The sequence below is a fragment of the Mirounga angustirostris genome, unplaced genomic scaffold (genome assembly GCF_029215605.1).
Source record: "Mirounga angustirostris isolate CCGP_5_RB_7025 unplaced genomic scaffold, mMirAng1.0.hap1 SCAF_91, whole genome shotgun sequence".
Lineage (NCBI taxonomy): Eukaryota > Metazoa > Chordata > Mammalia > Carnivora > Phocidae > Mirounga > Mirounga angustirostris.
Window position 1 is genome coordinate 56,962 of NW_026991799.1, and position 134,674 is coordinate 191,635.

Sequence of the window (134,674 nt, forward strand, 5' to 3'; positions counted from 1 at the left end):
TGCTCATAGTAAATGCCAGAGGAGAGCTGTAAATTAAAGAAGGTAGCGTGAAATGAGAAGAGACTAGCACGTGATGATTCGCAACCTTCTCAGCCTAACCAGGTAGCCTGCTTTGGAAAAAGGGCCAAGGGTGTGCCTGGAAAACCATCAGCTGGGAGCTTAGGCATGTGACACGTGGGTCCAATCGGCCATCTCAGCAGAAGCCAGGAATGGAGATATAGTTATGCAAGAAAAATGTGTGGAGGACCCTACTGTGCCATAGCTTGAACCCTTTGGATTGCAGGGAAAGCCAACAGGCGTCTTATTCTGAGAATTTGATGCTGGCTGAAAGGTGGCCAGCTAGAACTAAAGGGAAAGAGATGGGACAACACGAAGGAAGACTGTTGGGACTGCTGGGATTCGGCAGGCGAGAAAAGGGCCCCCAGATATATCTCACCGGGAACATGTGCTATTCTTCAGGAAAGGGGGCAAAGGACCCCACAGAAGGTTCAGTGGCTGGCAGGGCTGCCACTGCCAGTACAGACCCAGACGTGCAATGCCAGGGTCTCGAGAGCCATCTTCTCCTTGATTCCTGAGACCGAGGCTACCTCCTGGGTTCCAAAGGATAGGAACACCCGGCCTTCAGAAGACGGTACTGCAGCAGCCCTGGACGGGTGGGAGGCCGCCACTTCCCGTGGCAGAGAGTGCGGGGCTGCCACCCCTTGTGGGAGCAGAGCTCAGAGCCCAGAGCCAGAGAGGATTCTCTTCCATCCTTACGTTCTAATGTAATGTTTCCTACTCGGACCCAAACTTGCTCTGGACCCACGAACCCTTGTTTCCCTTTCCAATACCTTGATTTTGGAATAGTAATGACTGTCCTGTGCCTGTCCGTCCACTGTATTTTGGGAGCAGATAACTTCTTGTCTTCTGTCACACATTCTCAGCTGGGCGGGAATTACGCCTCAGCATTAATCATAGCTGGAAAGGCACCCTTATCTGGTGTACAGGATATTTAGATGAAATTTTGCCTTTGCATTGATGCTGGAATGGGCGAAGACTTTTGGTGACATTCACATAGGATGAATGCATTGTGGACATAAAGACATGAATTTGGGGGGCGAGAGGGCTGGCTCTTATGGATTGAACTTTGTGCTCCCATAATTGATATGTTGTATTCCTGATCCCTCATTCTTCTAAATGTGACCTTATTTGATGGTAGACCACTACCCTGGCATTACCCTGGTGGTCGTGTTCAGGTGAAGTCATTAAGGTAGGCCTCACCCAATAGGACTGTTGTCCTTAGGAAAAGGAGAGATTTGGAGTCACAGACACTCACAGAGGGAAGACCATGTGAGTAGATATTGTGAGAACGTGGCTATTTTAGGACAAATAGAATGACTTATGAAAGATGCTTGCCTCATAGCCCAGAGACTCACCCACCCATCAGACAATGAGTTTGGACCTCTAGCATCCAGGACTGTGACGCAATAAATGGACATGTCCTTTAAGTTGACCAGTCCCTGGTATTTGATGTAGCAGCCCCACAAAGCTAATATAAACATCCTTAAATCACCACGATTAAAACACCTATGACTAAGCCAGCAAGCAAAGGAAAACTAGCCGGTAAAGACTGACACCTCTTTCCCCCATCCCCACCACCACCGATCTCCAAGGTGGCACAACCAAGGAGGTCTCCTGTGGCTCACCTTGGGACAGCTTCTCACACGTGGGGCCAATAACTGTGTCTCAGAGGATGTAGGTCCCCCCATTGGCTGACTCAGAAGAGTGTGGGGCTTGAGCTGCTCTGAACAGAGTCTCCCATCATCCCCATGATGAGGTGTTGCACGTCATGAAATTTGAAGTTTCTCAAAAACAAAAGTTGGCAGCCTGAAAGGAACAGAGTCAGATAAGTCTGGATGTGTCAGAATAGTAACTTCAGTTTCCAGGGAGCCGGAATAGGTTTTCTTTCTTGAACTTCTGGATTTAGGTATTTCTGTACTGGGTTTGGGTCCTTGCTTCTGTTTTCCAATGAACTGCAATGAATTCCAGTGAATCCCAATGAATTGAATTAATATGAGTAGTGCTTAGAAGAAATTGACTTGGGGGGCACCTGGGTGGCTCAGACGGTTGGGTGTCTGCCTTCAGCTCAGGTCATGATCCCAGGGTCCTGGGATTGAGCCCGGCATCGGGTTCCCTGCTCAGTAGGGAGCCTGCTTCTCCCTCACCCTCTGCTGCTCCTCCTGTTTGTGCGCTCCCTCTCTCTCTCTCTCTCTCTCTCAAATAAATAAATAAATCTTAAAAAAAAAGACGAGAGCTTGACTTGGGTATGCTTGTCCTATTAATACTATTTTCCCGTGTCGATGCTTATGATGTATTAGCGAAGCAGGAGCCCTTCCCTTATATCATCTTCTTAGTAACCACAGCATTAGACCACGATTGCTCCCCAGGGACATTTTTCCTGACTCACCCACTGAAGCGAATAGTCAGATGTATTCACTTTCCACTCTGGACTTCAACATCGAACCCCATTTTCTTCCTCTTTCCCAGATTTCGTGTGTGTCACTCACACTTGCATTCCCAGTCTTCCAACCACAGCCCAATTTAGGTGCATTTTAACCTTGTTTTCCTAGTGCTCCCATTGGATCGGAAATTACGGATGCAAAAGAGCCCACGTGTGCCCTCCCTCCCCGACACACATCACACATATCCTAATGGATTCCCATTCTTTTTTTTTTTTTTTTAAGTTTTTGTTTTAATTCCAGTTGGTTAACGTACAGTGTTATCTTAGTTTCAGGTGTACAATATAGTGATTCAACAATTGCGTATATGACCTGGTGTTCATCAGGACAAGGACCCTCCTTAAACCCCATCACCTGTTTATCCCATGCCCCCCAGCCCTCCTTCCCCCTGGAAACCATCAGTTTGATCTCTATAATTAAGAGTCTGTTTCATGAATCCTCTCCCCTATCCCTCTGTCTCTCCCCTCCCCTCACTTTGCTCATTTCTTTTGTTTCTTAAATTCCACATGTGAGTGAAATCCTAAGGGTGGTGATCCAGCTGTCACTTGCCCTCCTGGCTTGCCCAGCGCTGAGTCAGCTGACTTTCAAAGCTCCAGGCTCCAAGTCCCATCGGTCATAGAAACTCACGGTGTTCAGCCCTTCTGGTTTCCACAGCCAAACAGTATGGGTATTAGCGTCCCCCGTGTGAGCTCCCTGGTGCGAGGGCCCATTTCTCTGCCCTCTCCCCATGCACAGCTCCCTCTTTCCTGTGGGCAGCCTCCATCCACATTTCTGACCTTCCTAACCTTTCAGATGCAGCTTCCTCCCTATATTTAGTTGTGGGGTTTGTTCTTCCAGTCCTTGGGTTGCTCTCTGGTTTATTTAATTTTTGTGGATGATATCTAGTTTTAAATGTGGGATGCGGTTAGCTCAGCCTCCTCCTCCTCTGCTATCTTCCCAAGGTCCTCTGGATTCACGTTCTTAAAATGACTTTTTAAATAATATGGTATGTATGAGACCAATGTGCATGAATAACTTTGAAAAACCACTGTAAGTCATGTGAGCAAAAAGGGCATTTTGAACCAGCAGCAATCAGCGTGATAGAAATTAAGTAACTTAGTGAAACAGAGTTTTATTTTTCTAAATGGTCCACAGTCCTTTCTCTGAAAAGGCATATGGCTCTGAAAAGAATTTTTGGGTTCAAAAATTTAGTGCCCCATGTAAATGGCAATTTCTAACGACCACCCACGGGGATTAACTGGCCCTTCATTTTATGGTAGCTTTCCTTGGGTATTTATGCAGCAAACCCCCCATCCCATTTCATATCCCTTTGGCTTTATCTGTCGTCTAATGGGCTCAAGAAAAGGTTGGATTGCTCTAGTTTACCTATTTTTTGTCTCACTGTTTGGCTCAGAGTGACAGCTTTCACAGGTTTCTACATTCAAATCAAAGGTTATTTAGAATTTATTCTAAAAGTTCACATGGAACACACAGCACACATGAAGAAATAGTGGGTTTCCTGCAACTTGTAACACATTTCAAAGGACTGAAGGCCCCACCCCTACCCCCGCCAGTGTGTTCTTCCCTCACAGATATATAGGAAGCTAGAAGTCAATTAAATGGAAAGCACTTGGATAATCACCAACTACTTTGAAATTCAGCATGTACCTAAAGGAAAAGGAAACAAAGGAAGGAAAAAAACCCATGCACCAAGACGAAAAACACAATGAGCATTAAAGTGCATTACCATTACCCTAAGTCTTCCTATCCATCAAATCACTTGAGGCAGAAGAAGGATTCACCTTAGTTCTCTTAATTGCCAAAACAGCCTCCTCTTATTTTGATGCAAAACGATAGGGACAGGTCCCACTGTGACATCTGCATGTTTACACTTCAACCACCCTGGTTAAAAGGAAGAGCTTCAACAGAAACCCACAGGCACACGGACAATCACACCACTTTCCCGCTCAATCACCAGGCTGCATGACACAGGAAGGCTGTTATTGGTTCAGGCCTGGTCACCCCACCACCCTTTGGGCCAATGGCCGTGGATCCTGCGCTGCCGGTTTCTTATTGGCTGCTGCTAGCAGAGGCTGGGAGCACAGCTGCTCTCATTGGATGACCCCGTCATCCAGGCATAACTGCAGTGCAGGAAGCCTTTTGTGTCAAAACGAAAGATGGTAGGCTACCAAGGCACAAAATCAGATAAATTTGAATGAAGTAAAGTATGGCTTTCTTTTTTTAATTTAATTTTATTTATTTATTTGTTTGTTTATTTATTTATTTATTTATTTTTATTTTATTGTGTTTCGTTAGTCACCTAAAGTAGGCCTTTCACAAGGTCGGGAGCTTGAGTAGGGCATGATTCTGGATAGTTTGAGTTTTCTGCACGGTGTTTGGGTCTTCTTTCATGTATTTCACTGAATCAGGATGAGGGGATACGTTGAGGGATTGTGAATGGGGTAAGTGTGAGTTTTGTATCTGCTACAGCGCTTCACTTGTTGCTATATCAACACACTCGAAAATTCTCTAGACGATACTACTCTACACAAGTGGGAGAAGGAGAATACAAAAGGCAAGTAAAATTATTGTGGACTCAGCTGTGACGTAGAGTCCCAAAGACGCCGACCTGAAGGAATGGGCCACTTAGGAAAGTGATAAAATGCGACATGGTCAAGGAAAATCATAACAGACTGCAGCACACACATATTTTAAAGTGGACTTGCTCACGGTAAAGGTGTTTGAAGAACGGACAGAATGGCACAGGTCCAAACGCTAGAGTAGGTGGCACTCTGGAGAGTTACAGGTCTCTTTGTGCCAAGTGAGGTGGCTCTGAAAAGAGCCTTTGGTTTGCGAGGTGGTCAGGCGGTCCTGAGGCAGCTCATTGGCAGAGGGTGTACCTCATGATGGCCTTGCTGCCCTCGGACATGGCGAACTTGCCCATCTCCCCGGGCAGCAGCAGGCGCACGGCCGTCTGGATCTCCCTGGAGGTGATGGTGGAGCGCTTGGTGGTGCGGACCAGGTGAGAGGCCTCGCTGGTGATGCGCTCGAAGATGTCCTTGACGAACGAATCCATGACGCTCACGGCCTCCTGCGAGAGGCTCAGGCCGTCGTGAACATTCCTCAGAACCCTGGGGAAGTAGGCGGCGAAACTGTCGGGGCAGCGGCGGCGGCCGCGGCGGCCACGGCGGCGGCCTCCGCGCCTCGGCTCCTTCTGCTTCGGGCTCTTCGGGTCCGCTGCCGTGGGCTCCTCGGTGCCGAGGCTTTCCTCAGAAGAGGTCTCACAGCCAGGTTCAGCCATGTGGGGCTCGCCTTCCCGACAGCTCGGAAGGAAGGGCACTGGCGGCAGCTTGAGCAGCGCGGGCCCATTTATAGTCGCTTCATTTCCTGACGTCACCGGCAAGTCCTATCTGATTGGACAACATGCAAAACCAAGAAGCGGGTCACTGAGCCAGGTCCTGTCAGGTCTGACTGCTTGCCCTCGAGCTTGACGTCTCTTCAGTCAGAGTCGGAATCAGGCGTCCTCTAATTTTCTTGTGACGGCCTCCAGAAAAATGTTCAAACATTCCTTGTAAAGGTGACATTTCCTCCAGATTTCCAATACGAATTTTTTTTTTTTTTAAAGAGAATCAGAGAGAGAGGGAGGGGAGTACGGGGATGGGCAGGGGGAGAGGGAGAGATTCCCAAGCGGGGTCCAAGCTCAGCACAGAGCCTGAAGTTGCTCTGTATTTCACAACCCTGAGATCGTGACCCGACATCTGGAGGTAAACTACATCTTTACACGGAATGTTTGAACATTTTTCTGGAGGCCGTCACAAGAAAATTAGAGGACGCCTGATTCCGACTCTGACTGAAGAGACGTCAAGCTCGAGGGCAAGCAGTCAGACCTGACAGGACCTGGCTCAGTGACCCGCTTCTTGGTTTTGCATGTTGTCCAATCAGATAGGACTTGCCGGTGACGTCAGGAAATGAAGCGACTATAAATGGGCCCGCGCTGCTCAAGCTGCCGCCAGTGCCCTTCCTTCCGAGCTGTCGGGAAGGCGAGCCCCACATGGCTGAACCTGGCTGTGAGACCTCTTCTGAGGAAAGCCTCGGCACCGAGGAGCCCACGGCAGCGGACCCGAAGAGCCCGAAGCAGAAGGAGCCGAGGCGCGGAGGCCGCCGCCGTGGCCGCCGCGGCCGCCGCCGCTGCCCCGACAGTTTCGCCGCCTACTTCCCCAGGGTTCTGAGGAATGTTCACGACGGCCTGAGCCTCTCGCAGGAGGCCGTGAGCGTCATGGATTCGTTCGTCAAGGACATCTTCGAGCGCATCACCAGCGAGGCCTCTCACCTGGTCCGCACCACCAAGCGCTCCACCATCACCTCCAGGGAGATCCAGACGGCCGTGCGCCTGCTGCTGCCCGGGGAGATGGGCAAGCACGCCGTGTCTGAGGCCACCAAGGCCGTCATCAGGTTCAACGCAAGCAAATGAGCTGCCCCTGGACCACCTGACCACCTCGCAAACCAAAGGCTCTTTTCAGAGCCACCTCACTTGGCACAAAGAGACCTGTAACTCTCCAGAGTGCCACCTACTCTAGCGTTTGGACCTGTGCCATTCTGTCCGTTCTTCAAACTCCTTTACCTTGAGCAAGTCCACTTTAATATATGTGTGTGCTGCAGTCTGTTATGATTTTCCTTGACCATGTCGCATTTTATCACTTTCCTAAGTGGCCCATTCCTTCAGGTCGGCGTCTTTGGGACTCTACGTCACAGCTGAGTCCACAATAATTTTACTTGCCTTTTGTATTCTCCTTCTCCCACTTGTGTAGAGTAGTATCGTCTAGAGAATTTTCGAGTGTGTTGATATAGCAACAAGTGAAGCGCTGTAGCAGATACAAAACTCACACCCCATTCACAATCCCTCAACGTATCCCCTCATCCTAATTCAGTGAAATACATGAAAGAAGACCCAAACACCGTGCAGAAAACTCAAACTATCCAGAATCATGCCCTACTCAAGCTCCCGACCTTGTGAAAGGCCTACTTTAGGTGACTAACGAAACACAATAAAATAAAAATAAATAAATAAACAAACAAACAAATAAATAAATAAATAAAATTTAAAAAGGAAAGCCATACTTTACTTCATTCAAATTTATCTGATTTTGTGCCTTGGTAGCCTACCATCTTTCGTTTTGACACAAAAGGCTTCCTGCACTGCAGTTATGCCTGGATGACGGGGTCATCCAATGAGAGCAGCTGTGCTCCCAGCCTCTGCTAGCAGCAGCCAATAAGAAACCGGCAGCGCAGGATGCACGGCCATTGGCCCAAAGGGTGGTGGGGTGACCAGGCCTGAACCAATAACAGCCTTCCTGTGTCATGCAGCCTGGTGATTGAGGGGGAAAGCGGTGTGATTGTCCGTGTGCCTGTGGGTTTCTGTTGAAGCTCTTCCTTTTAACCGGGGTGGTTGAAGTGTAAACATGCAGATGTCACAGTGAGACCTGTCCCTATCGTTTTGCATCAAAATAAGAGGAGGCTGTTTGGCAATTAAGAGAACTAAGGTGAATCCTTCTACCTCAAGTGATTTGGTGGATAGGAAGACTTAGGGTAATGGTAATGTACTTTAATGCTCAGTGTGTTTTTCGTCTTGGTGCATGGGTTTTTTTTCCTTCCTTTGTTTCCTTTTCCTTTAGGTACATGCTGAATTTCAAAGTAGTTGGTGATTATCCAAGTGCTTTCCATTTAATTGACTTCTAGCTTCCTATATATCTGTGAAGGAAGAACACACTGGCGGGGGTAGGGGTGGGGCCTTCAATCCTTTGAAATGTGTTACAAGTTGCAGGAAACCCACTATTTCTTCATGTGTGCTGTGTGTTCCATGTGAACTTTTTTTTTTTTTAAAGATTTATTTATTTGAGAGAGCGAGAATGAGAGAGAGAGAGTACATGAGAGGGGGGAGGGTCAGAGGGAGAAGCAGGCTCCTCGCTGAGCAGGGAGCCTGATGTCGGACTCGATCCCAGGACTCCGGGATCATGACCTGAGCTGAAGGCAGTCGCTTAACCAACTGAGCCACCCAGGCGCCCTCCATGTGAACTTTTAAAATAAATTCTAAATAACCTTTGAGCTGAATGTAGAAACCTGTGAAAGGTGTCACTCTGAGCCAAACAGTGAGACAAAAGCTAGGTAAACTAGAGCAATCCAACCTTTTCTTGGGCCCATTAGACGACAGATAAAGCCAAAGGGATATGAAATGGAATGGGGGGTTTGCTGCATAAATACCCAAGGAAAGCTACCATAAAATGAAGTGCCAGTAAATCCCTGTAGGTGGTCCTTAGAAATTGACATTTACATGGGGAACTAAATTTTTGAACCCAAAAATTCTTTTCAGAGCCGTATGCCTTTTCAGAGAAAGGACTGTGGACCATTTAGAAAAATAAAATTCTGTTTCATAAGTCACTTAATTTCTATCATGCTGACTGCTGCTGGTTCAAAATGCCTTTTTGGACCACATGAATTACAGTGGTTTTTCAGTTATTCATGCACATTGGTCTCGTACATATATTATTTAAAAAGTCATTTTAAGAACGTGAATCCAGAGGACCTTGGGAAGATGGCAGAATAGGAGGAGCCTGAGCTCACCCTGTCCCACATTTTAAACTAGATATCCTCCTCAAATATTCAATAAACTAGAGAGCAACCCAAGGACTGGAAGAAAAAAACCCACAACTAAATATAGGGAGGAAGCTGCATCTGAAAGGTTAGGAAGGTCAGAAATGTGGATGGAGGCTGCCCACAGGAAAGAGGGAGCTGTGCATGGGGAGAGGGCAGAGAAATGGGCCCTCGCACCAGGGAGCTCACACGGGGGACGCTAATACCCATACTGTTTGGCTGTGGAAACCAGAAGGGCTGAATACCGGGAGTTTCTATAACCGATGGGACTTGGAGCCTGGAGCTTTGAAAGTCCGCTGACTCGGCGCTGGGCAAGCCAGGAGGGCGAGTGACAGCTGGATCACCACCTTTAGAGAGAGAGCAGCCTGTGTGGAGAAGCGACATAAAAACGGCAGTTTGCACCATGCCAGGGGCAAACGGGAGACAGAACCGTTCATACTGATTTTGGAGCGCGGTGGGGGACTTCTCTGAAGAGGAAGGAGCTGCAGGTGCCATTTTCCTCCCCTGCCCCCCAGCATAAACACGGGGCCATGTGAGCACTGCAGAGACACTTGCTACTTAACCTGCTAGCAGTGTGCCATGCCCACCAGTTCTCCTGAGGACTTGCCCAATGCAGGCCTGCTGGCCTCAGCCCTGGGTTCAGGGCAAATTTTGTTAAAGCAGTGCATACCACACCCAGCCACCGGGTGCACAGCTGCTTCCCCGCCCAGCTGCTGAACCACGCCCAGCTGTCATGCCTTGCCCGGCCGGGCACCTGCAGCCACCATTGTGGGCAGGGCCCAGCTACACCCAGCCATTGCCTCGAGCCACCCCCAGCCTCATGCCCCTGGCCAACCCCACGCACAGACCCAGCCACCACAGCGCTTGGGGGAATCCGGCATAGGACTGGTGGCCCAATGCAAATTTTGCTCCCAAGTTCCCTGGTGGGCACATCCCCCTGTCCCCAGAGCTGGCCTGCCTGGGTCCCAGTAACACCACAGAGAACAAGCACAGCCCACAACAGGCAGAGAGTCAGCGCAGATGACTGCACTGAAAGGAAAGTGACTCAGACACAACAGCAGGGCTTAAGCAACACACATAGGATATTCTCCTGAAGTGCCAGGTTCTGGTGAACAGGGGACACTGCACTGCAGGGCCCTCTGGGACTACTTCTTCATAAAGTCACTACTTTCAAGAGCAGAAGACGTAGCTGACTTTCATAACACGCAGGAACAGATACAGAGAGGCAGACAAAACGAGGAGACAGAGAACTTTATCCCCTATGAAAGAACGGGATGAAGCCACGGCCAGAGATCTAAGCAAAACAGATATAAGTATATGCCTGATAGAGAATTTAAAGCAACGATCAGTAAGGATACTCACTGAACTTAGGAAAAGAGTGGAAGACATGAGTGAGACCCTTAACACAGAGATAAAGAGTAACATAGCAGAGATAAAGGGCTCAGTAAACGAAATGAGAAACACGTTTGATGGAATGAACAGCAGGAGGAAGAAGCAGAGGAATGAATTGGTGACCTGGAAGACAGAGTAATGGAAAAGAATCAAGTGGAACAACAGAGATAAAAAAGACTTATGCAAAACGAGAATAGACTTAGGGACCTCAGGGACTCCATCAAAGGCAATGACACTCACATTATAGGAGTCCCAGAAGAAGAAGCGAGAGAAAAGGAGGCAGAACATTTATTTGAAGAAATAATAGCTGAAAACTTCCCTAACCTGGGGAAGGAAGCAGACATCCAGATCCAGGACGCACAGAGAACTCCCATCAAAATCAACAGAAACAGACCCACGCCAAGAAATATGTAATTAAATCGGCAAAATATAGTGATAAAGGAAAATTTGAAAAGCAGAAAGACAAAAGAAGACAGTATTTACAAGGGAAAACCAAAACCCGAAAGGCTAGCAGGAGACTTTTCTTTTCTTTTCTTTTTTTTTTTTTTTTAAGATTTTATTTATCTATTTGACAGAGAGATAGAGAGCACGAGTAGGCAGAGTGGCAGGCAGAGGGAGAGGGAGAAGCAGGCTCTCCACTGAGCAGGGAGCTGGACGTGGGGCTCGATCCCAGGACCCCAGGATCATGACCTGAGCCGAAGGCAGCCGCTTAACCGACTGAGCCACCCAGGCGCCCCATAGCAGGAGACTTTTCAAGAGAAAGTTTGCAAGCCGGAAGGGAGTGGCATGATAGATGCAGAGTGCTGAAAGGAAAGAATCTACAGCCAAGAAGACTCTATCCAGCAAGGCTACCATTCAGAATAGAAGGAGAAAGAGAGTTTCCCAGACAAACCAAAACTAAAGGAGTTCGTGACCACTAAACCAGCCCTGCGAGAAATATTAAAGGGGACTCTTTGAGTGGAAAGAAGAGACGAAAAGAGACAGTATAAAGGTAGAAAAACCACAAAAGCACTAGAATTTGAGTATTTCAGTAAAAAGTTAGTCAAGGAATTCACAAAATAAAAGGATTTAAAATGTAGCAACACAGGGGCGCCTGGGTGGCTCAGTCGGTTGAGCGTCTGACTCTCGATTTCGGCTCAGGTCTTGATCTTGGGGTTGTGGGATCGAGCCCCACGTTGGGCTCCATGGCCGGCGTGGAACCTGCTTACGATTCTCTCTCTCCTCCTTCTTCTTCCCCTCCCCACTCTCTCCCTCTCTAAGAAAAAGAAAAAGAAAAATAAATAAAAACTACAATGTAACAACATATACCTAAAACATGGGGAGCAGAGGAGTCAAGAATGGGTTTAAACTTAAGGGACCATCAACTTGATATAGATTGCTGCATATAGAAGAGGTAATATACAAACTTAATGGTAACCACAAATCAAAAACCACTAATAAATAGGCAAAGAATAGAGAAAGGAATCCAAATACATCATTAAAGAAAATCAGCAAAACACGAATGAGAGAAAGACAAGAAAAGATCAGAGAAAATCTTCAGAAACAACCACAAATCAGGTAATAAAATGGCAATAAATACATATCTATCAATAATTACTTTGAAAGAAATGGGATAAATGCTCCAATCAAAAGACAAAGGGTGACAGAATGGATTAAAAAAAACAAGACTCATCTATATGCTGCCTGTAAGAGACTCATTTTAGCTAAAGACACCTGCAGATGGAAAGTGAGGGGATGGAGAAACATCTGTCATGCACATGGATGTCAAAATAAAGCTGGAGTAGCAATACTTGTATCAGACAAACTAAACTTTACGGTTTCACTCATATGTGGAACATTAGGAATAGCATGGAGGACATTAGGGAAAGGAAAGGAAGACTGAACGGGGGGAATCAGAGGGGGAGATGAACCATGAGGGACTATGGACTCCGGGAAACAATCTGAGGGTTTCGGAGGGGAGGGGGTGGGGGATGGGGGAGCCGGGTGATGGGTAATAAGGAAGGCACGTGTTGTGATGAGCACTGGGTGTTATACGCAAATAATGAATCATGAACACTACATCAAAAACTAATGAGGTACTGTATGGTGACTAACATAGCACAATTAAAAAAAAAGAGCCTGCAACAAGAGACAAAGAAGGACCCTATATAATAATAAAGAGGACACTCCAATAAGAAGATATAACAATAGTAAATATTTATGCGCCCAACATGGGAGCACCCAAATGCATAAAACAGTGAATAACAAGCACAAAGGAACTAATCGATAATAATACAATACTAGTAGGGGACTTTAACGCCTGACTTATATCAATGGACAGATGATCTAAACAGAATATCAACAAGAAAAGAAGGGCTTTGAATGACACGCTGGACCAGATGGGTTTAACAGATATATTCAGAACATTCCATCCTAAAGCAGCAGAATACACATTCTTTTCAAGTAAACAGGGAACGTTTTCCAGAATAGATCACATCTTAGCCCACAAAGCAAGCCTCAACAAATTCAAGAAGATCAAAGTCATACCATGCATCTTTTCTGACCACAACTCTATGAAACTAGAAGTCAACCACAAGAAAATATCTGGAAAGACCACAGATACAGGGAGGTTAAATAACGTGCCACTAAACAATGAATGGTTCAACCAGGAAATAAAAGAGGAAATAAAAAAAGCACATGGAAACACATGAAAATGAAAATACAATGGTCCAATACCTCTGGGATGCCGCAAAAGCGGTTCAAAGAGGGAAGTGTATAGCAATTACAGGCCTACCTCAAGAAGCAAGAAAAATCTCAAATAAAACCTAAACGAGCTAGGAAAAGAACAACAAACAAAACCTAAAGTCAGCAGAAGGAAGGACATAATAAAGATTAGAGCAGAAATAAATAATATAGAAACTAAGAAAACAATAGAACGGATCAATGGAACCAGGAGCTGGTTCTTTGGGTTGGCAGGAAATCAGTAAAATTGCCAAACCTCTAGCCAGACTTATCAAGAGAAAAGGAGAAAGGACCCAAATAAATAAAATCACACATGAAAGAGGAGAAGTAACAACCAACACCACAGAAATACAAACAATTATAAGAGAATATTATGAAAAACTGTGCCAACAAATGGAATGACCTAGAAGAAATGGCTAAATTCCGAGAAACATGTAAACTACCAAAACCGAAACAGGAAGAAATGGAAAATTTGAACAGACCAATAACCAGCAAAGAAATTGGATCAGTAAACAAAAAAATCCTAACAAACACAAGTCCAGGACCAGAAGGCTTCACAGGTGAATTCTACCAAACATTTCAAGAAGAGTTAATACGTATTCTTCTCAAACTATTCCAAAAAATAGAAAAGGAAGGAAAACTTCCAAATTCATTCTATGAGGCCAACATTATCCTGATACCAAAACCAGATAAAGACACCACTAAAAAAAAGAGCACTCCAGGTCAATATCCCACATCCCTGCTGAGCATAGACACACAAATTCCTCCATAACATACCGGCAAACCGAATCCAACAACACATGCAAAAAATCATTCACCACGATCAAGTGGGATTTACTCTCGGGTTGCAAGGGTGGCTCGATATTTGCAAATCAATCAACATGGTACATCCCATCAATAAGACAAAGGATAGGAACCCTATGATCATTTCGATAGACGCAGAAGAAGCATTTGGCAAAGTACAACATCCATTCATGATAAAAACCCTCAACAAAAGTAGGTTTAGAGGGAACATACCTCAACATAAGAAAAGCCATAAAAACCCACAGCTAAGGGCGCCAGGGTGGCTCAGTCCGTTAAGCGTCTGCCTTCGGCTCAGGTCATGATCCCAGGCTCCTGGGATCAAGTCCCGCATTGGGCTCCCTGCTCTGCAGGGAGCCTGCTTCTCCCTCTGCCTCTGCCTTCTCTCTCTCTGTCTCTCATGAATAAATAAATAAAATCTTAAAAAAAACCAACCCACAGCTAACATGAAAAAACCCACAGCTATGAAAAACCCATGCTAACATCACCCTCAATGCAGAACAACTGAGAGCTTTCCCCCCAAGGTCAGGAACAAGACAAGGATGTCCACTCTCACCACTTTTACTCTACATAGTACTGGAAGTCCTAGCCACAGCAATCCGACCACAAAAAGAAATAAAGGGCATCCAGATTGGCAAGGAAGAAGTCAAACTTTCACTATTTGCACATGACATGATACTCTAGGTAGAAAACATGAAAGACTCCACCAAAAAACTGCTAGAACTGATAAACAAATTCAGTAAAGTTGCAGGATACAAAATCAATGTACAGAAATCTGTTGCATTTCTGTACACCAATCGGGAAGCAGCAGAAAGAGAAATTAAGAAAACAATCCCATTTACAGTTGCACCCAAAATAATAAGATACCTAGGAATAAATGTAACCAAAGAGGTGAAAGAACTATCCTCTGAAAACTATAAAACCCTGAGGAAAGAAATTGAAGATGACACAAAGAAATGGAAAGGCATGCCATGCTCACGGATTAGAAGAACAAATATTGTTAAAATGTCTATCCTACCCAAAGCAATCTACACATTTAATGCAATCCCTACCAAATTACCACCAGCATTTTCCACAGAACTACAACAAACAATCCTAAAATTTGTATGGAAACACAAAAGACCCTGAATAGCCAAAGCAATCTTGAGAAAGAAAAGCAAAGCTGGAGGCATCACAATTCCAGACTTCAAGTTATATCACAAAGCTGTAGTAATCAAAACAGTAGGGTACTGGCACAAAAATAGACCCATAGATCAACGGAACAGAATAGAAAACCCAGAAATGAACCACAACTACATGGTCCATGAATGTCCGACAAAGCAAGAAACAAACGGTGTTGGGAAAACTGCACAGCAACATGCAAAAGAAAGAAATTGGACCACTTTCTTACACCATACACAAATGTAAATTCAAAATGGATTGAAGGCCTAAGTGTGAGACCTGAAACCATAAAAATCTTAGACGAGAACACAGGCGGTAACCTCTTTGACATCAGCCATGGCAATGTTTCCTAAATGTGTCTCCCGAGGCAAGGGAAACAAAAGTAAAAATAAACAACTGGGACCACTTCCAAATAAAAAGCCTCTGCATAGCAAAGGAAACAACCAACAGAACTGAAAGACACCTACTGAATGGGATAAGATATTGGCAAATGACATATCTGATAAAGGGTTAGTATCCAAAATATAAAAAGAACTTACAAGACTCAACACCAAAAAAGCAAATAATCCAATTTAAAAAAAATTGGTCAGAACACATAACAGAGGTTTCTCCAAAGAAGACATCCAGATGGCCAAAGACACATAAAACGATGCTCAACCTCACTCATCAGGGAAATGCAAATCAAAGCTACAATGAGATGTCACCGCACACCTGCCGGAACGGCTAAAACCAACAACACAAGAAACAACAGGTACTGGCGAGGCTGTGGAGAAAATGGAACCCCCGAGCACTGTTGGTGGGAATGCAAACTGGAGCAGCCACTGTGGAACACAGTATGGAGGTTCCTCACAAAGTTAAAAAATAGAACTACCCTACATCCAGCAATCCCACTTCAGGGTATTTACCCAAAGAATACAAAAACACTAATTCAAAGGGATACGTGCACCCCTATGTTTACTGCAGCATTAATTACAATAACCAGGATATGGAAGCAGCCCAAGTGTCCATCGATTGATGAGTGGGTAAAGAAGGTGTGGCATAAGTATAAACAATAGAATATTATACAGTCATAAAAAAAATGAAATATTGCCATTTGCAGTGACATGGAAGGAGCTAAAGAGTATAATGCTAAGGATTATAGTCAGCCAGAGAAAGACAAATACCGTAGGATTTCACTCACATGTGGAATTTAAGAAACAAAAGAAATGAGCAAAGTGAGGGGAGGGGAGAGACAGAGGGATAGGGGAGAGGATTCATGAAACAGACTCTTAATTATAGAGATCAAACTGATGGTTTCCAGGGGGAAGGAGGGCTGGGGGGCATGGGATAAACAGGTGATGGGGTTTAAGGAGGGTCCTTGTCCTGATGAACACCAGGTCATATACGCAATTGTTGAATCACTATATTGTACACCTGAAACTAAGATAACACTGTACGTTAACCAACTGGAATTAAAACAAAAACTTAAAAAAAAAAAAAAAGAATGGGAATCCATTAGGATATGTGTGATGTGTGTCGGGGAGGGAGGGCACACGTGGGCTCTTTTGCATCCGTAATTTCCGATCCAATGGGAGCACTAGGAAAACAAGGTTAAAATGCACCTAAATTGGGCTGTGGTTGGAAGACTGGGAATGCAAGTGTGAGTGACACACACGAAATCTGGGAAAGAGGAAGAAAATGGGGTTCGATGTTGAAGTCCAGAGTGGAAAGTGAATACATCTGACTATTCGCTTCAGTGGGTGAGTCAGGAAAAATGTCCCTGGGGAGCAATCGTGGTCTAATGCTGTGGTTACTAAGAAGATGATATAAGGGAAGGGCTCCTGCTTCGCTAATACATCATAAGCATCGACACGGGAAAATAGTATTAATAGGACAAGCATACCCAAGTCAAGCTCTCGTCTTTTTTTTTAAGATTTATTTATTTATTTGAGAGAGAGAGAGAGAGAGAGAGGGAGCGCACAAACAGGAGGAGCAGCAGAGGGTGAGGGAGAAGCAGGCTCCCTACTGAGCAGGGAACCCGATGCCGGGCTCAATCCCAGGACCCTGGGATCATGACCTGAGCTGAAGGCAGACACCCAACCGTCTGAGCCACCCAGGTGCCCCCCAAGTCAATTTCTTCTAAGCACTACTCATATTAATTCAATTCATTGGGATTCACTGGAATTCATTGCAGTTCATTGGAAAACAGAAGCAAGGACCCAAACCCAGTACAGAAATACCTAAATCCAGAAGTTCAAGAAAGAAAACCTATTCCGGCTCCCTGGAAACTGAAGTTACTATTCTGACACATCCAGACTTATCTGACTCTGTTCCTTTCAGGCTGCCAACTTTTGTTTTTGAGAAACTTCAAATTTCATGACGTGCAACACCTCATCATGGGGATGATGGGAGACTCTGTTCAGAGCAGCTCAAGCCCCACACTCTTCTGAGTCAGCCAATGGGGGGACCTACATCCTCTGAGACACAGTTATTGGCCCCACGTGTGAGAAGCTGTCCCAAGGTGAGCCACAGGAGACCTCCTTGGTTGTGCCACCTTGGAGATCGGTGGTGGTGGGGATGGGGGAAAGAGGTGTCAGTCTTTACCGGCTAGTTTTCCTTTGCTTGCTGGCTTAGTCATAGGTGTTTTAATCGTGGTGATTTAAGGATGTTTATATTAGCTTTGTGGGGCTGCTACATCAAATACCAGGGACTGGTCAACTTAAAGGACATGTCCATTTATTGCGTCACAGTCCTGGATGCTAGAGGTCCAAACTCATTGTCTGATGGGTGGGTGAGTCTCTGGGCTATGAGGCAAGCATCTTTCATAAGTCATTCTATTTGTCCTAAAATAGCCACGTTCTCACAATATCTACTCACATGGTCTTCCCTCTGTGAGTGTCTGTGACTCCAAATCTCTCCTTTTCCTAAGGACAACAGTCCTATTGGGTGAGGCCTACCTTAATGACTTCACCTGAACACGACCACCAGGGTAATGCCAGGGTAGTGGTCTACCATCAAATAAGGTCACATTTAGAAGAATGAGGGATCAGGAATACAACATATCAATTATGGGAGCACAAAGTTCAATCCATAAGAGCCAGCCCTCTCGCCCCCCAAATTCATGTCTTTATGTCCACAATGCATTCATCCTATGTGAATGTCACCAAAAGTCTTCGCCCATTCCAGCATCAATGCAAAGGCAAAATTTCATCTAAATATCCTGTACACCAGATAAGGGTGCCTTTCCAGCTATGATTAATGCTGAGGCGTAATTCCCGCCCAGCTGAGAATGTGTGACAGAAGACAAGAAGTTATCTGCTCCCAAAATACAGTGGACGGACAGGCACAGGACAGTCATTACTATTCCAAAATCAAGGTATTGGAAAGGGAAACAAGGGTTCGTGGGTCCAGAGCAAGTTTGGGTCCGAGTAGGAAACATTACATTAGAACGTAAGGATGGAAGAGAATCCTCTCTGGCTCTGGGCTCTGAGCTCTGCTCCCACAAGGGGTGGCAGCCCCGCACTCTCTGCCACGGGAAGTGGCGGCCTCCCACCCGTCCAGGGCTGCTGCAGTACCGTCTTCTGAAGGCCGGGTGTTCCTATCCTTTGGAACCCAGGAGGTAGCCTCGGTCTCAGGAATCAAGGAGAAGATGGCTCTCGAGACCCTGGCATTGCACGTCTGGGTCTGTACTGGCAGTGGCAGCCCTGCCAGCCACTGAACCTTCTGTGGGGTCCTTTGCCCCCTTTCCTGAAGAATAGCACATGTTCCCGGTGAGATATATCTGGGGGCCCTTTTCTCGCCTGCCGAATCCCAGCAGTCCCAACAGTCTTCCTTCGTGTTGTCCCATCTCTTTCCCTTTAGTTCTAGCTGGCCACCTTTCAGCCAGCATCAAATTCTCAGAATAAGACGCCTGTTGGCTTTCCCTGCAATCCAAAGGGTTCAAGCTATGGCACAGTAGGGTCCTCCACACATTTTTCTTGCATAACTATATCTCCATTCCTGGCTTCTGCTGAGATGGCCGATTGGACCCACGTGTCACATGCCTAAGCTCCCAGCTGATGGTTTTCCAGGCACACCCTTGGCCCTTTTTCCAAAGCAGGCTACCTGGTTAGGCTGAGAAGGTTGCGAATCATCACGTGCTAGTCTCTTCTCATTTCACGCTACCTTCTTTAATTTACAGCTCTCCTCTGGCATTTACTATGAGCAGCAAGGGGAGACCAGGCCCTGCCTTCAACACTGTGCTTACAAATCTCCTCAGCTTATCTGTCCCAGCTTATCATGTGAGCGTTCTAGTCTTCACCAAACACAAAACACTGGAACATGGTGTGGGCAAATGCTCTGTCACCCGATAACAAGGATGGCCGTTTCTCAAGTTTCCAATAACATGCCTCTAATTTCCATCTGCTACCTCAGCAGCAGCACCCTCCTCACTCACATTTCTAGCAACATAATTTTCATGATGCTCTATGGATTCTCTAAGATGATAAAGTCTTTCCCTATAGCTCTCCTCTTTTCTGTATGAGCCCTCACCTGAAATACACTTAATGTCCATATTTCATCCAACAGTCCCTCAAAGCAATCTCAGCTTGTTCTATCATGTATCTCAAAACTCTACCATCCTTACCCATTACCCAGTTTCTTCCCCCCCCCCCCCCGCCCCATTACCCAGTCTCAGAGCCACTCCCAACTTACTAAGTCTTTGTTACAACTTCATCCCACTTCCGGAATCAAAATCTGCGTGAGTGTGCTAAGTCTATCATTACAAAGTACCACAGACTGGGGATCTTAACAGAAATGTATTGTCTCGCAGTTCTGGAGGTTAGAAGTCCAAATCATGGGTTGTGGGCCAGGTTGCTCCCTTCTGAGATGTGTGAGGGAAGAATCAGTTCCTGGTCTCTCTCTCTCGGGCTCTTACATTACCGACTTCTCCCATTGTTTTTTGTTTCGTTTTTTCCCCCCACATTTTCTTCTCTATGCGCATGTCTCTGTGTTGACATTCGCCCCTTTTATACAGGCAAAAGTCATTTTGGATTAGTATCCGTGCTAAAGAGGGTATTTTAACTTGATTGCCTCATTAATGATTCTATCTCCAAATATGATCCCATTTGAGGTCCTGGGGTTAAGAATGTCTTCATATGATTTGGGTGCGGGTGGGGGGGTGCGGCGGGGGGATAGAACAACCCATGTGAGATATGAAACCTGAGCTGTACACGGGCACATGCACTGCCTCTTCCATCATAGTGATTATTTGTTGTCCCGTTAGAGAAGTGAGGGGACCTCATTCACCACCCTTTTACTCAAGACGGTATTAGTGTTGCTTAATTTTATTGTATTTTTTATTTTTCCAGCTTCCTATCTCTGTAAAAGTGAATATACTCTGATTTCAATTTTTAGAAATTGATTACGGTATTTTTAGCAATCAATATTTGGTCAATATTTTAAGAATGGCATTTGTACTTTTGAAATACTTTGTAGATGCCCCTGGGAAAGATGACATTCCCTGCCAAACAAATGTGGATAATCTACAAAAATCAAAAAAAACTTTCCTTAGCCCATCAGAAGTGTCCCAGGAACCTCCTGGAGTGTCAAATCACAAAACTTATTTAGCTATGGCAGGACAATATGACTTCCAGGAAAATAGGGTGGGCAGTTCCAGAAAAACGAGGACACCAGAGAAGGCTTTTGCGTGTAGCAGAGACGTGAAGGCGTGCAATGCCTCTTCCATCACTAGGTGCAAAGTCTGGGTTTTTTGTTGTTGTTTTGTTGTTTGTTTGGTCCAATGTAGAAGAACTCGGATGAGCCATTATACCTCCGGAGTTCTCCTTAGGATCATTAGAGTAAGAATTTAGCATCAGTGGCCACCCTTGTAAGGTTTATCGCTTATTGTCATTCTGGAATTTTTGAAAAATCTAATGACAGGATTTGGAAAAATACGGAATTTATTCTGTAAGGCCAGTGGGAAAAATTATCAGGGAATCAACGACCAGGAAATTGTCCTTGGTAGTGCCTCAAGATGGGGAAAAATATTTGGGGAGCCAGAGGCTCTTCGCCACCATGCCCGTCTTCAGAGATACAACGGTGAGCCTCTTTGCATAAACAGCATTCCACTGAGGCACTTCCTTTCTATCATGCTCACTGCTGCTGTTTCAAAGTCCCCGTGTTTGTCCATATGGCACACAAAGGTTTTGCGTCTTGCTCTTACGTACTGGTCCCATATGTATCGTTTTATGTGAGAAGTCATACTAAGAAATGGAATCCGTTAGGTCATTTTTGCACTCCTTTGGGTGCTTTGCTCCGCAATTTCAGAAATCAAATAGCAGCATGAGTAAAACAACATTGAATGCACCATATAGACTGTGAAGACTGGGAGTGTGAAGGTGAGTGACAGATACAAACTCCAAGATGCAGTGAGGAAAAATGGATGTTGAGGCCTAGACAAAAGGGAAGTGAGTGCCTCTGATCACTTCTGAAGGCAACTGAGGACAAAGGGCATCTGCTGAGCATTCATTCTCTAATAGTGTGGTTAATGGTAAAGACTGATTGAGAGAAGTGGATTTGTTGCTTAAGTAACAAATTATAAGCCACAACCCTGGGAAAATAGTACTGATAAGTCGAACATCCCCTAATGAAACTTTTTTATTAAGGATTTTATTTATTTACTTGATGGAGAGCGAGGGTGCGAGAGCGAGGACAAGTAGGCAGAGCGGCAGGCAGAGGGAGAGGAGAAGCAGGCTCCCCAACTGAGCAGAGAGCCTGATGAGGGCCTCATCCCAGGACCCTGGGATCATGACCTGAGCCAAAGGCAGCCGCTTAAACAACGCAGCCCCCGCGTGCCCATCCCCAATCAAACTTATTCAACATTACTTTTGTTAATGGAATTCTTGGAAAAACAGAAGAGAAAACCCAAACTCAGTACAGAAATCGCTAAATCAAAAAGTTCAGGAAATAATTCCTATTTCAGGCTCCCTGGTAACTGTAGCTAACACTTCAAGTAGCCCAGATTTATCTGATTCTATACTTCCCAAGCCTGTAATCTTTTCTTGTGGAAATCACAAATCTTCAGGACTTGCAGATCGGCTTCTGCAATGGATGATGGAGGCTGCTAGTCAAGGCAACTCAAGCCTCAGTCAGCTGGGAGTTAGCCAATCAGCTATCAGGGATGTGGAGCCGCTGACTCACGGCATTGGGCCTAGTGTGCGGTCAGGTGTCTCAGGCTGAACCAGTAAGAGTCTTACTGGGTACTCAGCCTCTGCGGTTGAGGGGGAATCTGGTATGATACTTTACCTGCTGTTTGTTTCTTTGTTTGACTAGTTGTATGCTTTTAGCCATGAGGAGAAGGATATGAATCCAGGCCTGTGCGTGGACGTATCTCTCACCACTTCCATCAGGTCAGAGGAGAATTGTTCAAATTAATAGTAGTAAAAAGATTTCCCTTGATGTCGACCATGTATTTTAACTCAGGCTATTTGAATGTACAGTTTTTGTTGTGGTTGTTGTTGTTGTTGTTGTTTACCGCTTGCTACATGGGCCTGAGCAAGTAAGACCCATCGCATTACATACTCGGCTTTGCATGAAGTGGTGCTTGAATGACTACAAACTTTGAGAAAACTGGACTTTTCCCTACTGGGAAAAGGAGACGCCGAGGAAAATTCTATTCCCGGTCCTTAGTTCTGAGTGAGGGGGAAAAAAATTTTCCCTGAGGATGTGCATTCACACGAGTGTCCTGGCGTAGCTCTGGGGTTCGGGTTAGCACTACCAGCACGATGCCAACAGTTCCCATTCACAAACCCAGACACATGGCAAGTGCACTTCTAATCCTTCCCGGAGGAGTAACCTTAATTGAGGTTGTTACAGGATTCTTGCAGATAAAGTCCTCCTATACACGCACACAATCCCCAAACAAGCCACCCTTCTCAAAATCAAACAGGAAACCAAACTGGAAAGTTCCAAAGTAGTATTACCAAATGCCAACTTTAAAAAACGGTTAAAACGTTTATATAAATAATTACAAGAGGGACGCCTGGGTGGCCCCGTCGGTTAAGCATCTGCCTTCAGCTCCGGTCATGGTCCCAGGGTCCTGGGATCGAGTCCCACATCGGGCTCCCTGCTCAGCGGGGAGCCTGCTTCTCCCTCTGCCGGCCGCTCCCCCTGCTTGTGCGCTCTCTCTCTCTGACACATAAATAAGTAAAATCTTTAAAAAATAATTACAAGACATGTAAAATATGAGTAGGAAGCGACTAGTTATCAAAAATGTCTTAAATGGTTTTCTAGTGTTGAAAATAGGAACCGCTAGATTAAAAGATCCACAAAAGTTTACACAACAAAGGAGACATACCAGATAGAGAGAATGGGTGAACTAGAAGATAGGTGAAAGGAATAAGACAGAACGCCTCATAGAAGGATAAAGACAAAAATAGGATGAGAGTGAGGCAGAGAGACATAAGGAATGGGGTAAGTAGTTATTAAGTGCATCTCATAGGCATTCCAGAAGCAGAAACTTGGATGAATTTTGGAAGAATAATATTCAAAGACAAATGTCTGGTAATTTCCCCCAATTTAAGGAAGCCATGACATCCCGGATTCAGGAAGCACATGTGGATACATTGCAGTAAAGCTAGGATATAAGCATAGAGAGCAAGATAGCAGACAACAGGGCACGGTGCCTAAAAATGGAATACCAAATAATGTGATAACATACCTCTTTTCGCCAAGAAATGGAAGCCAAAAGCTAGTGCTGAGAGAAAACGACTGTCAAACTACGGTTGCCTGGGTAGCCAGAGTATCGTTTGATAATGAGGCGATGATAGACATGAGGATGTTCCAACCAGAACTCTCCTCAAAGACAGACTCTGCTTCAGCTGCTGAGAGTGCGGTCAGCTGGCAGTCCTCAGCCATTAGCCCTTTTAGGCACTGCCTCAGCTACAGAGAGCTGCCTTGTCCGAGCTCTGGGACTTCCCGTGATGGCCACATCCAACGTCTGATCAACAAGAGTTGATTAGTAGAGGTCCCTCTGGTGGTTTCTTAGACAATCTGGGTAAATTGGTGTGTGTGTGTGTGTGTGCGTGTGTGTGCGCGCGTGTGTGGTTTTTTTTGTTTTTTGTTTTTTTTTTTCAGCCAACAACACTTATATTTGGTCAGCAGTTCTAGTGTGCGGGTATTGTTTTTACAACCAAACTAGTGTTAAGAAAACAATTTTAAACTTGGCAAATGCTGCTAAAAGCATTAAAAACCTTTTTGGTGTTTTTATCTGTATGACTACTTCTTTGTGTGCTGTGTGTTTGGAGACTATGGTTTTTGCCATTTCTCCTGAGGGTCTTGGTCAGAACTCGGGGCAGGTGCTTGTCAATTATGTCTCTTGATTTGCACCAGCACTCTGCTGGCCATGCGAGAGTTCCTGCCCAAGCTATGGTGGCTTAGCCCAGGACAACAGTCCATTCTGAGTAGTAGGAGAAATGGCCCCCAATTGGCCAGTCATTCCTCTGGAACGAGGGGCCTGGGATATGGAGGTCAGACTCTCTCAGTAAGCCGAAGTTGAAAAGCCTACAATCTTTGGTGCTTCTGGTGAAGTCTTCCCGGAGCTCCCCTGCTGGGGCATCAGTGAACAAATGTTGTTGGTTGACCTTTCTTCTCACTGGCGTGTTTGTGTAGGACTTCTGAGAGAGGCGACAGGAAGCTTAATACCAACTCTGATTAGTTGATACGATGCCTGGAAAGCCAGAAGAGGGGAAAGGATCTTCAGAGGGGCCCATCTGCGGTAGCTGCAGGTTCCAGGCTGTCAGGAGGAAGAGGACTTTGGGGTACACCGGGAATGGGCCCTCTGGGACTGGTCCTTCTCCCTCTCCTCTCCTGTAGTGGCACCTGTTGGGTTAGGCTGAGCAGCTGACAATGATAGTAGTTGCTTGGAAAGGTAAGCAAACTGGTCCTGACAAACTGGCCTGTGTGTGCCCAGGCCTGTTCTGATTTATTTGTTAGTCGTGGTTTTGCCATCTGTGAAGATCAGCATCTGGTTGCTTGGCAAGAAAAAAGAAAAGGTATGCAAGTGACTGTGACAGAATGGAGGCTCGCTGGGGATTCCCGGCTGCTTGACTTTCTCTCCACTCTACTCTGGACACTACTGGGCACTGCTCTGGTCTTGCCCCACCAGGGCAGGCCAGGCATGCACATGAGAGCTCTGCTTGAGAATTTCTGGGATCTCCTGCTATCTCTTGTGGACATACCTGAAGATTCAGAGGGCACCAGGCATTTCAGCAGTTCCACAGACAACCACGCCAATCTCATATCCTCACCTCTTGCTTTGTGCAGAAAACATGGGGAAATAAGTTTCAGCTCTGGTTTATCCCATTCTGCTGGCCCTCCCTTACAGCGTTTACAAACTAGCACCACGAGGAGCTATTATGAGATGTGTAATTACTTATGACCAGTTGATATCCGACCCCCCCCCCCCCCCACACACACACCTCTTAATTGTAACTCCTTAATATACTGTCTTTGGGTAGATAAATGAAAAGGGACTGGTCCAATTTATGCCACCCTTTCTTGTGTGCTGCTCCCTACCTGCCAAAAAGGGGTCCCTCCCCCCGCCCCCCCACACAAAGTAATTGAATAGAAAGGGAAGGTGCTCCGATATGGCTACCTCCTGTTACACATTCATGAACTGTTTAAGCCCAGGCATCATTTTCCTCCTCTCTCCCAATGTACTCATGTGTTTCCATCACCACCACTTTACCTTTGCTGTCATTTTCAGAGATGGACACATTGACTCTGGGTCTCCAGAGCATCCTGGTTTCTAGCATGTCCTGATCCAATGGCACTTACTGCTTATCAGAAATAAGGTAATGATGTGCAATATAAAGTATTCCAATAAAAACAGGACTCTCCTCAGATCTGTTACTGTTTTGATGTTGAAAATCAGCAGACAAAATGCACAATGAAATGGAATGTTTGAAAGATTTTCTGACCGAGGTCCCAAGAAGTTTAGAGGGCACCGGATTTCCCTCTCTGATTGTCCGATGTGATGTGATGTGAAGCTCGAGGGTATGCAATCACAGGGGACACGGCCTGGCATAGAGCCCCACTTCCCTGCATTGCATTTTGTCCAATCAGATATGGAGGTTGCCCGTGACGTCAGGAAATGCAGCGACTATAAACGGGCCAGCGCCCCTCTGCAGCCGCCATTGTCCTTCCTTCCGAGCTGTCGGGAAGGCGAGCCCCACATGGCTGAGCCTGGCTGTGAGACCTCTTCTGGCGAATGCGTGGGCACGGAGGAGCCCACAGAAGTGGACCCGAAGAGCCCGAAGCACGAGCAGCCAAGGCGCCAATGCCGCCGCCGCCGCCGCCGCCGCCGCCGCCGCTGCCCCAACAGTTTCGCTATCTACTTCCCCAGGGTTCTGAAGCAGGTTCACGAGGGCCTGAGCCTCTCGCAGAAGACCGTGAGCATCTTGGATTCGTTCGTCAAGGACATCTTCGAGCGCATCGCCGACGAGGCCTCTCGCCTGGCCCGCTCCGCCAAGCGCTCCACCATCACCTTCAGGGAGATCCAGACAGCCGTGTGCCTGCTGCTGCCCGGGGAGATGGGCAAGCACGCCGTGTCCGAGGGCACCCAAGCCATCATCAGGTACACCCTCCGCCAATGAGCTGCCTCCGGACCGCCTGACCACCTCGCAAACCAAAGGCTCTTTTCAGAGCCACCTCACTTGGCGGGAAAAGACCTGTAGCTTTAAAAAGTGGGACAAACTCTGCCAAAGAGAGCATTGAGTTTTGTCCCTGTTGTGGCATTCTGCAGATATTTAAAGTAGTTTTACTTTGAGCCAAACAGGATCGGCACTGCTTTAATCTATATTTGAGTGCAGTTTATTCCTTGGACAACTGTGGACTCTCCTTAACCATGCCGCTTTTCTTGGCTTTCCCAAGCAGTCATCTCTGCTAGATATTTCTGTAGGTCAGCCTCAGTGGGGGTTATTTTTGTTATAATGATGTTTACCTTTTTCTCTCTCATTCTCTCATGAGCGTGTGGTGAATGTTTCAGAGGTTCGTTATGGGTGATATGGCAACAGATAACGTGCAGAAGCTGATATAAGAATCCATCTGACTTCTGTTAGGCGGGTTATTGAGGAGACTTTTAAGTATCTGAAGCAACGTCCATCTCCTTTACGCTTTTATAGAAAAAAATATTTTTCATATGCGTTTGAAATTTATGTTAACGTCATAGAATGGGTTCCTATTACAATTTTTAAATGGATTCTGGAATACATTTATGAAAATTTCTGTCGTGATACTGTGTACAGTAAATATTGGCAGATGTTACTGACCAAACAGCTTTGGTGGCTCCTCTTTATTTATTTACTTGTTTCTGTTTTGTTTGTTTCTCTAATCAGGTCTTTTATTTCAACAGCAGAGAAAGCAGTACTGTCACATTTGTGGTAATATCACCCTCGCACTGTACAATGTTTTTTAGTTTACGGCATACTTTTACAGGTACTATTTTACCTGGTGTTTACAACAATGCTATCATAACTAGTTTATTACAGAAGCAACTCAGATCCAGAGAGCACAGAGTCCCAAAACTCGTAAGTGCAAGATCAGTTCTTGAACGCAGGAGATCCACACGCTCCACCAAGGTCCATAAGAAAATGTGGAGAAAAGACATACAATTGAAATAATTTTCCTGGTGCTTAAGAAAACTGTATTCGGTTACTTCTTACCACCTCTCATTTAAGTTCGTCATCTTCTTTATCTTGTCCCCCCCCACCCCCCACCATTCTTACTACCTAAAGATTGAAAATATGGCTCATTCATTCACTCAACGGAATTCTTGGTATCTACTCTATCTGGAATAGACACTGCAAATATGTCTATGAGGTAAAAAAACAAAACAAAACAAAACAACAACAACACAAAACAAAAAAACAACCACCATGCCTGACTTCAGGTTGCATTTGCTTAGAGTCTGCTAAGGTTCCTGTTTATTTCTAAGAGTGTAAAGTTTCCCAAGATAAAGCTGTTCTACATATTTACTCATTTGCAGTGCAATCAGGTCAACTAAAACTACTTAGGTTCTCTTTTATTTTAGCGTTTAAATCTTTTTAAAATTTAATTTCCAAATATTCACAAATACTTTTGGACTGTAATGCTGATAAAAAGATTTCTTGTCACTTTCTGGCTCTAATAAGGATGGTAGTAGCATCTCATCAGCAAAGGTGGTATTAAGATTTTGTTTGAGACCTATGTGCGCAGAGTAACAATTCTGGTGTTCTGAGCCATTCCAGGTCACTTATTAGATCTCAAACGTGCCCTTTCAGTAGCTTTAGCAGCCATTGCAAACACTCTTTTCTCTTGGTTTATTTAAGTAAATTATCGCTGTTCCGATATTAAAATTTCCTTAAATTTGTGGAAGGGAACCCCTTCATTGGAGGCCCTTCGAAGGAGTATGTAGCCCGGAGATACGTATTGTGTGGTTTGTTTGCCGATGTCGTTTAGGCCTACCTTCCCCAATCAGAAGTGATCTGAAAGCTGTAAGTTCATCTGAGCTCTTTCTTTACTCCCAATTTTATCAGCGTTCACATCTATTTCTTAACCTCACTGAAATGCAAGCCCGACACTAATCGCCCTACTTCCTTCTCCAACTCATTGCTCTTTCTTCAAAAGGAGTTGTTGTCACAATCCCTGAGTGAGTGATTTTGCATTTTCTCACAAGAAGGGCTCCAAGATGCCCTAAGATTAAGAATGTCAATGTGCTGCCTGGAGCTTTCTGCTCTACCTACCTTTAGAAGGTGCTCAAACAGGTTCGCCCTGATAACAGTATCTATTCTGAGGGTATGACCATCATGTGCCCCGCTGTTAGTGATCGTCTCCATCATCCAGTGAACTGCTTTTGAGGGCACTCAGTCAGCAGATCCAATTTTTGCTTTGACCTGGAATGTGAACTTCCTGAGAAGAGAGACCTTGTCTCATTTGCTGTCACCTATCAGGAGTGAGTACCATGTATGGCGCTTGGTAGGGACTCAGTATTTGCTGAATAAATATGGGAAAACGGATGAGAGCAGATGGTCTAGAGTCCCAGAAGAGGCGGCGATGGGTTGGGAAAGAAAAGGCAAACCGCAGTAGGTTGAGGAGTGAGTGGTGGATGAGAAATGGAGATAGAAATAGGGTACTCTTTCAAAGAAAAGGGATACCGGTCAGTGGGTAGGAAGAGAGTGTTAATGGTATCACAGAAGAGGGTTTTGTTTTGTTTTGTTTTGTTTTGTTTTGTTTTGTTTTAGGATTGGGAGATAGGACAATGTCTAGAGGTAGTCAGCAACAGTGGCTGAATCTCAGTTAATGGTATTGCTGTTACATTACTATCATCATCACCATTCCTCTACCATAAGATTTTCCATAAAGTATCCCTTTCGCCAGAACGCCATTGGACCAGTTCTCTATTCCTCCCCTCGGGCTGTGAGTTCTCCATCAAGATAGCATTCTACCGAGCTCTGTCATATATAGGCCGTGCGGCATTAGGCTGCTTGCTTAATTTCCTTTTCTCTTAATTGGGATGACCCACACCTATTTTAACAGGATAAAGAAAGCTAGCTTGGGCCCTCTCTCCAACCCCACTCCTGGCAGTCCTTTAAGAAGGCCCAGCTTCCATGGGGCCCCGTGTTTTGATTTTTCCTGCAGAGAGGTGCTGGGCCCTGTCAATTCTCCATGAGTCCTGGGCAATTAAATGCTGCTTCTTAATCAAACTCTGACTGTAGATTGATTTGTTCCAGGCATTGGCAATACAAAGCACCACCAATGGGTAACATTTCACGAGGACTTACTAGGTGTCAGGTGTCAGGAGCTTTATATGCATGCATTTTTAATCTAAGAAACACATAATGCTTAATATATACTAGGAATACTTCTAAGCACTTCAAGTGTGGTAACTCATTTAACCCTCCTAAGAGTCCCATGTTCCAGACGGGGAGACCAAGGCACAGAAAGATGACGTAAGTTGCTCAATGTCCATGAGCTAGTAAGCAGAAGAGCTAGGACTGGAAACCAGACCACCTGGCGCTAGGTTTTGGGCCCTCACACCACTACAGTGTAAAGCTCCTGGCTTAAGCTGGACAACAGTCCAGTGAAGCTGGTACTATTATTCAACTCCATTTCCCCCTGAGGCTCAGAGAAATTAGGTTACTTTCCTAAAGTCACACAGCTGATAAGCGGTAGACCAGGTTTGAATGAGGTTTGTCTGACTCGGAAGCTTATAACCATTTGGATGGCATGGAAAGTCCTTCCTCTAACAATTTCGTCCTTTTGGCTATATGTGCATTTCACCAATACAATTGTTTATTGAATATAGCTATTTTAAGGAACGTATTTTCAAGATTTTTGAAAACATTTTCCTAAGCCATAATATCTGCAACGTCACAGGATAACATGGTGTTCGTATATTTTAAATTCACACTAACTAAACTGCTTAACTGGTAAGAAAAAAAAAATCTGTGTACCACTTAAAACCATCTCGTGTGCCTGTGGAGGCATGTATACCACACTTGGGGATGTATTACATTCTATAACACTTCTAACCCACGGCCCACCCTTCATCCCCAAAGTTCGGTTCAAACCACTTTTCCTAAAAACCACGGGGGATGTTGGTTTTTCCTTCCTGGACTCAGAGAGACGTACACTGAGTGGACTTCCTAGGCTGCTCACAACCCAGTGGTCAGAACATTACTTGCATTCCACTGATGTTTGGTGGTGGGCGTGGTGGACGGGTAGTTCCAGGGAATCATTCATCGTACACAGCAGAGCTAACGAAAACACTGATCAACACGTTTAGAACATTTTAGTTTTGTGGCAAAACACGGCTGTCTTAGGAAGGAGGAGAGTGGCAGCGTGGGCTCTCTATTAAACACGTGCTGAAGAACAGGAGGTGCCAACAGGTTAAGGGCCTACCGGAGTTGGCAGGATAGCCTTGGATGGTGCTCGAAAGACATGCCAGAGATCTCAACCCACCACAGTTGTCAGTAAAACTCGTGTGGCAAGGAGTGCAAAAGCAAGCCATGTCCACCTCCTCTGCCAAGGCTAAAACCTCAGAGGAGAAGGGAGTGTGGGAGGGTGCTTAGGGGCCAACAAAGCCCTCCTTATAACCACTTCACAGGCACCCGGTTGAAGGAAATTAACCAGACTGTGGAGACGAAGGCCATGGCTGGGTGAATGGGCTCACTTCCTGTGCCATGTGGGAGGAAATGATAGAGCCCAAATTTACTGAGTGCTCATTACATCTCTTGTGCTAAGCATTTTACTTCCATCATCTCATTTAATGCTCATAACCACCCTCGGAGGTGGCTACTACTTTCCTTCCCTTTTTTACAGATGAGACAACACAGGCTCAGGGCCTGTGCCTTCCCTAATGGCACACAACTGGTAAACAGTAAAGCTGGGATTTGTACCCAGGTCGGTCTCACTTCAAATCATATAAAACCAGGCCATATCCTGCGGACTGAAATGGATACTTGGGATGTTTCCATATCTTGGCTATCGTAAATAATGCTGCAGTGAACATGTTAGTGCCCATTCACTGTACCCGTTTTCTTCGGATAAATACCCCAAAGTGGAATGTTTGCATCATATGGTACTCTTAATTTCTTGAGGAACCTCCATGCTGTTTTCTACAGTGGTGCACCAATTTACATTCCATACATTACCAACAGGGCACGAGACTTCCTTTTTCTCTCCATCCTCACAAGCATTTGTTATCCCTAGTCTTTTTGGTTATAGCCATTCTAAGTGGTGGGAAGTTTTACCTTGTTGTGGTTTGGGTTTGTCTTTCCCTGATTAGTGATATAGAAGACCCTTTCATGTACCTGTTGGGCATCTGTAAGGCTCCTGTGGAAAAATGTCTATTCAGGTCTTTTGCCCCGTTTTTAATCAAGTTGTTTGATTTTTCTTTTTTCTGCTTTTGAGTTTTTGGGAGTCATTTTGTATTTTGGATATTAACCCTTTATCCGATACATGATTTGCAAGTATTTCCTCCCACTGGGGAGGTTGCCTTTTCATTTTGTTGACAATTTCCTTTGCTGTGCAGAAGCTTTTCAGTTTGACGTAGCCCCATTTGTTTATATTTGTTGTTGTTGTCCTTCCTCTAGGTGTCAGATCCAAAAATAAATAAATAAATAAATAGCCAAGACGGATGTCAAGAAGCTTACCACCTATGATGTCTCCCAGGCGCTTTGTGGTGTCGCGTCTTACATTTCATCTTTAGCCCGTGGTGTCAGACGGTGATCCCATTCCCTTCTTTTGCCTGCGGCTGTCCAGGTTTCCCAATACCACTGAAGAGACTGTTCTTTCCCCCGTTGTATATTCTTGGCTCTTTTTGTAAATTAACTGACCGTGTATGTCTGGGTTTCTTTCTGTGCTCTCTATAGTCTCATCTGTTGATCTCGGCATCTGTTTTTATGCCGATACCATACTGTTTTGATTGTTATAGCTTTGTAAAAGTGTTTGGAATCCAGGAGTGTGAGGCCTCCAGCTTTGTTCTTCTTTCTCAAGACGTCGCTGACTATTTTGGGCTTTGGGTTTGTTTGATTGATTGATGGATTGATTGATTGATTGATGGATTGTGGTTCCATACAAAGTTTAGGATTGTTTGTTCTATTCTTGTGAAAAATGCCATTGAATTTCGGTAGACATTGCACTGCATCTCTAGATTGCTTTGGGTAGGGCAGACATTTATCGATACCAACTCTTCCCGTCCCTGAGGATGGAATATCTTTCCATTTATCTGTGTCTTCTTCAGTTTTTCTCTTCATCGTCTTATACTTTCAGTGCACGGGTCTTTCGCCTCCTTGGTTAAATTTAATCCCAGTTATTTTCTTCCTTATGATACGATTGTAAATGGATTGGTTTCTTGATTTCTCCTTCTTATAGGTCATTTGCAGTGTGCAGAAGTGCCACAGATTTTTGCAGTTTGATTTTCCTACAACTTTACTGAATCCATTTATTAGTTCTAACAGTGTTTTGGTGGAGTCTCTCAGGTTTTCTCTATGTGATATTAAGTCGTCTGCACATAGTGACAGTTCTACTTCTTCCCTTACAATTTGGATGCCTTTTCGTTTCTTTACTTGTCTAAATGCTCTGGCTAGAACGTTCAATATTTTGTAGAATCAAAGTGGCAAAAGTGGGCGTTCTTATCTTGTTTCTGATCTCAGAGAAATTGCTTTCAGCTTTTCACCATTGAGTAGGACGTTGGCTGTGGGCTTGTCACACATGACCTTTACTATGTTGAGGTGTGTCCCCTCCATCCCCACTTCCTCAGAGGTTTTTTTTTTCTAAATCAGAAACGGGTATTAAGTTTTATCAAATAGTCTTTTCTGCATCTACTAAGACGATTATATGATTTTATCCTTTGTCTGGTTAATGCAGTGTATCACAATTATTGATTTGCCTGTGTTGCACCATCCTTGCATCACAGAGATAAATTCCACTTGATCATGGTGAATGTTTGTTTTTTTTTTTTTTTAATGTGCTCGTGGATTCAGTTTGCTAATGGTTTTTCTTTCATTGAGGATATCTGTATCTATATTCATCAGGGACATTAGTCTGTCATTTTCTTTTCTTATGGTGTTCTGATCCGGTTTTGGGGTCAGAGTAATGCTGGCCTTGTAAAATGCGTTTGGGTGTATTCCTTCCTCTCCAGCTTTTGGGGAGAATTTGTCAAGTGTTGGTGCTGGTTCTTTAAATGTTTAGGTAGAAGTCACCAGGGAAACATCTGTTGCTGGGATTTTCTGCTTTGGCAGGTTTTGAGTAATGATTCAATCTCTGTACTTGATATTGGCCTGTCAGATTCTCGGTTTCTTCATGATTCGGTCTTGGTGGGTTGTGTGTTTTAGGAATTTATCCATTTCTTTTAGGTGATCCATTTGTTCGCATATAACCATTTGTAGTAATCTCTCATGATCCTTTGTATTTCCGTGGTGTCAGTTGTAATGTCTCCTCTTTGATTACTGATTTTACTCATTTGAGTCCTCTCTCTGTTTCTCAGAGTTAGCCTAGCTAAAGTTTCACCAATTTTATTTCTCTTTTCAAATAACCAGCTCTTAGTTTCACTAATCTGGTCCATCCTTTTCTCTGGTCTCTGGTACATTTATTTCCACTCGGATCTGTGTTACTTTCTCCCATCTCCTGACTTTGTGTTTAGTTTGTTCTTTTTTTCTAGCTCCTTGAGCTGAAAAGTTAGGTGGAGGTCATTCTTGTTTCTTAATGTAGGTGTTTGTCACTCTCAATTTCCCTCTTAGAATGGCTTTAGCAGCAACCTCTATGTTTTGATATGCTGTGATTCCATTTGCATTTGCTTTTGGATTCCCCCTTTTCATTTCTTTTTGACCCAAGTGTTATCCAGAAGCATGTGGTTTAATTTCCACATACCGGTGAATTTTCTACCTTTTTGCCCGTTAGTGATATATCTCATTTCATACGCTTGTAGTTGGAAAAGATAGTACGACTTTCTTATGTTTGCTAAGGCTTGTTTTGCTATCTACCTTGGTGAACGCTCTGTGTGCACTTGAGAAGAATGTGTATTCTGCTGCTTTTGGATGAAATGTTCTCTACATGTCTGTTAAGTCCATTTTTTCCTACAGTATGGCTCAAGTCCAATGTTTCCTTGTTGATGTTCTGTCTGGACGGCCCATCCAATATTGAGAGTGGGCTGTTGGAGGTGCCTGGGTGGCTTAGTCGGTTAAGTGTCTGTCTTAGCTCAGGTCATGATCCCAGGGTCCTGGGATCGAGCCCCACGCTGGGCTCCCTACTCAGTGGGGAGCCTGCTTCTCCCTCTCCCTCTACCTGCCACTGTCCCTGCTTGTGCTCACTCTCTCTGCCAAATAAAGAAATAAAACCTTAAGAAATTGGGGTATTGGAGTCTCCTTGTATTATCGTATTATTGTCTATTTCTCCTTTCAGTTTTTTAAGGATTTGCTTAATATATTTAGGTGCTCCAATGTTGAGTGCATATTTATGATTGTTATATCTTCCTGAGGAATTGACCCCCTCGTCATTACCTAATGACCATCTCTGTCTCCTCTTACCATTTTGGCTTAACGTCTCTTTTGTCCGACGTTAGTATAGCTAACCCTGCTCTCTTTGGTTTCCACCCGCATGGAGTATCTTTTGTCATCCTTCACTTTGTATCTTCGTGTGTCCTTAGAGCTGAGGTGAGCCTCTTGTAACCAGCATTTGGTTAGATCTTGCTTTTTTGATCACTAAGCCACTGGAGGCCTTTTGATTGGAGAATTCACTCCATTAAGAGAGTAATCGTTGATAGGACTTATTAATGCCACCTTATTATTTGTTTCCTGGCTGTTTTGTAATTCTACTTTTCACTTCTTCCTTTCTTGTTGCCTTCCTTTCTAAATTGACTGTTTTCCGCACTGGTGTGCTTTGAATCCTTTCTCTTTACCTTTTGTGTAACTGTGGTAGATCCTTGCTTTGGGGCTCCCGTGAGGTTTACATACAACATCCCGTAGGTGCAACAGTCTATTTTACACTGACAACAGCTTAACTCTGGTCACAGCCCAAACTCCATGCTGTTATTGCCTACCCTTTTACTTTTCTTACATCACTGCTTACTTTGTGTGTCTTTATGTGAGTGTCAGTGTGTGTGTGTGTGTGTGTGTGTATTCATTAACAAATTGTTGAAACTACGGCAAATTTCAATACCTTTATCTTTTATCCTTTATTTTCAGGTTACCCGGTCAGCACATCTCCACATTATACATTATTAGGGTGTTCTGAATGTGACTATATGCTTACCTTTACCAGTGGGTTGTATAATTTCATATATTTTGGCGTTACCAATCAGTGTCCTCTTGTTTCAGCTTGAAAAACTCCTTTCGGCATTTCTTGTGATCCAGGTTTAGACCTGACAAGTTCCCTCAGCTCTTATTTATTAGAGAAATTCTTTATTTCACCTTCAATTATGAAGGACAGCACTGCTGGGTAAAGTCCGTTTGGTTGGCAGTTTCTTTTAACTGTTTGAATACATCAATCATCCCACTCCAACTAGAACCTGGAGGTGCTATCTGTAGGTGGGCATGGAGTTGCAGGCCAGTGACAGGAGCCTGAGCATGATTCCTATCCATGCGCAGCTGTTGGCAGGGGCCTGGCTGTCAGAGTGTTCACCCATCACCGCACGGTCCCCTCTGTGTGCGTACCTGCCGTGGCAGATGCCAATGACAGGCATCAGGCCACGGCATGCAGGTGCATAGATATAGCTAGAGGGGCTAGCCCCAAGTGCACGCAAGCTGGTGGGTCTGCCAAGGGTACCTAAGATGGTGTCTTGCTCTTGCACGGCTCCTAGAAAAACGGATTGTCTGTAAGCTTAACTCCTGGATTCTGCTTGAGGTGGGAAAGGATCCAGGTGGCTACTGTTCTACACTTGTGCAGCTGCAGAGAGTTTGGATGGTTACTCATGTGGGTCTGGGCTCTGGCAGGGCGGGGTCTGTGTAGGGGTGTTGTTTGGAGAGAGGTCCGGGGCAAGGGGGCGCAAGTGCTGACGTATGGCTGGCTCTAGGAACCTTAAATATCACTGGGACAGTTGTCAGCATCTGTGCACCCAGCCAGTGACTCCATCAGTGGTGGCAAGTGCTGAGTTTGTCCGCACAAATTTCTCCATAAACTGCAGTCAGTCCAGCTGTGTATGTGCTAATAATAGCCTCGGCTTTTATCCCTTGTAGCTAGCCAACGCTCTCTGCTGCCATGGGTGTGGTAAAACTGAAGGTAGACCTTCATGCAGTGCCAGGACTGTCTAGAGAAGCTGGTCACTCACTCCATGTTTCCTTCCCTGGTGAGAGGAATTCTTACTAGCTGGGACATTTCTTCTTGGCCCAGAACAATGCTAGCTTGGGGGATGGAATGATGCAGGGAAAAGGAAGTTGACTTCCTCGACTTCTTGTGCAATTGTGCTCTGCTTGTTTGTTTGCTTGACACTACGGCTAGAGCCGCCTCAGTGGAATGGAGAGGTCGCCCAGATGGGTTTTGCTCACGAACCACCATCGAATCATTGAGGCTGTCAAGGAGTGGGGAAGCTGAGATCCCCACATCTCCATTTTTCTCCAATGTCTGAGATTACCCCATGTGAGAAAGAACACTGAGTTCCTGAAAGGGAAAGAATATTCATTATGCCAGTCCAATTATTATCACCAGCACAATAATTACGCACACGATTTTTCCTTAACCAAAATTCCCAGGGGTGTGTGACAATATACCCGGCTAAGCCTCAAAGCCCCCCAGAGTGGTATGGACCCTGTCTAACTCCATTTCCCATGGGTTAACGTTTTTCACCATTGCCTCTGTAGGAATATCATGTAAGAAGAGGTAGGTAGGTACATCACTGGCACCTTTCAGGATTTCAGAAGATTAAGTACCTATTTAATGCCCTGGACACCTTACCCCATCTCAATTCTGGTTACCTTAAGACTTTAACTCAGAAGTAAAGACATTTAAGAAAAAATGATAACTCAGAGTATTTACACCAACTGGCACCAAATGAACAGACATTGTAAAGAATGTAATTGAGGACGATAGAAAAAGATGTGGGATGTAAGAAGGAATGATAATAGAACGAATTGGCAAATAGAGGTAAATGATACATTGATGGCATCAAATAATTATGCTGATTGTGGCAACTTAAAGAAAAAAGTTAACAAGGTAGAACGAAGTACAGGATTGTGAATCACTTGGATAATGGGTTGTGTCCAAGGAGAGCACCTCATACCACTACAGGAAGCACTCCGCCATCACCTCCAGAGAGATCCAGACAGCCATGCACCCGCTGCTGCCTGCCCAGGAAGACTGGCAAGCATGCCGTGTCTGAGGCCACCGAGGCCGTCATTAGGTTCACCAGAGGCCAGTGAGCACCCCCAGGAGCGCCTGACCACACCCCAAACCAAAGGCTCTTTCCTAAGCCACCTCACTTGGTGGGAAAAGACCTGTGGCCCTCCAAAGTGCAATCTACTGTAGTGTTGGACTTGTGACGTTCTGCCGAGTTTTAAAAATTCTTATTGTGAAAGAAATGTTAAAAACATTATCAGCTCAACTTTATATGTGTCTTTAGTGCAGCCTGTTATGATTTTTCTTCATCATACTGCATTTCATCACTTTCCTAAATGGTCGTTTCTATTAGGTATTCCTCTAGGTCAGCCTCTTCAGAGATCTTTACAGTCAAAATTATTTCCACAACAATTTTATTTACCTCACGTGTTCTCATTCTCCCACCTGTGTACAGTAGTATCAGCGAGAGAGTTTTTTTTTTTTCAATATGTGTGGTATAGCAATAATTAAAGTGCAGTAGCAGCCATGACAATCACACTTACCCCATTCACACTCCTTTAACATAGCCCGTTATCCGAATTCACATAAATGCATAAAAGAGGACCCAAACACCGTGCAGAAAACTCAATCAAACCATCTAGGAAAGTGCCATGCTCAAGCTCCTGACCTTGTGAAAGGCCTACTTCGCTTCATTCAAATTTACCTGATTCTGTGCCTTGGTAGCCTATCATCTTTCCCTTTTGATATAAAAGGCTTCCTGCACTGCAATCATGCCTGGATGACTGGGTCGTCCAATGAGAGCAGCTGTGCTCCCAGCCTCCCCTAGCAGAAGCCAATAAACAACTGGCAGCGCAGGATCCATGGCCATTGGCCCAAAGGGTGGTGGGGTGACCAGGGCTGAGCCAATAACAGCCTTCCTGTGACATGCAGCCTGGAGATTGAGGGGGAAGGTGGTGTGATTGTCCGTGTGCCTGTGGGTTTCTGTTGAAGCTCTTCCTTTTAACCAGGGTGGTTGAAGTGTAGACATGCAGATGTCACAGTGGGACCTGTCCGTCTCGTTTTGCATCAAAATAGAAGGAAGCTGTTTGGCAATTAAGAGAACTAAGGTGAATCCTTCCTCTACCTCAAGTGATCTGATGGGTAGGAGGACTTGGGATAATGGTAATGCACTTTAATACCCATTGTGTTTTTCTTCTTGGTGCATGGGCTTTTTTCCTTTCTTTGATTCTTTTCCTATAGGTACATGCTGAATTTCAAAGTAGCTGGTGATTATCCAAGTGCTCTCCACTCAATTGATTTCTAGCTTCCCATATATCTGTGAAGGGAGAACACACTGGCGGGGGCAGGGGTGGGAACTTCAGTCCTTTGGAATTTGTTACAAGTTGCACGAAAACCCACCATTTTGTTATGTTTGCTATGTGTTCCATGTGAACTTTTAAAATAAATTCTAAATAACCTTTGAGCTGAATGTAGAAACCTGTGAAAGATGTCATTCTGAGCCAAACAGTGAGACAAAAGCTAGGTAAACTACAGCAATCCAACCTCTTCTGGAGCCCATTAGAAGAAAGAAAAAGCCAAAGGCATTTGAGGGCGGACAAAAAGAGCTTGCTTCTTAAAAACCCTAGAAAAGCTACGACAAAATCCAGTGCAAGTAAATCCTTGTGTGTGGTACCTAGAAATTGCCATATATAGCGGGAAGGAAATTTTAGAAGCCGAAGGCTCCTTGTGGAGCCATTTGCCTTTTCAGAGAAAGAAGTGTGCACCGTTTAGAAAAAGAAAACTGAATTTCACTAAGTCTCTTAAATTCTAGATGTTCTTCAAAGTTACTCATGCATATTGGTGTCATACACGTTGTAGCATATAAAACGTTATTTTCAGAACCTGAGTCCATTAGAATGTGTGTGTGTGTGTGTGTGTGTGTGTGTGTTGCACTTGTAATTTCAGAAATCCAATGGGAGGACTGGCAAAACCACATGAAAATGCACCATAATTGGACTGTGGATGGGCCACTTGGAGTGGAAGTGTGAGAGATACACATGAAATCTGGGAAGGAGAAAGGAAAGTGGGGTTTGATGTTGAAGACCAGAGTGGGAATTGAATACATGTGATTATTCCCTTCACTGGTGATTGAGGAAAAAGGTACCTAGTGAGCAATCATGGTGTAATGCTGTGGTTACCGAGATGAAGTAAGGGAATGGCTACTGCTTCACTAACAAAGTATAAGCAACAACACGGGGGAAATAGCAGTAATAGGACAGGCATATACAAATGAAACCTTTTCAGTGCTATTCATATTGTGAAATTCTTTGAAAAGCATAAGCAAGGACCCAAACTCAGTACAGAAATATCTAAATCCAAAAGTTCAAGAAACAACAAGTATTCAGGACCCCTCCCAACTGAGGCTGCCACTCTTAATTCAGATTTATCTGACTTTGTTCTTTTCAGGCATAACCTTTTGTTCTTGAAAGGTCAGAACTTAGTTACTTACAACCCTATGGGTATTGTGGAGCATCCGATTAGTGCAGCCCCACGCTTCTGAATCAGCCTCTGATGGACCTGCAGCCTCTGAGCCACAGCCATTGGCCCTGTACGTGAGGAGGTGTCTCAAGATGAGCCAATACGTGTCTTCCTTGGTTATTCCACCTGGGAGACTGAGAGGGAAGCGCCTCCGAGTTTTTTTTTTTTTTTTTTTTTTTAATGAGCTCAACCTGTTTATTCTTAAATTCAACAGCCATAAAGCCACTCTGTCAGATTGCTGTCGAGGTTTGTAAATGCTGCTTTCAATTTCTCTGTTTATGCTGTTGTGGGAAGATGACAGTTTGTGGATCAGCACCAGCCCAGGGGGCACATTTTGAGTAGCAATGTGATGGAAGTGTCTTGCCTGAAGGATGTTGGGTGTGAGCATCTGAGCAGGGGCTCAAACCCCGGTCTTCTCACTCCAGGTGCAGAAAGACTTGCTCCCCCTGCAAGCCTGCCACTGCATCCACCTGAAGCCTGTCTTCCCCTGTTAGCCATGGACAGAAGGAGGTCCCTGAGGTGGGCAGCAGTCGTTCAGACACGGCAACGGAGACATCACTCCCCATTCTCCTCATCTCCCCAACTATGGGCCACCGCTATTTCTGTTTTATGTCTCTGTGGATTTGCCTGTTCCGGACATTTCATAAGAATGGAATCAGACAATATGTAGTGTTTTCTGACTGGCTCCTTTGACTTGCAAAAGGTCTTCAGTTTCGTCCATGTTGCAGCATGTATCAGTACTCCATTTCTATGGCTGAATAATATTCCATTCATACCGCACCTGTTTATCCATTCATCAGCTGCTGGACATTTGGGTTTCCCCCACTTTTTGGATGTTATAAAAAATGCTGCTATAACTATTCTTTTATGAGATTTTATGTGGACATAGATTTTCACTTCTCTTAGGTATATATTTTGGGATGAAGTTGCTGGGTTATATGTTATCTCTCTGTTTAATGTTTTGAGGAACTGCCAGACTGGTTCACAAAGTGGCTGCATGATTTTACTTTCCCACCAGCAACAAATGACAGTCCCACTTTCTCCTCATCCTCGATAACACTTTGTTATTTTTATCTGTGTTTTTGATTGTAGCCATCCTTGCAGGTGTGAAATGGTATCTCATTGTGGTTTTGATTTGTCTTTCCCCAGTGACTCATGATGTTGAACATCTTTTCATTTGCTTAGTGGACATTTGTGTATCTTCTTTGGAGAGATGTGCATTCAGATTCTTTGTCCATTTGTTAATTTGCTTATTTGTCACTTTATTACAGAGCTGTAAATGTTCTTCATATATTGTAGAGACAAAGTCCTTTATCAGATATATGCACATATATTTGTAAATATTTTCTTCCATTCTGTCGGTTTTCACTTTCTTGGTGATTTTTTTTAAATTTTATTATGTTATGTTAATCCCCATACAATACATCATTGGTTATTGATGTGGTGATCCACGTTCCATTGTTTTCATATAACACCCAGTGCTCCATGCAGTACGTCCCCTCCTTAATACCCATCACCGGGCTAACCAATCCTCCCTCCCCCCTCCCCTCTAAAACCCTGTTTGTCTCTCAGAGTCCAGAGTCTCTCGTGGTTCATCTCTCCCTCCAATTCCTCCCCTCCTCATTTTCCCCTTCCTTCTCCTAATGTCCTCCATGCTATTTCTTATGCTCCACAAATAAGTGAAAGCATATGGTAATTGTTTTAAATTTTCATGAGGTTCACATTATCTATTTTCTCTTTTATTGCTTGTGGTATCATATCTAAAATTCTATTGCCAAATCTGAGGTCATGAAGATTTACCTTTATGTTTCCTCCTAATCGTTTTATATTTTAAACTCATTAAACATTTAAAGCTCTGTAATAAAGTGAATTGTGTTCTAGTGTTTCGTGTAGAGTAGGACTTTTACATGATAAACTAGGACAGTAAGCTGAGGCGATTTCAAAGCACAGGGTTGAAGAAACAGCCCAGTTTCTCCTTACTGCTATAATAAATGCCAGCAGAGATAAATTAAAGAAGGTACCATGAAACAAAAAGAAATGATCACATAATACTTTGCAGCCTTCTCAGCCTATCCAGGTAGCCTGCTTTAGGAAAAGGGCCAAGGGTGTGCCTGGGGGAAAACCATTATTTGGGAGCTTAGGCATGTGAGGCATGGGTCCAATCGACCATCTCAGCAGAAGCCAGGATTGGAGATATAGTTATGCAAGAAAAATGTGTGGAGGACCCTACTGTGCGATAGCTTGAACCTTATGGATTGCAGGGAAAGCCAACAGGTGTCTTATTCTGAGAATTTGATGCTGGCTGAAAGGTGGCCAGCTAGAACTAAAGGGAAAGAGATGGGACAACATGAAGGAAGACTGTTGGGACTGCTGGCATTTGGCAGGTGAGAAAAGGGCCCACAGATATATCTCACTGGGAACATGTGCTGTTCTTCAGGAAAGGGGGTAAAGGACCCCATAGAAGTTTCAGTGGCGGGCAGGGCTGCCACTGCCAATACAGACCCAGAGGTGCAATGCCAGGTTCTGTAGATCCATCTCCTCCTTGATTCCTGAGACCGAGGCCGCCTCCTGGGTTCCAAAGGTTAGGACCACCTATGGTGTTCAGAAGAAGGTACTATAGCATCCCTGGACAGGTGGGAGGTCATGGGAGAGAATGTATGGCTGTCACCCTTGTGACAACCACGCCAATCTCATATCCTCACCTCTTGCTTTGTGCAGAAAACATGGGGAAATAAGTTTCAGCTCTGGTTTATCCCATTCTGCTGGCCCTCCCTTACAGCGTTTACAAACTAGCACCACGAGGAGCTATTATGAGATGTGTAATTACTTATGACCAGTTGATATCCGACCCCCCCCCACACACACACACACCTCTTAATTGTAACTCCTTAATATACTGTCTTTGGGTAGATAAATGAAAAGGGACTGGTCCAATTTATGCCACCCTTTCTTGTGTGCTGCTCCCTACCTGCCAAAAAGGGGTCCCTCCCCCCGCCCCCCCACACAAAGTAATTGAATAGAAAGGGAAGGTGCTCCGATATGGCTACCTCCTGTTACACATTCATGAACTGTTTAAGCCCAGGCATCATTTTCCTCCTCTCTCCCAATGTACTCATGTGTTTCCATCACCACCACTTTACCTTTGCTGTCATTTTCAGAGATGGACACATTGACTCTGGGTCTCCAGAGCATCCTGGTTTCTAGCATGTCCTGATCCAATGGCACTTACTGCTTATCAGAAATAAGGTAATGATGTGCAATATAAAGTATTCCAATAAAAACAGGACTCTCCTCAGATCTGTTACTGTTTTGATGTTGAAAATCAGCAGACAAAATGCACAATGAAATGGAATGTTTGAAAGATTTTCTGACCGAGGTCCCAAGAAGTTTAGAGGGCACCGGATTTCCCTCTCTGATTGTCCGATGTGATGTGATGTGAAGCTCGAGGGTATGCAATCACAGGGGACACGGCCTGGCATAGAGCCCCACTTCCCTGCATTGCATTTTGTCCAATCAGATATGGAGGTTGCCCGTGACGTCAGGAAATGCAGCGACTATAAACGGGCCAGCGCCCCTCTGCAGCCGCCATTGTCCTTCCTTCCGAGCTGTCGGGAAGGCGAGCCCCACATGGCTGAGCCTGGCTGTGAGACCTCTTCTGGCGAATGCGTGGGCACGGAGGAGCCCACAGAAGTGGACCCGAAGAGCCCGAAGCACGAGCAGCCAAGGCGCCAATGCCGCCGCCGCCGCCGCCGCCGCCGCCGCCGCTGCCCCAACAGTTTCGCTATCTACTTCCCCAGGGTTCTGAAGCAGGTTCACGAGGGCCTGAGCCTCTCGCAGAAGACCGTGAGCATCTTGGATTCGTTCGTCAAGGACATCTTCGAGCGCATCGCCGACGAGGCCTCTCGCCTGGCCCGCTCCGCCAAGCGCTCCACCATCACCTTCAGGGAGATCCAGACAGCCGTGTGCCTGCTGCTGCCCGGGGAGATGGGCAAGCACGCCGTGTCCGAGGGCACCCAAGCCATCATCAGGTACACCCTCCGCCAATGAGCTGCCTCCGGACCGCCTGACCACCTCGCAAACCAAAGGCTCTTTTCAGAGCCACCTCACTTGGCCCAAAAACACCTGTAACTCTCCAGAGACCCACCTACTCTCGCGTTTGGACCTGTGCCGTTCTGCCCGTCCTTGTAACACTTTTGTCGTTTATGAAACATTACCAATTGTATCAACCCTACTTTATTGTATGTCTTTAATGCAATATGTTTTAAGGAAAATCATCGATTTACCTTAACCATATTGCATTCATTTGCTCGCCTAAAGTGTCATTCCTGTCAGATACATTAGTAGATCTGCCTTTACAGTTATCTGTACGGTCAAATCTATTTTTCTAATACATTTTTAAAACCCTTGCCATTCTCATTCATGCAAGAACATATAGTGAAATCATACAGAGTTTCTTTCTCTCTTTCTTTCTTCTGTTTTTTTAATGTAAATTTTAGTTACTGAACATACAGTGCAATATTGGTTTTTGGAGTAGAATTCAGTGATTCATCACTAATACACAACACCCAGTGCTCACCATAACAAGTGCCCTCTTTAATACCCATCACCCATCTAGCCCATTCCCCCCACTGTTTTGTTTCTTAAATTCCACAAGAGTGAGGTCATATGCTATTTGTCTTTCTCTGACTGACTTATTTCACTTAACATAATATACTCTAGCTGCATCCACATCATTGCAAATGGCAAGATTTCATTTTTTTTTTTTGATGGCTGAATAACTGTCCGTTGTGTGTGTGTGTGTGTGTGTACACATACGATCTCTTCTTTATCCATTCATCAGTGGACATCTTGGCTCTCTCCATAGTTTGGCTATTGTTTATAATGCTGCTATAAACATTGGGGTGCATGTACCCCTTCGAATCTGTATTTTTGTATCCTATGGGTAAATACCTAGTATGCAACCGCTGGATCGTAGGGTAGCTCTATTTTTAACTTTTTGAGGATCCTCCATACTGTTTTCCAGAGTGGCTGCACCAGTTTGCATTCCCACCAAAAGTGCAAGAGGGTTCCCCTTTCTCAACATCCTTGCCAACATCTGTTGTTTCCTGTGTTGTTAATTTTAGCCATTCTGACAGATGTGAGGTGGTATCTCATCATGGCTTTGATTTGTATTTCCCTGATGGTGAGTGATGTTGAGCATTTTTTCATATGTCTGTTAGCCTTCTGGATGTCTTCTTTAGAAAAGTGTCTATTGATGTCTTTTGCCCATAACTTAACTGGACTTTTTTGGGGGGGAGGTGTTGAGTTTCATAAGTATTTATTGATTTTGGATATTAACCCTTTACCAGATATGTTGTTTGCAATATGTTCTCCCATTCCATAGGCTGCCTTTTAGTTTTGTTGATTGTTTCCTTTGCTGTGCAGAAGCTTTTTATCTTGATGAAGTCCCAATAATTCATTTTTGCTTTTGTTTCCCTTGCCTCCAGTGACATGTCTAGTAAGAAGTTGCTACGGCTGAAGTCAAAGAGGATTCTGCCTGTGTTCTCCTCTAGGATTTTGATGGTTTCCTGTCTCACGTTTAGGTCTTTCATCCATTTTGAATTTCTTTTTGTGTATGGCGTACGATACGTACGGTCCAGTTTCATTTCTCTGCATGTTGCCGTCCAGTTTTCCCAACACCATTTGTTGAAGAGACTGTCTTTTTCTCATTGGATATTCTTTGCTGCTTTGCCAAAGATTAGTTGACCATATAGTTGTGGTTCCATTTCTGGGTTTTCTCTTCTGTTCCATTGATCTACGGGTCAGTTTTTGTGCCAGTACCATACTGTCTTGATCACTACAGATTTGTAATGTAGTTTGAAATCTGGAATCGTGATGACTCCAGTTTTGCTTTTCTTTTTCAGGATTCCTTTGGCTCTTCAGAGTCTTTTGTAGTTCCATACAAATTTTAGGACTGTTTGTTCTAGCCCTGTGAAAAATGCTGGTGGTATTTTCATAGGGATTGCATTAAATGTGTAGATTGCTTTGGGTAGGATAGACATTTTAACAATGTTTGTTCTCCAAATCCCTGAGCATGGAATGCTTCTCCATTTCTTCGTGTCCTCTTCAATTTCTTTCGTTAATGATCTATAGTTTTTAGAGTACAGATCTTTTATCTCTTTCTTCAGGTTTATTCGTAGGTATCTTGTTTTGGGTGCAATTGCAAATGGGATCGATTCCTTGATTTCTTTTTCTGCTGCTTTGTTAGTGGTGTATAGAAATGCAACAGATTTCTGCACATTGATTTTATATCCTGTGACCTTGCTGAATTCATGTATGAGTTCTAACAACCTTTATGGTGGAGTTTTCGGTTTTCTACATAGAGTATCATATTATCTGCAAATAGTGAAATTTTGACTTCTTCCTTGCCGATTCGGATGCCTTTTACTTCTTTCTGTTGTCTGATTGCTGAGACTAAGACTTCCAGTACTATGACTTTTCTTATGTATTTTATTCTTTTAAGATTTTATTTATTTACTTGAGAGAGAGAGAGAGCACAAGCAGAGGAGGGACAGAGGGAGAAGCAGAATCCTCGCTGAGCAGGGGGCCTGACGCAGGGCTTGATCCCAGGACCCTGGGACCTGAGCCAAAGGCAGATCCTTAACCGACTGAGCCACCCGGGTGCCTTTCCAGTACTATGTTTAATAGTAATGGTGAGAGTGGAAATCCCTGTCTTACTCCTGACCATAGGGGAAAGGCTCTCGGTTGTTTTCCACTGAGGATGATATTAGCTGTGGGTCTTTCCTATATGGCCTTTATGATGTTGAGGTGTGTTCCATCTATCCCTACTTTATTGAGGGTTTTTATCAAGAAAAGATGCTGTATTTTGTCACATGCTTTTTCTGCATCTAATGACAGGATCATATGGTTCTTATCCTTTCTTTTATTAATGTGGTGTATCACGTTGACTGATTTGTGAATATTGAACCACCAACCCTGCAGCCCAGGAATAAATCCACCACTTGATCGTTGTGAATAATTCTTTTAATGTACTGTTGAATTCAATTTGCTACTATTTTATTGAGGATTTTTGCATCCCTGTTCATCAGGGATATTGGCCTGTAATTCTCCTTTTTAGTGGGGTCTTTGGCTTTAGAATCAAGGTAATGCTGACTTGGTAGAATGAATTTGGAAGTTTTCCTTCTATTTCTATTTTTTTGGAATAGTTTGAGAAGAATAGGTGTTAACTCTTCTTTATTTTTTTAATTTAAATTCAATTAGCCAAGTTATGGTACATCATTACTTTCAGATGTAGTGTTTATATAATATATCAGTTGCGTAAAACACCCAGGGCTCATCACATCACCTGCCCTCCTTAATGCCCATCACCCAGTTTCCCCATCCTCCCCGCCCACCTCCCCTCCAGCAACCCTCAGTTTGTTTCCTATAGTTAAGAGCCTCTCATGGTTTTTCTCCCTCTCTGATAACTTCCCATTCAGGTTTCCCTCCCTTCCCCAATGGTCCTCTGCACTGTTTCTCATATTCGACATACAAGTGAAACCATATGATAAGAGTCTTTCTCTGACTGACTTATTTTGCTCAGCATAATACCCTGCAGTTCCATCCACATTGATGTAAATGGTAAGTAATCATCCTTTCAGATGGTTGAGTAATATTCCATTGTATATATATACCACATCTTCTTTATCCATTCCTCTGTTGATGGACATCTCAGCTCTTTCCACAGTTTGGCTATTGTGGACTTTGTTGCTATAAACATTGGTGTGCAATTAACTCTTCTTTAAATGTCTGGTAGAATTCCCCTGGGAAGACATCTGGCCCAAGACTTCTGTTTGCTTGGAGATTTTTAATTACTGATTCAATTTTTTTTTTGCTGGTTCTGGGTCTGTGCAAGTTTACTATTTCTTCCTATTTCAGTTTTGGTATAATTTTCCATAATTTTATCATTTATATAACTGAATCACGCCTCGACTTCGTCCATCCTCATTTTTATAGACTCCATGGGGGATTGCATCTCCGTTACAGCATTTTTAATTTCAGCCTGACTAGACTTTACTTCTTTTATCTCTGTAGTAAGGGAATCTCTCATGTCTTCTTTGAGATTTTTAAGCCCAGCTAGTATCCTGATAATCGTTTTCAATTCTAGTTCAGACATCTTACTTATGTCTGTATTGATTAAATCCCTGGCCATGAGTTCTACTTCCTGTTCTTTCTTTTGGGGTGAATTTCTCTGTCTCGCCATGTTGTCCAGAAAAGAAAAGAAAGAAGAAAAAAAAAGAAATCCCCAAAGTGAAAAAACAACACAAAAACCAAAAAAACCCCAAAAAACAACAACAAAAAAAGAAAAAAACAACCCCCCCCAAAAAACCTAGATCCTGGGCGTGTTTTGGACTGCTTGTTAAAAGAATCTAGATCCCAAAATAAAAGATAAAAAAAAGAAAACAAGACAAAACTGAAAATAAACAAAAAATGAAATACATATGTCTAAAAATTTTAAAAATCAGTAATAGGGGCACATGAGTGGCTCAGTCAGTTAAGTGTCTGGCTGTTGGTTTCGGTTCAGGTCATGATCTCAGGGTCCTGGGATTGAGTCCTGACTCAGGCTCCATGCTCAGCAGGGAGTCTGCTTGAGGATTCTCTCCCTCTTCCTCTGCCCCCCCCTAAAATAAATAAAGAAATCTATAAAAAATAAAAATAAAAATAAAAAATTTTAGAAAGGGTATTAAAAAATATTAGAAAGGAAGTATGATAGTAAGAAAGTAAAAATAAATGTGAAAAGGAAGCTAGATCCTATTTGTCCTAGAGCTGAAGCTTTGTAGCACTCTGTGATCAGTAGACTTGTGCCATCAAGCTGTTTGTGCTGGTCTTCTGGGGGAGGGGCTTGCTGTGCTGATTCTCAGGGGACTTGTTTCAGTGGAAATGCCCCTCTAGGGCACAGGGGGCCCGGACTTGGTGTGAGCAGCTCCGTTCTCCGCTAGGTGGCGCCGTTTTGTGCCCTGAAGGCTTTCAGGGCTGATGGGCGGGGTGAATATGATGGCGCCCTGCTCTCTACCCCCGAGTTGAAGGTTCCCGCTCCTCACTCTTCAGGGAGCCCTCACAGAAGAACAACCTATCACCGTGCTCGTGTCCCCGGTTTCCATCTGAACCCTGGGTTCACCCTGCCTATGTCCAAGCTTTTTTTTTTTTTTTTTTTAATTTTTTGTCCAAGCTTTTTTATCTCAGGCATGGGATTGAGTTTCAAAACTCCAAGTTTTGGGGACTCCCGTGGCACGGACCCATGCTATTTCTCCAGGGGAGGGTCTTGCTGCACTTTTGCCATTTGCTGGCCAGTCTCAGGAAAGCAGGTGCGTGACTGCCTGGCGGTTCACAGTTTATGGCAAAACAGAGCAGAAAGCTGGCACCAAGACCCAGGGCTCCCGCCTGGCTTCCCTGCTCTTAGGCCTGGGAATAGTTTAGCAGGAGGCACCCCCCCCCCGTTCTTCTTGGGATCCAAGGGTTCCTTGGACCTTGCTGTGCCTCCTGGGACTCCTCCCCGCTTTGCCACCTGAGCGCCTTTAAGCCAGGCATGTCCTCTGTGGTAGCAGACTTATAAAAGTTCAGATTTTGCACTTGACTGCTTATAATAGTTTGCAGTAGCCTCTGTAAGCAGGCTCCCTCCCCACCGCCATATCCACAGCTATATCTCCCCCAATTCAACTCTCTGTACCTCCTACCTTCCAAAAGGTGGTCACTTTTCTTCTTGTAAACTTGCAGATTTGGTTCTCTCAGGCCTCTGATTCATTTCTTGGGTGTTTGGAATGATCTGATAACTATCTAGCTATGACTGAGGGATGAGACAAACTTAGGGTTCCCCTACTCCTCCACCATCTTAACACCCCTGTCAACCAGAGTTTCTTTATGAGTGATATGACAACAGAAACACATAATCAAGCATAACCCATTTGCAAGCTATCCTTTTTTGGAATTCATTTGCACATATAAATGAGGACACGCAGTTTACAAAAATAGCTAAATGCCCTGTTCAGGAAGCAATTCGCATTTAAACTCCTTGGTGTCTGAAGTTACTCTCTGAATTCACTCAGTTTTTTTTCTGATACTTGTCTCTTCCTGCCTAAATCTTTTGTAAAACAAAAGCCTTTGTGACCTGCAATTAGGCATGGGTAGTTCGATCCTCTAATGAGAACAGCCAATGCCTCAGTCCTCACTGGCTCAGCCAGTGGAAGACCTGTAGCCCCTGACTAGATCCACTGACCCAAGGAGTGGGGAGGTTATGAAAAAAGCACAAACCTTCCAGTGATTTTCAGCATGCAGATTGGAAAGAAACAATGTACGATTCTTTGCCTGTAGTTGTTTGGTTGCTAGCTTCTAATCATGATGATTAAGGATATGAATCTTGACCTGCTGATAGACAAATCTCTTGCCCTTTCCAAAAAATTAAGAAAACAACAGTGACCAGTTAATAGAACTAAGATGAATCCTTTTTTTTCCTCAAACGATTTCAGCATTAGTATTATTGTTAGGCAATATTTTCTTATTTTCATTTGTTTTTTTTTTTCTACCTCTATGGATTTTTATTTGTTTGTTTTGCTATACACTCATTACTTAATTGCAAAGCAGTTGGATATTTTCCAGTTCCTTATAAACAATTGATTTCTAGATCCTTATCATTGTGGTGAGAGAACGTACGTACACTGTGATTTCAACCATCTGAAATTAATTATGATGTGTTTTTTTAAAAAGATTTTATTTATTAATTTGAGAGAGAGAGAGAGAGAGCATGAGCAAGGGAAGGGGCAGAGGGAGAGGGAGAAGCAGACTCCCTGATGAGCCGGGAGCCTGATGTGGGACTCGATTCCAGGACCCTGAGATCACAACCTGAGCCGAAGGCAGACGCTTAACCGACTGAGCCACCCAGGAGCCCCTAATTATGGTGTGTTTTAAAGCACAATGTTGGGTCGATATTGTTAAATGTCCCTCTGCATTTTTAAAAAATTTGGATTTTTTTTTTTTTTTTTGTGATGGGATCTAGAAACCTGTAAGGAATCTCATTCTCAGTCACATGAGACACAAGATAGATAAACTACAAAAGATAAAACCTTTCTTGAACCCAGCAGAAGAGCAATGGGGTCCTGCCGGGAGAGACTGAACTCACAGACGATTTCACCTTTTTTCTAGAGCCCCACTTGCTTAAGAGAAAGAATGGGGGACCGTCAGAATACTCAAGAGATTCCCTGAATTGTTTGGATAATGTAGAATAACTCTGATGAGCCATTACCTCCGGAGCACTCCATTGGATCATTAGAGTTCGGATTCAGGATGAAGGACCCCTCCCCCATCAGAATTAGTACTTGTTATTATTCTGGAATATTAGAAAAATCTTCCGAGAAGATTTTTTAAAAAGCGTATGCTGCCTTAGGAAACCGAGAAAATCTACCATGAAATCAACTGCAAGTAAATCGTTTCAGGTGGTGTCTTGAGATAACCTTATAGGTCTGAAACAAAAATTTTGGAGACCAAAGGCTCTTTTCAGACCTATGCACCTTTTCAGATTAAGAATTGTGGAGCAGTTGGGCGCCTGGGTGGCTCAGTTGGTTGAGCGACTGCCTTCGGCTCAGGTCATGATCCTGGAGTCCCTGGATCGAGTCCCGCATCGGGCTCCCTGCTCGGCGAGGAGCCTGCTTCTCCCTCTAACCCTCCCCCCTCTCATGTACTCTCTCTCTCTCTCATTCTCGCTCTCTCAAATAAATAAATAAATCTTTAAAAAAAAGAATTGTGGAGCAGTTAAAACAAAATGCATTTCTCTTAATCTCTTAATTTCTGTCATGCTAATTATTTCTGCTTCAAAATGCCAGTGTTTCTCTGTATCACATACACAATTTTCCTACCAGTTATTCTTGCATATTGGTCTCATAGGTATTGTACTATGTAAGAAGCCATTTTAGGAAATCTAATCTATTAGGATATCTGTTACTGTGTTTTGCATTTGTAAATTCAGAAAACAAATAGGATCCTTGGTGAAGCAGTTTAAACAATGGATCATAATTGGGCCATGGGATGAAGACTTGAAGTGTAAATGTGACTGACATGCCTGAAATCTAGGAGGGAAAGAAGAAAAATGGAGTTGGATGTTGAAGCCCAGAAGGAGGATTGTGTTCATCTGATTATTGGCTCAGTGGCTGAATGGGGACCAAAGGGTCTAAATGAGCAATTATAATCTAATTATACATTTTACTGAAAAGACAAACTAAGGGAACTGACTTTACTGTTGTAACTGATGAATTACAAGCATGAAAATGGGGGAAATGGTATTAATAGAACAAGCATACCCCAAACACCCTTTTATCAACATGCCACCTATTAGGGAATTCATCTAAGTACATGACTGAGGATGCAAACCCAGTACAGATGTAGCTAAATCAAAATGATAAAAAAAACCCAACAATACCTACTTCAATCTCCCTAGAAACTGAAGTTACTGTTATAACTAGTTCTTATTTCTGTGATTCTTTTCTTTTCCAGGCTATTATCCTTCGTTTTTGAAAGGTAGACTTTCATGACCTGCAGTTATGCATCATTAGAATGATGGCAGCTTCAACTGAGAGCAGCCAAGTCTCAGACTCCTCTGAGCTAATGAACAACTTGCAGCCCCTTCCCCCTAACCATTGACCTAAAGTTTGAGTAGGTGGACCCCGAGATGAGCCCATGATAGACTTCCTGGTGTTCATCCTTGGACACTGAAGAGTAAACTGGTGTGTTTCTTTGCCTGTTACGAGCTTTTTAAATTATTATCATTTGTTTGCTTGTAATTCATAGTATAAAGCCATGTTTCCAAGACTAGGGTAGACATGTCTCCTGTCTTCTCCATCAAATTAAGGAAACAATGCCAATGAATTAAGAGACATAAGGTGATTTGCACCTCCCCATCTTTTTCTTCGAGCTGTCTGAAGTTGAATTATTTTATTTTATTTTTTTTACCTCAAGTACCTGACCCTGAATACAAAACCCAGCACATTGACTTGGCAAGATGAAAACACAGTTAGCTAGACCTGGGCCAATAAAATGGGGTTGGTCCTGATTCTGGACCCATCATAGCCCTCCTCCTCTTTGATCATGGCCTGTCACTCCTGGATAAGAGCAGAATGAGTGTTGGGAGGGGAGGAGAAAGCTTGGAAAAGTGGCTCTTACTCTTACTCTTTCTTCTTATTATGAGATACTTTAAAAGCAAATCTGGGATCACAGGTAGGTTTTGGTCGATCCATGAGGAGGACATTAGTGGGACAAGAGAGCACTAGGCCTCGTCTCCACATGGTCATCAATTCAGTCCTTGCCATGCTGTCTAGCAACTGGCCTAGACAAAACAGTATCTGGGGGTGGTGACAAAACAGTATCTGGCGGTGGTGACATGGTCAGTCTTGTCCCTCACAGCTTCTGCTATAACCCATGATTCTTCTGAACATGATAATCCTGAACCCTGTCCATAATTTAACTACCTCTGCTTCCAAGGTCTTACTACGAGAAGGGGGTCGTAGTTAGGCAGGGACCATAGGACTATGTGTGGACTTGATGCTTCACCAGGTATTTTGTCAATATACAACTGGGAATTTTTGTTTTAGGAATGAATAGTATGCATAGTTATTGCACTCGTTAAAATAACTGGACTGGCTTAGTGAATTCTATCCCTTCTAGGAATTCAGAGTTATTTCCCATGTGGGGTCTTCCCAGAAAAGTGAATGGCCTTACCCAAGATCACATAGCAACTGGCTTATATCTGACACCAGGACCCTGATTGATCTCTTGAATCTCACTCCGGTTGCTGGTCCATCAGATGTGTTGAAAGCCTTTGAATGTTTGAGCCTATCAGAGGCTCACAGAAACCATTCTTCCCTGCATTAACCTGCTTGACAGGAAATACATAAATATAAAATGAAATGCAACATTGATTACTTCACCTACCTCAGTCTTCATTGTGTAATTGATTCCAATCGAGATTTGTAAGCAAGTGCTTGCCTTGAACAAACTCCAAAAGGTTGGGATGGCTAATGTATGGGGCTGCTTGTGCTTCCCCCCTCCCCTCCCTAAAGGCCTTCTGTGGCCTCAAACCTGCCCTATTTAAGACTCTCTGGATATGTACTTTTGTAGGCATGTGGAGAGGGATGGATTACAATTGAAGTGTCAGGATTTAGGGGATTCCTAAAGTGGGTGAAGCCTCTGCCTTGGATTAGAGGGATCTGTTACATGGGCCAGGTCACTCTACTAGGGGCGAGAGAGGTAGAAAAGAATTCCAGAGTTTACCACTCTGGACCAGGGAACCAAAGACTTTGTTGTAACGGCATACTCAGTGTGTGGCACCCAGCAGCATCTCAAGAAATGTGTGTTGCATGACACTCTGTGTCAGGTTCAGGAAGGCTGCTCAGTCCTCGACACTTCCCATTGAGAGGTTCTATCTTACCAGGCGCCCCCCCCCCCCTTCTTGACTCTGGGCAGGCATGTGATTGCTTTGGCTAATGAAACATGGTGGAAGTGATGCTATGTGAATTATGGATCTAATCTTTAAGAGGAAAGGTGTCTTCTGTCTTATTTCCTGAAGGCTCTGACCTGCCATATAGGAAGTTTGCCTATCCTGCTGGAAATACAATATGGAGAAGCTCTGAGACTCTCTGGAGTGGGACAGAGATCCAGCTGAGCCATCCCTCTAACCAGCCCCTCCAAGGCAACAGGCATGGGAATGCAAGTTGTCTCAAACCTTGCAGAGTAGCTTAGACATCATCTGACTACTACTGAGTGGGCCTTGTCTGATTTACACGCTTAAGAGTCACTAACGCTTTTTATTTGGACACTATTTGGAATAGAGTACTGAAAAACTCCCATTCCAAACCAACGCCGATATTTGTGAAAAATTATTATAAATATCATTTTAAATACTTGGATGAGCTGGAAAAGAGCCAGAGATTAATAGACAACTGAGACTTCTATATCAATCCCTCATGCTTGTTAAATAAGGCCCTCAGTGAAAAACTGGCCCCACCCCACCCCCCTTTTGTTTTGACTACAAGGACTGGGAGACGACAAGGAAACTTGTATCTCTTGGCCTTGGGTCTGGCTGAGGTGTGGGAAGGCTCCTTTGAGAATCTGAAATCACAGTTCTGCCCACATGTGGTTTTGGAGTTCCAACAAACACTATCAGTATGGCTCAGTGAATTCTGGCAGAATCCCAGATGTGGGCAAATGCAAGTCAAATTCTTTCTGGAGGAGCCCACACTTAACAGATGCTTTAAGAAGGTCCCCACAGATAAAGCCCTCCCTAACATGCTCATAATTCAAAAAAACTAAACATGTACACCTTCAAAGACTTCTTGCCAGGGGCAAACTATTTAAAAAGGGTTTAACATGTTTAAGTAAAGGAGAGGATATCAACAATCCTAGAGAAGAAACAACCAAATCTCACAAAGAGTCGAGTGAAATTTCTGAAAGTGAAAAACAGAACCACTGGAAGAAAAAGTTCGTGTAATTTTGAAAAACCGATTAGACCCACCAGGATAGAGAATTAGCATATGGGAAGAGAGATAAAAGAAATTATGGAGAATGGCTCCCAGAGAGATAAAGAGGAAGGAAAGGTAAAAGAAAGGTGAAGAGACCTAAGGCATGGACCAAAAGTCTAAAAAGTGCATCTCGTGGGACTCGGTGTAGGAGATACCGGGCAAACGGCAGAAGAACAATATTCAAAGAGGAAATAGCTGGTAATTTTCCAGAAGGGAGGAGAGCCATGGTTCCCTAGACTCAGGACACACACCTGGATGCGTCAAAGTAAAGCTGCAGAGCAATGAAAACATAGGTACATAAAACATGGGTACATAAAAGCAAACAGTGACTGTGTGAAACAGTTCCAGTAATGGTGAAGGGTAAGGGCCACTTAGAGGGGATTCTATGGCTTAGCGCTTATTAACATTAGGAAGGCTTGACCAGGCATTTTATAAAAGAGTAAGCATACATGTATCCCACCCCCCCCCCAAAAAAAAAGTTACACAGGAAGGGCATCAGACTGAGAATCGTCTCCTAAAACCACGATGAGATACCATTTCCCAGCACTGGAGCCACAAGGAATAAAAAGACTGATCACCCGAAATGTTGGTGAGGAGCTACAGCAACGGGGACATCACCTGCATCGCTAGTTGGAGTGCAAGGTGGTCTGACTCCTTTGGACAATATTGATAGGTGTGCAGGAGATAGATGCACACACAGCTGACTGTAGCACTTCACTCCTAGGCACCCAATCCAGAGACCTGAGCACAGGGAGACATGTATGAGAGTGTTCTTAGCAGCTTTGTATTTATTAACCAGAAATGCAGAAACCATCTAATGGTCATCAACAGTAAAATGGATGAGAAATATGTTCATACAATGGAATGCTATTCAGCAATGAAAATAAGTGAACCAGAGCTATCGGTATCATTATGGCTGTATCTCACACACAACAGTGAGAGAAAACAGCATGTTACAGAAAAATACCTCCATCATGATATAATTTATACAAAGTTTGGAAACATGCAGAACAATGCTATCAGTGTATGTTGTTTAGCAATTAATATCTATGTGGTAGAAATTCACGGAAATGAGAAACATCAATTTAATAGAGGGGTTACTTCTGGGGGGGCCAGGGAGGGGTGCAGGGGAGGGGCACATGCGGGTTCAATGGTATCTGTCATATTTTATTCCTTACGCTGGGTGGTGGGTAGATGGATGTTTGGTTATCTTTTTCTTTCTATATTTTCTCTTACCCAAAATGTGTGTAAATTTTTTTCTAAATTGGAGTGATCACTGCCAACTCTGCTGTCCCTCTCTCCCCATGTCCAGTTAGTCACACTACGCTACCAGTTTCACTCCTCAAGCAGTCCCTGAATCTCTCCTCTCCACTCCGTCCCTACTGCTTCTTAGCAGGCCTTCATCACTGTCACCTGGATTAAGGCAACGACCTCCTGCTTCCAGCCGTGGCCCTTTCAAATCTAGCTTCTATACCTACAGCCAGAGTGATCTAACGAAAACACAAACCAGACAGCCTGTCACTTCCCTGCTTAAAACCCTGCAAGGCTCCCCGCTGCCTAGAGGACAAGGTACCCAGTTCCAGTTCCTTAATATGGCACACCAAGCCCTTCATGATCTGGTCCCTGCCTTTCTCCCCAATCTCATCTGCTACCACTTCCTGCCTTGCATTTGAAGTTCCAGAGATGCTGAACTCCTTGCAGTTCCCGCAAGGGTGACTAACTCCTCCCGGTTTGCTTAGGGCTTTTCTGATCTCAGCACGGACAGTCCCACATCACGGGAGCCCCTCGGTCATAGGCAACACGGGCCTGACCTGGTATTAAACCTGAAAGTCCTGCATCCTAGGAAGCCCTTCAAAGGTACCTGGCAGGCTGGGACAGTTGGTTGCCCTAGTCCCCCAGCCTCCAAGCTGCTTCTGCAGCGGAATCAGCGCCTACTGTTTCTGCGCGTGAGACGTCTCCCTTTCCTCTTGCCTCCTCGTTCTGAAAACAGGACTCAAAACAAACAACAAACAAAATATGACGTGAAACGTGAAAAACACTACAAAACCCACATAACTTACACTTTACCTCTTCCAGAAGGAGTTTCCTGACTAGCCCCTGGGCTGGGTTCGATGCCCTTCCTCTGGGCTCCCGAAATAACCTGAGCACGTCTCTGTCATAGCATTTACTATATTATAACTATCTGACCAAAGTATCTGCCTCCCCCCTCTAGACTCTAACCAGTTTATGGGCTCTCAGCTTATTCTTCTGTGATTCTCAGCACCTAGCAGTGCCTGATGTAGTAGGTACTCAGCAAATGTTTGTTGCATAAATGAATAGATGAACGCAGGCTGTGCTGTAAACCCGAACATGAGATTTCCTGACCCTTCTTGAGGATAACATGGCTAAACTATTGTGGTTGGAGAGCTGAAAATTACTTGAAAGTGGCGAGTCCAGGTTTTCCTTTGTTTTTCCCCGATCTTAAGGGAAAGGGGGAATTTTTATCCTGTTTGCAGAGAACGACAAAAAATCGTATCCCAAGCTGAGTTGTACAGTTTAGATAGATGACCTCCCCCAGATTTGACAGTTTTATTGCACTTCTGACAGTGGATTTTCCTCCCTTCTGGGAAGTTGGGGGGGGGGCGGGGGAGGGCATGATAACATCCCTCACGGATCTCTAAAACCCTATGAGGTAAGTACTGTCCAGATCCCCGATGGACAAAGAATAAACCTAGGACTAGAAAGTTGAGTCAATTGCCATGCGTCCCACAGTTCAGGAAGCAGGCGAGCCAGGATTAGACCTCTGTTCTACCTAACACCCAGCCTAGCTTCTTGCTTCTTGCTGCTTCCCTGACTGGGGTGGGGGCTGGAGGGGTCCTGTGAATGGAAGCAGGTAGTGTAGTTGGATGCTGCTGTGGCGGGCCAGTTGAGGCAGGGGGAGAGCCTGGATATCCCGGGCTCCCTCGCTGAGGCTGCCAGCATCCTAATCCCTAGGAGGCAGGGCAGGGATAGAGCTGGAAACCCTGGAGCTCAGCCAGAGAAGGGCTTTTCCCTCTGACCCGAGTGAGGCCTCTGGAAGATCTGACGGGACCAAAGACACAGCTCGTGGACCCCTGAAGCACTTGCCTGTAGGAGGCCTAGCTCTACTAGATCTAGGTGAAGCCTGGCTGGGCACAGTCCCATGACCCTGAAGTGCTCAGGCCCCGGGCTGGAGGTTTAGGCCTCAGACTGTGTTTTAGCGCCAGATTACCAGCCTTCTAGCCTGCTGTGTGAGGTCATAGCCACGGGTTCCCAGGTCAGTCTGAAGTCCTACCACATTTGGAGTCTGCTGAATTAAATGGCCTATCCCCTCTGCTTTCCCCATCATCATCCCTGATGCCAGAGTGCAGCAGAGCTTATCTCCACACCTGATCATAGATCCCATGATCGGTATTCTATTGGAGTGAAATGCTCAGCCTTGACTCCAAGGGAATTCAAAACTTTCTGGGTTAATAAGCCTCTTCAAAGGAGGCTCATTTGACACCTGCTTATTCACCTCCTCCACTGCTAATTTTTGGGATCTTGGAGCCACTGTGGAATTCCCTGTGGTTTAGCTTGACCCATCACCCCCCCCTCTTTTTTCCTGTCCAAGAGGGACCTTACCTGGGCTTGGGGACCCTCTGAATCCTGTATCTTTACTACCTATAGGCTTTTCTCAAGCAAGCCTCCCTCTACTAAGTAAAAGTAAAGGTGCAGGCACTCCTATTCTGGTCTCTACTTCTGTCCATCCTCCCATCCACCCATTCACAGGCATTCATTGGAAACAATCTAGCACAGGAGTCAAAACTGGATTTGATTCCTGGCTAGGCCACTCGCTAGATAGGTGAGCTTGGGTAGTGGATAACCCAGCCTCTCTGGGGCTCACTCTTCTCAACAGAAGGAATTATGCCTGCCTGTCCTGTAAGGAAAATATGGGGGCAAAGGGTAAAGACTGGACATGTGTGTATAACATACACAGAAGAGTGCCTGCCGCATAGAATCTTACAGAGCTCGATTTTAAAAAGTGGTTATTATGGAGATTTGTGTAGTGCTGGATACTGGAAGGTGAGGAAGGATAAGATGTGGCCCCCTAACTTCTGTGACATTACAATTGAACAGAGAGCTAGCACAGGCATAATCCCAAATGACTACCAATAGAAAGCTGCATCTGATCAAGACCAGGATGCACACATTGTGGGGGGGTTCAGCTAGTATGAAGAGAAGGAGGCAGGGAACTCACCATAGGCCTGTACCAGACACTGCACCTGGCATGCTACATCTGTTCCCTCATTCAACCCTAATCATGGCCCTTCCGGAGGGGCATTATAAAGAATACACCCGTTTTGCAGTTGGAGGTACTGAGGCTCAGGGAGGGAGAAGTCACTGTAGGCTGGGATGGTCAGGTCATCTTCACAGAGGAGGTAGGATCTGAGCCAAGACTTGCAAGGTGAATGGCACCTGGATAGGGAGAGGGTGAGTGGGAGTGAGGAGGAACAGCTTGCCAACAAAACCCTGAGTCAGCAATGCCCAAAGCTAGCAAGGTAACAAGGCACTTTCCAATTGCTCCCTAGCAACTTCCCCTCGCAACTCAGAGCAGCATTATCTCTGCAACTTTACTAACAGAGGCTCAGGAAAGGAAAAGTCATCCTCCCTTATCTCACCATCAGCCTTAAGCAAACAGATGGGACCAAGGTAGCCAGGAGAGCAAGTCCATACAGCTGTCTGGCATCAAATCACATCCCCACCGCCACCCCTCCAACTGCCTGAGGGCATGCCTCTCAGGACTGAGAATAAGTATAGCCACCATTCACTGAGCACTCTGTCTGCATTATCCCACTGAATCCTCTCAACAATCTTGTAGACCCTATTGTCCAGAGGAGGAAACTGAGGTTCAAAGAGGTCAAGTCACTTACCCAAGACACCACAGCTAGTAAGAGGCACAGCTGGGGTTTGAACCCAGGTCTAATCTGACTCCGAAACCTGTGCCCTTAATCACTCTTGCTGTAGAGCCTAGTCCCACTAGTTCCCAGCAGTTGTAGGATCCAAACAGCTGCGCTGACCATGTTGTGTCTCCTTTCCCTGTCAGTGCAGCCTCGTAACACACTACTTTTCCCCAGAAAACAAAGGCACCAGAACTTCGAAGAGAACAAATTATGGAAAAGGTGATGCACTCTCATCTTCCTACTAACCTTTGTGCTCTGCAAATCCCTAAGCCCCAAGAGATGTCCTTATTCTGTCTCCAGACCTTTTCCCTAGAAGGGGCTCCTCGTGTCCTGATTTTGCCTGCTGTCCCAGCACAATTATGTAGAGCACCCCTTTTAGTCTCAAAACCACCTGCATTAATTGGACATGAAATTATATGGTCACCCTACCTCACACATCAGGTCCTTTGGCAACCCTGACACATGTGCTGGACAATGATCTGCTGGGTGAGGGTGGGGTCCGACCTGGGAGGAGTAGCCAGCCTCTCTTTGAGGAGGAAATAAGGAATAAACAAACAAAGAATGTGACTTTCACAGGATTCCGAGTACAATCCAGCTTCTTGGGGCTGGAGGGTCAAGGAACAGAGGTAGGGGAATGCCTGGAATGCAGAACTTGCCCTAGTTGGGGGCAGGAAGGGTTGAGCACAGCTGGCTCTCTCAAGCACAGCTGTGCCTCACATATGAGGAGCATGGAGAGTTAGACACCCAGACATAAACAGGTGAAGGAAAGACTAAGGGGTCAAGCCCACTCCACTAGCCCCCGGTTTGCCTTCTATCACAGTCCATGGTCTTGCTGCAGAGGGAGCCCGAATAAGCCTTGGGTCCAGGCTGCTTCTGGGAAATTGAAGCCCCCAGGACACAGTAAGACTTTGGGGACAGTTGAGAAAAGCAAGTGGCCAAGGGTGCAGAAGTCATGAGAAATCCGAGCTCTATAGTCTGTTGCTGACGACACACAGGAATAAGCACAGGAAAGGACCCAGATAATGTCAAGAAAAGGCCATCCAGGAGGAAGGGCTTTTCTTCCACGAATGCTAGCAGGATTTACTATTGGAAAATCTATAATATGATTTATGGGAATAAGCCAAAAGGTATTTAAAAATGTTAATCTCGATAGGTGGTAAAACAGCACGTGCGAATGTTTTAGATCCATTACGTTACCTAAAACACTTAGAAAACCAAAGATGTTATTGTGAACACATAGACCTCAAGCGAAAGCCCAATATCATGTTTGCTGATGACATGCTACGGTCGTTCCTGTTTGAGTCAGGAAGGTGACAAGAAAGTTTCTGTCAACATTATGATTTGAAAGTCTCTCACCCCCCCCCTTTTTGTTGGGTGTACTTGTGAGATTTAATTCAACAGAAGTCTCCAGATAAACTAAGATTACTAATTCCCTCCATCTTGCATTAGTCCAAGGAGCCAAAGTCAACTGAAGGTTCTGTAAAGTACATTTCAGTTAGCAATATGATTTGGAAGTTTTGAGGGATATTAGGCATTGAATTGTTTTTGAAAGTTGACCACCGAAAAGAGGCTATTTTCAGTTGACCCGATTGCACCAGAATGAGTAAATCTCCAGAACCATTTCTGGTCTCAGGACAACTTTACACGTCTCAAAATTAATAGGAAGCCAAAGAACCTTTGTGCCAGTTGTACCTGACAGTGTTTACTTTAACAAAACATTAGAATAGAAATTTTAGTCAATTTATTTTAAAATAATTTTTAAAAACCCATGACATCATGCTGATATAAATTACAAATGCATGTGAAAAATATGTTTCCTAAAAAAGAAGAGAGGAGATTGACATCGTTTCAGATATCTGAAAATCTCCTTAATATCTAGCCTAAAGAACTCAGATGTATTTTTACATCTACTTCTGCATTTTATCTGTTGCCATATCAGACACCATGAACTTCTCGAAAATTGCACCATGCACTAGTGAGAGAATGAAAGCAAAAGGGTAAATACCATTATGCAAATATCCCCATAAGGCTGACTCGGAGAAATAATTAACAGAAACGACCATTTAGGAAAGCCATGAAAATCAATATGGTTAAGGAAAATTCTGATTTTCCTTGGAACAAATCGCACTACAGACGTATATTAAAGTGGAGCTGTGATGTTTCATAATGTTTTGTTCATGGTACAAGTGAGATAAAAATCGGCAGAATGGCACAGGTCCAATAACTGAGAGAAATGGCACTCTACGCAAGCAAATGACTGCAACGTGGTTAAAGTAAATTGATGATTTTGCTCGGAACAAATTGCACTAAAGACATACAATAAAGTGGGGTTGATATTTTGGTAATGTTTCATAAACGACAAAAGTGTTACAAGGACGGGCAGAACGGCACAGGTCCAAACGCGAGAGTAGGTGGGTCTCTGGAGAGTTACAGGTGTTTTTGGGCCAAGTGAGGTGGCTCTGAAAAGAGCCTTTGGTTTGCGAGGTGGTCAGGCGGTCCGGAGGCAGCTCATTGGCGGAGGGTGTACCTGATGATGGCTTGGGTGCCCTCGGACACGGCGTGCTTGCCCATCTCCCCGGGCAGCAGCAGGCACACGGCTGTCTGGATCTCCCTGAAGGTGATGGTGGAGCGCTTGGCGGAGCGGGCCAGGCGAGAGGCCTCGTCGGCGATGCGCTCGAAGATGTCCTTGACGAACGAATCCAAGATGCTCACGGTCTTCTGCGAGAGGCTCAGGCCCTCGTGAACCTGCTTCAGAACCCTGGGGAAGTAGATAGCGAAACTGTTGGGGCAGCGGCGGCGGCGGCGGCGGCGGCGGCGGCGGCATTGGCGCCTTGGCTGCTCGTGCTTCGGGCTCTTCGGGTCCACTTCTGTGGGCTCCTCCGTGCCCACGCATTCGCCAGAAGAGGTCTCACAGCCAGGCTCAGCCATGTGGGGCTCGCCTTCCCGACAGCTCGGAAGGAAGGACAATGGCGGCTGCAGAGGGGCGCTGGCCCGTTTATAGTCGCTGCATTTCCTGACGTCACGGGCAACCTCCATATCTGATTGGACAAAATGCAATGCAGGGAAGTGGGGCTCTATGCCAGGCCGTGTCCCCTGTGATTGCATACCCTCGAGCTTCACATCACATCACATCGGACAATCAGAGAGGGAAATCCGGTGCCCTCTAAACTTCTTGGGACCTCGGTCAGAAAATCTTTCAAACATTCCATTTCATTGTGCATTTTGTCTGCTGATTTTCAACATCAAAACAGTAACAGATCTGAGGAGAGTCCTGTTTTTATTGGAATACTTTATATTGCACATCATTACCTTATTTCTGATAAGCAGTAAGTGCCATTGGATCAGGACATGCTAGAAACCAGGATGCTCTGGAGACCCAGAGTCAATGTGTCCATCTCTGAAAATGACAGCAAAGGTAAAGTGGTGGTGATGGAAACACATGAGTACATTGGGAGAGAGGAGGAAAATGATGCCTGGGCTTAAACAGTTCATGAATGTGTAACAGGAGGTAGCCATATCGGAGCACCTTCCCTTTCTATTCAATTACTTTGTGTGGGGGGGCGGGGGGAGGGACCCCTTTTTGGCAGGTAGGGAGCAGCACACAAGAAAGGGTGGCATAAATTGGACCAGTCCCTTTTCATTTATCTACCCAAAGACAGTATATTAAGGAGTTACAATTAAGAGGTGTGTGTGTGGGGGGGGGGGGGTCGGATATCAACTGGTCATAAGTAATTACACATCTCATAATAGCTCCTCGTGGTGCTAGTTTGTAAACGCTGTAAGGGAGGGCCAGCAGAATGGGATAAACCAGAGCTGAAACTTATTTCCCCATGTTTTCTGCACAAAGCAAGAGGTGAGGATATGAGATTGGCGTGGTTGTCACAAGGGTGACAGCCATACATTCTCTCCCATGACCTCCCACCTGTCCAGGGATGCTATAGTACCTTCTTCTGAACACCATAGGTGGTCCTAACCTTTGGAACCCAGGAGGCGGCCTCGGTCTCAGGAATCAAGGAGGAGATGGATCTACAGAACCTGGCATTGCACCTCTGGGTCTGTATTGGCAGTGGCAGCCCTGCCCGCCACTGAAACTTCTATGGGGTCCTTTACCCCCTTTCCTGAAGAACAGCACATGTTCCCAGTGAGATATATCTGTGGGCCCTTTTCTCACCTGCCAAATGCCAGCAGTCCCAACAGTCTTCCTTCATGTTGTCCCATCTCTTTCCCTTTAGTTCTAGCTGGCCACCTTTCAGCCAGCATCAAATTCTCAGAATAAGACACCTGTTGGCTTTCCCTGCAATCCATAAGGTTCAAGCTATCGCACAGTAGGGTCCTCCACACATTTTTCTTGCATAACTATATCTCCAATCCTGGCTTCTGCTGAGATGGTCGATTGGACCCATGCCTCACATGCCTAAGCTCCCAAATAATGGTTTTCCCCCAGGCACACCCTTGGCCCTTTTCCTAAAGCAGGCTACCTGGATAGGCTGAGAAGGCTGCAAAGTATTATGTGATCATTTCTTTTTGTTTCATGGTACCTTCTTTAATTTATCTCTGCTGGCATTTATTATAGCAGTAAGGAGAAACTGGGCTGTTTCTTCAACCCTGTGCTTTGAAATCGCCTCAGCTTACTGTCCTAGTTTATCATGTAAAAGTCCTACTCTACACGAAACACTAGAACACAATTCACTTTATTACAGAGCTTTAAATGTTTAATGAGTTTAAAATATAAAACGATTAGGAGGAAACATAAAGGTAAATCTTCATGACCTCAGATTTGGCAATAGAATTTTAGATATGATACCACAAGCAATAAAAGAGAAAATAGATAATGTGAACCTCATGAAAATTTAAAACAATTACCATATGCTTTCACTTATTTGTGGAGCATAAGAAATAGCATGGAGGACATTAGGAGAAGGAAGGGGAAAATGAGGAGGGGAGGAATTGGAGGGAGAGATGAACCACGAGAGACTCTGGACTCTGAGAGACAAACAGGGTTTTAGAGGGGAGGGGGGAGGGAGGATTGGTTAGCCCGGTGATGGGTATTAAGGAGGGGACGTACTGCATGGAGCACTGGGTGTTATATGAAAACAATGGAACGTGGATCACCACATCAATAACCAATGATGTATTGTATGGGGATTAACATAACATAATAAAATTTAAAAAAAATCACCAAGAAAGTGAAAACCGACAGAATGGAAGAAAATATTTACAAATATATGTGCATATATCTGATAAAGGACTTTGTCTCTACAATATATGAAGAACATTTACAGCTCTGTAATAAAGTGACAAATAAGCAAATTAACAAATGGACAAAGAATCTGAATGCACATCTCTCCAAAGAAGATACACAAATGTCCACTAAGCAAATGAAAAGATGTTCAACATCATGAGTCACTGGGGAAAGACAAATCAAAACCACAATGAGATACCATTTCACACCTGCAAGGATGGCTACAATCAAAAACACAGATAAAAATAACAAAGTGTTATCGAGGATGAGGAGAAAGTGGGACTGTCATTTGTTGCTGGTGGGAAAGTAAAATCATGCAGCCACTTTGTGAACCAGTCTGGCAGTTCCTCAAAACATTAAACAGAGAGATAACATATAACCCAGCAACTTCATCCCAAAATATATACCTAAGAGAAGTGAAAATCTATGTCCACATAAAATCTCATAAAAGAATAGTTATAGCAGCATTTTTTATAACATCCAAAAAGTGGGGGAAACCCAAATGTCCAGCAGCTGATGAATGGATAAACAGGTGCGGTATGAATGGAATATTATTCAGCCATAGAAATGGAGTACTGATACATGCTGCAACATGGACGAAACTGAAGACCTTTTGCAAGTCAAAGGAGCCAGTCAGAAAACACTACATATTGTCTGATTCCATTCTTATGAAATGTCCGGAACAGGCAAATCCACAGAGACATAAAACAGAAATAGCGGTGGCCCATAGTTGGGGAGATGAGGAGAATGGGGAGTGATGTCTCCGTTGCCGTGTCTGAACGACTGCTGCCCACCTCAGGGACCTCCTTCTGTCCATGGCTAACAGGGGAAGACAGGCTTCAGGTGGATGCAGTGGCAGGCTTGCAGGGGGAGCAAGTCTTTCTGCACCTGGAGTGAGAAGACCGGGGTTTGAGCCCCTGCTCAGATGCTCACACCCAACATCCTTCAGGCAAGACACTTCCATCACATTGCTACTCAAAATGTGCCCCCTGGGCTGGTGCTGATCCACAAACTGTCATCTTCCCACAACAGCATAAACAGAGAAATTGAAAGCAGCATTTACAAACCTCGACAGCAATCTGACAGAGTGGCTTTATGGCTGTTGAATTTAAGAATAAACAGGTTGAGCTCATTAAAAAAAAAAAAAAAACAAAAAAACTCGGAGGCGCTTCCCTCTCAGTCTCCCAGGTGGAATAACCAAGGAAGACACGTATTGGCTCATCTTGAGACACCTCCTCACGTACAGGGCCAATGGCTGTGGCTCAGAGGCTGCAGGTCCATCAGAGGCTGATTCAGAAGCGTGGGGCTGCACTAATCGGATGCTCCACAATACCCATAGGGTTGTAAGTAACTAAGTTCTGACCTTTCAAGAACAAAAGGTTATGCCTGAAAAGAACAAAGTCAGATAAATCTGAATTAAGAGTGGCAGCCTCAGTTGGGAGGGGTCCTGAATACTTGTTGTTTCTTGAACTTTTGGATTTAGATATTTCTGTACTGAGTTTGGGTCCTTGCTTATGCTTTTCAAAGAATTTCACAATATGAATAGCACTGAAAAGGTTTCATTTGTATATGCCTGTCCTATTACTGCTATTTCCCCCGTGTTGTTGCTTATACTTTGTTAGTGAAGCAGTAGCCATTCCCTTACTTCATCTCGGTAACCACAGCATTACACCATGATTGCTCACTAGGTACCTTTTTCCTCAATCACCAGTGAAGGGAATAATCACATGTATTCAATTCCCACTCTGGTCTTCAACATCAAACCCCACTTTCCTTTCTCCTTCCCAGATTTCATGTGTATCTCTCACACTTCCACTCCAAGTGGCCCATCCACAGTCCAATTATGGTGCATTTTCATGTGGTTTTGCCAGTCCTCCCATTGGATTTCTGAAATTACAAGTGCAACACACACACACACACACACACACACACACATTCTAATGGACTCAGGTTCTGAAAATAACGTTTTATATGCTACAACGTGTATGACACCAATATGCATGAGTAACTTTGAAGAACATCTAGAATTTAAGAGACTTAGTGAAATTCAGTTTTCTTTTTCTAAACGGTGCACACTTCTTTCTCTGAAAAGGCAAATGGCTCCACAAGGAGCCTTCGGCTTCTAAAATTTCCTTCCCGCTATATATGGCAATTTCTAGGTACCACACACAAGGATTTACTTGCACTGGATTTTGTCGTAGCTTTTCTAGGGTTTTTAAGAAGCAAGCTCTTTTTGTCCGCCCTCAAATGCCTTTGGCTTTTTCTTTCTTCTAATGGGCTCCAGAAGAGGTTGGATTGCTGTAGTTTACCTAGCTTTTGTCTCACTGTTTGGCTCAGAATGACATCTTTCACAGGTTTCTACATTCAGCTCAAAGGTTATTTAGAATTTATTTTAAAAGTTCACATGGAACACATAGCAAACATAACAAAATGGTGGGTTTTCGTGCAACTTGTAACAAATTCCAAAGGACTGAAGTTCCCACCCCTGCCCCCGCCAGTGTGTTCTCCCTTCACAGATATATGGGAAGCTAGAAATCAATTGAGTGGAGAGCACTTGGATAATCACCAGCTACTTTGAAATTCAGCATGTACCTATAGGAAAAGAATCAAAGAAAGGAAAAAAGCCCATGCACCAAGAAGAAAAACACAATGGGTATTAAAGTGCATTACCATTATCCCAAGTCCTCCTACCCATCAGATCACTTGAGGTAGAGGAAGGATTCACCTTAGTTCTCTTAATTGCCAAACAGCTTCCTTCTATTTTGATGCAAAACGAGACGGACAGGTCCCACTGTGACATCTGCATGTCTACACTTCAACCACCCTGGTTAAAAGGAAGAGCTTCAACAGAAACCCACAGGCACACGGACAATCACACCACCTTCCCCCTCAATCTCCAGGCTGCATGTCACAGGAAGGCTGTTATTGGCTCAGCCCTGGTCACCCCACCACCCTTTGGGCCAATGGCCATGGATCCTGCGCTGCCAGTTGTTTATTGGCTTCTGCTAGGGGAGGCTGGGAGCACAGCTGCTCTCATTGGACGACCCAGTCATCCAGGCATGATTGCAGTGCAGGAAGCCTTTTATATCAAAAGGGAAAGATGATAGGCTACCAAGGCACAGAATCAGGTAAATTTGAATGAAGCGAAGTAGGCCTTTCACAAGGTCAGGAGCTTGAGCATGGCACTTTCCTAGATGGTTTGATTGAGTTTTCTGCACGGTGTTTGGGTCCTCTTTTATGCATTTATGTGAATTCGGATAACGGGCTATGTTAAAGGAGTGTGAATGGGGTAAGTGTGATTGTCATGGCTGCTACTGCACTTTAATTATTGCTATACCACACATATTGAAAAAAAAAAAACTCTCTCGCTGATACTACTGTACACAGGTGGGAGAATGAGAACACGTGAGGTAAATAAAATTGTTGTGGAAATAATTTTGACTGTAAAGATCTCTGAAGAGGCTGACCTAGAGGAATACCTAATAGAAACGACCATTTAGGAAAGTGATGAAATGCAGTATGATGAAGAAAAATCATAACAGGCTGCACTAAAGACACATATAAAGTTGAGCTGATAATGTTTTTAACATTTCTTTCACAATAAGAATTTTTAAAACTCGGCAGAACGTCACAAGTCCAACACTACAGTAGATTGCACTTTGGAGGGCCACAGGTCTTTTCCCACCAAGTGAGGTGGCTTAGGAAAGAGCCTTTGGTTTGGGGTGTGGTCAGGCGCTCCTGGGGGTGCTCACTGGCCTCTGGTGAACCTAATGACGGCCTCGGTGGCCTCAGACACGGCATGCTTGCCAGTCTTCCTGGGCAGGCAGCAGCGGGTGCATGGCTGTCTGGATCTCTCTGGAGGTGATGGCGGAGTGCTTCCTGTAGTGGTATGAGGTGCTCTCCTTGGACACAACCCATTATCCAAGTGATTCACAATCCTGTACTTCGTTCTACCTTGTTAACTTTTTTCTTTAAGTTGCCACAATCAGCATAATTATTTGATGCCATCAATGTATCATTTACCTCTATTTGCCAATTCGTTCTATTATCATTCCTTCTTACATCCCACATCTTTTTCTATCGTCCTCAATTACATTCTTTACAATGTCTGTTCATTTGGTGCCAGTTGGTGTAAATACTCTGAGTTATCATTTTTTCTTAAATGTCTTTACTTCTGAGTTAAAGTCTTAAGGTAACCAGAATTGAGATGGGGTAAGGTGTCCAGGGCATTAAATAGGTACTTAATCTTCTGAAATCCTGAAAGGTGCCAGTGATGTACCTACCTACCTCTTCTTACATGATATTCCTACAGAGGCAATGGTGAAAAACGTTAACCCATGGGAAATGGAGTTAGACAGGGTCCATACCACTCTGGGGGGCTTTGAGGCTTAGCCGGGTATATTGTCACACACCCCTGGGAATTTTGGTTAAGGAAAAATCGTGTGCGTAATTATTGTGCTGGTGATAATAATTGGACTGGCATAATGAATATTCTTTCCCTTTCAGGAACTCAGTGTTCTTTCTCACATGGGGTAATCTCAGACATTGGAGAAAAATGGAGATGTGGGGATCTCAGCTTCCCCACTCCTTGACAGCCTCAATGATTCGATGGTGGTTCGTGAGCAAAACCCATCTGGGCGACCTCTCCATTCCACTGAGGCGGCTCTAGCCGTAGTGTCAAGCAAACAAACAAGCAGAGCACAATTGCACAAGAAGTCGAGGAAGTCAACTTCCTTTTCCCTGCATCATTCCATCCCCCAAGCTAGCATTGTTCTGGGCCAAGAAGAAATGTCCCAGCTAGTAAGAATTCCTCTCACCAGGGAAGGAAACATGGAGTGAGTGACCAGCTTCTCTAGACAGTCCTGGCACTGCATGAAGGTCTACCTTCAGTTTTACCACACCCATGGCAGCAGAGAGCGTTGGCTAGCTACAAGGGATAAAAGCCGAGGCTATTATTAGCACATACACAGCTGGACTGACTGCAGTTTATGGAGAAATTTGTGCGGACAAACTCAGCACTTGCCACCACTGATGGAGTCACTGGCTGGGTGCACAGATGCTGACAACTGTCCCAGTGATATTTAAGGTTCCTAGAGCCAGCCATACGTCAGCACTTGCGCCCCCTTGCCCCGGACCTCTCTCCAAACAACACCCCTACACAGACCCCGCCCTGCCAGAGCCCAGACCCACATGAGTAACCATCCAAACTCTCTGCAGCTGCACAAGTGTAGAACAGTAGCCACCTGGATCCTTTCCCACCTCAAGCAGAATCCAGGAGTTAAGCTTACAGACAATCCGTTTTTCTAGGAGCCGTGCAAGAGCAAGACACCATCTTAGGTACCCTTGGCAGACCCACCAGCTTGCGTGCACTTGGGGCTAGCCCCTCTAGCTATATCTATGCACCTGCATGCCGTGGCCTGATGCCTGTCATTGGCATCTGCCACGGCAGGTACGCACACAGAGGGGACCGTGCGGTGATGGGTGAACACTCTGACAGCCAGGCCCCTGCCAACAGCTGCGCATGGATAGGAATCATGCTCAGGCTCCTGTCACTGGCCTGCAACTCCATGCCCACCTACAGATAGCACCTCCAGGTTCTAGTTGGAGTGGGATGATTGATGTATTCAAACAGTTAAAAGAAACTGCCAACCAAACGGACTTTACCCAGCAGTGCTGTCCTTCATAATTGAAGGTGAAATAAAGAATTTCTCTAATAAATAAGAGCTGAGGGAACTTGTCAGGTCTAAACCTGGATCACAAGAAATGCCGAAAGGAGTTTTTCAAGCTGAAACAAGAGGACACTGATTGGTAACGCCAAAATATATGAAATTATACAACCCACTGGTAAAGGTAAGCATATAGTCACATTCAGAACACCCTAATAATGTATAATGTGGAGATGTGCTGACCGGGTAACCTGAAAATAAAGGATAAAAGATAAAGGTATTGAAATTTGCCGTAGTTTCAACAATTTGTTAATGAATACACACACACACACACACACACACACTGACACTCACATAAAGACACACAATGTAAGCAGTGATGTAAGAAAAGTAAAAGGGTAGGCAATAACAGCATGGAGTTTGGGCTGTGACCAGAGTTAAGCTGTTGTCAGTGTAAAATAGACTGTTGCACCTACGGGATGTTGTATGTAAACCTCACGGGAGCCCCAAAGCAAGGATCTACCACAGTTACACAAAAGGTAAAGAGAAAGGATTCAAAGCACACCAGTGCGGAAAACAGTCAATTTAGAAAGGAAGGCAACAAGAAAGGAAGAAGTGAAAAGTAGAATTACAAAACAGCCAGGAAACAAATAATAAGGTGGCATTAATAAGTCCTATCAACGATTACTCTCTTAATGGAGTGAATTCTCCAATCAAAAGGCCTCCAGTGGCTTAGTGATCAAAAAAGCAAGATCTAACCAAATGCTGGTTACAAGAGGCTCACCTCAGCTCTAAGGACACACGAAGATACAAAGTGAAGGATGACAAAAGATACTCCATGCGGGTGGAAACCAAAGAGAGCAGGGTTAGCTATACTAACGTCGGACAAAAGAGACGTTAAGCCAAAATGGTAAGAGGAGACAGAGATGGTCATTAGGTAATGACGAGGGGGTCAATTCCTCAGGAAGATATAACAATCATAAATATGCACTCAACATTGGAGCACCTAAATATATTAAGCAAATCCTTAAAAAACTGAAAGGAGAAATAGACAATAATACGATAATACAAGGAGACTCCAATACCCCAATTTCTTAAGGTTTTATTTCTTTATTTGGCAGAGAGAGTGAGCACAAGCAGGGACAGTGGCAGGTAGAGGGAGAGGGAGAAGCAGGCTCCCCACTGAGTAGGGAGCCCAGCGTGGGGCTCGATCCCAGGACCCTGGGATCATGACCTGAGCTAAGACAGACACTTAACCGACTAAGCCACCCAGGCACCTCCAACAGCCCACTCTCAATATTGGATGGGCCGTCCAGACAGAACATCAACAAGGAAACATTGGACTTGAGCCATACTGTAGGAAAAAATGGACTTAACAGACATGTAGAGAACATTTCATCCAAAAGCAGCAGAATACACATTCTTCTCAAGTGCACACAGAGCGTTCACCAAGGTAGATAGCAAAACAAGCCTTAGCAAACATAAGAAAGTCGTACTATCTTTTCCAACTACAAGCGTATGAAATGAGATATATCACTAACGGGCAAAAAGGTAGAAAATTCACCGGTATGTGGAAATTAAACCACATGCTTCTGGATAACACTTGGGTCAAAAAGAAATGAAAAGGGGGAATCCAAAAGCAAATGCAAATGGAATCACAGCATATCAAAACATAGAGGTTGCTGCTAAAGCCATTCTAAGAGGGAAATTGAGAGTGACAAACACCTACATTAAGAAACAAGAATGACCTCCACCTAACTTTTCAGCTCAAGGAGCTAGAAAAAAAGAACAAACTAAACACAAAGTCAGGAGATGGGAGAAAGTAACACAGATCCGAGTGGAAATAAATGTACCAGAGACCAGAGAAAAGGATGGACCAGATTAGTGAAACTAAGAGCTGGTTATTTGAAAAGAGAAATAAAATTGGTGAAACTTTAGCTAGGCTAACTCTGAGAAACAGAGAGAGGACTCAAATGAGTAAAATCAGTAATCAAAGAGGAGACATTACAACTGACACCACGGAAATACAAAGGATCATGAGAGATTACTACAAATGGTTATATGCGAACAAATGGATCACCTAAAAGAAATGGATAAATTCCTAAAACACACAACCCACCAAGACCGAATCATGAAGAAACCGAGAATCTGACAGGCCAATATCAAGTACAGAGATTGAATCATTACTCAAAACCTGCCAAAGCAGAAAATCCCAGGAACAGATGTTTCCCTGGTGACTTCTACCTAAACATTTAAAGAACCAGCACCAACACTTGACAAATTCTCCCCAAAAGCTGGAGAGGAAGGAATACACCCAAACGCATTTTACAAGGCCAGCATTACTCTGACCCCAAAACCGGATCAGAACACCATAAGAAAAGAAAATGACAGACTAATGTCCCTGATGAATATAGATACAGATATCCTCAATGAAAGAAAAACCATTAGCAAACTGAATCCACGAGCACATTAAAAAAAAAAAAAAAAACATTCACCATGATCAAGTGGAATTTATCTCTGTGATGCAAGGATGGTGCAACACAGGCAAATCAATAATTGTGATACACTGCATTAACCAGACAAAGGATAAAATCATATAATCGTCTTAGTAGATGCAGAAAAGACTATTTGATAAAACTTAATACCCGTTTCTGATTTAGAAAAAAAAAACCTCTGAGGAAGTGGGGATGGAGGGGACACACCTCAACATAGTAAAGGTCATGTGTGACAAGCCCACAGCCAACGTCCTACTCAATGGTGAAAAGCTGAAAGCAATTTCTCTGAGATCAGAAACAAGATAAGAACGCCCACTTTTGCCACTTTGATTCTACAAAATATTGAACGTTCTAGCCAGAGCATTTAGACAAGTAAAGAAACGAAAAGGCATCCAAATTGTAAGGGAAGAAGTAGAACTGTCACTATGTGCAGACGACTTAATATCACATAGAGAAAACCTGAGAGACTCCACCAAAACACTGTTAGAACTAATAAATGGATTCAGTAAAGTTGTAGGAAAATCAAACTGCAAAAATCTGTGGCACTTCTGCACACTGCAAATGACCTATAAGAAGGAGAAATCAAGAAACCAATCCATTTACAATCGTATCATAAGGAAGAAAATAACTGGGATTAAATTTAACCAAGGAGGCGAAAGACCCGTGCACTGAAAGTATAAGACGATGAAGAGAAAAACTGAAGAAGACACAGATAAATGGAAAGATATTCCATCCTCAGGGACGGGAAGAGTTGGTATCGATAAATGTCTGCCCTACCCAAAGCAATCTAGAGATGCAGTGCAATGTCTACCGAAATTCAATGGCATTTTTCACAAGAATAGAACAAACAATCCTAAACTTTGTATGGAACCACAATCCATCAATCAATCAATCAATCCATCAATCAATCAAACAAACCCAAAGCCCAAAATAGTCAGCGACGTCTTGAGAAAGAAGAACAAAGCTGGAGGCCTCACACTCCTGGATTCCAAACACTTTTACAAAGCTATAACAATCAAAACAGTATGGTATCGGCATAAAAACAGATGCCGAGATCAACAGATGAGACTATAGAGAGCACAGAAAGAAACCCAGACATACACGGTCAGTTAATTTACAAAAAGAGCCAAGAATATACAACGGGGGAAAGAACAGTCTCTTCAGTGGTATTGGGAAACCTGGACAGCCGCAGGCAAAAGAAGGGAATGGGATCACCGTCTGACACCACGGGCTAAAGATGAAATGTAAGACGCGACACCACAAAGCGCCTGGGAGACATCATAGGTGGTAAGCTTCTTGACATCCGTCTTGGCTATTTATTTATTTATTTATTTTTGGATCTGACACCTAGAGGAAGGACAACAACAACAAATATAAACAAATGGGGCTACGTCAAACTGAAAAGCTTCTGCACAGCAAAGGAAATTGTCAACAAAATGAAAAGGCAACCTCCCCAGTGGGAGGAAATACTTGCAAATCATGTATCGGATAAAGGGTTAATATCCAAAATACAAAATGACTCCCAAAAACTCAAAAGCAGAAAAAAGAAAAATCAAACAACTTGATTAAAAACGGGGCAAAAGACCTGAATAGACATTTTTCCACAGGAGCCTTACAGATGCCCAACAGGTACATGAAAGGGTCTTCTATATCACTAATCAGGGAAAGACAAACCCAAACCACAACAAGGTAAAACTTCCCACCACTTAGAATGGCTATAACCAAAAAGACTAGGGATAACAAATGCTTGTGAGGATGGAGAGAAAAAGGAAGTCTCGTGCCCTGTTGGTAATGTATGGAATGTAAATTGGTGCACCACTGTAGAAAACAGCATGGAGGTTCCTCAAGAAATTAAGAGTACCATATGATGCAAACATTCCACTTTGGGGTATTTATCCGAAGAAAACGGGTACAGTGAATGGGCACTAACATGTTCACTGCAGCATTATTTACGATAGCCAAGATATGGAAACATCCCAAGTATCCATTTCAGTCCGCAGGATATGGCCTGGTTTTATATGATTTGAAGTGAGACCGACCTGGGTACAAATCCCAGCTTTACTGTTTACCAGTTGTGTGCCATTAGGGAAGGCACAGGCCCTGAGCCTGTGTTGTCTCATCTGTAAAAAAGGGAAGGAAAGTAGTAGCCACCTCCGAGGGTGGTTATGAGCATTAAATGAGATGATGGAAGTAAAATGCTTAGCACAAGAGATGTAATGAGCACTCAGTAAATTTGGGCTCTATCATTTCCTCCCACATGGCACAGGAAGTGAGCCCATTCACCCAGCCATGGCCTTCGTCTCCACAGTCTGGTTAATTTCCTTCAACCGGGTGCCTGTGAAGTGGTTATAAGGAGGGCTTTGTTGGCCCCTAAGCACCCTCCCACACTCCCTTCTCCTCTGAGGTTTTAGCCTTGGCAGAGGAGGTGGACATGGCTTGCTTTTGCACTCCTTGCCACACGAGTTTTACTGACAACTGTGGTGGGTTGAGATCTCTGGCATGTCTTTCGAGCACCATCCAAGGCTATCCTGCCAACTCCGGTAGGCCCTTAACCTGTTGGCACCTCCTGTTCTTCAGCACGTGTTTAATAGAGAGCCCACGCTGCCACTCTCCTCCTTCCTAAGACAGCCGTGTTTTGCCACAAAACTAAAATGTTCTAAACGTGTTGATCAGTGTTTTCGTTAGCTCTGCTGTGTACGATGAATGATTCCCTGGAACTACCCGTCCACCACGCCCACCACCAAACATCAGTGGAATGCAAGTAATGTTCTGACCACTGGGTTGTGAGCAGCCTAGGAAGTCCACTCAGTGTACGTCTCTCTGAGTCCAGGAAGGAAAAACCAACATCCCCCGTGGTTTTTAGGAAAAGTGGTTTGAACCGAACTTTGGGGATGAAGGGTGGGCCGTGGGTTAGAAGTGTTATAGAATGTAATACATCCCCAAGTGTGGTATACATGCCTCCGCAGGCACACGAGATGGTTTTAAGTGGTACACAGATTTTTTTTTTCTTACCAGTTAAGCAGTTTAGTTAGTGTGAATTTAAAATATACGAACACCATGTTATCCTGTGACGTTGCAGATATTATGGCTTAGGAAAATGTTTTCAAAAATCTTGAAAATACGTTCCTTAAAATAGCTATATTCAATAAACAATTGTATTGGTGAAATGCACATATAGCCAAAAGGACGAAATTGTTAGAGGAAGGACTTTCCATGCCATCCAAATGGTTATAAGCTTCCGAGTCAGACAAACCTCATTCAAACCTGGTCTACCGCTTATCAGCTGTGTGACTTTAGGAAAGTAACCTAATTTCTCTGAGCCTCAGGGGGAAATGGAGTTGAATAATAGTACCAGCTTCACTGGACTGTTGTCCAGCTTAAGCCAGGAGCTTTACACTGTAGTGGTGTGAGGGCCCAAAACCTAGCGCCAGGTGGTCTGGTTTCCAGTCCTAGCTCTTCTGCTTACTAGCTCATGGACATTGAGCAACTTACGTCATCTTTCTGTGCCTTGGTCTCCCCGTCTGGAACATGGGACTCTTAGGAGGGTTAAATGAGTTACCACACTTGAAGTGCTTAGAAGTATTCCTAGTATATATTAAGCATTATGTGTTTCTTAGATTAAAAATGCATGCATATAAAGCTCCTGACACCTGACACCTAGTAAGTCCTCGTGAAATGTTACCCATTGGTGGTGCTTTGTATTGCCAATGCCTGGAACAAATCAATCTACAGTCAGAGTTTGATTAAGAAGCAGCATTTAATTGCCCAGGACTCATGGAGAATTGACAGGGCCCAGCACCTCTCTGCAGGAAAAATCAAAACACGGGGCCCCATGGAAGCTGGGCCTTCTTAAAGGACTGCCAGGAGTGGGGTTGGAGAGAGGGCCCAAGCTAGCTTTCTTTATCCTGTTAAAATAGGTGTGGGTCATCCCAATTAAGAGAAAAGGAAATTAAGCAAGCAGCCTAATGCCGCACGGCCTATATATGACAGAGCTCGGTAGAATGCTATCTTGATGGAGAACTCACAGCCCGAGGGGAGGAATAGAGAACTGGTCCAATGGCGTTCTGGCGAAAGGGATACTTTATGGAAAATCTTATGGTAGAGGAATGGTGATGATGATAGTAATGTAACAGCAATACCATTAACTGAGATTCAGCCACTGTTGCTGACTACCTCTAGACATTGTCCTATCTCCCAATCCTAAAACAAAACAAAACAAAACAAAACAAAACAAAACAAAACAAAACCCTCTTCTGTGATACCATTAACACTCTCTTCCTACCCACTGACCGGTATCCCTTTTCTTTGAAAGAGTACCCTATTTCTATCTCCATTTCTCATCCACCACTCACTCCTCAACCTACTGCGGTTTGCCTTTTCTTTCCCAACCCATCGCCGCCTCTTCTGGGACTCTAGACCATCTGCTCTCATCCGTTTTCCCATATTTATTCAGCAAATACTGAGTCCCTACCAAGCGCCATACATGGTACTCACTCCTGATAGGTGACAGCAAATGAGACAAGGTCTCTCTTCTCAGGAAGTTCACATTCCAGGTCAAAGCAAAAATTGGATCTGCTGACTGAGTGCCCTCAAAAGCAGTTCACTGGATGATGGAGACGATCACTAACAGCGGGGCACATGATGGTCATACCCTCAGAATAGATACTGTTATCAGGGCGAACCTGTTTGAGCACCTTCTAAAGGTAGGTAGAGCAGAAAGCTCCAGGCAGCACATTGACATTCTTAATCTTAGGGCATCTTGGAGCCCTTCTTGTGAGAAAATGCAAAATCACTCACTCAGGGATTGTGACAACAACTCCTTTTGAAGAAAGAGCAATGAGTTGGAGAAGGAAGTAGGGCGATTAGTGTCGGGCTTGCATTTCAGTGAGGTTAAGAAATAGATGTGAATGCTGATAAAATTGGGAGTAAAGAAAGAGCTCAGATGAACTTACAGCTTTCAGATCACTTCTGATTGGGGAAGGTAGGCCTAAACGACATCGGCAAACAAACCACACAATACGTATCTCCGGGCTACATACTCCTTCGAAGGGCCTCCAATGAAGGGGTTCCCTTCCACAAATTTAAGGAAATTTTAATATCGGAACAGCGATAATTTACTTAAATAAACCAAGAGAAAAGAGTGTTTGCAATGGCTGCTAAAGCTACTGAAAGGGCACGTTTGAGATCTAATAAGTGACCTGGAATGGCTCAGAACACCAGAATTGTTACTCTGCGCACATAGGTCTCAAACAAAATCTTAATACCACCTTTGCTGATGAGATGCTACTACCATCCTTATTAGAGCCAGAAAGTGACAAGAAATCTTTTTATCAGCATTACAGTCCAAAAGTATTTGTGAATATTTGGAAATTAAATTTTAAAAAGATTTAAACGCTAAAATAAAAGAGAACCTAAGTAGTTTTAGTTGACCTGATTGCACTGCAAATGAGTAAATATGTAGAACAGCTTTATCTTGGGAAACTTTACACTCTTAGAAATAAACAGGAACCTTAGCAGACTCTAAGCAAATGCAACCTGAAGTCAGGCATGGTGGTTGTTTTTTTGTTTTGTGTTGTTGTTGTTTTGTTTTGTTTTGTTTTTTTACCTCATAGACATATTTGCAGTGTCTATTCCAGATAGAGTAGATACCAAGAATTCCGTTGAGTGAATGAATGAGCCATATTTTCAATCTTTAGGTAGTAAGAATGGTGGGGGGTGGGGGGGGACAAGATAAAGAAGATGACGAACTTAAATGAGAGGTGGTAAGAAGTAACCGAATACAGTTTTCTTAAGCACCAGGAAAATTATTTCAATTGTATGTCTTTTCTCCACATTTTCTTATGGACCTTGGTGGAGCGTGTGGATCTCCTGCGTTCAAGAACTGATCTTGCACTTACGAGTTTTGGGACTCTGTGCTCTCTGGATCTGAGTTGCTTCTGTAATAAACTAGTTATGATAGCATTGTTGTAAACACCAGGTAAAATAGTACCTGTAAAAGTATGCCGTAAACTAAAAAACATTGTACAGTGCGAGGGTGATATTACCACAAATGTGACAGTACTGCTTTCTCTGCTGTTGAAATAAAAGACCTGATTAGAGAAACAAACAAAACAGAAACAAGTAAATAAATAAAGAGGAGCCACCAAAGCTGTTTGGTCAGTAACATCTGCCAATATTTACTGTACACAGTATCACGACAGAAATTTTCATAAATGTATTCCAGAATCCATTTAAAAATTGTAATAGGAACCCATTCTATGACGTTAACATAAATTTCAAACGCATATGAAAAATATTTTTTTCTATAAAAGCGTAAAGGAGATGGACGTTGCTTCAGATACTTAAAAGTCTCCTCAATAACCCGCCTAACAGAAGTCAGATGGATTCTTATATCAGCTTCTGCACGTTATCTGTTGCCATATCACCCATAACGAACCTCTGAAACATTCACCACACGCTCATGAGAGAATGAGAGAGAAAAAGGTAAACATCATTATAACAAAAATAACCCCCACTGAGGCTGACCTACAGAAATATCTAGCAGAGATGACTGCTTGGGAAAGCCAAGAAAAGCGGCATGGTTAAGGAGAGTCCACAGTTGTCCAAGGAATAAACTGCACTCAAATATAGATTAAAGCAGTGCCGATCCTGTTTGGCTCAAAGTAAAACTACTTTAAATATCTGCAGAATGCCACAACAGGGACAAAACTCAATGCTCTCTTTGGCAGAGTTTGTCCCACTTTTTAAAGCTACAGGTCTTTTCCCGCCAAGTGAGGTGGCTCTGAAAAGAGCCTTTGGTTTGCGAGGTGGTCAGGCGGTCCGGAGGCAGCTCATTGGCGGAGGGTGTACCTGATGATGGCTTGGGTGCCCTCGGACACGGCGTGCTTGCCCATCTCCCCGGGCAGCAGCAGGCACACGGCTGTCTGGATCTCCCTGAAGGTGATGGTGGAGCGCTTGGCGGAGCGGGCCAGGCGAGAGGCCTCGTCGGCGATGCGCTCGAAGATGTCCTTGACGAACGAATCCAAGATGCTCACGGTCTTCTGCGAGAGGCTCAGGCCCTCGTGAACCTGCTTCAGAACCCTGGGGAAGTAGATAGCGAAACTGTTGGGGCAGCGGCGGCGGCGGCGGCGGCGGCGGCGGCGGCATTGGCGCCTTGGCTGCTCGTGCTTCGGGCTCTTCGGGTCCACTTCTGTGGGCTCCTCCGTGCCCACGCATTCGCCAGAAGAGGTCTCACAGCCAGGCTCAGCCATGTGGGGCTCGCCTTCCCGACAGCTCGGAAGGAAGGACAATGGCGGCTGCAGAGGGGCGCTGGCCCGTTTATAGTCGCTGCATTTCCTGACGTCACGGGCAACCTCCATATCTGATTGGACAAAATGCAATGCAGGGAAGTGGGGCTCTATGCCAGGCCGTGTCCCCTGTGATTGCATACCCTCGAGCTTCACATCACATCACATCGGACAATCAGAGAGGGAAATCCGGTGCCCTCTAAACTTCTTGGGACCTCGGTCAGAAAATCTTTCAAACATTCCATTTCATTGTGCATTTTGTCTGCTGATTTTCAACATCAAAACAGTAACAGATCTGAGGAGAGTCCTGTTTTTATTGGAATACTTTATATTGCACATCATTACCTTATTTCTGATAAGCAGTAAGTGCCATTGGATCAGGACATGCTAGAAACCAGGATGCTCTGGAGACCCAGAGTCAATGTGTCCATCTCTGAAAATGACAGCAAAGGTAAAGTGGTGGTGATGGAAACACATGAGTACATTGGGAGAGAGGAGGAAAATGATGCCTGGGCTTAAACAGTTCATGAATGTGTAACAGGAGGTAGCCATATCGGAGCACCTTCCCTTTCTATTCAATTACTTTGTGTGGGGGGGCGGGGGGAGGGACCCCTTTTTGGCAGGTAGGGAGCAGCACACAAGAAAGGGTGGCATAAATTGGACCAGTCCCTTTTCATTTATCTACCCAAAGACAGTATATTAAGGAGTTACAATTAAGAGGTGTGTGTGTGGGGGGGGGGGGGTCGGATATCAACTGGTCATAAGTAATTACACATCTCATAATAGCTCCTCGTGGTGCTAGTTTGTAAACGCTGTAAGGGAGGGCCAGCAGAATGGGATAAACCAGAGCTGAAACTTATTTCCCCATGTTTTCTGCACAAAGCAAGAGGTGAGGATATGAGATTGGCGTGGTTGTCTGTGGAACTGCTGAAATGCCTGGTGCCCTCTGAATCTTCAGGTATGTCCACAAGAGATAGCAGGAGATCCCAGAAATTCTCAAGCAGAGCTCTCATGTGCATGCCTGGCCTGCCCTGGTGGGGCAAGACCAGAGCAGTGCCCAGTAGTGTCCAGAGTAGAGTGGAGAGAAAGTCAAGCAGCCGGGAATCCCCAGCGAGCCTCCATTCTGTCACAGTCACTTGCATACCTTTTCTTTTTTCTTGCCAAGCAACCAGATGCTGATCTTCACAGATGGCAAAACCACGACTAACAAATAAATCAGAACAGGCCTGGGCACACACAGGCCAGTTTGTCAGGACCAGTTTGCTTACCTTTCCAAGCAACTACTATCATTGTCAGCTGCTCAGCCTAACCCAACAGGTGCCACTACAGGAGAGGAGAGGGAGAAGGACCAGTCCCAGAGGGCCCATTCCCGGTGTACCCCAAAGTCCTCTTCCTCCTGACAGCCTGGAACCTGCAGCTACCGCAGATGGGCCCCTCTGAAGATCCTTTCCCCTCTTCTGGCTTTCCAGGCATCGTATCAACTAATCAGAGTTGGTATTAAGCTTCCTGTCGCCTCTCTCAGAAGTCCTACACAAACACGCCAGTGAGAAGAAAGGTCAACCAACAACATTTGTTCACTGATGCCCCAGCAGGGGAGCTCCGGGAAGACTTCACCAGAAGCACCAAAGATTGTAGGCTTTTCAACTTCGGCTTACTGAGAGAGTCTGACCTCCATATCCCAGGCCCCTCGTTCCAGAGGAATGACTGGCCAATTGGGGGCCATTTCTCCTACTACTCAGAATGGACTGTTGTCCTGGGCTAAGCCACCATAGCTTGGGCAGGAACTCTCGCATGGCCAGCAGAGTGCTGGTGCAAATCAAGAGACATAATTGACAAGCACCTGCCCCGAGTTCTGACCAAGACCCTCAGGAGAAATGGCAAAAACCATAGTCTCCAAACACACAGCACACAAAGAAGTAGTCATACAGATAAAAACACCAAAAAGGTTTTTAATGCTTTTAGCAGCATTTGCCAAGTTTAAAATTGTTTTCTTAACACTAGTTTGGTTGTAAAAACAATACCCGCACACTAGAACTGCTGACCAAATATAAGTGTTGTTGGCTGAAAAAAAAAAACAAAAAACAAAAAAAACCACACACGCGCGCACACACACGCACACACACACACACACACCAATTTACCCAGATTGTCTAAGAAACCACCAGAGGGACCTCTACTAATCAACTCTTGTTGATCAGACGTTGGATGTGGCCATCACGGGAAGTCCCAGAGCTCGGACAAGGCAGCTCTCTGTAGCTGAGGCAGTGCCTAAAAGGGCTAATGGCTGAGGACTGCCAGCTGACCGCACTCTCAGCAGCTGAAGCAGAGTCTGTCTTTGAGGAGAGTTCTGGTTGGAACATCCTCATGTCTATCATCGCCTCATTATCAAACGATACTCTGGCTACCCAGGCAACCGTAGTTTGACAGTCGTTTTCTCTCAGCACTAGCTTTTGGCTTCCATTTCTTGGCGAAAAGAGGTATGTTATCACATTATTTGGTATTCCATTTTTAGGCACCGTGCCCTGTTGTCTGCTATCTTGCTCTCTATGCTTATATCCTAGCTTTACTGCAATGTATCCACATGTGCTTCCTGAATCCGGGATGTCATGGCTTCCTTAAATTGGGGGAAATTACCAGACATTTGTCTTTGAATATTATTCTTCCAAAATTCATCCAAGTTTCTGCTTCTGGAATGCCTATGAGATGCACTTAATAACTACTTACCCCATTCCTTATGTCTCTCTGCCTCACTCTCATCCTATTTTTGTCTTTATCCTTCTATGAGGCGTTCTGTCTTATTCCTTTCACCTATCTTCTAGTTCACCCATTCTCTCTATCTGGTATGTCTCCTTTGTTGTGTAAACTTTTGTGGATCTTTTAATCTAGCGGTTCCTATTTTCAACACTAGAAAACCATTTAAGACATTTTTGATAACTAGTCGCTTCCTACTCATATTTTACATGTCTTGTAATTATTTTTTAAAGATTTTACTTATTTATGTGTCAGAGAGAGAGAGCGCACAAGCAGGGGGAGCGGCCGGCAGAGGGAGAAGCAGGCTCCCCGCTGAGCAGGGAGCCCGATGTGGGACTCGATCCCAGGACCCTGGGACCATGACCGGAGCTGAAGGCAGATGCTTAACCGACGGGGCCACCCAGGCGTCCCTCTTGTAATTATTTATATAAACGTTTTAACCGTTTTTTAAAGTTGGCATTTGGTAATACTACTTTGGAACTTTCCAGTTTGGTTTCCTGTTTGATTTTGAGAAGGGTGGCTTGTTTGGGGATTGTGTGCGTGTATAGGAGGACTTTATCTGCAAGAATCCTGTAACAACCTCAATTAAGGTTACTCCTCCGGGAAGGATTAGAAGTGCACTTGCCATGTGTCTGGGTTTGTGAATGGGAACTGTTGGCATCGTGCTGGTAGTGCTAACCCGAACCCCAGAGCTACGCCAGGACACTCGTGTGAATGCACATCCTCAGGGAAAATTTTTTTCCCCCTCACTCAGAACTAAGGACCGGGAATAGAATTTTCCTCGGCGTCTCCTTTTCCCAGTAGGGAAAAGTCCAGTTTTCTCAAAGTTTGTAGTCATTCAAGCACCACTTCATGCAAAGCCGAGTATGTAATGCGATGGGTCTTACTTGCTCAGGCCCATGTAGCAAGCGGTAAACAACAACAACAACAACAACCACAACAAAAACTGTACATTCAAATAGCCTGAGTTAAAATACATGGTCGACATCAAGGGAAATCTTTTTACTACTATTAATTTGAACAATTCTCCTCTGACCTGATGGAAGTGGTGAGAGATACGTCCACGCACAGGCCTGGATTCATATCCTTCTCCTCATGGCTAAAAGCATACAACTAGTCAAACAAAGAAACAAACAGCAGGTAAAGTATCATACCAGATTCCCCCTCAACCGCAGAGGCTGAGTACCCAGTAAGACTCTTACTGGTTCAGCCTGAGACACCTGACCGCACACTAGGCCCAATGCCGTGAGTCAGCGGCTCCACATCCCTGATAGCTGATTGGCTAACTCCCAGCTGACTGAGGCTTGAGTTGCCTTGACTAGCAGCCTCCATCATCCATTGCAGAAGCCGATCTGCAAGTCCTGAAGATTTGTGATTTCCACAAGAAAAGATTACAGGCTTGGGAAGTATAGAATCAGATAAATCTGGGCTACTTGAAGTGTTAGCTACAGTTACCAGGGAGCCTGAAATAGGAATTATTTCCTGAACTTTTTGATTTAGCGATTTCTGTACTGAGTTTGGGTTTTCTCTTCTGTTTTTCCAAGAATTCCATTAACAAAAGTAATGTTGAATAAGTTTGATTGGGGGTGGGCACGCGGGGGCTGCGTTGTTTAAGCGGCTGCCTTTGGCTCAGGTCATGATCCCAGGGTCCTGGGATGAGGCCCTCATCAGGCTCTCTGCTCAGTTGGGGAGCCTGCTTCTCCTCTCCCTCTGCCTGCCGCTCTGCCTACTTGTCCTCGCTCTCGCACCCTCGCTCTCCATCAAGTAAATAAATAAAATCCTTAATAAAAAAGTTTCATTAGGGGATGTTCGACTCATCAGTACTATTTTCCCAGGGTTGTGGCTTATAATTTGTTACTTAAGCAACAAATCCACTTCTCTCAATCAGTCTTTACCATTAACCACACTATTAGAGAATGAATGCTCAGCAGATGCCCTTTGTCCTCAGTTGCCTTCAGAAGTGATCAGAGGCACTCACTTCCCTTTTGTCTAGGCCTCAACATCCATTTTTCCTCACTGCATCTTGGAGTTTGTATCTGTCACTCACCTTCACACTCCCAGTCTTCACAGTCTATATGGTGCATTCAATGTTGTTTTACTCATGCTGCTATTTGATTTCTGAAATTGCGGAGCAAAGCACCCAAAGGAGTGCAAAAATGACCTAACGGATTCCATTTCTTAGTATGACTTCTCACATAAAACGATACATATGGGACCAGTACGTAAGAGCAAGACGCAAAACCTTTGTGTGCCATATGGACAAACACGGGGACTTTGAAACAGCAGCAGTGAGCATGATAGAAAGGAAGTGCCTCAGTGGAATGCTGTTTATGCAAAGAGGCTCACCGTTGTATCTCTGAAGACGGGCATGGTGGCGAAGAGCCTCTGGCTCCCCAAATATTTTTCCCCATCTTGAGGCACTACCAAGGACAATTTCCTGGTCGTTGATTCCCTGATAATTTTTCCCACTGGCCTTACAGAATAAATTCCGTATTTTTCCAAATCCTGTCATTAGATTTTTCAAAAATTCCAGAATGACAATAAGCGATAAACCTTACAAGGGTGGCCACTGATGCTAAATTCTTACTCTAATGATCCTAAGGAGAACTCCGGAGGTATAATGGCTCATCCGAGTTCTTCTACATTGGACCAAACAAACAACAAAACAACAACAAAAAACCCAGACTTTGCACCTAGTGATGGAAGAGGCATTGCACGCCTTCACGTCTCTGCTACACGCAAAAGCCTTCTCTGGTGTCCTCGTTTTTCTGGAACTGCCCACCCTATTTTCCTGGAAGTCATATTGTCCTGCCATAGCTAAATAAGTTTTGTGATTTGACACTCCAGGAGGTTCCTGGGACACTTCTGATGGGCTAAGGAAAGTTTTTTTTGATTTTTGTAGATTATCCACATTTGTTTGGCAGGGAATGTCATCTTTCCCAGGGGCATCTACAAAGTATTTCAAAAGTACAAATGCCATTCTTAAAATATTGACCAAATATTGATTGCTAAAAATACCGTAATCAATTTCTAAAAATTGAAATCAGAGTATATTCACTTTTACAGAGATAGGAAGCTGGAAAAATAAAAAATACAATAAAATTAAGCAACACTAATACCGTCTTGAGTAAAAGGGTGGTGAATGAGGTCCCCTCACTTCTCTAACGGGACAACAAATAATCACTATGATGGAAGAGGCAGTGCATGTGCCCGTGTACAGCTCAGGTTTCATATCTCACATGGGTTGTTCTATCCCCCCGCCGCACCCCCCCACCCGCACCCAAATCATATGAAGACATTCTTAACCCCAGGACCTCAAATGGGATCATATTTGGAGATAGAATCATTAATGAGGCAATCAAGTTAAAATACCCTCTTTAGCACGGATACTAATCCAAAATGACTTTTGCCTGTATAAAAGGGGCGAATGTCAACACAGAGACATGCGCATAGAGAAGAAAATGTGGGGGGAAAAAACGAAACAAAAAACAATGGGAGAAGTCGGTAATGTAAGAGCCCGAGAGAGAGAGACCAGGAACTGATTCTTCCCTCACACATCTCAGAAGGGAGCAACCTGGCCCACAACCCATGATTTGGACTTCTAACCTCCAGAACTGCGAGACAATACATTTCTGTTAAGATCCCCAGTCTGTGGTACTTTGTAATGATAGACTTAGCACACTCACGCAGATTTTGATTCCGGAAGTGGGATGAAGTTGTAACAAAGACTTAGTAAGTTGGGAGTGGCTCTGAGACTGGGTAATGGGGCGGGGGGGGGGGGGGGAAGAAACTGGGTAATGGGTAAGGATGGTAGAGTTTTGAGATACATGATAGAACAAGCTGAGATTGCTTTGAGGGACTGTTGGATGAAATATGGACATTAAGTGTATTTCAGGTGAGGGCTCATACAGAAAAGAGGAGAGCTATAGGGAAAGACTTTATCATCTTAGAGAATCCATAGAGCATCATGAAAATTATGTTGCTAGAAATGTGAGTGAGGAGGGTGCTGCTGCTGAGGTAGCAGATGGAAATTAGAGGCATGTTATTGGAAACTTGAGAAACGGCCATCCTTGTTATCGGGTGACAGAGCATTTGCCCACACCATGTTCCAGTGTTTTGTGTTTGGTGAAGACTAGAACGCTCACATGATAAGCTGGGACAGATAAGCTGAGGAGATTTGTAAGCACAGTGTTGAAGGCAGGGCCTGGTCTCCCCTTGCTGCTCATAGTAAATGCCAGAGGAGAGCTGTAAATTAAAGAAGGTAGCGTGAAATGAGAAGAGACTAGCACGTGATGATTCGCAACCTTCTCAGCCTAACCAGGTAGCCTGCTTTGGAAAAAGGGCCAAGGGTGTGCCTGGAAAACCATCAGCTGGGAGCTTAGGCATGTGACACGTGGGTCCAATCGGCCATCTCAGCAGAAGCCAGGAATGGAGATATAGTTATGCAAGAAAAATGTGTGGAGGACCCTACTGTGCCATAGCTTGAACCCTTTGGATTGCAGGGAAAGCCAACAGGCGTCTTATTCTGAGAATTTGATGCTGGCTGAAAGGTGGCCAGCTAGAACTAAAGGGAAAGAGATGGGACAACACGAAGGAAGACTGTTGGGACTGCTGGGATTCGGCAGGCGAGAAAAGGGCCCCCAGATATATCTCACCGGGAACATGTGCTATTCTTCAGGAAAGGGGGCAAAGGACCCCACAGAAGGTTCAGTGGCTGGCAGGGCTGCCACTGCCAGTACAGACCCAGACGTGCAATGCCAGGGTCTCGAGAGCCATCTTCTCCTTGATTCCTGAGACCGAGGCTACCTCCTGGGTTCCAAAGGATAGGAACACCCGGCCTTCAGAAGACGGTACTGCAGCAGCCCTGGACGGGTGGGAGGCCGCCACTTCCCGTGGCAGAGAGTGCGGGGCTGCCACCCCTTGTGGGAGCAGAGCTCAGAGCCCAGAGCCAGAGAGGATTCTCTTCCATCCTTACGTTCTAATGTAATGTTTCCTACTCGGACCCAAACTTGCTCTGGACCCACGAACCCTTGTTTCCCTTTCCAATACCTTGATTTTGGAATAGTAATGACTGTCCTGTGCCTGTCCGTCCACTGTATTTTGGGAGCAGATAACTTCTTGTCTTCTGTCACACATTCTCAGCTGGGCGGGAATTACGCCTCAGCATTAATCATAGCTGGAAAGGCACCCTTATCTGGTGTACAGGATATTTAGATGAAATTTTGCCTTTGCATTGATGCTGGAATGGGTGAAGACTTTTGGTGACATTCACATAGGATGAATGCATTGTGGACATAAAGACATGAATTTGGGGGGCGAGAGGGCTGGCTCTTATGGATTGAACTTTGTGCTCCCATAATTGATATGTTGTATTCCTGATCCCTCATTCTTCTAAATGTGACCTTATTTGATGGTAGACCACTACCCTGGCATTACCCTGGTGGTCGTGTTCAGGTGAAGTCATTAAGGTAGGCCTCACCCAATAGGACTGTTGTCCTTAGGAAAAGGAGAGATTTGGAGTCACAGACACTCACAGAGGGAAGACCATGTGAGTAGATATTGTGAGAACGTGGCTATTTTAGGACAAATAGAATGACTTATGAAAGATGCTTGCCTCATAGCCCAGAGACTCACCCACCCATCAGACAATGAGTTTGGACCTCTAGCATCCAGGACTGTGACGCAATAAATGGACATGTCCTTTAAGTTGACCAGTCCCTGGTATTTGATGTAGCAGCCCCACAAAGCTAATATAAACATCCTTAAATCACCACGATTAAAACACCTATGACTAAGCCAGCAAGCAAAGGAAAACTAGCCGGTAAAGACTGACACCTCTTTCCCCCATCCCCACCACCACCGATCTCCAAGGTGGCACAACCAAGGAGGTCTCCTGTGGCTCACCTTGGGACAGCTTCTCACACGTGGGGCCAATAACTGTGTCTCAGAGGATGTAGGTCCCCCCATTGGCTGACTCAGAAGAGTGTGGGGCTTGAGCTGCTCTGAACAGAGTCTCCCATCATCCCCATGATGAGGTGTTGCACGTCATGAAATTTGAAGTTTCTCAAAAACAAAAGTTGGCAGCCTGAAAGGAACAGAGTCAGATAAGTCTGGATGTGTCAGAATAGTAACTTCAGTTTCCAGGGAGCCGGAATAGGTTTTCTTTCTTGAACTTCTGGATTTAGGTATTTCTGTACTGGGTTTGGGTCCTTGCTTCTGTTTTCCAATGAACTGCAATGAATTCCAGTGAATCCCAATGAATTGAATTAATATGAGTAGTGCTTAGAAGAAATTGACTTGGGGGGCACCTGGGTGGCTCAGACGGTTGGGTGTCTGCCTTCAGCTCAGGTCATGATCCCAGGGTCCTGGGATTGAGCCCGGCATCGGGTTCCCTGCTCAGTAGGGAGCCTGCTTCTCCCTCACCCTCTGCTGCTCCTCCTGTTTGTGCGCTCCCTCTCTCTCTCTCTCAAATAAATAAATAAATCTTAAAAAAAGAGACGAGAGCTTGACTTGGGTATGCTTGTCCTATTAATACTATTTTCCCGTGTCGATGCTTATGATGTATTAGCGAAGCAGGAGCCCTTCCCTTATATCATCTTCTTAGTAACCACAGCATTAGACCACGATTGCTCCCCAGGGACATTTTTCCTGACTCACCCACTGAAGCGAATAGTCAGATGTATTCACTTTCCACTCTGGACTTCAACATCGAACCCCATTTTCTTCCTCTTTCCCAGATTTCGTGTGTGTCACTCACACTTGCATTCCCAGTCTTCCAACCACAGCCCAATTTAGGTGCATTTTAACCTTGTTTTCCTAGTGCTCCCATTGGATCGGAAATTACGGATGCAAAAGAGCCCACGTGTGCCCTCCCTCCCCGACACACATCACACATATCCTAATGGATTCCCATTCTTTTTTTTTTTTTTTTAAGTTTTTGTTTTAATTCCAGTTGGTTAACGTACAGTGTTATCTTAGTTTCAGGTGTACAATATAGTGATTCAACAATTGCGTATATGACCTGGTGTTCATCAGGACAAGGACCCTCCTTAAACCCCATCACCTGTTTATCCCATGCCCCCCAGCCCTCCTTCCCCCTGGAAACCATCAGTTTGATCTCTATAATTAAGAGTCTGTTTCATGAATCCTCTCCCCTATCCCTCTGTCTCTCCCCTCCCCTCACTTTGCTCATTTCTTTTGTTTCTTAAATTCCACATGTGAGTGAAATCCTAAGGGTGGTGATCCAGCTGTCACTTGCCCTCCTGGCTTGCCCAGCGCTGAGTCAGCTGACTTTCAAAGCTCCAGGCTCCAAGTCCCATCGGTCATAGAAACTCACGGTGTTCAGCCCTTCTGGTTTCCACAGCCAAACAGTATGGGTATTAGCGTCCCCCGTGTGAGCTCCCTGGTGCGAGGGCCCATTTCTCTGCCCTCTCCCCATGCACAGCTCCCTCTTTCCTGTGGGCAGCCTCCATCCACATTTCTGACCTTCCTAACCTTTCAGATGCAGCTTCCTCCCTATATTTAGTTGTGGGGTTTGTTCTTCCAGTCCTTGGGTTGCTCTCTGGTTTATTTAATTTTTGTGGATGATATCTAGTTTTAAATGTGGGATGCGGTTAGCTCAGCCTCCTCCTCCTCTGCTATCTTCCCAAGGTCCTCTGGATTCACGTTCTTAAAATGACTTTTTAAATAATATGGTATGTATGAGACCAATGTGCATGAATAACTTTGAAAAACCACTGTAAGTCATGTGAGCAAAAAGGGCATTTTGAACCAGCAGCAATCAGCGTGATAGAAATTAAGTAACTTAGTGAAACAGAGTTTTATTTTTCTAAATGGTCCACAGTCCTTTCTCTGAAAAGGCATATGGCTCTGAAAAGAATTTTTGGGTTCAAAAATTTAGTGCCCCATGTAAATGGCAATTTCTAACGACCACCCACGGGGATTAACTGGCCCTTCATTTTATGGTAGCTTTCCTTGGGTATTTATGCAGCAAACCCCCCATCCCATTTCATATCCCTTTGGCTTTATCTGTCGTCTAATGGGCTCAAGAAAAGGTTGGATTGCTCTAGTTTACCTATTTTTTGTCTCACTGTTTGGCTCAGAGTGACAGCTTTCACAGGTTTCTACATTCAAATCAAAGGTTATTTAGAATTTATTCTAAAAGTTCACATGGAACACACAGCACACATGAAGAAATAGTGGGTTTCCTGCAACTTGTAACACATTTCAAAGGACTGAAGGCCCCACCCCTACCCCCGCCAGTGTGTTCTTCCCTCACAGATATATAGGAAGCTAGAAGTCAATTAAATGGAAAGCACTTGGATAATCACCAACTACTTTGAAATTCAGCATGTACCTAAAGGAAAAGGAAACAAAGGAAGGAAAAAAACCCATGCACCAAGACGAAAAACACAATGAGCATTAAAGTGCATTACCATTACCCTAAGTCTTCCTATCCATCAAATCACTTGAGGCAGAAGAAGGATTCACCTTAGTTCTCTTAATTGCCAAAACAGCCTCCTCTTATTTTGATGCAAAACGATAGGGACAGGTCCCACTGTGACATCTGCATGTTTACACTTCAACCACCCTGGTTAAAAGGAAGAGCTTCAACAGAAACCCACAGGCACACGGACAATCACACCACTTTCCCGCTCAATCACCAGGCTGCATGACACAGGAAGGCTGTTATTGGTTCAGGCCTGGTCACCCCACCACCCTTTGGGCCAATGGCCGTGGATCCTGCGCTGCCGGTTTCTTATTGGCTGCTGCTAGCAGAGGCTGGGAGCACAGCTGCTCTCATTGGATGACCCCGTCATCCAGGCATAACTGCAGTGCAGGAAGCCTTTTGTGTCAAAACGAAAGATGGTAGGCTACCAAGGCACAAAATCAGATAAATTTGAATGAAGTAAAGTATGGCTTTCTTTTTTTAATTTAATTTTATTTATTTATTTGTTTGTTTATTTATTTATTTATTTATTTTTATTTTATTGTGTTTCGTTAGTCACCTAAAGTAGGCCTTTCACAAGGTCGGGAGCTTGAGTAGGGCATGATTCTGGATAGTTTGAGTTTTCTGCACGGTGTTTGGGTCTTCTTTCATGTATTTCACTGAATCAGGATGAGGGGATACGTTGAGGGATTGTGAATGGGGTAAGTGTGAGTTTTGTATCTGCTACAGCGCTTCACTTGTTGCTATATCAACACACTCGAAAATTCTCTAGACGATACTACTCTACACAAGTGGGAGAAGGAGAATACAAAAGGCAAGTAAAATTATTGTGGACTCAGCTGTGACGTAGAGTCCCAAAGACGCCGACCTGAAGGAATGGGCCACTTAGGAAAGTGATAAAATGCGACATGGTCAAGGAAAATCATAACAGACTGCAGCACACACATATTTTAAAGTGGACTTGCTCACGGTAAAGGTGTTTGAAGAACGGACAGAATGGCACAGGTCCAAACGCTAGAGTAGGTGGCACTCTGGAGAGTTACAGGTCTCTTTGTGCCAAGTGAGGTGGCTCTGAAAAGAGCCTTTGGTTTGCGAGGTGGTCAGGCGGTCCTGAGGCAGCTCATTGGCAGAGGGTGTACCTCATGATGGCCTTGCTGCCCTCGGACATGGCGAACTTGCCCATCTCCCCGGGCAGCAGCAGGCGCACGGCCGTCTGGATCTCCCTGGAGGTGATGGTGGAGCGCTTGGTGGTGCGGACCAGGTGAGAGGCCTCGCTGGTGATGCGCTCGAAGATGTCCTTGACGAACGAATCCATGACGCTCACGGCCTCCTGCGAGAGGCTCAGGCCGTCGTGAACATTCCTCAGAACCCTGGGGAAGTAGGCGGCGAAACTGTCGGGGCAGCGGCGGCGGCCGCGGCGGCCACGGCGGCGGCCTCCGCGCCTCGGCTCCTTCTGCTTCGGGCTCTTCGGGTCCGCTGCCGTGGGCTCCTCGGTGCCGAGGCTTTCCTCAGAAGAGGTCTCACAGCCAGGTTCAGCCATGTGGGGCTCGCCTTCCCGACAGCTCGGAAGGAAGGGCACTGGCGGCAGCTTGAGCAGCGCGGGCCCATTTATAGTCGCTTCATTTCCTGACGTCACCGGCAAGTCCTATCTGATTGGACAACATGCAAAACCAAGAAGCGGGTCACTGAGCCAGGTCCTGTCAGGTCTGACTGCTTGCCCTCGAGCTTGACGTCTCTTCAGTCAGAGTCGGAATCAGGCGTCCTCTAATTTTCTTGTGACGGCCTCCAGAAAAATGTTCAAACATTCCTTGTAAAGGTGACATTTCCTCCAGATTTCCAATACGAATTTTTTTTTTTTTTAAAGAGAATCAGAGAGAGAGGGAGGGGAGTACGGGGATGGGCAGGGGGAGAGGGAGAGATTCCCAAGCGGGGTCCAAGCTCAGCACAGAGCCTGAAGTTGCTCTGTATTTCACAACCCTGAGATCGTGACCCGACATCTGGAGGTAAACTACATCTTTACACGGAATGTTTGAACATTTTTCTGGAGGCCGTCACAAGAAAATTAGAGGACGCCTGATTCCGACTCTGACTGAAGAGACGTCAAGCTCGAGGGCAAGCAGTCAGACCTGACAGGACCTGGCTCAGTGACCCGCTTCTTGGTTTTGCATGTTGTCCAATCAGATAGGACTTGCCGGTGACGTCAGGAAATGAAGCGACTATAAATGGGCCCGCGCTGCTCAAGCTGCCGCCAGTGCCCTTCCTTCCGAGCTGTCGGGAAGGCGAGCCCCACATGGCTGAACCTGGCTGTGAGACCTCTTCTGAGGAAAGCCTCGGCACCGAGGAGCCCACGGCAGCGGACCCGAAGAGCCCGAAGCAGAAGGAGCCGAGGCGCGGAGGCCGCCGCCGTGGCCGCCGCGGCCGCCGCCGCTGCCCCGACAGTTTCGCCGCCTACTTCCCCAGGGTTCTGAGGAATGTTCACGACGGCCTGAGCCTCTCGCAGGAGGCCGTGAGCGTCATGGATTCGTTCGTCAAGGACATCTTCGAGCGCATCACCAGCGAGGCCTCTCACCTGGTCCGCACCACCAAGCGCTCCACCATCACCTCCAGGGAGATCCAGACGGCCGTGCGCCTGCTGCTGCCCGGGGAGATGGGCAAGCACGCCGTGTCTGAGGCCACCAAGGCCGTCATCAGGTTCAACGCAAGCAAATGAGCTGCCCCTGGACCACCTGACCACCTCGCAAACCAAAGGCTCTTTTCAGAGCCACCTCACTTGGCACAAAGAGACCTGTAACTCTCCAGAGTGCCACCTACTCTAGCGTTTGGACCTGTGCCATTCTGTCCGTTCTTCAAACTCCTTTACCTTGAGCAAGTCCACTTTAATATATGTGTGTGCTGCAGTCTGTTATGATTTTCCTTGACCATGTCGCATTTTATCACTTTCCTAAGTGGCCCATTCCTTCAGGTCGGCGTCTTTGGGACTCTACGTCACAGCTGAGTCCACAATAATTTTACTTGCCTTTTGTATTCTCCTTCTCCCACTTGTGTAGAGTAGTATCGTCTAGAGAATTTTCGAGTGTGTTGATATAGCAACAAGTGAAGCGCTGTAGCAGATACAAAACTCACACCCCATTCACAATCCCTCAACGTATCCCCTCATCCTAATTCAGTGAAATACATGAAAGAAGACCCAAACACCGTGCAGAAAACTCAAACTATCCAGAATCATGCCCTACTCAAGCTCCCGACCTTGTGAAAGGCCTACTTTAGGTGACTAACGAAACACAATAAAATAAAAATAAATAAATAAACAAACAAACAAATAAATAAATAAATAAAATTTAAAAAGGAAAGCCATACTTTACTTCATTCAAATTTATCTGATTTTGTGCCTTGGTAGCCTACCATCTTTCGTTTTGACACAAAAGGCTTCCTGCACTGCAGTTATGCCTGGATGACGGGGTCATCCAATGAGAGCAGCTGTGCTCCCAGCCTCTGCTAGCAGCAGCCAATAAGAAACCGGCAGCGCAGGATGCACGGCCATTGGCCCAAAGGGTGGTGGGGTGACCAGGCCTGAACCAATAACAGCCTTCCTGTGTCATGCAGCCTGGTGATTGAGGGGGAAAGCGGTGTGATTGTCCGTGTGCCTGTGGGTTTCTGTTGAAGCTCTTCCTTTTAACCGGGGTGGTTGAAGTGTAAACATGCAGATGTCACAGTGAGACCTGTCCCTATCGTTTTGCATCAAAATAAGAGGAGGCTGTTTGGCAATTAAGAGAACTAAGGTGAATCCTTCTACCTCAAGTGATTTGGTGGATAGGAAGACTTAGGGTAATGGTAATGTACTTTAATGCTCAGTGTGTTTTTCGTCTTGGTGCATGGGTTTTTTTTCCTTCCTTTGTTTCCTTTTCCTTTAGGTACATGCTGAATTTCAAAGTAGTTGGTGATTATCCAAGTGCTTTCCATTTAATTGACTTCTAGCTTCCTATATATCTGTGAAGGAAGAACACACTGGCGGGGGTAGGGGTGGGGCCTTCAATCCTTTGAAATGTGTTACAAGTTGCAGGAAACCCACTATTTCTTCATGTGTGCTGTGTGTTCCATGTGAACTTTTTTTTTTTTTAAAGATTTATTTATTTGAGAGAGCGAGAATGAGAGAGAGAGAGTACATGAGAGGGGGGAGGGTCAGAGGGAGAAGCAGGCTCCTCGCTGAGCAGGGAGCCTGATGTCGGACTCGATCCCAGGACTCCGGGATCATGACCTGAGCTGAAGGCAGTCGCTTAACCAACTGAGCCACCCAGGCGCCCTCCATGTGAACTTTTAAAATAAATTCTAAATAACCTTTGAGCTGAATGTAGAAACCTGTGAAAGGTGTCACTCTGAGCCAAACAGTGAGACAAAAGCTAGGTAAACTAGAGCAATCCAACCTTTTCTTGGGCCCATTAGACGACAGATAAAGCCAAAGGGATATGAAATGGAATGGGGGGTTTGCTGCATAAATACCCAAGGAAAGCTACCATAAAATGAAGTGCCAGTAAATCCCTGTAGGTGGTCCTTAGAAATTGACATTTACATGGGGAACTAAATTTTTGAACCCAAAAATTCTTTTCAGAGCCGTATGCCTTTTCAGAGAAAGGACTGTGGACCATTTAGAAAAATAAAATTCTGTTTCATAAGTCACTTAATTTCTATCATGCTGACTGCTGCTGGTTCAAAATGCCTTTTTGGACCACATGAATTACAGTGGTTTTTCAGTTATTCATGCACATTGGTCTCGTACATATATTATTTAAAAAGTCATTTTAAGAACGTGAATCCAGAGGACCTTGGGAAGATGGCAGAATAGGAGGAGCCTGAGCTCACCCTGTCCCACATTTTAAACTAGATATCCTCCTCAAATATTCAATAAACTAGAGAGCAACCCAAGGACTGGAAGAAAAAAACCCACAACTAAATATAGGGAGGAAGCTGCATCTGAAAGGTTAGGAAGGTCAGAAATGTGGATGGAGGCTGCCCACAGGAAAGAGGGAGCTGTGCATGGGGAGAGGGCAGAGAAATGGGCCCTCGCACCAGGGAGCTCACACGGGGGACGCTAATACCCATACTGTTTGGCTGTGGAAACCAGAAGGGCTGAATACCGGGAGTTTCTATAACCGATGGGACTTGGAGCCTGGAGCTTTGAAAGTCCGCTGACTCGGCGCTGGGCAAGCCAGGAGGGCGAGTGACAGCTGGATCACCACCTTTAGAGAGAGAGCAGCCTGTGTGGAGAAGCGACATAAAAACGGCAGTTTGCACCATGCCAGGGGCAAACGGGAGACAGAACCGTTCATACTGATTTTGGAGCGCGGTGGGGGACTTCTCTGAAGAGGAAGGAGCTGCAGGTGCCATTTTCCTCCCCTGCCCCCCAGCATAAACACGGGGCCATGTGAGCACTGCAGAGACACTTGCTACTTAACCTGCTAGCAGTGTGCCATGCCCACCAGTTCTCCTGAGGACTTGCCCAATGCAGGCCTGCTGGCCTCAGCCCTGGGTTCAGGGCAAATTTTGTTAAAGCAGTGCATACCACACCCAGCCACCGGGTGCACAGCTGCTTCCCCGCCCAGCTGCTGAACCACGCCCAGCTGTCATGCCTTGCCCGGCCGGGCACCTGCAGCCACCATTGTGGGCAGGGCCCAGCTACACCCAGCCATTGCCTCGAGCCACCCCCAGCCTCATGCCCCTGGCCAACCCCACGCACAGACCCAGCCACCACAGCGCTTGGGGGAATCCGGCATAGGACTGGTGGCCCAATGCAAATTTTGCTCCCAAGTTCCCTGGTGGGCACATCCCCCTGTCCCCAGAGCTGGCCTGCCTGGGTCCCAGTAACACCACAGAGAACAAGCACAGCCCACAACAGGCAGAGAGTCAGCGCAGATGACTGCACTGAAAGGAAAGTGACTCAGACACAACAGCAGGGCTTAAGCAACACACATAGGATATTCTCCTGAAGTGCCAGGTTCTGGTGAACAGGGGACACTGCACTGCAGGGCCCTCTGGGACTACTTCTTCATAAAGTCACTACTTTCAAGAGCAGAAGACGTAGCTGACTTTCATAACACGCAGGAACAGATACAGAGAGGCAGACAAAACGAGGAGACAGAGAACTTTATCCCCTATGAAAGAACGGGATGAAGCCACGGCCAGAGATCTAAGCAAAACAGATATAAGTATATGCCTGATAGAGAATTTAAAGCAACGATCAGTAAGGATACTCACTGAACTTAGGAAAAGAGTGGAAGACATGAGTGAGACCCTTAACACAGAGATAAAGAGTAACATAGCAGAGATAAAGGGCTCAGTAAACGAAATGAGAAACACGTTTGATGGAATGAACAGCAGGAGGAAGAAGCAGAGGAATGAATTGGTGACCTGGAAGACAGAGTAATGGAAAAGAATCAAGTGGAACAACAGAGATAAAAAAGACTTATGCAAAACGAGAATAGACTTAGGGACCTCAGGGACTCCATCAAAGGCAATGACACTCACATTATAGGAGTCCCAGAAGAAGAAGCGAGAGAAAAGGAGGCAGAACATTTATTTGAAGAAATAATAGCTGAAAACTTCCCTAACCTGGGGAAGGAAGCAGACATCCAGATCCAGGACGCACAGAGAACTCCCATCAAAATCAACAGAAACAGACCCACGCCAAGAAATATGTAATTAAATCGGCAAAATATAGTGATAAAGGAAAATTTGAAAAGCAGAAAGACAAAAGAAGACAGTATTTACAAGGGAAAACCAAAACCCGAAAGGCTAGCAGGAGACTTTTCTTTTCTTTTCTTTTTTTTTTTTTTTAAGATTTTATTTATCTATTTGACAGAGAGATAGAGAGCACGAGTAGGCAGAGTGGCAGGCAGAGGGAGAGGGAGAAGCAGGCTCTCCACTGAGCAGGGAGTTGGACGTGGGGCTCGATCCCAGGACCCCAGGATCATGACCTGAGCCGAAGGCAGCCGCTTAACCGACTGAGCCACCCAGGCGCCCCATAGCAGGAGACTTTTCAAGAGAAAGTTTGCAAGCCGGAAGGGAGTGGCATGATAGATGCAGAGTGCTGAAAGGAAAGAATCTACAGCCAAGAAGACTCTATCCAGCAAGGCTACCATTCAGAATAGAAGGAGAAAGAGAGTTTCCCAGACAAACCAAAACTAAAGGAGTTCGTGACCACTAAACCAGCCCTGCGAGAAATATTAAAGGGGACTCTTTGAGTGGAAAGAAGAGACGAAAAGAGACAGTATAAAGGTAGAAAAACCACAAAAGCACTAGAATTTGAGTATTTCAGTAAAAAGTTAGTCAAGGAATTCACAAAATAAAAGGATTTAAAATGTAGCAACACAGGGGCGCCTGGGTGGCTCAGTCGGTTGAGCGTCTGACTCTCGATTTCGGCTCAGGTCTTGATCTTGGGGTTGTGGGATCGAGCCCCATGTTGGGCTCCATGGCCGGCGTGGAACCTGCTTACGATTCTCTCTCTCCTCCTTCTTCTTCCCCTCCCCACTCTCTCCCTCTCTAAGAAAAAGAAAAAGAAAAATAAATAAAAACTACAATGTAACAACATATACCTAAAACATGGGGAGCAGAGGAGTCAAGAATGGGTTTAAACTTAAGGGACCATCAACTTGATATAGATTGCTGCATATAGAAGAGGTAATATACAAACTTAATGGTAACCACAAATCAAAAACCACTAATAAATAGGCAAAGAATAGAGAAAGGAATCCAAATACATCATTAAAGAAAATCAGCAAAACACGAATGAGAGAAAGACAAGAAAAGATCAGAGAAAATCTTCAGAAACAACCACAAATCAGGTAATAAAATGGCAATAAATACATATCTATCAATAATTACTTTGAAAGAAATGGGATAAATGCTCCAATCAAAAGACAAAGGGTGACAGAATGGATTAAAAAAAACAAGACTCATCTATATGCTGCCTGTAAGAGACTCATTTTAGCTAAAGACACCTGCAGATGGAAAGTGAGGGGATGGAGAAACATCTGTCATGCACATGGATGTCAAAATAAAGCTGGAGTAGCAATACTTGTATCAGACAAACTAAACTTTACGGTTTCACTCATATGTGGAACATTAGGAATAGCATGGAGGACATTAGGGAAAGGAAAGGAAGACTGAACGGGGGGAATCAGAGGGGGAGATGAACCATGAGGGACTATGGACTCCGGGAAACAATCTGAGGGTTTCGGAGGGGAGGGGGTGGGGGATGGGGGAGCCGGGTGATGGGTAATAAGGAAGGCACGTGTTGTGATGAGCACTGGGTGTTATACGCAAATAATGAATCATGAACACTACATCAAAAACTAATGAGGTACTGTATGGTGACTAACATAGCACAATTAAAAAAAAAGAGCCTGCAACAAGAGACAAAGAAGGACCCTATATAATAATAAAGAGGACACTCCAATAAGAAGATATAACAATAGTAAATATTTATGCGCCCAACATGGGAGCACCCAAATGCATAAAACAGTGAATAACAAGCACAAAGGAACTAATCGATAATAATACAATACTAGTAGGGGACTTTAACGCCTGACTTATATCAATGGACAGATGATCTAAACAGAATATCAACAAGAAAAGAAGGGCTTTGAATGACACGCTGGACCAGATGGGTTTAACAGATATATTCAGAACATTCCATCCTAAAGCAGCAGAATACACATTCTTTTCAAGTAAACAGGGAACGTTTTCCAGAATAGATCACATCTTAGCCCACAAAGCAAGCCTCAACAAATTCAAGAAGATCAAAGTCATACCATGCATCTTTTCTGACCACAACTCTATGAAACTAGAAGTCAACCACAAGAAAATATCTGGAAAGACCACAGATACAGGGAGGTTAAATAACGTGCCACTAAACAATGAATGGTTCAACCAGGAAATAAAAGAGGAAATAAAAAAAGCACATGGAAACACATGAAAATGAAAATACAATGGTCCAATACCTCTGGGATGCCGCAAAAGCGGTTCAAAGAGGGAAGTGTATAGCAATTACAGGCCTACCTCAAGAAGCAAGAAAAATCTCAAATAAAACCTAAACGAGCTAGGAAAAGAACAACAAACAAAACCTAAAGTCAGCAGAAGGAAGGACATAATAAAGATTAGAGCAGAAATAAATAATATAGAAACTAAGAAAACAATAGAACGGATCAATGGAACCAGGAGCTGGTTCTTTGGGTTGGCAGGAAATCAGTAAAATTGCCAAACCTCTAGCCAGACTTATCAAGAGAAAAGGAGAAAGGACCCAAATAAATAAAATCACACATGAAAGAGGAGAAGTAACAACCAACACCACAGAAATACAAACAATTATAAGAGAATATTATGAAAAACTGTGCCAACAAATGGAATGACCTAGAAGAAATGGCTAAATTCCGAGAAACATGTAAACTACCAAAACCGAAACAGGAAGAAATGGAAAATTTGAACAGACCAATAACCAGCAAAGAAATTGGATCAGTAAACAAAAAAATCCTAACAAACACAAGTCCAGGACCAGAAGGCTTCACAGGTGAATTCTACCAAACATTTCAAGAAGAGTTAATACGTATTCTTCTCAAACTATTCCAAAAAATAGAAAAGGAAGGAAAACTTCCAAATTCATTCTATGAGGCCAACATTATCCTGATACCAAAACCAGATAAAGACACCACTAAAAAAAAGAGCACTCCAGGTCAATATCCCACATCCCTGCTGAGCATAGACACACAAATTCCTCCATAACATACCGGCAAACCGAATCCAACAACACATGCAAAAAATCATTCACCACGATCAAGTGGGATTTACTCTCGGGTTGCAAGGGTGGCTCGATATTTGCAAATCAATCAACATGGTACATCCCATCAATAAGACAAAGGATAGGAACCCTATGATCATTTCGATAGATGCAGAAGAAGCATTTGGCAAAGTACAACATCCATTCATGATAAAAACCCTCAACAAAAGTAGGTTTAGAGGGAACATACCTCAACATAAGAAAAGCCATAAAAACCCACAGCTAAGGGCGCCAGGGTGGCTCAGTCCGTTAAGCGTCTGCCTTCGGCTCAGGTCATGATCCCAGGCTCCTGGGATCAAGTCCCGCATTGGGCTCCCTGCTCTGCAGGGAGCCTGCTTCTCCCTCTGCCTCTGCCTTCTCTCTCTCTGTCTCTCATGAATAAATAAATAAAATCTTAAAAAAAACCAACCCACAGCTAACATGAAAAAACCCACAGCTATGAAAAACCCATGCTAACATCACCCTCAATGCAGAACAACTGAGAGCTTTCCCCCCAAGGTCAGGAACAAGACAAGGATGTCCACTCTCACCACTTTTACTCTACATAGTACTGGAAGTCCTAGCCACAGCAATCCGACCACAAAAAGAAATAAAGGGCATCCAGATTGGCAAGGAAGAAGTCAAACTTTCACTATTTGCACATGACATGATACTCTAGGTAGAAAACATGAAAGACTCCACCAAAAAACTGCTAGAACTGATAAACAAATTCAGTAAAGTTGCAGGATACAAAATCAATGTACAGAAATCTGTTGCATTTCTGTACACCAATCGGGAAGCAGCAGAAAGAGAAATTAAGAAAACAATCCCATTTACAGTTGCACCCAAAATAATAAGATACCTAGGAATAAATGTAACCAAAGAGGTGAAAGAACTATCCTCTGAAAACTATAAAACCCTGAGGAAAGAAATTGAAGATGACACAAAGAAATGGAAAGGCATGCCATGCTCACGGATTAGAAGAACAAATATTGTTAAAATGTCTATCCTACCCAAAGCAATCTACACATTTAATGCAATCCCTACCAAATTACCACCAGCATTTTCCACAGAACTACAACAAACAATCCTAAAATTTGTATGGAAACACAAAAGACCCTGAATAGCCAAAGCAATCTTGAGAAAGAAAAGCAAAGCTGGAGGCATCACAATTCCAGACTTCAAGTTATATCACAAAGCTGTAGTAATCAAAACAGTAGGGTACTGGCACAAAAATAGACCCATAGATCAACGGAACAGAATAGAAAACCCAGAAATGAACCACAACTACATGGTCCATGAATGTCCGACAAAGCAAGAAACAAACGGTGTTGGGAAAACTGCACAGCAACATGCAAAAGAAAGAAATTGGACCACTTTCTTACACCATACACAAATGTAAATTCAAAATGGATTGAAGGCCTAAGTGTGAGACCTGAAACCATAAAAATCTTAGACGAGAACACAGGCGGTAACCTCTTTGACATCAGCCATGGCAATGTTTCCTAAATGTGTCTCCCGAGGCAAGGGAAACAAAAGTAAAAATAAACAACTGGGACCACTTCCAAATAAAAAGCCTCTGCATAGCAAAGGAAACAACCAACAGAACTGAAAGACACCTACTGAATGGGATAAGATATTGGCAAATGACATATCTGATAAAGGGTTAGTATCCAAAATATAAAAAGAACTTACAAGACTCAACACCAAAAAAGCAAATAATCCAATTTAAAAAAAATTGGTCAGAACACATAACAGAGGTTTCTCCAAAGAAGACATCCAGATGGCCAAAGACACATAAAACGATGCTCAACCTCACTCATCAGGGAAATGCAAATCAAAGCTACAATGAGATGTCACCGCACACCTGCCGGAACGGCTAAAACCAACAACACAAGAAACAACAGGTACTGGCGAGGCTGTGGAGAAAATGGAACCCCCGAGCACTGTTGGTGGGAATGCAAACTGGAGCAGCCACTGTGGAACACAGTATGGAGGTTCCTCACAAAGTTAAAAAATAGAACTACCCTACATCCAGCAATCCCACTTCAGGGTATTTACCCAAAGAATACAAAAACACTAATTCAAAGGGATACGTGCACCCCTATGTTTACTGCAGCATTAATTACAATAACCAGGATATGGAAGCAGCCCAAGTGTCCATCGATTGATGAGTGGGTAAAGAAGGTGTGGCATAAGTATAAACAATAGAATATTATACAGTCATAAAAAAAATGAAATATTGCCATTTGCAGTGACATGGAAGGAGCTAAAGAGTATAATGCTAAGGATTATAGTCAGCCAGAGAAAGACAAATACCGTAGGATTTCACTCACATGTGGAATTTAAGAAACAAAAGAAATGAGCAAAGTGAGGGGAGGGGAGAGACAGAGGGATAGGGGAGAGGATTCATGAAACAGACTCTTAATTATAGAGATCAAACTGATGGTTTCCAGGGGGAAGGAGGGCTGGGGGGCATGGGATAAACAGGTGATGGGGTTTAAGGAGGGTCCTTGTCCTGATGAACACCAGGTCATATACGCAATTGTTGAATCACTATATTGTACACCTGAAACTAAGATAACACTGTACGTTAACCAACTGGAATTAAAACAAAAACTTAAAAAAAAAAAAAAAAGAATGGGAATCCATTAGGATATGTGTGATGTGTGTCGGGGAGGGAGGGCACACGTGGGCTCTTTTGCATCCGTAATTTCCGATCCAATGGGAGCACTAGGAAAACAAGGTTAAAATGCACCTAAATTGGGCTGTGGTTGGAAGACTGGGAATGCAAGTGTGAGTGACACACACGAAATCTGGGAAAGAGGAAGAAAATGGGGTTCGATGTTGAAGTCCAGAGTGGAAAGTGAATACATCTGACTATTCGCTTCAGTGGGTGAGTCAGGAAAAATGTCCCTGGGGAGCAATCGTGGTCTAATGCTGTGGTTACTAAGAAGATGATATAAGGGAAGGGCTCCTGCTTCGCTAATACATCATAAGCATCGACACGGGAAAATAGTATTAATAGGACAAGCATACCCAAGTCAAGCTCTCGTCTTTTTTTTTAAGATTTATTTATTTATTTGAGAGAGAGAGAGAGAGAGAGAGAGGGAGCGCACAAACAGGAGGAGCAGCAGAGGGTGAGGGAGAAGCAGGCTCCCTACTGAGCAGGGAACCCGATGCCGGGCTCAATCCCAGGACCCTGGGATCATGACCTGAGCTGAAGGCAGACACCCAACCGTCTGAGCCACCCAGGTGCCCCCCAAGTCAATTTCTTCTAAGCACTACTCATATTAATTCAATTCATTGGGATTCACTGGAATTCATTGCAGTTCATTGGAAAACAGAAGCAAGGACCCAAACCCAGTACAGAAATACCTAAATCCAGAAGTTCAAGAAAGAAAACCTATTCCGGCTCCCTGGAAACTGAAGTTACTATTCTGACACATCCAGACTTATCTGACTCTGTTCCTTTCAGGCTGCCAACTTTTGTTTTTGAGAAACTTCAAATTTCATGACGTGCAACACCTCATCATGGGGATGATGGGAGACTCTGTTCAGAGCAGCTCAAGCCCCACACTCTTCTGAGTCAGCCAATGGGGGGACCTACATCCTCTGAGACACAGTTATTGGCCCCACGTGTGAGAAGCTGTCCCAAGGTGAGCCACAGGAGACCTCCTTGGTTGTGCCACCTTGGAGATCGGTGGTGGTGGGGATGGGGGAAAGAGGTGTCAGTCTTTACCGGCTAGTTTTCCTTTGCTTGCTGGCTTAGTCATAGGTGTTTTAATCGTGGTGATTTAAGGATGTTTATATTAGCTTTGTGGGGCTGCTACATCAAATACCAGGGACTGGTCAACTTAAAGGACATGTCCATTTATTGCGTCACAGTCCTGGATGCTAGAGGTCCAAACTCATTGTCTGATGGGTGGGTGAGTCTCTGGGCTATGAGGCAAGCATCTTTCATAAGTCATTCTATTTGTCCTAAAATAGCCACGTTCTCACAATATCTACTCACATGGTCTTCCCTCTGTGAGTGTCTGTGACTCCAAATCTCTCCTTTTCCTAAGGACAACAGTCCTATTGGGTGAGGCCTACCTTAATGACTTCACCTGAACACGACCACCAGGGTAATGCCAGGGTAGTGGTCTACCATCAAATAAGGTCACATTTAGAAGAATGAGGGATCAGGAATACAACATATCAATTATGGGAGCACAAAGTTCAATCCATAAGAGCCAGCCCTCTCGCCCCCCAAATTCATGTCTTTATGTCCACAATGCATTCATCCTATGTGAATGTCACCAAAAGTCTTCACCCATTCCAGCATCAATGCAAAGGCAAAATTTCATCTAAATATCCTGTACACCAGATAAGGGTGCCTTTCCAGCTATGATTAATGCTGAGGCGTAATTCCCGCCCAGCTGAGAATGTGTGACAGAAGACAAGAAGTTATCTGCTCCCAAAATACAGTGGACGGACAGGCACAGGACAGTCATTACTATTCCAAAATCAAGGTATTGGAAAGGGAAACAAGGGTTCGTGGGTCCAGAGCAAGTTTGGGTCCGAGTAGGAAACATTACATTAGAACGTAAGGATGGAAGAGAATCCTCTCTGGCTCTGGGCTCTGAGCTCTGCTCCCACAAGGGGTGGCAGCCCCGCACTCTCTGCCACGGGAAGTGGCGGCCTCCCACCCGTCCAGGGCTGCTGCAGTACCGTCTTCTGAAGGCCGGGTGTTCCTATCCTTTGGAACCCAGGAGGTAGCCTCGGTCTCAGGAATCAAGGAGAAGATGGCTCTCGAGACCCTGGCATTGCACGTCTGGGTCTGTACTGGCAGTGGCAGCCCTGCCAGCCACTGAACCTTCTGTGGGGTCCTTTGCCCCCTTTCCTGAAGAATAGCACATGTTCCCGGTGAGATATATCTGGGGGCCCTTTTCTCGCCTGCCGAATCCCAGCAGTCCCAACAGTCTTCCTTCGTGTTGTCCCATCTCTTTCCCTTTAGTTCTAGCTGGCCACCTTTCAGCCAGCATCAAATTCTCAGAATAAGACGCCTGTTGGCTTTCCCTGCAATCCAAAGGGTTCAAGCTATGGCACAGTAGGGTCCTCCACACATTTTTCTTGCATAACTATATCTCCATTCCTGGCTTCTGCTGAGATGGCCGATTGGACCCACGTGTCACATGCCTAAGCTCCCAGCTGATGGTTTTCCAGGCACACCCTTGGCCCTTTTTCCAAAGCAGGCTACCTGGTTAGGCTGAGAAGGTTGCGAATCATCACGTGCTAGTCTCTTCTCATTTCACGCTACCTTCTTTAATTTACAGCTCTCCTCTGGCATTTACTATGAGCAGCAAGGGGAGACCAGGCCCTGCCTTCAACACTGTGCTTACAAATCTCCTCAGCTTATCTGTCCCAGCTTATCATGTGAGCGTTCTAGTCTTCACCAAACACAAAACACTGGAACATGGTGTGGGCAAATGCTCTGTCACCCGATAACAAGGATGGCCGTTTCTCAAGTTTCCAATAACATGCCTCTAATTTCCATCTGCTACCTCAGCAGCAGCACCCTCCTCACTCACATTTCTAGCAACATAATTTTCATGATGCTCTATGGATTCTCTAAGATGATAAAGTCTTTCCCTATAGCTCTCCTCTTTTCTGTATGAGCCCTCACCTGAAATACACTTAATGTCCATATTTCATCCAACAGTCCCTCAAAGCAATCTCAGCTTGTTCTATCATGTATCTCAAAACTCTACCATCCTTACCCATTACCCAGTTTCTTCCCCCCCCCCCCCCCGCCCCATTACCCAGTCTCAGAGCCACTCCCAACTTACTAAGTCTTTGTTACAACTTCATCCCACTTCCGGAATCAAAATCTGCGTGAGTGTGCTAAGTCTATCATTACAAAGTACCACAGACTGGGGATCTTAACAGAAATGTATTGTCTCGCAGTTCTGGAGGTTAGAAGTCCAAATCATGGGTTGTGGGCCAGGTTGCTCCCTTCTGAGATGTGTGAGGGAAGAATCAGTTCCTGGTCTCTCTCTCTCGGGCTCTTACATTACCGACTTCTCCCATTGTTTTTTGTTTCGTTTTTTCCCCCCACATTTTCTTCTCTATGCGCATGTCTCTGTGTTGACATTCGCCCCTTTTATACAGGCAAAAGTCATTTTGGATTAGTATCCGTGCTAAAGAGGGTATTTTAACTTGATTGCCTCATTAATGATTCTATCTCCAAATATGATCCCATTTGAGGTCCTGGGGTTAAGAATGTCTTCATATGATTTGGGTGCGGGTGGGGGGGTGCGGCGGGGGGATAGAACAACCCATGTGAGATATGAAACCTGAGCTGTACACGGGCACATGCACTGCCTCTTCCATCATAGTGATTATTTGTTGTCCCGTTAGAGAAGTGAGGGGACCTCATTCACCACCCTTTTACTCAAGACGGTATTAGTGTTGCTTAATTTTATTGTATTTTTTATTTTTCCAGCTTCCTATCTCTGTAAAAGTGAATATACTCTGATTTCAATTTTTAGAAATTGATTACGGTATTTTTAGCAATCAATATTTGGTCAATATTTTAAGAATGGCATTTGTACTTTTGAAATACTTTGTAGATGCCCCTGGGAAAGATGACATTCCCTGCCAAACAAATGTGGATAATCTACAAAAATCAAAAAAAACTTTCCTTAGCCCATCAGAAGTGTCCCAGGAACCTCCTGGAGTGTCAAATCACAAAACTTATTTAGCTATGGCAGGACAATATGACTTCCAGGAAAATAGGGTGGGCAGTTCCAGAAAAACGAGGACACCAGAGAAGGCTTTTGCGTGTAGCAGAGACGTGAAGGCGTGCAATGCCTCTTCCATCACTAGGTGCAAAGTCTGGGTTTTTTGTTGTTGTTTTGTTGTTTGTTTGGTCCAATGTAGAAGAACTCGGATGAGCCATTATACCTCCGGAGTTCTCCTTAGGATCATTAGAGTAAGAATTTAGCATCAGTGGCCACCCTTGTAAGGTTTATCGCTTATTGTCATTCTGGAATTTTTGAAAAATCTAATGACAGGATTTGGAAAAATACGGAATTTATTCTGTAAGGCCAGTGGGAAAAATTATCAGGGAATCAACGACCAGGAAATTGTCCTTGGTAGTGCCTCAAGATGGGGAAAAATATTTGGGGAGCCAGAGGCTCTTCGCCACCATGCCCCTCTTCAGAGATACAACGGTGAGCCTCTTTGCATAAACAGCATTCCACTGAGGCACTTCCTTTCTATCATGCTCACTGCTGCTGTTTCAAAGTCCCCGTGTTTGTCCATATGGCACACAAAGGTTTTGCGTCTTGCTCTTACGTACTGGTCCCATATGTATCGTTTTATGTGAGAAGTCATACTAAGAAATGGAATCCGTTAGGTCATTTTTGCACTCCTTTGGGTGCTTTGCTCCGCAATTTCAGAAATCAAATAGCAGCATGAGTAAAACAACATTGAATGCACCATATAGACTGTGAAGACTGGGAGTGTGAAGGTGAGTGACAGATACAAACTCCAAGATGCAGTGAGGAAAAATGGATGTTGAGGCCTAGACAAAAGGGAAGTGAGTGCCTCTGATCACTTCTGAAGGCAACTGAGGACAAAGGGCATCTGCTGAGCATTCATTCTCTAATAGTGTGGTTAATGGTAAAGACTGATTGAGAGAAGTGGATTTGTTGCTTAAGTAACAAATTATAAGCCACAACCCTGGGAAAATAGTACTGATGAGTCGAACATCCCCTAATGAAACTTTTTTATTAAGGATTTTATTTATTTACTTGATGGAGAGCGAGGGTGCGAGAGCGAGGACAAGTAGGCAGAGCGGCAGGCAGAGGGAGAGGAGAAGCAGGCTCCCCAACTGAGCAGAGAGCCTGATGAGGGCCTCATCCCAGGACCCTGGGATCATGACCTGAGCCAAAGGCAGCCGCTTAAACAACGCAGCCCCCGCGTGCCCACCCCCAATCAAACTTATTCAACATTACTTTTGTTAATGGAATTCTTGGAAAAACAGAAGAGAAAACCCAAACTCAGTACAGAAATCGCTAAATCAAAAAGTTCAGGAAATAATTCCTATTTCAGGCTCCCTGGTAACTGTAGCTAACACTTCAAGTAGCCCAGATTTATCTGATTCTATACTTCCCAAGCCTGTAATCTTTTCTTGTGGAAATCACAAATCTTCAGGACTTGCAGATCGGCTTCTGCAATGGATGATGGAGGCTGCTAGTCAAGGCAACTCAAGCCTCAGTCAGCTGGGAGTTAGCCAATCAGCTATCAGGGATGTGGAGCCGCTGACTCACGGCATTGGGCCTAGTGTGCGGTCAGGTGTCTCAGGCTGAACCAGTAAGAGTCTTACTGGGTACTCAGCCTCTGCGGTTGAGGGGGAATCTGGTATGATACTTTACCTGCTGTTTGTTTCTTTGTTTGACTAGTTGTATGCTTTTAGCCATGAGGAGAAGGATATGAATCCAGGCCTGTGCGTGGACGTATCTCTCACCACTTCCATCAGGTCAGAGGAGAATTGTTCAAATTAATAGTAGTAAAAAGATTTCCCTTGATGTCGACCATGTATTTTAACTCAGGCTATTTGAATGTACAGTTTTTGTTGTGGTTGTTGTTGTTGTTGTTGTTTACCGCTTGCTACATGGGCCTGAGCAAGTAAGACCCATCGCATTACATACTCGGCTTTGCATGAAGTGGTGCTTGAATGACTACAAACTTTGAGAAAACTGGACTTTTCCCTACTGGGAAAAGGAGACGCCGAGGAAAATTCTATTCCCGGTCCTTAGTTCTGAGTGAGGGGGAAAAAAATTTTCCCTGAGGATGTGCATTCACACGAGTGTCCTGGCGTAGCTCTGGGGTTCGGGTTAGCACTACCAGCACGATGCCAACAGTTCCCATTCACAAACCCAGACACATGGCAAGTGCACTTCTAATCCTTCCCGGAGGAGTAACCTTAATTGAGGTTGTTACAGGATTCTTGCAGATAAAGTCCTCCTATACACGCACACAATCCCCACACAAGCCACCCTTCTCAAAATCAAACAGGAAACCAAACTGGAAAGTTCCAAAGTAGTATTACCAAATGCCAACTTTAAAAAACGGTTAAAACGTTTATATAAATAATTACAAGAGGGACGCCTGGGTGGCCCCGTCGGTTAAGCATCTGCCTTCAGCTCCGGTCATGGTCCCAGGGTCCTGGGATCGAGTCCCACATCGGGCTCCCTGCTCAGCGGGGAGCCTGCTTCTCCCTCTGCCGGCCGCTCCCCCTGCTTGTGCGCTCTCTCTCTCTGACACATAAATAAGTAAAATCTTTAAAAAATAATTACAAGACATGTAAAATATGAGTAGGAAGCGACTAGTTATCAAAAATGTCTTAAATGGTTTTCTAGTGTTGAAAATAGGAACCGCTAGATTAAAAGATCCACAAAAGTTTACACAACAAAGGAGACATACCAGATAGAGAGAATGGGTGAACTAGAAGATAGGTGAAAGGAATAAGACAGAACGCCTCATAGAAGGATAAAGACAAAAATAGGATGAGAGTGAGGCAGAGAGACATAAGGAATGGGGTAAGTAGTTATTAAGTGCATCTCATAGGCATTCCAGAAGCAGAAACTTGGATGAATTTTGGAAGAATAATATTCAAAGACAAATGTCTGGTAATTTCCCCCAATTTAAGGAAGCCATGACATCCCGGATTCAGGAAGCACATGTGGATACATTGCAGTAAAGCTAGGATATAAGCATAGAGAGCAAGATAGCAGACAACAGGGCACGGTGCCTAAAAATGGAATACCAAATAATGTGATAACATACCTCTTTTCGCCAAGAAATGGAAGCCAAAAGCTAGTGCTGAGAGAAAACGACTGTCAAACTACGGTTGCCTGGGTAGCCAGAGTATCGTTTGATAATGAGGCGATGATAGACATGAGGATGTTCCAACCAGAACTCTCCTCAAAGACAGACTCTGCTTCAGCTGCTGAGAGTGCGGTCAGCTGGCAGTCCTCAGCCATTAGCCCTTTTAGGCACTGCCTCAGCTACAGAGAGCTGCCTTGTCCGAGCTCTGGGACTTCCCGTGATGGCCACATCCAACGTCTGATCAACAAGAGTTGATTAGTAGAGGTCCCTCTGGTGGTTTCTTAGACAATCTGGGTAAATTGGTGTGTGTGTGTGTGTGTGCGTGTGTGTGCGCGCGTGTGTGGTTTTTTTTGTTTTTTGTTTTTTTTTTTCAGCCAACAACACTTATATTTGGTCAGCAGTTCTAGTGTGCGGGTATTGTTTTTACAACCAAACTAGTGTTAAGAAAACAATTTTAAACTTGGCAAATGCTGCTAAAAGCATTAAAAACCTTTTTGGTGTTTTTATCTGTATGACTACTTCTTTGTGTGCTGTGTGTTTGGAGACTATGGTTTTTGCCATTTCTCCTGAGGGTCTTGGTCAGAACTCGGGGCAGGTGCTTGTCAATTATGTCTCTTGATTTGCACCAGCACTCTGCTGGCCATGCGAGAGTTCCTGCCCAAGCTATGGTGGCTTAGCCCAGGACAACAGTCCATTCTGAGTAGTAGGAGAAATGGCCCCCAATTGGCCAGTCATTCCTCTGGAACGAGGGGCCTGGGATATGGAGGTCAGACTCTCTCAGTAAGCCGAAGTTGAAAAGCCTACAATCTTTGGTGCTTCTGGTGAAGTCTTCCCGGAGCTCCCCTGCTGGGGCATCAGTGAACAAATGTTGTTGGTTGACCTTTCTTCTCACTGGCGTGTTTGTGTAGGACTTCTGAGAGAGGCGACAGGAAGCTTAATACCAACTCTGATTAGTTGATACGATGCCTGGAAAGCCAGAAGAGGGGAAAGGATCTTCAGAGGGGCCCATCTGCGGTAGCTGCAGGTTCCAGGCTGTCAGGAGGAAGAGGACTTTGGGGTACACCGGGAATGGGCCCTCTGGGACTGGTCCTTCTCCCTCTCCTCTCCTGTAGTGGCACCTGTTGGGTTAGGCTGAGCAGCTGACAATGATAGTAGTTGCTTGGAAAGGTAAGCAAACTGGTCCTGACAAACTGGCCTGTGTGTGCCCAGGCCTGTTCTGATTTATTTGTTAGTCGTGGTTTTGCCATCTGTGAAGATCAGCATCTGGTTGCTTGGCAAGAAAAAAGAAAAGGTATGCAAGTGACTGTGACAGAATGGAGGCTCGCTGGGGATTCCCGGCTGCTTGACTTTCTCTCCACTCTACTCTGGACACTACTGGGCACTGCTCTGGTCTTGCCCCACCAGGGCAGGCCAGGCATGCACATGAGAGCTCTGCTTGAGAATTTCTGGGATCTCCTGCTATCTCTTGTGGACATACCTGAAGATTCAGAGGGCACCAGGCATTTCAGCAGTTCCACAGACAACCACGCCAATCTCATATCCTCACCTCTTGCTTTGTGCAGAAAACATGGGGAAATAAGTTTCAGCTCTGGTTTATCCCATTCTGCTGGCCCTCCCTTACAGCGTTTACAAACTAGCACCACGAGGAGCTATTATGAGATGTGTAATTACTTATGACCAGTTGATATCCGACCCCCCCCCACACACACACACACACCTCTTAATTGTAACTCCTTAATATACTGTCTTTGGGTAGATAAATGAAAAGGGACTGGTCCAATTTATGCCACCCTTTCTTGTGTGCTGCTCCCTACCTGCCAAAAAGGGGTCCCTCCCCCCGCCCCCCCACACAAAGTAATTGAATAGAAAGGGAAGGTGCTCCGATATGGCTACCTCCTGTTACACATTCATGAACTGTTTAAGCCCAGGCATCATTTTCCTCCTCTCTCCCAATGTACTCATGTGTTTCCATCACCACCACTTTACCTTTGCTGTCATTTTCAGAGATGGACACATTGACTCTGGGTCTCCAGAGCATCCTGGTTTCTAGCATGTCCTGATCCAATGGCACTTACTGCTTATCAGAAATAAGGTAATGATGTGCAATATAAAGTATTCCAATAAAAACAGGACTCTCCTCAGATCTGTTACTGTTTTGATGTTGAAAATCAGCAGACAAAATGCACAATGAAATGGAATGTTTGAAAGATTTTCTGACCGAGGTCCCAAGAAGTTTAGAGGGCACCGGATTTCCCTCTCTGATTGTCCGATGTGATGTGATGTGAAGCTCGAGGGTATGCAATCACAGGGGACACGGCCTGGCATAGAGCCCCACTTCCCTGCATTGCATTTTGTCCAATCAGATATGGAGGTTGCCCGTGACGTCAGGAAATGCAGCGACTATAAACGGGCCAGCGCCCCTCTGCAGCCGCCATTGTCCTTCCTTCCGAGCTGTCGGGAAGGCGAGCCCCACATGGCTGAGCCTGGCTGTGAGACCTCTTCTGGCGAATGCGTGGGCACGGAGGAGCCCACAGAAGTGGACCCGAAGAGCCCGAAGCACGAGCAGCCAAGGCGCCAATGCCGCCGCCGCCGCCGCCGCCGCCGCCGCCGCTGCCCCAACAGTTTCGCTATCTACTTCCCCAGGGTTCTGAAGCAGGTTCACGAGGGCCTGAGCCTCTCGCAGAAGACCGTGAGCATCTTGGATTCGTTCGTCAAGGACATCTTCGAGCGCATCGCCGACGAGGCCTCTCGCCTGGCCCGCTCCGCCAAGCGCTCCACCATCACCTTCAGGGAGATCCAGACAGCCGTGTGCCTGCTGCTGCCCGGGGAGATGGGCAAGCACGCCGTGTCCGAGGGCACCCAAGCCATCATCAGGTACACCCTCCGCCAATGAGCTGCCTCCGGACCGCCTGACCACCTCGCAAACCAAAGGCTCTTTTCAGAGCCACCTCACTTGGCGGGAAAAGACCTGTAGCTTTAAAAAGTGGGACAAACTCTGCCAAAGAGAGCATTGAGTTTTGTCCCTGTTGTGGCATTCTGCAGATATTTAAAGTAGTTTTACTTTGAGCCAAACAGGATCGGCACTGCTTTAATCTATATTTGAGTGCAGTTTATTCCTTGGACAACTGTGGACTCTCCTTAACCATGCCGCTTTTCTTGGCTTTCCCAAGCAGTCATCTCTGCTAGATATTTCTGTAGGTCAGCCTCAGTGGGGGTTATTTTTGTTATAATGATGTTTACCTTTTTCTCTCTCATTCTCTCATGAGCGTGTGGTGAATGTTTCAGAGGTTCGTTATGGGTGATATGGCAACAGATAACGTGCAGAAGCTGATATAAGAATCCATCTGACTTCTGTTAGGCGGGTTATTGAGGAGACTTTTAAGTATCTGAAGCAACGTCCATCTCCTTTACGCTTTTATAGAAAAAAATATTTTTCATATGCGTTTGAAATTTATGTTAACGTCATAGAATGGGTTCCTATTACAATTTTTAAATGGATTCTGGAATACATTTATGAAAATTTCTGTCGTGATACTGTGTACAGTAAATATTGGCAGATGTTACTGACCAAACAGCTTTGGTGGCTCCTCTTTATTTATTTACTTGTTTCTGTTTTGTTTGTTTCTCTAATCAGGTCTTTTATTTCAACAGCAGAGAAAGCAGTACTGTCACATTTGTGGTAATATCACCCTCGCACTGTACAATGTTTTTTAGTTTACGGCATACTTTTACAGGTACTATTTTACCTGGTGTTTACAACAATGCTATCATAACTAGTTTATTACAGAAGCAACTCAGATCCAGAGAGCACAGAGTCCCAAAACTCGTAAGTGCAAGATCAGTTCTTGAACGCAGGAGATCCACACGCTCCACCAAGGTCCATAAGAAAATGTGGAGAAAAGACATACAATTGAAATAATTTTCCTGGTGCTTAAGAAAACTGTATTCGGTTACTTCTTACCACCTCTCATTTAAGTTCGTCATCTTCTTTATCTTGTCCCCCCCCACCCCCCACCATTCTTACTACCTAAAGATTGAAAATATGGCTCATTCATTCACTCAACGGAATTCTTGGTATCTACTCTATCTGGAATAGACACTGCAAATATGTCTATGAGGTAAAAAAACAAAACAAAACAAAACAACAACAACACAAAACAAAAAAACAACCACCATGCCTGACTTCAGGTTGCATTTGCTTAGAGTCTGCTAAGGTTCCTGTTTATTTCTAAGAGTGTAAAGTTTCCCAAGATAAAGCTGTTCTACATATTTACTCATTTGCAGTGCAATCAGGTCAACTAAAACTACTTAGGTTCTCTTTTATTTTAGCGTTTAAATCTTTTTAAAATTTAATTTCCAAATATTCACAAATACTTTTGGACTGTAATGCTGATAAAAAGATTTCTTGTCACTTTCTGGCTCTAATAAGGATGGTAGTAGCATCTCATCAGCAAAGGTGGTATTAAGATTTTGTTTGAGACCTATGTGCGCAGAGTAACAATTCTGGTGTTCTGAGCCATTCCAGGTCACTTATTAGATCTCAAACGTGCCCTTTCAGTAGCTTTAGCAGCCATTGCAAACACTCTTTTCTCTTGGTTTATTTAAGTAAATTATCGCTGTTCCGATATTAAAATTTCCTTAAATTTGTGGAAGGGAACCCCTTCATTGGAGGCCCTTCGAAGGAGTATGTAGCCCGGAGATACGTATTGTGTGGTTTGTTTGCCGATGTCGTTTAGGCCTACCTTCCCCAATCAGAAGTGATCTGAAAGCTGTAAGTTCATCTGAGCTCTTTCTTTACTCCCAATTTTATCAGCATTCACATCTATTTCTTAACCTCACTGAAATGCAAGCCCGACACTAATCGCCCTACTTCCTTCTCCAACTCATTGCTCTTTCTTCAAAAGGAGTTGTTGTCACAATCCCTGAGTGAGTGATTTTGCATTTTCTCACAAGAAGGGCTCCAAGATGCCCTAAGATTAAGAATGTCAATGTGCTGCCTGGAGCTTTCTGCTCTACCTACCTTTAGAAGGTGCTCAAACAGGTTCGCCCTGATAACAGTATCTATTCTGAGGGTATGACCATCATGTGCCCCGCTGTTAGTGATCGTCTCCATCATCCAGTGAACTGCTTTTGAGGGCACTCAGTCAGCAGATCCAATTTTTGCTTTGACCTGGAATGTGAACTTCCTGAGAAGAGAGACCTTGTCTCATTTGCTGTCACCTATCAGGAGTGAGTACCATGTATGGCGCTTGGTAGGGACTCAGTATTTGCTGAATAAATATGGGAAAACGGATGAGAGCAGATGGTCTAGAGTCCCAGAAGAGGCGGCGATGGGTTGGGAAAGAAAAGGCAAACCGCAGTAGGTTGAGGAGTGAGTGGTGGATGAGAAATGGAGATAGAAATAGGGTACTCTTTCAAAGAAAAGGGATACCGGTCAGTGGGTAGGAAGAGAGTGTTAATGGTATCACAGAAGAGGGTTTTGTTTTGTTTTGTTTTGTTTTGTTTTGTTTTGTTTTAGGATTGGGAGATAGGACAATGTCTAGAGGTAGTCAGCAACAGTGGCTGAATCTCAGTTAATGGTATTGCTGTTACATTACTATCATCATCACCATTCCTCTACCATAAGATTTTCCATAAAGTATCCCTTTCGCCAGAACGCCATTGGACCAGTTCTCTATTCCTCCCCTCGGGCTGTGAGTTCTCCATCAAGATAGCATTCTACCGAGCTCTGTCATATATAGGCCGTGCGGCATTAGGCTGCTTGCTTAATTTCCTTTTCTCTTAATTGGGATGACCCACACCTATTTTAACAGGATAAAGAAAGCTAGCTTGGGCCCTCTCTCCAACCCCACTCCTGGCAGTCCTTTAAGAAGGCCCAGCTTCCATGGGGCCCCGTGTTTTGATTTTTCCTGCAGAGAGGTGCTGGGCCCTGTCAATTCTCCATGAGTCCTGGGCAATTAAATGCTGCTTCTTAATCAAACTCTGACTGTAGATTGATTTGTTCCAGGCATTGGCAATACAAAGCACCACCAATGGGTAACATTTCACGAGGACTTACTAGGTGTCAGGTGTCAGGAGCTTTATATGCATGCATTTTTAATCTAAGAAACACATAATGCTTAATATATACTAGGAATACTTCTAAGCACTTCAAGTGTGGTAACTCATTTAACCCTCCTAAGAGTCCCATGTTCCAGACGGGGAGACCAAGGCACAGAAAGATGACGTAAGTTGCTCAATGTCCATGAGCTAGTAAGCAGAAGAGCTAGGACTGGAAACCAGACCACCTGGCGCTAGGTTTTGGGCCCTCACACCACTACAGTGTAAAGCTCCTGGCTTAAGCTGGACAACAGTCCAGTGAAGCTGGTACTATTATTCAACTCCATTTCCCCCTGAGGCTCAGAGAAATTAGGTTACTTTCCTAAAGTCACACAGCTGATAAGCGGTAGACCAGGTTTGAATGAGGTTTGTCTGACTCGGAAGCTTATAACCATTTGGATGGCATGGAAAGTCCTTCCTCTAACAATTTCGTCCTTTTGGCTATATGTGCATTTCACCAATACAATTGTTTATTGAATATAGCTATTTTAAGGAACGTATTTTCAAGATTTTTGAAAACATTTTCCTAAGCCATAATATCTGCAACGTCACAGGATAACATGGTGTTCGTATATTTTAAATTCACACTAACTAAACTGCTTAACTGGTAAGAAAAAAAAAATCTGTGTACCACTTAAAACCATCTCGTGTGCCTGCGGAGGCATGTATACCACACTTGGGGATGTATTACATTCTATAACACTTCTAACCCACGGCCCACCCTTCATCCCCAAAGTTCGGTTCAAACCACTTTTCCTAAAAACCACGGGGGATGTTGGTTTTTCCTTCCTGGACTCAGAGAGACGTACACTGAGTGGACTTCCTAGGCTGCTCACAACCCAGTGGTCAGAACATTACTTGCATTCCACTGATGTTTGGTGGTGGGCGTGGTGGACGGGTAGTTCCAGGGAATCATTCATCGTACACAGCAGAGCTAACGAAAACACTGATCAACACGTTTAGAACATTTTAGTTTTGTGGCAAAACACGGCTGTCTTAGGAAGGAGGAGAGTGGCAGCGTGGGCTCTCTATTAAACACGTGCTGAAGAACAGGAGGTGCCAACAGGTTAAGGGCCTACCGGAGTTGGCAGGATAGCCTTGGATGGTGCTCGAAAGACATGCCAGAGATCTCAACCCACCACAGTTGTCAGTAAAACACGTGTGGCAAGGAGTGCAAAAGCAAGCCATGTCCACCTCCTCTGCCAAGGCTAAAACCTCAGAGGAGAAGGGAGTGTGGGAGGGTGCTTAGGGGCCAACAAAGCCCTCCTTATAACCACTTCACAGGCACCCGGTTGAAGGAAATTAACCAGACTGTGGAGACGAAGGCCATGGCTGGGTGAATGGGCTCACTTCCTGTGCCATGTGGGAGGAAATGATAGAGCCCAAATTTACTGAGTGCTCATTACATCTCTTGTGCTAAGCATTTTACTTCCATCATCTCATTTAATGCTCATAACCACCCTCGGAGGTGGCTACTACTTTCCTTCCCTTTTTTACAGATGAGACAACACAGGCTCAGGGCCTGTGCCTTCCCTAATGGCACACAACTGGTAAACAGTAAAGCTGGGATTTGTACCCAGGTCGGTCTCACTTCAAATCATATAAAACCAGGCCATATCCTGCGGACTGAAATGGATACTTGGGATGTTTCCATATCTTGGCTATCGTAAATAATGCTGCAGTGAACATGTTAGTGCCCATTCACTGTACCCGTTTTCTTCGGATAAATACCCCAAAGTGGAATGTTTGCATCATATGGTACTCTTAATTTCTTGAGGAACCTCCATGCTGTTTTCTACAGTGGTGCACCAATTTACATTCCATACATTACCAACAGGGCACGAGACTTCCTTTTTCTCTCCATCCTCACAAGCATTTGTTATCCCTAGTCTTTTTGGTTATAGCCATTCTAAGTGGTGGGAAGTTTTACCTTGTTGTGGTTTGGGTTTGTCTTTCCCTGATTAGTGATATAGAAGACCCTTTCATGTACCTGTTGGGCATCTGTAAGGCTCCTGTGGAAAAATGTCTATTCAGGTCTTTTGCCCCGTTTTTAATCAAGTTGTTTGATTTTTCTTTTTTCTGCTTTTGAGTTTTTGGGAGTCATTTTGTATTTTGGATATTAACCCTTTATCCGATACATGATTTGCAAGTATTTCCTCCCACTGGGGAGGTTGCCTTTTCATTTTGTTGACAATTTCCTTTGCTGTGCAGAAGCTTTTCAGTTTGACGTAGCCCCATTTGTTTATATTTGTTGTTGTTGTCCTTCCTCTAGGTGTCAGATCCAAAAATAAATAAATAAATAAATAGCCAAGACGGATGTCAAGAAGCTTACCACCTATGATGTCTCCCAGGCGCTTTGTGGTGTCGCGTCTTACATTTCATCTTTAGCCCGTGGTGTCAGACGGTGATCCCATTCCCTTCTTTTGCCTGCGGCTGTCCAGGTTTCCCAATACCACTGAAGAGACTGTTCTTTCCCCCGTTGTATATTCTTGGCTCTTTTTGTAAATTAACTGACCGTGTATGTCTGGGTTTCTTTCTGTGCTCTCTATAGTCTCATCTGTTGATCTCGGCATCTGTTTTTATGCCGATACCATACTGTTTTGATTGTTATAGCTTTGTAAAAGTGTTTGGAATCCAGGAGTGTGAGGCCTCCAGCTTTGTTCTTCTTTCTCAAGACGTCGCTGACTATTTTGGGCTTTGGGTTTGTTTGATTGATTGATGGATTGATTGATTGATTGATGGATTGTGGTTCCATACAAAGTTTAGGATTGTTTGTTCTATTCTTGTGAAAAATGCCATTGAATTTCGGTAGACATTGCACTGCATCTCTAGATTGCTTTGGGTAGGGCAGACATTTATCGATACCAACTCTTCCCGTCCCTGAGGATGGAATATCTTTCCATTTATCTGTGTCTTCTTCAGTTTTTCTCTTCATCGTCTTATACTTTCAGTGCACGGGTCTTTCGCCTCCTTGGTTAAATTTAATCCCAGTTATTTTCTTCCTTATGATACGATTGTAAATGGATTGGTTTCTTGATTTCTCCTTCTTATAGGTCATTTGCAGTGTGCAGAAGTGCCACAGATTTTTGCAGTTTGATTTTCCTACAACTTTACTGAATCCATTTATTAGTTCTAACAGTGTTTTGGTGGAGTCTCTCAGGTTTTCTCTATGTGATATTAAGTCGTCTGCACATAGTGACAGTTCTACTTCTTCCCTTACAATTTGGATGCCTTTTCGTTTCTTTACTTGTCTAAATGCTCTGGCTAGAACGTTCAATATTTTGTAGAATCAAAGTGGCAAAAGTGGGCGTTCTTATCTTGTTTCTGATCTCAGAGAAATTGCTTTCAGCTTTTCACCATTGAGTAGGACGTTGGCTGTGGGCTTGTCACACATGACCTTTACTATGTTGAGGTGTGTCCCCTCCATCCCCACTTCCTCAGAGGTTTTTTTTTTCTAAATCAGAAACGGGTATTAAGTTTTATCAAATAGTCTTTTCTGCATCTACTAAGACGATTATATGATTTTATCCTTTGTCTGGTTAATGCAGTGTATCACAATTATTGATTTGCCTGTGTTGCACCATCCTTGCATCACAGAGATAAATTCCACTTGATCATGGTGAATGTTTTTTTTTTTTTTTTTTTTTAATGTGCTCGTGGATTCAGTTTGCTAATGGTTTTTCTTTCATTGAGGATATCTGTATCTATATTCATCAGGGACATTAGTCTGTCATTTTCTTTTCTTATGGTGTTCTGATCCGGTTTTGGGGTCAGAGTAATGCTGGCCTTGTAAAATGCGTTTGGGTGTATTCCTTCCTCTCCAGCTTTTGGGGAGAATTTGTCAAGTGTTGGTGCTGGTTCTTTAAATGTTTAGGTAGAAGTCACCAGGGAAACATCTGTTCCTGGGATTTTCTGCTTTGGCAGGTTTTGAGTAATGATTCAATCTCTGTACTTGATATTGGCCTGTCAGATTCTCGGTTTCTTCATGATTCGGTCTTGGTGGGTTGTGTGTTTTAGGAATTTATCCATTTCTTTTAGGTGATCCATTTGTTCGCATATAACCATTTGTAGTAATCTCTCATGATCCTTTGTATTTCCGTGGTGTCAGTTGTAATGTCTCCTCTTTGATTACTGATTTTACTCATTTGAGTCCTCTCTCTGTTTCTCAGAGTTAGCCTAGCTAAAGTTTCACCAATTTTATTTCTCTTTTCAAATAACCAGCTCTTAGTTTCACTAATCTGGTCCATCCTTTTCTCTGGTCTCTGGTACATTTATTTCCACTCGGATCTGTGTTACTTTCTCCCATCTCCTGACTTTGTGTTTAGTTTGTTCTTTTTTTCTAGCTCCTTGAGCTGAAAAGTTAGGTGGAGGTCATTCTTGTTTCTTAATGTAGGTGTTTGTCACTCTCAATTTCCCTCTTAGAATGGCTTTAGCAGCAACCTCTATGTTTTGATATGCTGTGATTCCATTTGCATTTGCTTTTGGATTCCCCCTTTTCATTTCTTTTTGACCCAAGTGTTATCCAGAAGCATGTGGTTTAATTTCCACATACCGGTGAATTTTCTACCTTTTTGCCCGTTAGTGATATATCTCATTTCATACGCTTGTAGTTGGAAAAGATAGTACGACTTTCTTATGTTTGCTAAGGCTTGTTTTGCTATCTACCTTGGTGAACGCTCTGTGTGCACTTGAGAAGAATGTGTATTCTGCTGCTTTTGGATGAAATGTTCTCTACATGTCTGTTAAGTCCATTTTTTCCTACAGTATGGCTCAAGTCCAATGTTTCCTTGTTGATGTTCTGTCTGGACGGCCCATCCAATATTGAGAGTGGGCTGTTGGAGGTGCCTGGGTGGCTTAGTCGGTTAAGTGTCTGTCTTAGCTCAGGTCATGATCCCAGGGTCCTGGGATCGAGCCCCACGCTGGGCTCCCTACTCAGTGGGGAGCCTGCTTCTCCCTCTCCCTCTACCTGCCACTGTCCCTGCTTGTGCTCACTCTCTCTGCCAAATAAAGAAATAAAACCTTAAGAAATTGGGGTATTGGAGTCTCCTTGTATTATCGTATTATTGTCTATTTCTCCTTTCAGTTTTTTAAGGATTTGCTTAATATATTTAGGTGCTCCAATGTTGAGTGCATATTTATGATTGTTATATCTTCCTGAGGAATTGACCCCCTCGTCATTACCTAATGACCATCTCTGTCTCCTCTTACCATTTTGGCTTAACGTCTCTTTTGTCCGACGTTAGTATAGCTAACCCTGCTCTCTTTGGTTTCCACCCGCATGGAGTATCTTTTGTCATCCTTCACTTTGTATCTTCGTGTGTCCTTAGAGCTGAGGTGAGCCTCTTGTAACCAGCATTTGGTTAGATCTTGCTTTTTTGATCACTAAGCCACTGGAGGCCTTTTGATTGGAGAATTCACTCCATTAAGAGAGTAATCGTTGATAGGACTTATTAATGCCACCTTATTATTTGTTTCCTGGCTGTTTTGTAATTCTACTTTTCACTTCTTCCTTTCTTGTTGCCTTCCTTTCTAAATTGACTGTTTTCCGCACTGGTGTGCTTTGAATCCTTTCTCTTTACCTTTTGTGTAACTGTGGTAGATCCTTGCTTTGGGGCTCCCGTGAGGTTTACATACAACATCCCGTAGGTGCAACAGTCTATTTTACACTGACAACAGCTTAACTCTGGTCACAGCCCAAACTCCATGCTGTTATTGCCTACCCTTTTACTTTTCTTACATCACTGCTTACATTGTGTGTCTTTATGTGAGTGTCAGTGTGTGTGTGTGTGTGTATTCATTAACAAATTGTTGAAACTACGGCAAATTTCAATACCTTTATCTTTTATCCTTTATTTTCAGGTTACCCGGTCAGCACATCTCCACATTATACATTATTAGGGTGTTCTGAATGTGACTATATGCTTACCTTTACCAGTGGGTTGTATAATTTCATATATTTTGGCGTTACCAATCAGTGTCCTCTTGTTTCAGCTTGAAAAACTCCTTTCGGCATTTCTTGTGATCCAGGTTTAGACCTGACAAGTTCCCTCAGCTCTTATTTATTAGAGAAATTCTTTATTTCACCTTCAATTATGAAGGACAGCACTGCTGGGTAAAGTCCGTTTGGTTGGCAGTTTCTTTTAACTGTTTGAATACATCAATCATCCCACTCCAACTAGAACCTGGAGGTGCTATCTGTAGGTGGGCATGGAGTTGCAGGCCAGTGACAGGAGCCTGAGCATGATTCCTATCCATACGCAGCTGTTGGCAGGGGCCTGGCTGTCAGAGTGTTCACCCATCACCGCACGGTCCCCTCTGTGTGCGTACCTGCCGTGGCAGATGCCAATGACAGGCATCAGGCCACGGCATGCAGGTGCATAGATATAGCTAGAGGGGCTAGCCCCAAGTGCACACAAGCTGGTGGGTCTGCCAAGGGTACCTAAGATGGTGTCTTGCTCTTGCACGGCTCCTAGAAAAACGGATTGTCTGTAAGCTTAACTCCTGGATTCTGCTTGAGGTGGGAAAGGATCCAGGTGGCTACTGTTCTACACTTGTGCAGCTGCAGGGAGTTTGGATGGTTACTCATGTGGGTCTGGGCTCTGGCAGGGCGGGGTCTGTGTAGGGGTGTTGTTTGGAGAGAGGTCCGGGGCAAGGGGGCGCAAGTGCTGACGTATGGCTGGCTCTAGGAACCTTAAATATCACTGGGACGGTTGTCAGCATCTGTGCACCCAGCCAGTGACTCCATCAGTGGTGGCAAGTGCTGAGTTTGTCCGCACAAAATTCTCCATAAACTGCAGTCAGTCCAGCTGTGTATGTGCTAATAATAGCCTCGGCTTTTATCCCTTGTAGCTAGCCAACGCTCTCTGCTGCCATGGGTGTGGTAAAACTGAAGGTAGACCTTCATGCAGTGCCAGGACTGTCTAGAGAAGCTGGTCACTCACTCCACGTTTCCTTCCCTGGTGAGAGGAATTCTTACTAGCTGGGACATTTCTTCTTGGCCCAGAACAATGCTAGCTTGGGGGATGGAATGATGCAGGGAAAAGGAAGTTGACTTCCTCGACTTCTTGTGCAATTGTGCTCTGCTTGTTTGTTTGCTTGACACTACGGCTAGAGCCGCCTCAGTGGAATGGAGAGGTCGCCCAGATGGGTTTTGCTCACGAACCACCATCGAATCATTGAGGCTGTCAAGGAGTGGGGAAGCTGAGATCCCCACATCTCCATTTTTCTCCAATGTCTGAGATTACCCCATGTGAGAAAGAACACTGAGTTCCTGAAAGGGAAAGAATATTCATTATGCCAGTCCAATTATTATCACCAGCACAATAATTACGCACACGATTTTTCCTTAACCAAAATTCCCAGGGGTGTGTGACAATATACCCGGCTAAGCCTCAAAGCCCCCCAGAGTGGTATGGACCCTGTCTAACTCCATTTCCCATGGGTTAACGTTTTTCACCATTGCCTCTGTAGGAATATCATGTAAGAAGAGGTAGGTAGGTACATCACTGACACCTTTCAGGATTTCAGAAGATTAAGTACCTATTTAATGCCCTGCACACCTTACCCCATCTCAATTCTGGTTACCTTAAGACTTTAACTCAGAAGTAAAGACATTTAAGAAAAAATGATAACTCAGAGTATTTACACCAACTGGCACCAAACGAACAGACATTGTAAAGAATGTAATTGAGGACGATAGAAAAAGATGTGGGATGTAAGAAGGAATGATAATAGAACGAATTGGCAAATAGAGGTAAATGATACATTGATGGCATCAAATAATTATGCTGATTGTGGCAACTTAAAGAAAAAAGTTAACAAGGTAGAACGAAGTACAGGATTGTGAATCACTTGGATAATGGGTTGTGTCCAAGGAGAGCACCTCATACCACTACAGGAAGCACTCCGCCATCACCTCCAGAGAGATCCAGACAGCCATGCACCCGCTGCTGCCTGCCCAGGAAGACTGGCAAGCATGCCGTGTCTGAGGCCACCGAGGCCGTCATTAGGTTCACCAGAGGCCAGTGAGCACCCCCAGGAGCGCCTGACCACACCCCAAACCAAAGGCTCTTTCCTAAGCCACCTCACTTGGTGGGAAAAGACCTGTGGCCCTCCAAAGTGCAATCTACTGTAGTGTTGGACTTGTGACGTTCTGCCGAGTTTTAAAAATTCTTATTGTGAAAGAAATGTTAAAAACATTATCAGCTCAACTTTATATGTGTCTTTAGTGCAGCCTGTTATGATTTTTCTTCATCATACTGCATTTCATCACTTTCCTAAATGGTCGTTTCTATTAGGTATTCCTCTAGGTCAGCCTCTTCAGAGATCTTTACAGTCAAAATTATTTCCACAACAATTTTATTTACCTCACGTGTTCTCATTCTCCCACCTGTGTACAGTAGTATCAGCGAGAGAGTTTTTTTTTTTTCAATATGTGTGGTATAGCAATAATTAAAGTGCAGTAGCAGCCATGACAATCACACTTACCCCATTCACACTCCTTTAACATAGCCCGTTATCCGAATTCACATAAATGCATAAAAGAGGACCCAAACACCGTGCAGAAAACTCAATCAAACCATCTAGGAAAGTGCCATGCTCAAGCTCCTGACCTTGTGAAAGGCCTACTTCGCTTCATTCAAATTTACCTGATTCTGTGCCTTGGTAGCCTATCATCTTTCCCTTTTGATATAAAAGGCTTCCTGCACTGCAATCATGCCTGGATGACTGGGTCGTCCAATGAGAGCAGCTGTGCTCCCAGCCTCCCCTAGCAGAAGCCAATAAACAACTGGCAGCGCAGGATCCATGGCCATTGGCCCAAAGGGTGGTGGGGTGACCAGGGCTGAGCCAATAACAGCCTTCCTGTGACATGCAGCCTGGAGATTGAGGGGGAAGGTGGTGTGATTGTCCGTGTGCCTGTGGGTTTCTGTTGAAGCTCTTCCTTTTAACCAGGGTGGTTGAAGTGTAGACATGCAGATGTCACAGTGGGACCTGTCCGTCTCGTTTTGCATCAAAATAGAAGGAAGCTGTTTGGCAATTAAGAGAACTAAGGTGAATCCTTCCTCTACCTCAAGTGATCTGATGGGTAGGAGGACTTGGGATAATGGTAATGCACTTTAATACCCATTGTGTTTTTCTTCTTGGTGCATGGGCTTTTTTCCTTTCTTTGATTCTTTTCCTATAGGTACATGCTGAATTTCAAAGTAGCTGGTGATTATCCAAGTGCTCTCCACTCAATTGATTTCTAGCTTCCCATATATCTGTGAAGGGAGAACACACTGGCGGGGGCAGGGGTGGGAACTTCAGTCCTTTGGAATTTGTTACAAGTTGCACGAAAACCCACCATTTTGTTATGTTTGCTATGTGTTCCATGTGAACTTTTAAAATAAATTCTAAATAACCTTTGAGCTGAATGTAGAAACCTGTGAAAGATGTCATTCTGAGCCAAACAGTGAGACAAAAGCTAGGTAAACTACAGCAATCCAACCTCTTCTGGAGCCCATTAGAAGAAAGAAAAAGCCAAAGGCATTTGAGGGCGGACAAAAAGAGCTTGCTTCTTAAAAACCCTAGAAAAGCTACGACAAAATCCAGTGCAAGTAAATCCTTGTGTGTGGTACCTAGAAATTGCCATATATAGCGGGAAGGAAATTTTAGAAGCCGAAGGCTCCTTGTGGAGCCATTTGCCTTTTCAGAGAAAGAAGTGTGCACCGTTTAGAAAAAGAAAACTGAATTTCACTAAGTCTCTTAAATTCTAGATGTTCTTCAAAGTTACTCATGCATATTGGTGTCATACACGTTGTAGCATATAAAACGTTATTTTCAGAACCTGAGTCCATTAGAATGTGTGTGTGTGTGTGTGTGTGTGTGTGTTGCACTTGTAATTTCAGAAATCCAATGGGAGGACTGGCAAAACCACATGAAAATGCACCATAATTGGACTGTGGATGGGCCACTTGGAGTGGAAGTGTGAGAGATACACATGAAATCTGGGAAGGAGAAAGGAAAGTGGGGTTTGATGTTGAAGACCAGAGTGGGAATTGAATACATGTGATTATTCCCTTCACTGGTGATTGAGGAAAAAGGTACCTAGTGAGCAATCATGGTGTAATGCTGTGGTTACCGAGATGAAGTAAGGGAATGGCTACTGCTTCACTAACAAAGTATAAGCAACAACACGGGGGAAATAGCAGTAATAGGACAGGCATATACAAATGAAACCTTTTCAGTGCTATTCATATTGTGAAATTCTTTGAAAAGCATAAGCAAGGACCCAAACTCAGTACAGAAATATCTAAATCCAAAAGTTCAAGAAACAACAAGTATTCAGGACCCCTCCCAACTGAGGCTGCCACTCTTAATTCAGATTTATCTGACTTTGTTCTTTTCAGGCATAACCTTTTGTTCTTGAAAGGTCAGAACTTAGTTACTTACAACCCTATGGGTATTGTGGAGCATCCGATTAGTGCAGCCCCACGCTTCTGAATCAGCCTCTGATGGACCTGCAGCCTCTGAGCCACAGCCATTGGCCCTGTACGTGAGGAGGTGTCTCAAGATGAGCCAATACGTGTCTTCCTTGGTTATTCCACCTGGGAGACTGAGAGGGAAGCGCCTCCGAGTTTTTTTGTTTTTTTTTTTTTTTAATGAGCTCAACCTGTTTATTCTTAAATTCAACAGCCATAAAGCCACTCTGTCAGATTGCTGTCGAGGTTTGTAAATGCTGCTTTCAATTTCTCTGTTTATGCTGTTGTGGGAAGATGACAGTTTGTGGATCAGCACCAGCCCAGGGGGCACATTTTGAGTAGCAATGTGATGGAAGTGTCTTGCCTGAAGGATGTTGGGTGTGAGCATCTGAGCAGGGGCTCAAACCCCGGTCTTCTCACTCCAGGTGCAGAAAGACTTGCTCCCCCTGCAAGCCTGCCACTGCATCCACCTGAAGCCTGTCTTCCCCTGTTAGCCATGGACAGAAGGAGGTCCCTGAGGTGGGCAGCAGTCGTTCAGACACGGCAACGGAGACATCACTCCCCATTCTCCTCATCTCCCCAACTATGGGCCACCGCTATTTCTGTTTTATGTCTCTGTGGATTTGCCTGTTCCGGACATTTCATAAGAATGGAATCAGACAATATGTAGTGTTTTCTGACTGGCTCCTTTGACTTGCAAAAGGTCTTCAGTTTCGTCCATGTTGCAGCATGTATCAGTACTCCATTTCTATGGCTGAATAATATTCCATTCATACCGCACCTGTTTATCCATTCATCAGCTGCTGGACATTTGGGTTTCCCCCACTTTTTGGATGTTATAAAAAATGCTGCTATAACTATTCTTTTATGAGATTTTATGTGGACATAGATTTTCACTTCTCTTAGGTATATATTTTGGGATGAAGTTGCTGGGTTATATGTTATCTCTCTGTTTAATGTTTTGAGGAACTGCCAGACTGGTTCACAAAGTGGCTGCATGATTTTACTTTCCCACCAGCAACAAATGACAGTCCCACTTTCTCCTCATCCTCGATAACACTTTGTTATTTTTATCTGTGTTTTTGATTGTAGCCATCCTTGCAGGTGTGAAATGGTATCTCATTGTGGTTTTGATTTGTCTTTCCCCAGTGACTCATGATGTTGAACATCTTTTCATTTGCTTAGTGGACATTTGTGTATCTTCTTTGAAGAGATGTGCATTCAGATTCTTTGTCCATTTGTTAATTTGGTTATTTGTCACTTTATTACAGAGCTGTAAATGTTCTTCATATATTGTAGAGACAAAGTCCTTTATCAGATATATGCACATATATTTGTAAATATTTTCTTCCATTCTGTCGGTTTTCACTTTCTTGGTGATTTTTTTTTTAATTTTATTATGTTATGTTAATCCCCATACAATACATCATTGGTTATTGATGTGGTGATCCACGTTCCATTGTTTTCATATAACACCCAGTGCTCCATGCAGTACGTCCCCTCCTTAATACCCATCACCGGGCTAACCAATCCTCCCTCCCCCCTCCCCTCTAAAACCCTGTTTGTCTCTCAGAGTCCAGAGTCTCTCGTGGTTCATCTCTCCCTCCAATTCCTCCCCTCCTCATTTTCCCCTTCCTTCTCCTAATGTCCTCCATGCTATTTCTTATGCTCCACAAATAAGTGAAAGCATATGGTAATTGTTTTAAATTTTCATGAGGTTCACATTATCTATTTTCTCTTTTATTGCTTGTGGTATCATATCTAAAATTCTATTGCCAAATCTGAGGTCATGAAGATTTACCTTTATGTTTCCTCCTAATCGTTTTATATTTTAAACTCATTAAACATTTAAAGCTCTGTAATAAAGTGAATTGTGTTCTAGTGTTTCGTGTAGAGTAGGACTTTTACATGATAAACTAGGACAGTAAGCTGAGGCGATTTCAAAGCACAGGGTTGAAGAAACAGCCTAGTTTCTCCTTACTGCTATAATAAATGCCAGCAGAGATAAATTAAAGAAAGTACCATGAAACAAAAAGAAATGATCACATAATACTTTGCAGCCTTCTCAGCCTATCCAGGTAGCCTGCTTTAGGAAAAGGGCCAAGGGTGTGCCTGGGGGAAAACCATTATTTGGGAGCTTAGGCATGTGAGGCATGGGTCCAATCGACCATCTCAGCAGAAGCCAGGAATGGAGATATAGTTATGCAAGAAAAATGTGTGGAGGACCCTACTGTGCGATAGCTTGAACCTTATGGATTGCAGGGAAAGCCAACAGGTGTCTTATTCTGAGAATATGATGCTGGCTGAAAGGTGGCCAGCTAGAACTAAAGGGAAAGAGATGGGACAACATGAAGGAAGACTGTTGGGACTGCTGGCATTTGGCAGGTGAGAAAAGGGCCCACAGATATATCTCACTGGGAACATGTGCTATTCTTCAGGAAAGGGGGCAAAGGACCCCATAGAAGTTTCAGTGGCGGGCAGGGCTGCCACTGCCAATACAGACCCAGAGGTGCAATGCCAGGTTCTGTAGATCCATCTCCTCCTTGATTCCTGAGACCGAGGCCGCCTCCTGGGTTCCAAAGGTTAGGACCACCTATGGTGTTCAGAAGAAGGTACTATAGCATCCCTGGACAGGTGGGAGGTCATGGGAGAGAATGTATGGCTGTCACCCTTGTGGGCTCAGAGGTCAGAGCCTAGAGCCAGAGAGGATTGTTCCCAATCCTTAAGATCTATTTTAATGACTCTGGACCAATGAGCCCTTGTTTCCTTCCGATTTCTTGATTTTGGAATAGTGACGTCTATCCTGGGCCTGTTCAGTCATCGTACACTGGAAGCAAATAACTTCTGGTCTTTTGTCATACATTCTCAGTTGGAAAGGAAATTTGCCTCAGCATTAATCCTAGCTGAAAGCGCACCCTTATCTGATGTACAGGATATTTATTTATTTATTTATTTATTTATTTATTTATTTTTTAAGATTTTATTTATTTATTTGAGAGAGAGAGAATGAGAGAGAGCACATGAGAGGGGGGAGGGTCAGAGGGAGAAGCAGACTCTCCGCAGAGCAGGGAGCCTGATGCGGGACTCGATCCAGGGACTCCAGGATCATGACCTGAGCCGAAGGCAGTCGCTTAACCAACTGAGCCACCCAGGCGCCCTGATGTACAGGATATTTAGATGAGATTTCACCTTAGCATTGATGCTAGACTGGGTAAAGCCTTTTGGTGATATTTGCACAGCATGAATGTAGTGTGTGTAGAGAACATGAATTTTGGGGGTCCAGAGGCTGACTATCATGGGTTGAATTTTGTGCTTCTAAAATATAGATGCTGTAATCCTGACCCCCAGTCCTTCAGAATGTGAGATCACTTGGTGATAGGGAATTTACCGACGTATTCAGGTTCAAGTGAAACCATTAGGGTAGGCCTCATCCAATATTACTGGTGTCCCTATGAGAAGGGAACAATTGGAGTTGTAGACACTGACAGAGAAAAGACCATGTGAGCACATATTGTGAGGACATGGCTATTTTAAGCCAAAGAGAATGGCCTGTAAAACATGCTTGCCTCATAGCGCCGAGACTCACCCAACCATCTGACCCATGATTTTGGACTTCTAGCATCCAGGAGTGTGAGGCCGTAAATGATACGTTATTTGAGTTGGCCAGTCCCTGCTATTTGGTTTAGCAGCCTTAGGAAACTAACATAACATCGCTAGAAACTAATATAATATCCTTAAATTTCCATGATTAAAAACCTATAACTAATCAAAGAACAGATAGCAGGGAAAGAATCACAGATGCTTAATGAATCTATAACACAGGAGGCAAGAATCTACAATGGGGGAAAGACAGTCTTTTCAGTAAGTGATATTGGGAAAACGGGACAGCTACAGGCAAAAGAATGAAACTGGACCACTTTCTTAGACCATGCACAGAAATAAACTCAAAATTAATTAAAGAGCTAAGTGTGAGACTTTAAATCATAAAACTCCTAAAAGAAAACATAAGCAGTAATCTCTTGGACATCGGCCTTAGCAACATATTTATGGATATGTCTCCTCGGGCAGGGAAACCACAAGCAAAAATGAAAAGCTTCTGCACCGCAAAGGAAACCATTAACACAACAAAAAGTCAAACTAGTGAATGGGAGAGGTTATTTGCAAATGACATATTCGGTAAGTGGTTAATATCCAAAATATATAAAGAACTCAAACAACTGAAAAGGAAAAACACAATCTGATTAAAGAATGCACAGAGGACCTAAGTAGACATTTTTCCAAAGAACACATATAGATGACCAACAGACCCATGAAAAGATGCTCAACATCATTACTCATCAGAGAAATGCAAATCAAAACCTCAATGCGACATCACCTCACACCAATCAGGAGGGCTAGTATCAAAAAGTCCAGAAAATACAAGTGTTGATGAGGATATAATGAAAAGGGAGCCCTCATGCACTGTTGGTAGGAATAAAACATGGCACAACCACTGTGGAAAACAGTATGGAGGTTCCTCAAAAAATTAAGAAGTAGAACTATCATATGATCCAGTAATTTCACTACTGGATATTTACCCAAAGAAACCCAAAACACTAATTTGAAAAGATGTATGCAACCCTATGTTTATTGTAGCATTGCTTACAATTGCCAAACTGTGGAAGCAGCCCAACTGTCCATCAATAGATGAATGGATAAAGAAGATGTGATATAGGGGCACCTGGATGGTGCAGTCGGTTAAGTATCCAACTCCTGGTTTCGGTACAAGTTGTGATCTCAGTGTCGTAGGATGGAACCCCATGTGGGGCTCTGTGCTCAGCACAGAGTCTGCTTAGGATTCTCTCTCCTTCTCCCTCTGACCCCTCCCCACATGCTCGTGCTCACTCGTGTCTCGTGTGTGTGTGTGTCTCTCTCTCAAATAAGTAAATCTTTAAAAAAAGAAGATGTGAGATACAGATATAGATAATGGAATATTATTCAGCTATAAAAAATAACAAAATCTTGCCATTTGCAACAACATGGATGGAGTTAGAGAATCTATGCTAAGCAAAATAAGCCAGTCAGAGAAAGACAAATGCCATATGATTTCACTCACATGTGGATTTTTTTAAAGATTTATTTATTTATTAGAGAGAGCGAGAATGAGAGAGAGAGAGTACATGAGAGGGGAGAGGGTTAGAGGGAGAAGCAGGCTCCTCGCTGAGCTGAGAGCCTGATGAGGGACTCAATCCAGGGACTCCAGGATCATGACCTGAGCCGAAGGCAGTCGCTTAACCCACGGAGCCACCCAGACGCCCCGCACTCATATGTGGATTTTAAGAATCAAAACAAAGGAGCAGAGGGGGAAAAAGTGCGAGAGAGACAGAGACAAACCAAGAAACAGATGCTTAACTGTAGAAGACAAAGCGATGGTTACCAGAGGGGAGGTGGGTGGGGGGATTGGTGAAATAGGGGAAGGGGATTAAGAGTACACTTATCTTGGTGAGCACTGAGTAATATATGGAACTGTTGAATCACTATATTTTATACCTGAAACTAATATTACACTGCATGTTAACTACACTGGAATTAAAATTTAA

The 134,674-nt window shown here is 44.4% G+C and overlaps 7 protein-coding genes across 7 annotated transcripts; 3 read left to right on the plus strand and 4 right to left on the minus strand.

The window, feature by feature from the left end:
* Positions 1 to 5,358: 5,358 nt before the first annotated feature.
* LOC123842498 (histone H2B type W-T-like) lies at positions 5,359 to 5,778 on the minus strand. The gene has a single exon (XM_045871803.2). It carries the CDS (start codon positions 5,776 to 5,778, stop codon positions 5,359 to 5,361), a length of 420 nt encoding a protein of 139 aa, XP_045727759.2.
* A 750-nt stretch (positions 5,779 to 6,528) lies between these two features.
* Positions 6,529 to 6,948, plus strand: LOC123842703 (late histone H2B.L4-like). The gene has a single exon (XM_045871945.2). It carries the CDS (start codon positions 6,529 to 6,531, stop codon positions 6,946 to 6,948), a length of 420 nt encoding a protein of 139 aa, XP_045727901.2.
* A 19,336-nt stretch (positions 6,949 to 26,284) lies between these two features.
* Positions 26,285 to 44,531, plus strand: LOC135363257 (uncharacterized). The gene is made up of 3 exons (XM_064583893.1): positions 26,285 to 26,804; positions 27,233 to 27,237; positions 44,322 to 44,531. The coding sequence occupies exons 1-3, from the start codon at positions 26,285 to 26,287 to the stop codon at positions 44,529 to 44,531; spliced, it is 735 nt and encodes a 244-aa protein (XP_064439963.1).
* Positions 44,532 to 63,471: 18,940 nt separating this feature from the next.
* On the minus strand, positions 63,472 to 63,999 carry LOC135363258 (late histone H2B.L4-like). The gene has a single exon (XM_064583894.1). It carries the CDS (start codon positions 63,997 to 63,999, stop codon positions 63,472 to 63,474), a length of 528 nt encoding a protein of 175 aa, XP_064439964.1.
* A 17,197-nt stretch (positions 64,000 to 81,196) lies between these two features.
* Positions 81,197 to 81,724, minus strand: LOC135363259 (late histone H2B.L4-like). Its single transcript, XM_064583895.1, has one exon. The coding sequence runs from the start codon at positions 81,722 to 81,724 to the stop codon at positions 81,197 to 81,199; it is 528 nt and encodes a 175-aa protein (XP_064439965.1).
* A 12,248-nt stretch (positions 81,725 to 93,972) lies between these two features.
* On the minus strand, positions 93,973 to 94,392 carry LOC123842702 (histone H2B type W-T-like). The gene has a single exon (XM_045871944.2). It carries the CDS (start codon positions 94,390 to 94,392, stop codon positions 93,973 to 93,975), a length of 420 nt encoding a protein of 139 aa, XP_045727900.2.
* Positions 94,393 to 95,142: 750 nt separating this feature from the next.
* On the plus strand, positions 95,143 to 115,429 carry LOC135363255 (uncharacterized). Its single transcript, XM_064583891.1, has 3 exons — positions 95,143 to 95,550; positions 104,969 to 104,977; positions 115,220 to 115,429. The coding sequence occupies exons 1-3, from the start codon at positions 95,143 to 95,145 to the stop codon at positions 115,427 to 115,429; spliced, it is 627 nt and encodes a 208-aa protein (XP_064439961.1).
* Positions 115,430 to 134,674: the final 19,245 nt, after the last annotated feature.

Bases quoted from the DNA above. Each gene is read 5' to 3' on its own strand.
- LOC135363259 (XM_064583895.1), bottom strand. From the start codon at position 81,724: ATGGAGGTTGCCCGTGACGTCAGGAAATGCAGCGACTATAAACGGGCC.
- LOC123842703 (XM_045871945.2), top strand. From the start codon at position 6,529: ATGGCTGAACCTGGCTGTGAGACCTCTTCTGAGGAAAGCCTCGGCACC.
- LOC123842702 (XM_045871944.2), bottom strand. From the start codon at position 94,392: ATGGCTGAACCTGGCTGTGAGACCTCTTCTGAGGAAAGCCTCGGCACC.
- LOC135363257 (XM_064583893.1), top strand. From the start codon at position 26,285: ATGGAGGTTGCCCGTGACGTCAGGAAATGCAGCGACTATAAACGGGCC.
- LOC123842498 (XM_045871803.2), bottom strand. From the start codon at position 5,778: ATGGCTGAACCTGGCTGTGAGACCTCTTCTGAGGAAAGCCTCGGCACC.
- LOC135363255 (XM_064583891.1), top strand. From the start codon at position 95,143: ATGGCTGAACCTGGCTGTGAGACCTCTTCTGAGGAAAGCCTCGGCACC.
- LOC135363258 (XM_064583894.1), bottom strand. From the start codon at position 63,999: ATGGAGGTTGCCCGTGACGTCAGGAAATGCAGCGACTATAAACGGGCC.